The 139,166-nt window shown below is 40.7% G+C and overlaps 7 protein-coding genes and 1 long non-coding RNA gene across 8 annotated transcripts; 1 reads left to right on the forward strand and 7 right to left on the reverse strand.

Moving 5' to 3' along the window:
* Positions 1 to 9,678: 9,678 nt before the first annotated feature.
* arrb1 (arrestin, beta 1) lies at positions 9,679 to 32,813 on the forward strand (the record flags this gene model as incomplete). The annotated part of the gene is made up of 14 exons (XM_038307578.1): positions 9,679 to 9,739; positions 9,821 to 9,865; positions 10,071 to 10,267; positions 14,178 to 14,237; positions 14,328 to 14,395; positions 14,542 to 14,677; positions 17,247 to 17,331; positions 19,205 to 19,277; positions 21,704 to 21,841; positions 21,926 to 22,009; positions 23,500 to 23,523; positions 23,714 to 23,784; positions 27,281 to 27,329; positions 31,674 to 32,813. Coding segments are annotated over 14 exons (1,203 nt in total), but the record flags the coding sequence as incomplete, so codon positions are not given.
* A 9,806-nt stretch (positions 32,814 to 42,619) lies between these two features.
* On the reverse strand, positions 42,620 to 46,912 carry or112-1 (odorant receptor, family A, subfamily 112, member 1). Its single transcript, XM_038307566.1, has 2 exons — positions 46,869 to 46,912; positions 42,620 to 43,837 (listed from the first exon to the last, which is right to left on the reverse strand). The coding sequence occupies exon 2, from the start codon at positions 43,822 to 43,824 to the stop codon at positions 42,829 to 42,831; it is 996 nt and encodes a 331-aa protein (XP_038163494.1). The 5' UTR covers positions 43,825 to 43,837; positions 46,869 to 46,912; the 3' UTR covers positions 42,620 to 42,828.
* Positions 46,913 to 54,049: 7,137 nt separating this feature from the next.
* Positions 54,050 to 58,484, reverse strand: LOC119798219 (olfactory receptor 52N2-like). The gene is made up of 3 exons (XM_038307567.1): positions 58,445 to 58,484; positions 58,239 to 58,299; positions 54,050 to 55,055 (listed from the first exon to the last, which is right to left on the reverse strand). The coding sequence occupies exon 3, from the start codon at positions 55,013 to 55,015 to the stop codon at positions 54,050 to 54,052; it is 966 nt and encodes a 321-aa protein (XP_038163495.1). The 5' UTR covers positions 55,016 to 55,055; positions 58,239 to 58,299; positions 58,445 to 58,484.
* A 3,856-nt stretch (positions 58,485 to 62,340) lies between these two features.
* Positions 62,341 to 63,103, reverse strand: LOC119798215. The gene is made up of 3 exons (XR_005282694.1): positions 62,714 to 63,103; positions 62,562 to 62,628; positions 62,341 to 62,454 (listed from the first exon to the last, which is right to left on the reverse strand). It is a non-coding gene; the product is annotated as an uncharacterized LOC119798215 (long non-coding RNA).
* Positions 63,104 to 67,732: 4,629 nt separating this feature from the next.
* LOC119798220 (olfactory receptor 52K1-like) lies at positions 67,733 to 70,449 on the reverse strand. The gene is made up of 2 exons (XM_038307568.1): positions 70,417 to 70,449; positions 67,733 to 68,710 (listed from the first exon to the last, which is right to left on the reverse strand). Exon 2 carries the CDS (start codon positions 68,675 to 68,677, stop codon positions 67,733 to 67,735), a length of 945 nt encoding a protein of 314 aa, XP_038163496.1. The 5' UTR covers positions 68,678 to 68,710; positions 70,417 to 70,449.
* Positions 70,450 to 80,637: 10,188 nt separating this feature from the next.
* LOC119798236 (olfactory receptor 142-like) lies at positions 80,638 to 82,225 on the reverse strand. Its single transcript, XM_038307587.1, has one exon. The coding sequence runs from the start codon at positions 81,948 to 81,950 to the stop codon at positions 81,024 to 81,026; it is 927 nt and encodes a 308-aa protein (XP_038163515.1). The 5' UTR covers positions 81,951 to 82,225; the 3' UTR covers positions 80,638 to 81,023.
* Positions 82,226 to 107,223: 24,998 nt separating this feature from the next.
* LOC119798207 (olfactory receptor 142-like) lies at positions 107,224 to 109,019 on the reverse strand. The gene has a single exon (XM_038307555.1). The coding sequence runs from the start codon at positions 108,713 to 108,715 to the stop codon at positions 107,789 to 107,791; it is 927 nt and encodes a 308-aa protein (XP_038163483.1). The 5' UTR covers positions 108,716 to 109,019; the 3' UTR covers positions 107,224 to 107,788.
* Positions 109,020 to 127,662: 18,643 nt separating this feature from the next.
* On the reverse strand, positions 127,663 to 128,893 carry LOC119798221 (olfactory receptor 142-like). The gene is given in 1 exon segment (XM_038307570.1): positions 127,663 to 128,893. A coding segment is annotated over 1 exon segment (927 nt). The 5' UTR covers positions 128,590 to 128,893.
* Positions 128,894 to 139,166: the final 10,273 nt, after the last annotated feature.

Consider the following 139,166-nt stretch of genomic DNA (forward strand, 5'->3'; position numbering starts at 1 on the left):
TGGGGTTTGGGGCCAAACTGTCGGAAAACCGTAAATGCCACCAGAGGGGTTACATTTCCGAATCCTGACAAAAACCCCTACGTTTTGTGTAAAAATTTATCTAGATAGGGTAAAAAATGAGCGAGTGAGTTGAAGCTGTTCGGCATGAGTGAAATGTTTGAAAACGCTAGAGTGGCACACTCTAGCAGCTGAACATTCCGTCCATAGACTTCCATTATAAATTTGAAAATCTTTAAATTTTCTTTTAAAGTTTGAAGCTTCACTGAAGCAAAACTGTAAAAGTTAGCAGAAAGCCGAGTTAAACAGTAATAGCAGAAATATACGGAAACATTTTAAAAGTTGAATGGTGTTTCTAGCTGAAAGTATGCTGAAGTAGTTAAAGGTCAAAGATGCTGAAGGTTTAGCTGAATTTTGCTGAAATCTAAGAATTCTACATGCATTTCAATGGGACAAAAAAAACGCAGAAAAAGCTGAATATGGCGAAAACTACAAAAAATATCTTTACCAAAAGACATAGCAAAATTCTCCTGAACAAGCTGAACGTTTTGATACCAAAATTGTTGAAATCAGTTGAAAACTGCGGGACTAGTTAGAGTCAGAAAAATTACAAGTGAAAAACAATAAGTGGGAATGCATAAGCATTCCCACTTGATAATAATAAAGAGAAACAGAAAAACAATAAGTGGGAATGCATAAGCATTCCCACTTGATAATAAAGAGAAACAGAAAAACAATAAGTGGGAATGCATAAGCATTCCCTTTAGCTTTCAGAACTGCTTCAATTCTTCGTGGCATAGATTCAACAAGGTGCTGGAAGCATTCCTCAGGGAGTTTGGTCCATATTGACATGATGGCATCACACAGTTGCCGCAGATTTGTCGGCTGCACATCCATGATGCGAATCTCCCGTTCCACCATATCCCAAAGATGCTCTATTGGATTGAGATCTGGTGACTGTGGAGGCTATTTGAGTACAGTGAACTCATTGTCATGTTCAAGAAACCAGTCTGAGATGATTCCAGCTTTATGACATGGCGCATTATCCTGCTGAAAGTAGCCATCAGAAGTTGGGTACATTGTGCTCATAAAGGGATGGACATGGTCAGCAACAATACTCAGGTAGGCTGTGGCATTGCAACGATGCTCAATTGGTACCAAGGGGCCCAAAGAGTGCCAAGAAAATATTCCCCACACCATGACACCACCACCACCAGCCTGAACCGTTGATACAAGGCAGGATGGATCCATGCTTTCATGTTGTAGATGCCAAATTCTGACCCTACCATCCGAATGTCGCAGCAGAAATCGAGACTCATCAGACCAGGCAACATTTTTCCAATCTTCTATTGTCCAATTTCGATGAGCTTGTGCAAATTGTAGCCTCAGTTTCCTGTTCTTAGCTGAAAGGAGTGGCACTCGGTGTGGTCTTCTGCTGCTGTAGCCCATCTGCCTCAAAGTTCGACGTACTATGGGTTCAGAGATGCTCTTCTGCCCACCTTGGTTGTAACGGGTGCTTATTTGAGTCACTGTTGCCCTTCTATCAGCTCGAACCAGTCTGGCCATTCTCCTCTGACCTCTGGCATCAACAAGGCATTTCCACCCACAGAACTGCCGCTCACTGGATGTTTTTTCTTTTTTGGACCATTCTCTGTAAACCCTAGAGATGGTTGTCCCAGTAGATCAGCAGTTTCTGAAATACTCAGACCAGCCCTTCTGGCACCAACAATCATGCCACGTTCAAAGCCATGTGATTGGCTGCTTAGAAATTAAGTGTTAACGAGCAGTTGGACAGGTGTACCTAATAAAGTGGCCGGTGAGTGTAGAGTGGGTACGGAAAGTATTCAGGCCCCTTTAAATGTTTCACTCTTTTTTATTGCAGCCATTTGCTCAAATCAAAAATGTTATTTTATCTATAATTAATGTACACACAGCACCCGATCTTGACAAAAAAAAAGACACACACATTTTTGCAAATTTATTAAAAAAGAAAAACTGAAATATCAAATGGTCATAAATAATCAGACCCTTTGCTTTGATGCTCATATTTAACTCAAATGCTGTCCATGTCTGATCCTCCTTGAGATGGTTTTGCTCCTTCATTGGAATCCAGCTGTGTTTTATTAAACTGCTTGGACTTGATCAGGAAAGGTAGACACCTGACTATACAGGTAAAAGCCAGTAAATTAGAATATTTTGAAAAACTTGATTTATTTCAGTAATTGCATTCAAAAGGTGTAACTTGTACATTATATTTATTCACTGCACACAGACTGATGCATTCAAATGTTTATTTCATTTAATTTTAATGATTTGAAGTGGCAACAAATGAAAATCCAAAATTCCGTGTGTCACAAAATTAGAATATTACTTAAAGCTACAGTGTGTAACCTTTAGCGACATCTAGCGGTCAGACTGCAGACTGCAGCAACATGAACATCTCCCCGCCACCGCTTCTCCCCCCCAACAGTACGGCGAGCGTTACGGGACAAAATATCTTCCACGACGTCCGCATCACCTACCTTCTCAAGAAATGAGGTTTGTTTACATAGATAATTTTACAGAGAGTATTTCATTAGTCTGTGTAGGGTATAGATTTCATGTAGACTTAAGATAATAAATATACCCTTTATTTTTTCTACATCGTTGTGACGTTTTGGCGATCTCGCAATCGCTAGTTTGTTGGCTCTGCGCTGCCGTAGCGCTAAGATGTCTGCCTCCATGGCTGCGAGACCCGCTCCTATGTAATTATAAATAACAGATTCTAAGGCAACGCAAATATTAAGGTTAAGAGGCTGAGCTCGTAGATGATGATAAATAACATAGTTATGTATAATATATTACATTTCTGACTGTATATCCCTTTAATTATTACATTATAGCTTTAAGGCTAATACAAAAAAGGGATTTTATTTTAGAAATGTTGGCCAACTGAAAAGTATGAAAATGAAAAATATGAGCATGTACAATACTCAATACTTGGTTGGAGCTCCTTTTGCCTTAATTACTGCAGTAACGCGGCGTGGCATGGAGTCGATGAGTTTCTGCCACTGCTCAGGTGTTATGAGAGCCCAGGTTGCTCTGATAGTGGCCTTCAACTCTTCTGTGTTTTTGGGTCTGGCATTCTGCATCTTCCTTTTCACAATACCCCACAGATTTTCTATGGGGCTAAGGTCAGGGGAGTTTGCTGGCCAATTTAGAACAGAGATACCATGGTCCGTAAACCAGGCACGGGTAGATTTTGCGCTGTGTGCAGGCGCCAAGTCCTGTTGGAACCTGAAATCTCCATCTCCATAGAGCAGGTCAGCAGCAGGAGGCATGAAGTGCTCTAAAACTTGCTGGTAGACGGCTGTGTTGACCCTGGATCTCAGGAAACAGAGTGGACCGACACCAGCAGATGACATGGCACCCCAAACCATCACTGATGGTGGAAACTTTACACTAGACTTCAGGCAACGTGGATCCTGTGCCTCTCCTGTCTTCCTCCAGACTCTGGGACCTCGATTTCCAAAGGAAATGCAAAATTTGCTTTCGTCAGAAAACATGACTTTGGACCACTCAGCAGCAGTCCAGCTCTTTTTTTCATTAGCCCAGGTGAGACGCTTTTCGCGCTGTTTCTTGGTCAACAGTGGCTTGACACGAGGTATGCGGCAGTTGAAACCCATGTCTTTCAAGCGTCTCTTGGTGGTGGATCTTGAAGCACTGACTCCAGCAGCTGTCCACTCCTTGTGAATGTTTTCTTTTCACAATCTTGACTAGGGCGCAGTGAGCCCTATCGCTTGCACACTTTTTCTGACCACAGTTTTTCCTTCCCTTTGCCTCTCTATTAATGTGTTTGGACACAGAGCTCTGAGAACAGCCAGCCTCTTCAGCAATAACCTTTTGTGTCTTTCCCTCCTTGTGCAATGTGTCGATGGTCGCCTTTTGGACAGCTGTCAAATCTGAAGTCTTCCCCATGTTTGTGTAGGCTTCAGAACTGGACTGAGAGACCATTTAAAGCCCTTTGCAGGTGTTTTGAGTTAATCAGCTGATTAGTTTGTGGCACCAGGTGTCTTCAAAATTTAACCCTTACACGATATTCTAATTTTGTGACACACGGAATTTTGGATTTTCATTTGTTGCCACTTCAAATCATCAAAATTAAATGAAATATACATTTGAATGCATCAGTCTATGTGCAATGTTACACCTTTTGAATGCAATTACTGTAATAAATCAAGTTTTTCAAAATATTCTAATTTACTGGCTTTTACCTGTATAAGACCTTACAGCTCACAGTGCATGTCAGAGCAAATGAGAATCATGAGGTCAAAGAAACTAATTACAAACATGAAAACTGCTAACATCTCCTTCCAGGCACCAGGAACAGTAATGTAAACCCCTCAAGAGACGACCGAGCCAGAGGTTTCTGTTGCTGCGGATTTCCAGTGACAGAGCTCCGGCAGTGTGCAGAGGTTTTGTCCTGGTTCAACAGTGAAATACTAATTTAAGGCAGGATTGTAATCTTGATGAACTGACTGCACAGATGAAGTTTTAAGATGTACTTTCTCACTTTCAATTCAATTCAATTCAGTTTATTTATATAGCGCCAAATTCACAACACATGTCATCTCAAGGCACTTTACAGTTCAACCAGATCATACAGTCAAATTGATACAAAGTTTTCTATCTAAGGAAAACCAGTTGATTGCATTGACTCATTGACTCAAATACAATCCCCCACACTAAGCATGCTTGTAGCGACAGTGGAGAGGAAAAACTCCCTTTTAACAGGAAGAAACCTCCAGCAGAACCAGGCTCAGTGTGAGCGGCCATCTGCCGAGGCCGACTGGGGTTAAAGGAGACAGAAGCAGAGATACAAAAAGCAGCTGTAAAAGGCGGCCCCGTCCAGGAAACACACAGCCAGGCAGACGAGCTCCAAGGCAGCTCCCATGCCAGAGGACGAAGAGAGCACATCCACTCAGTCACGGTCAGAGAAACAGGACCACACTGGAAAACAGGCCGATCTCCAACATCTATTAACAAGGGTGTTGATAGAAGCAGCACAGCTGATATTTTTTTTCCAGGATGACGTCACAGCCAAACAGGAACAGACGAGGCAAAGCTACTCTGAGGAAAAGCAGAGAGAGCAGAAGGTTAGAGATTGAACTAACAGATTCTGCAGAATAGGAGAACAGAGAGAGAATGAAGCAGAATGATGAAATGGGGGTCCCTATGTCCTCCAAAAGTCTAAGCCTATAGCAGCATAACTATAGAGATAGCTCAGGATAACCTGAGCCACCCTAACTATAAGCTTTATCAAAAATGAAAGTTTTAAGCCTAGCCTTAAAAGTAGACAGGGTGTCTGCCTCACGGACTAAAACTGGTAGTTGGTTCCACAGGAGAGGAGCCTGATAACTAAAAGATCTGCCTCCCATTCTACTTTTAGAAATTCTAGGAACCACTAGTAAACCTGCAGATTGAGAGCGAAGTGCTCTGTTAGGAACATAAGGAACAATCAGATCTCTGATATAAGATGGAGCTTGGCCATTTAAGGCTTTATATGTGAGAAGGAGGATTTTAAATTCTATTCTTGATTTAACAGGAAGCCAATGAAGAGAAGCCAGGATAGGAGAGATATGATCTCTCTTTTTCATTTTCATTAGAACTCTGGCTGCAGCATTTTGGATCAGCTGAAGGCTTTTAACTACAGTTTGTGGACTTCCTGATAGTAAAGAATTACAATAGTCCAGCCTTGAAGTAACAAATGCATGGACTAGTTTCTCAGCATCACCCCTGGACAGGAGATTTCTAATTTTTGCAATGTTCCTCAGATGAAAGAAGGAAATTCTAGAAACCTCTTTGATATGGGATTTAAATGACAGGTCCTGATCAAAAATAACACCAAGATTTTTTACTTTATTATCTGAAATCAGTTTAATCCCATCCAAATGAAGTGACTGGCTAATCAGTTTCTTTTTCAGAGACTCTGGTCCAAAGACTATAACTTCTGTTTTGTCTGCATTCAGAAGCAGAAAATTAAGAGTCATCCAGGTTTTTATGTCTTCAAGACATGCCTGTAATCTATGTAATGGGTTAGCTTCATCTGGATTTATAGACAGATATAGCTGGGTATCATCAGCATAACAGTGGAAATTAATCCCATGCTGTCTAATAATTCTACCAATTGGGAGCATGTATAAAGTAAAGAGAATTGGTCCTAGCACTGATCCCTGTGGTACTCCACAGGTAACCTTTGAGCGTGTTGAAGATCTATCATTAACATGAACAAACTGAATTCGATCAGATAGATAAGATTTAAACCAGTCTAGTGCTGTTCCTTTAATTCCAACAAAATATTCAAGTCTTTCTAAAAGAATATTATGGTCAACTGTATCAAATGCAGCACTAAGATCCAACAGGACGAGCACAGATACAAGTCCATTATCTGAGGCCATGAGAATATCATTAGTGACTTTCACCAGAGCTGTTTCAGTGCTATGATGAGCTCTAAAGCCAGACTGAAACTCTTCAAAAAGTTCATTATGGTGGAAGTGATCGCAAACTTGTTTGGCAACTACTTTCTCAAGAATTTTGGATAAGAAAGGAAGATTGGATATAGGTCTATAATTGACCAAGTCATCTGGGTCAAGAGACGGTTTCTTAAGCAGAGGTTTAATTACAGCAATCTTAAAAGCTCTAGGTACATATCCCTGTAACAGAGATAGATTAATCACATCTAAAATGGAGGAGGAGATCAAAGGGAATACCTCCTTAAATAACCTGGTTGGAACTGGATCTAACATACAAGTTGAAGGCTTAGATGAAGACAATAATTTTGCTAATTCAGAGAGTTCAACTGGATCAAAGCAGTCTAAACCCAGTTCAGATTCCATGACTACCTCAGGTACAATCGCGGATAGAGGAGTGCTTATGATCTTATTTTTAATAAGATCAATCTTATTTATAAAGAATCCCATAAAATCATTGCTGCTAAGAGCAGGTGGAATGGACGGTTCAACAGAGCTATGGCTCTGGGTGAGTTTGGCAACTGTATTAAAAAGAAATCTAGGATTATTCTTATTCTCCTCTATTAATGAGGAGAAGTATGCTGCTCTTGCTTTACAAAGGGTCCTCTTATACAGCAGTAAACCATTTTTCCAGACTAGGAAGGACTCTCGCAGGCCTGTGGAGCGATATTTTCTCTCCAGTTTCCTAGCATTTTGCTTCAAAGTACGCAGCTCTGCATTAAACCAAGGAGCAAGCTTTCTATTTTTAACGGTTTTCATTTTCAAAGGAGCTGCGTTGTCTAAGGCAATACGCAGAGAACTAGCAACCCCATCAACAAAATCATCAACCTGTGAAGGGGAATAAGCTAAGCTTTTGCACTCTGCAGCACTGCTCAGTGACACAGAGCAGAGAGAAAGTGAAGCAGATTCTTTAAAATTTATAACTGCACTATCTGATAAAGATCTACTAAAATTGAACCTTCTTTTGGGGGAGGAGAACTCTGTTAAAGTAATCCTGAAGGTTATTAGAAAGTGGTCAGAGAGGACAGGGTTGTGAGGAAATACTGTTATTTCTTCACATTCTATGCCGTATGTCAGCACAAGATCCAAAGTATGAAGATGAGAATGCGTGGGACTATTCACATTTTGAACAAAGCCAATAGTGTCTAAGATAGCATTAAAGGCTGCTCTTAAGCTATCGCCTTCAATGTCAGCATGGATGTTAAAATCTCCCACTATGATGACCCTGTCAGTATTTAATACCAAATCAGAAAGGAACTCTGAAAACTCATCTAAAAATTCAGAGTAAGGACCTGGTGGACGATACAAAGTTACAAAAAGAAGAGGTTTTCTTGCCTTGAAATTTGGATCAGGGAAATTAAGGGTTAAATGTTCAAAAGAGTTGTAGGAATTAATTGTTTTGGGAGTAATCAGTAAGTCAGACTGGAAGATTGTTGCTACTCCTCCTCCTCGCCCAGAACTTCTGGGGATGTGAAAATTTAAATAGCTTGAAGGAGTTGCCTCATTTATGCTCACATAATCCTCTTGCTGCAGCCAGGTTTCTGTAAGGCAAAACAAGTCAATGTGATTATCACAAATCAAGTCATTAACTAGTAGACTTTTAGAGGAAAGCGATCTTATGTTAAACAGACCGCATTTAATTGTTTTAACTTTTTCCCCAATTGGAGTTATTTTGATTTTAATTAGATTATCATGATTTACTCCTTTGGGAATCTTTGCTAATTTATTAGATTTTGGTCGTGGGCAAGACACTGTCTGGATGGAGTAAAGAGTGGGTAACAGTAGAGAAGCTGCAGAGATGTGTGTTAAACTACAACTCTGCTTCCTGGTCTGCACCCTGGGTGGTCAGGGTTTTGGAGGACTAATAAATGTGGCCAGATTCCTAGAAAGAAGAGCTGCACCATCCAAAGTGGGATGGATGCCGTCTCTCCGAATCAGACCAGGCTTTCCCCAAAAGGATTGCCAATTATTAATGTAGCCCACGTTGTTTTCAGGGCACCACCTAGACAACCAGCGATTGAATGACGACATGCGGCTAAACATGTCATCACTGGTCAGATCAGGGATCACTTAAAAACATTTTAAAACTGCTTTTTACCCATTTATAGCAGGAAATATAGCAAAGCTGCTCTTTGCTGTTGAACGCAGGAGCAGCTGAATCATCAGACGCATCTTTACACACTTAACTGGACGTGCTTCAGGAGAATCAAATATGCTCCTGAAGACCTTGATGTTTACAAGCATCGAAAATTAAGCTGCAGAATATTTCCTGCTGCTTCTATCGCATGCGGTCTGAACTTAGCCTAAGTGAAAAACTGGGCTTTGATAACAGCTTACTAATTGTGAAAGACTCCCACGACAATTCTGGAGCATTTGCAATTTTTTTTGTACTTGAGAGAAGATTAGAAATAGCAGTTATGTTTTCTCCTAAATCACTCATACAAACAACTTAAGAATGATCTTTTTTTGTAAGAACAGTTCTTGTATGAGACCCCACACGTGCATTTGTGAATCATATATCTATTTGTGAAAATTGAGTCTTTTTGCCTCATACATTTGCCATGTTTACCTCAGCGTCATAAAGACTAACAAAGAGACTAAAGAAGAGATTCCAACTTCGAACCAAAAACAGTTTTGTGCCCCTTGCAGGTCTTATGTGGCTTTCGAATTTTATTGCCAAAGTATTTTTTTCAAAATACTTTTCATGTAATTAAGCACCCGATCTTTTCCTTTTTTTTTTTTCCAATATTTGTTATTTGTTGTTCGCTTTGAAACGTAAACCATAAACAGTCCTCTTTTGTTCTTTTCATAGCCCATTTGCAGCACATTAGGGTCCCAAATGCACATTGAAATACAAAAACTGGTCTAAAAATAAGTCATGATTTCTTTAAAAAGTGTATTTGTCATAATTTGATCAGGTAAATCAGATTATCTGCCAAACAAATGTGTATCCCTACCCTTGAATTAAAATATTTTGGTGATGCAGCGTAGGAGTTAATTTTATAAAATCTTATTCCACTGATGAGTTTTCAAATCAGACAAGGGAAAATGCACTTATTCCAGGAAGATTGACTTAGTGTGCAAGTGTGAAGGTAATTACCATTAATTAATTAGTAATTAATTAGAATTACCATCTGATTCTGAGTCCGATTCTGTTGTGATTTTCCATCAGCTCACAGTCTACCTGGGAAAGAGAGACTTTGTGGACCATGTGGACCTTGTAGAGCCTGTTGGTGAGAGGAGGTTTTACTTTAAGTTATATTTTAGACCCATCCATCAGGCTTTGTTCACTCTCTGTTCATGTCTTCTTACAGACGGTGTTGTTTTGATCGACCCAGAATACCTGAAAGAGAGGAAAGGTAAGAATCCTAACAAATGGATTTCTAGTATTCTAGTTGAGGCAGCGGTCTGTTGTGTAATTTAGTGGTGTACCTCAGGGAAGACTCCTGGAGATGCTGAACATAAAAAAAAAATGAAAAGTAGCATGCCTGAATCCAAAGTCAGCAGCTTTAGCTTCAGGGAACATTAGTACTCTAACATGAATTGATTTCTGTTTTCTATCAGTGTTTGTCACTCTGACCTGTGCATTCCGATATGGTCGGGAGGATTTGGACGTCCTTGGATTAACGTTTAGGAAGGACCTGTTTGTGGCGAATATCCAGGCATTTCCTCCAGTACCTGAGGAGAAGAAGAGTCTGACTCGTCTTCAAGAACGCCTGATTAAAAAACTGGGAGAACACGCCTACCCGTTCACCTTTGAGGTATGGAGACTAAACTGTAACTTGACTCTTTAATTCAATTCAGTTCAATTCAGTTTATTCATCTCAAGGCACTTCACAGTTCACCAGATCATACAGTCAAATAGATTCACAGTTTTCTATCTAAGGAAAACCAGTTGATTGCATTGACTTATTGACACGGAGGCAATCCCTCACACTAAGCATGCTTGTAGCGACAGTGGAGAGGAAAAACTCTCTTTAAACAGGAAGAAACCTCCAGCAGAACCAGGCTCAGTGTGAGCAGCCATCTGCTGAGGCTGACTGGTGTTCAAGGCGACAGAAGCATAGATAAAAAAAAGCAGCTGTAAAAGGCGGCCCCGTCCAGGAAACACACAGCCAGGCAGACGAGCACCGAGTCAGCTCCCATGTCAGAGGATGAAGAGAGCACATCCAGCCAGTCACAGTCAGAGAAACAGGACTACAGTGGAGAAAAAAAAAGACCGGTCTCCAACATCTATAAACAAAGGTGTTGATGGCAGCAGCACAGCTGATATTTCTCTCCAGGATGGAGTCACAGTCAGGAACAGACCAGATGAAGCTACTATGAGAAAAAGCAGAGAGAGCAGAACATTAGAGATTAAACTAATAGATTCTGCAGAGTGGGAGAATAGAGATAGAATGAAGCAGAATGAGGATATAGGGGTCCCTATGTCCTCCAGAAGTCTAGGCCTATAGCAGAATAACTATAGAGATAGGTCAGGATAACCTGAGCCACTCTAACTATAAGCTTTATCTAAAAGGAAAGTTTTAAGCCTAGCCTTAAAAGTAGACAGGGTGTCTGCCTCACAGACTGGTAGTTAGTTCCACAGGAGAGGAGCCTGATAACTAAAAGATCTGCCTCCCATTCGACTTTTATAAATTCTGGGAACCACTAGTAAACCTGCAGATTGAGAGCGAAGTGCTCTGTTAGGAACATAAGGAACAATCAGATCTCTGATATCAAATGGAGCTTGGGTATTTAAGGCTTCTGTATTCAGTAGTATTTTTCTTTCTTGCTTTTAACTAATGTAGCTAAACGAAAGTGCTTTATTTACCCTGTTGGAATCTAAGCAAACAAAGCAGAAGAGTCTAAGGCTTTTGATTCTTGACTTTGTTGTTTTTAATAAATCTCCAATCTGGTCTTGAATAAGTCACCCTAAAAACTGGTGTACAGTAGGCACAACAAACCCTGGATTACAATGTGTCATGATGGGTTCACTAGTGAGACCCAGTTATGCAGAACACCACGGAGACAGAAACAGAAGTAAAAGGTTTAACAATGTTTATTGTCACAAGCACTGTATGAATCACTGGTTCTGGTTCAGGCCTGGGGAACTGGTTCACTGGAGTCTTGAGGGTTCTTGGTTAGAGCCTTGAGAGGGGAACTGTTGGGTCCGGAGATAGTTTGTTCAGCAGAGTCCGTTAACTGCTTCAGCGTCTTACTTCTTGAGAGAGAGCTGACCTTGGCTTTGAGTTTCCAGCTCTTTGTCCAGAGCTGCATGGAAAATCCAGAGAGAGGCTTCAGGTTTGGCTCAGAGGGCAGGCTCGGCAGGTTAAGCTCTTCCTGAGCTTCAAAGGAGAAAAACAGGTTTCCTGGAAAACAGAGACAAAGGTTAGAATCCAGTCTGGATTCAAAAGTCAACGAAGGTTCTCAGAGATACTAGGCTTAGGTGCTAACCAACTGGATTAAACACTGCGGCGTCGAGGCAAGGTCTGAAGACATCTTAAATACTGTGGACCCTCTGATGATGGAGTCACACATACTCATTGTTTGCGGTACTGAAGCAGCTATTGCACTGCTAGAGGAAATCTCCAGTGGTATCACATTTCCAAAGATAATACTGCCCTGCTGTTAAAAGATGATGATGATGATTAGGGATGGGAATCGAAAACCGGTTCCTGTTCAGAACCTGTTCCGTATTTTCCGATTCCATGGCATCGTTCGGCAGCTCGCTGAACGATTCTTTTTTCGATTCCCGCAGCACCAGAGCCTAGAGCGCCGGCTCTGGCGAGCACGACTTACGTCACGTTTTTTACGTAAGTTACGTAACTTACGCAAGTTGCGCAAGTTGGAAGAACTATTCGAGGAGGAAGACAACGAGCTGCGGTCACTTTGTGAATCAAAGCCCCGTCTTTCCTTAGCCCAGAGGGTAGATCAGGAAATCCAGCTCTATAAAAGCTTGCCCTCCATCCCCTGCAGGGATAGCGCCTCACTGTGGTGGTGGAACAAGCAAGATACAAGCAAGGCTTCCTCCACCCCATCTGAGAGGGTGTTCTCCACGGCTGGAGACACCATAAGCCCTGAAATATCCCGTATCCTTCCAGAAAAAGCAGATATGCTCATCTTTCTGCAAAATAACTGTTAATTTTCCCTACTACTGTTTTATAATTAGTATTTTTTGTTATTTAAAATAGGTTATTATCCCATCATTTGTTATTAGACATTGTTGGTTATTAAGTTTGTTCTTGTATTAATTTTTCATTTAAACACGGATGTTACTCCAGTTTCACATTTCCTGTGGACATCTTGATCTTGTTGATTTTTTAAGATTGTGCAATAGTTAAGTAAACAAAGTTGATGCTGATAATCAAACTGTTTGTTCTCCTTTTTCCCCCAAATTGGAATCGAAAAAAGAATCGATAAAGAATCGAATCGTTTCATAGAATCGAAAAGGGAATCGGAATCGTGAAAATCTTTTCAATTCCCAACCCTAACGATGATGATGCACGGCCTAATAACCTGTTTAGACTGCCTAGGGAAAATATTTGTAGCTCTGAATGAAATACATCCAGCCCGAAATTGTATCCAGGTTTAACTGTCCAGAGGGGCCCTACTTTGACTCAACCTAGGCACAATATGACTGGGTTTCAACAAAAGGACACCTTATTTGCTTACTGTTACTAGTGCATGACAGGTTTAACTCAGTGTTGATGTGAGCATTAGACCATGCATTAGACTGCATTAGACCATGCAGTTAATCACTGAGTACAATGAAAAAAACAGTGGTGTAACGTGAACCTGTACCATATTTTCCTACTGCAACTTCTGCTGGAAGACTAAGGAATTCCGACAAAAAATAAAAAGAAGAGAAACACTGTTTCCATTAATAAACCGGTGAAAGAGAATGGGAGGGGATTGCTAATAAAGTTAACGCAAATATTGAGTAAATTGTCAATTTTTTCATCATACACATTATGTGTGGTGGCCTAGTGGATAGAGCAGTGTGCTTGTGCTCTGGGAAGGTTGCAAGTACCTGGTTGGATCTGTACAGCCTGCTCTCTGGGTCCCTGAGCAAGACCCTTAAACCTAGATTGTGCCGCAGAGTGGCAGCCCACTGCTTCCCAAAGGGGATTTGTCATGAGCCAGAATCTCTCCATTGTGAGATCAATGATGTTCAATTATTATTATTATAATTTCGTTAAACATATCTTAATTAAATATGATATTTAGAAATTGTCAATTTGGACATCATATGAATAATTGTAAGCCTATAGTCCTCTGACTAAAATGTAAATTGATTTTAGTGAAAATTTTGTCATGAATTCCTCTTTTCCATGTTAGTCCAGTTTCAGTGTCGATATTTAGTGTTAGTCCGAAAACTGCTTTTAGATTTAGCCAGCCAGAATCTTGCTTAAACTAAAAAAAAAAATGATATTGTAGTGGACAAAATTGTTTCTTTCTTCCCCACATTTATGTCTTTCCGTAGTAGTAACACACACTCCTGCAACAGCTGAAAACAAGGCAACAAAAAATGTAAGCACGTGAAATCTGGCTCAAAGTCTCACGTCCAAATAATTCTTTATATTGGTTTGTTTGCAGTCACTATAAAATATAACAGTAGTTCAGCATTCTTGACGAAAAGCAAAAGCGTATTCAAAGTGACCTTTACATTTTTATCTGATATACTTATAGATCCCTCTGAACCTGCCATGCTCCGTCACCCTGCAGCCGGGACCTGAGGACACAGGGAAGGTATCTTCACTTATATTGGATCTTCTGCTCTTCTGTCATTTCTGAAAGACTCCAATTCATACCAACTTATGATCATGTTCCTGCCCTCAGGCCTGCGGAGTGGACTTTGAGGTGAAAGCTTTCTGTGCAGAGAATATTGAGGAGAAGATCCACAAAAGGTAAAACTCAGTGAGCTGCACTATAATCCCCAGTGAGGGAGAAATAAGGATTCCTGACTGCTTTGATCTGGGTATACAGTAGATACTGCTTAGATTTCAGATATTTACATATCCTGCAAGCCGATTGTAAGGTCTCGCTGTTTCAGGAATTCAGTGCGTCTGGTGATCAGGAAGGTGCAGTATGCTCCAGAGAAACCAGGGCCTCAGCCAACAGCCGAGACCACCAGACAGTTCCTGATGTCGGATAAACCTCTGCACCTGGAAGCCTCACTGGATAAGGAGGTAAAAACTGCCTTCAAATGTGATGGATTTTTAGGCTACACTTATGTTCTTTTAGCTTTGCTTTGACAAATTTGAGCCAGAGTTGGAACACAGGCTTCCATCCAGGAAAATATTTTATATAAAGTTTGTATGTTTATTAGAGGCACCCTTACCTTGCAAGGAGGATGAATTTTTGTGGGATTTGTGAATTCACAAACTCCTGACAATACATTTTGCGAGAAGCCAGTAGGATGCAGTGACATGGAAGGACATGCTGCGCTGGTTTTAGCTGGAATAACTTTGTTTCCTTTCTGAAAATGTCATGATTTTACTAAAGTTCAGACCCAAATGCTGAAGACCAAACAGGGAGACCAGGAGAAAAGGTTTAACAGGTTTTATTGAAGAGATAATGCAGAGAGAAGTGTTGCTTTGAACACTGCTCAACCGGAACTGAAAAGTGAGGGGAAGACACAGCGAGTAGTTCAGGCTCAGTGGGAAATTTGATTCGTGATCTTGGAGAAGAGGTTCTGGTTGCTGACTCACGTTTCCAGAGAAGTTGTTGAATCTTTGACTCCAGTCTGTATGCTGTTGTTCCAGTGTTTGTCTGATTCGTTGGACGGGAGGAACAGGGTTTACCCAGAAGTTCTAATTTATTAGTATGTCATTCAAATCAATGGTAAAACCAAATAATATTTCTTTTATTTAAATTATTATAAATACAATATACTTACTCATCAAGGTTCATTAGTCATCTTACTAGTAGGATTATCCTGGACTGGCTGTAAAAAACTCCTCTTTTGTCTCCTCCACCTGTAAATTTAATAATTTGGACTATGGTTTTAAGCAGAGACAATAAACATCAACCAATAAAAAAATTAACTGTTTTTTGTTCAATCGATTACTGTTACAAAAAATCACAACAGTTAATATTCATTAAATGGACTCTAATAATAATAATAATAATAATAATAATAATAATAATAATTATTATTATTATTATTATTAATAATATTATTAATATTCAATATTTTATTTAGAAGTGCCTTTCAAAACAGTCAATTTACAAAAAAAAATCAACAATAATAAAAATTTAAAACATCATAAATGAAAGTTTAAAATCAGAAAGATAAAGCTGTCTTGAAAAGGTGCGTTTTGAGTTTGGATTAAACAGATGCTGATTATCAATGTTATGGAAGTCAGATGGGAGAGAATTCCAGAGTTTGGGGGGATTGGTGAGGGAAAGCTCTGCTCCCAAAGGGGCGGATAAGGAAATAGAGAGATGAGTTGAGGAGAGACTTATCTATCTGTTCTGTTGAACTTCACAATTTATTAAAGCATCACTCAGTTTAACAAAGTATATGAACATGATAGCTGTTCAATTAATTAACACAAGGTAAATAAAAGGTGTCAGTTGAAAGAGTCTCTGAAGATGTATAGGTTTTATGGCGTAATGGATCGATTGCATTTAGGGAAGTCCTTTTAGAAATAACAGCAAAAAAAAGAAAAAAAAACTGATGCACAGCTTTTAGGTGGAAATGAATAAAACTTAATTCGTTTTTACAGTGAACAATGAACAATAATCACAATGCATTCAACATAGCAGCACTGGATGCAACATGGACTGGTTCTGATTACAGCAAGAGGCCAAGCCACACCCCAGCTAACTTGTGGCCATCACTAGAACAATGTTTCATAAAATGCTTGTAGGAATATGGTTGCCTCCAAGCCTACATGTGGCCGAAAGTGAGGTGGCCTGAAGCTAGTCCCTCAAACCTTTTCAAATCAACTTTTTGGACAAAGTGGACAAAGATTAGATAAAAGAGAAAGGGAGGGAAGCCACTCAGCGCTGATTGCTCAGACACACACAGTGCCGAGCACACTCATTCACACTCACACTTCGTGAAACAGCATTCTGCTCAGACTCTTATGACATGAAACCATAAGCATTTAAAATTGAGGAGCCTCGTTCAGATAAAAACACATGCAGATAAATATTCTAACACCTTGCCCAAGGTTTTAGAATATTTTAGAATTGGTTTTAGAATCGGTTCTCTTCCCACAAGAACCGGTGTATGCTGGCAACTGGAGGCTCAATAGCAACACCAATGCAGTCAGTGACAACTTGGCAGCTTCACAACAGCACCTCGACAACAGGCAGTCAGGCCAGAATGGATCTGAGGCAGCAACATGGGTCAACCATGGCGATAAACCGTATGTAGTTTTTCTCATCTGCTTCAGGGAGGGCTGGTTTGAGATGACACATTACAATCTACTTGCTTTGATAGACAAGAAAGGCTGTCTATTTTCACCAGAAAAAACACAACTTTCCAGAGGAATGTGAGCACCTGTTATAGCTTCAGCTAAAGAAGGTATGTCTCTCCCTTTCAGACGGCAACCCTGGGTATAAAGGGCGAGAAAAGGGTTGTTCACTGGTTTTAAAGGGGTATGACGTTGGTGGGGGGGGGGGGGGGGGGGGGGGGGGGGTTGTTACGTCATAGACTTTTGATCCACAACAGTGTTCCTTCCCAAACTGAACAGTCCAAATGTTGTTAATAAAAAGTTCTGCTGTTCTATGTGTGTTCTGTCTCAGATTTATTACCATGGGGAGCCCATCAGTGTCAATGTTCATGTCACCAACAACACCAATAAGACAGTGAAGAAGATGAAAATCGCAGGTAAGTCTCCCAGCTGTTTTATATGACTCAATCCAAATACAGCAAATTCCTCAGGACTCTTAAGCCAAAACAGAAATGTGTCAGGGGTTGCCATTAAAAGTGCTGTATGAATAGTGCTGCAAGTAAGGAGGGAATGGCAGTTCAGGAAGAAGTACAGTATCTTTCTCCTGCCCACATCAAACAAACATCCCATTCTCCCTTGACCCAAATATTCCCTCTTACAATGTTTCATCTTTCAACTCTGCCATGGATGTTCCTGCTTCTATGCAGTTGTTCTCAACCAAATCAGAAAATAGTGCTGCTCCACACGCGTTTGAACTGTCTGTCTCATGAGGTCAAGTGAAAAGAGAACTGGAGAGGGTTAAACACAATAAGTCATAGATCCATCAGGTGCAGAGACACCCTGTGGAATTCTACAACACCTCTTCAACCTTAACCTAAACCAGGAGACAATTCCATTTATGTGGAAGACCTCCTGCCTTGTTCCAGTACCAAATATAACTAGGTAACCGGGCATACAGTACACTGTATGATTGTTTTGCCCTTTTCGGGCCAATTCTCTAGTCAAGCCGAGTTTGAGCTTCATTGTGTGTCGTGTAGTATACAGGGGGTAACAAGGGGAGATTAGCCCCTCACGACCGCCTCCCGATCAGGAATCATGAGGTCGGGAGAAAATCAAACATGTTCGAAATTCGGACGGCTGTTGTAAGATCGCATCAGAGCATCAGGCCGCACAGTGTGAGAACATGCATCGTGAGCAGTGAATTTTTAAACATGCGATTTCATTGCACAATTTGAGCTGTAGCTGGATGCAACGATTGAAAATATCACACAGTGTATGCCCGGCTTAAACAGTCCTCTCACTGTAGACTTGTAGCCCAGACATCACACATAATGAAGATCCTAGAGAGACTCGTGTGGTTCACCCCAGCAAGCAAAGAAGCAGCTGTCAGGACCCCCTGCAATTTGCTTATTGGCATGAAGTTGAAACGCTATAATACACCTACCTTAAAAAAAATCCACTGCCATTTTGACAAGGCAGAAAGTACTGTGAGGATAACATCCCTTGAAATCTCCAGTGCTTTTAACACAATCAAAACTCCAGAAGACTCAGGGGAAAGCATCAACAATCACCTGAATATAATACTGACAAACCACAGTCTGTGAGACTGAAGGGTCAAGATCAAGTTTTCAGCAACACAGTAGCAACGCAGGGGACATTTCTCTCACCATTCATTTTATTTTGTACACTGCTGACTTCCTTTAAAAGACAGTCCTCAGTTTTAGAAAAAAAAAACCGATCCATATGAAAAAAAGAAGGGAGATGACTGTAGATTACAGAAGAAAAAGGACAAAGTAAAATGCTATTATCATTATTGTAGAAGAAACTGAGTTGGTGTGGGAATTTAAATACCTTGGTGTTCACCTGGACAAGAGACTCCTCTAGGGAAACAACTGGAAGATTCTCTACAAAAAAGGATAGAGCAGTTTGTACTTCTTATGAGGGCTACAGTGTTTGCAGCGAGATGCTGTTAAATCCACTATTTGCTGTGGAGTGTACGATCTCGTCTGGAATCATCTGCTAGAGTAACAGCATCAGAGCAAATTACTTTATTAGAATACTTAATTTCCCTTTAGGATTATAAAATACATTTTTGAATTGAATTTAGGTAAATGTGCATTTCCATTACACAATGGTGATTCAACACAGTAGTTAAGTGTTTCTTTTCTACCTATAATAGAGTTTTTCAAGTTGGCCCCAATTTAAGGTGGATGAATAAGCTAAGGGCTATAATTTGCTGTATTTGGACTGAGCCAATGATTTTTGCAGCCGCCATGTGGGTTCATCTAACTCTTGTTTCTGTTTCTGCAGTGCGGCAGTTTGCAGACATCTGCTTGTTCAACACGGCACAGTACAAATGTCCAGTAGCCGTCGAAGAGTCTGAGTGAGCCTCTTTCATTCACCACACTCTAAAAAAACTAAAATTTTCTTCTTACCTCAAAGATTTCTGAACAAATTTTCTCTCCATAAGTAATTCCTCAGTGCTAGGTCAAGCAAGCAGAAACAAACAAACAAAAAAAACTGCCAATTGCTGCATTAAAAACTGACCACTTCCTTCTGGTATCATGCTGTTATTAACTATATTAGGATAGCAAAACAAAGATGTAACGTATATGTTTATTATAATGTCAGGGTGGAAGAACTGGAACGTTTAATTAGGAGCCAATGGAGTAACTGCCTCCATCTAGCTCCTTTGCTCTGTAAGGAATCAGAAACTCACCATGGTAACTAAACACTACGAAATCCCTCAGTCACTGGTTACTATGGTGATTCCCACCATATATGTGAGCAGCGGGAGCCTGCAACATCACTGTTTTAATCAGAAATAAACAGTAACAAGAATCTAAGCATCAAACAATCTGTCTTCGTGCAAAATATTTCATACCGGAGACATTGTTCGAGTAGGAATCTTCCTGAGGCTTCATATGTCATGTTTAATGCCAATTTGAAAGAAAAAAAAATGTAATATGAAGGTAGGGAGTAATGGGTTTGCAAGGGAATAACTTCATGAGTTTATCTTCAGTGAATTTTATACTGCTCTGGTGGGATATAGTGAATAAAGATCTGAAGTGAAGTTAGATGCTCTCAGTTTATTGATCTGACTACATTCTGTCATTTAACAGTTATGAGATATGAGCTCAGTTAATGTGCCCCAGGGAATCGGATCTGGATGGATGGATGGATGGATGGATGGATGGATGGATGTATGGATGGATGGATGGATGGATGGATGGATGGATGGATGTATGGATGGATGGATGGATGGATGTATGGATGGATGGATGGATGGATGGATGGATGGATGGATGGATGGATGGATGGATGGATGGATGGATGGATGGATAAATTAGGGCCTCGGTTCAGGAATATTTATTCACTGTGTACAGATGAATTAACATCAAAGGCTCAAGAAGATACTAAAGATTTGGTGATTGCTCTAATCACAGTTATTTTAATTTCAAGATGGATGGTCTCTACACTGCAAAAAATCTGAATCTAGATAAGTCATTTTTTCTTAAAATAAGTGCATTTGTTCTTGGATTGAGGAGGTAAAAGAGACATTTTGCCAATGGAACAAGACAACTTACACTTAAAATAAGAAAACACAATTGCACTGTCTTATTTCAAGTGCATATTATCTAATTATCTTATTTTAAGAGTAAAATTACTCATTCCATTGGCAAACTTTCTCATTTACCTGCTCAAATTAAGGGTGAATACACTCAATTTAAGAAATTTTTTACTTATTTCTAGATCGTTTTTGCAGTGTATGATAGTTACTGTATTATGAAGCTGAGTTGAATCTATAATATAGGATCCAACTAGCGAGCAGAAAGAGAGAAACAGATTAATCATAACCTATAGTTTTAGAGGAAACTGATGCCTGAAACACTTAATCTTTTAGAGTCATCTCGCTAAGGTAAACTGATTTACTTATGTTGAAGGCAACACCAGAACCAACTAAACGTAGTCAAAACAAGAGCTTAATCTACATTCCTTGCTTCACTCTTTTTATCTATCGAGATTTTTTGTCAGGAAGGTTATTTTAAACCTTTTATGACTTGTTTCATCTGGAGAGCATTTTCCTCCACCAGCAGCGTTGGATCATTATGTTTGTTTCCCCTTTGTGTTTTTCTACTGCAGTAATTGAAAAATTTCATCCTTGGATATGAAATGGTGCTTCTTTATGTTGACTGTTTATCAGTTCATACATATCAGGGGATGTTGACTACTAATGATTGAAAGTAGTTTTCTATATTATATTTTAAGGAAATATATTATGAATAATAATATCTACTGTACTGTCAAGAATAAATTCAAACAGGGACCAGAACCAAATACATAGAAATATTAGGTAAAAGAAAGGTTTTAAGTTTGTAATATATACTTAATTTGAAATTGAGTTAAATTTGAGAATTTTTTTTAAATCATTTTTTAAATATTCCATTTGAAAATATTTTTCTAGAGTGAAAGAATAAATGGTTAATGATTATGAAAATGGATTGTTTTAGAGTATTAAATAATAGCAGGAGAGAGATGTGGATTCAGTATGATGATATAAATCAATAAAAAAGGCAAAGGAACCCACTCCCTTTACAATGGACCCTGCTGTCTTCCACAAGCTGTTAAAATGTGCCTGATGATCCTGCATACATTCAGCATTTCCTTCTGTTCCCCCATACTGTAAGATGATTATCTTACAACTACACTTGGCCTATGCACATTCTGAACTTTCAATTATCCTGAAAGGAACATCTAAAGCTGTTGAATCATTTATATATAACCTGAAAATTGTCCTTTCATCATCAGTGATGTTGTGGCTCCCAGCTCAACTTTCTGCAAGGTGTTTACTCTCACTCCGTTCCTGGCCAACAATCGGGAAAAACGTGGTCTTGCTCTGGATGGAAAGCTGAAGCATGAAGACACCAATCTGGCCTCCAGCACTCTGTGGGTCCTGTCACACCTGTAATGACTTCTTTTTTAGTTAAAGATGATGTTGATGTCTGACAATTTCTTTCCTTTCCTATGAAGCCTGAGAGAAGGAGCCAACAAGGAGATTCTTGGCATCATCGTGTCCTACAAAGTCAAAGTGAAGCTTGTTGTGTCGCGAGGCGGGTGGGTATCAACACTATCGTTGATGCTTTTAAATGAGTTAAAATGCTATTTTTCATCAGTAGCCTCTAGACAGTAGGCATTTAAATTGAACCCCCTATCCTTCCTATTTGGACGTCTTTGGGTCAGTCAGGATTTAGGTCCTCATCTCTGTTTTCTACCATGAATTGTACAGCAGACTTTGACTCTCCCGGTCAAAACTCCAAATAAGTTGAGGAAACCTGACAGCAATCAGCCCAGAAATGAATTAGACAAAAACAATAAAGATAAAACTTTTTGAAAAAATCAAATGAAACACAAAGCTGGAAAGTGTCTTACATATGTCTTACATTTTTGCATATTTTCATAAAATGATTCACACATTATTTATAATCGTTGCATTATTATGCATAAATCTCTGTGGATGCAAGTCAAATAGTAAGTTTAAATAAGTGGTCTCTTCAAGTGAAATATAAGGCTATTGAGCTAAAATTCCCCATTACTTTCATGCCCTCTGTAAATCCATTATAAATAGTAGAATGATAAACTGTATTAATATGACACCAAATTAGTACAGGATTGATTAGACAAGAACTCCAGAGAGAACACCACACTAATTGTGCAAGTTCAATAGTCACATTTTTACTGTTGTATTAATTTGCAAGCTATAACAAAAACAATTGTATTCAATTATTTCAGTAGAAACTGTAAAAATGACCAAACAAATATATTTCGATGTATGACAAAAGGACTGAGGATCCAAAGCCTTGGCTAAATCCTTGGAATTTCTGTTCTTGATCTGTTTAGTAGAAATGTATCACTTTTTATATCACTTAAATATCCAATATGTTCAAGCCCTCCATAGAAAAAGAATCAGCTGCACAAAGTATACTGGAAGAAGGAAAATGTCCATGTCATTTGATAAAGTTATAATTTGATTTTGTCCCACTTCAACAAGAATAATGCACTCTACTCAGTTTCAGAATAGAAATGTTTATGACGAGCAGGCATTGTAGTCTTTAAGTGAAATTTAGCATAAGGAGCCGATTCTAAGTTATCAGGAAGGATATACCCTGTGTCTGTGGTCAATAAATATAATTGGACCCCTCTTTGATATATACAATTTAAAATTTTTGTCACTACTTTATTCCAAAGTAAATTTGTTTGTAATGGTAAAAAATGTTTTTTTCCAAATGGAAAAATGTACTTATAGCAAAGCTTAAAACTTCCTCTGCTATAACTTATATTGTTATTTTGTATGAATACAGTTTCTTTCTTCGTCTCAAGGTAAAAAATACATATTCCTAATAAATAAGAATTTATACTTTAAACCAGTTCATACATACAAAGTAATAAATTTAGGTGTGACAAATTACATGTGTTACACCTGTGACATGCTGCATTAGAATGATGTTTTTAACAAACCACCCTTGAGAGAAACGACTGCATGTGTTTAAAATGCTGGAAATGATAGGCTGCTCCTCTAAAAACTGTTAAATATTTATTGATTTCAGGCTTCTTGGAGATCTGGCTTCCAGGTAACCTTTCACTCTCACAGATGAAAACACCCTAATGTTACAGAAGGTCATCTGAACATCTAAATGCATATTTCTCTTAATTTTATAGACATGTATATCTTTAATAAATCAATTTAATTAATCTAGTTTTGATCAGAACAAAATGTTTTTAAGCTGCAATACAATGCAATACGTATGATCTGTTTTTCAGTGACGTCTTTGTTGAGCTGCCCTTCACATTGATGCACCCAAAACCATTGGAGGAGTCCTTCTACAGAGACGGTGAGAAATGCTCACCCCCTGTTACTTAAAAAATAAAAAAGGATTATATGTATGTGTATATATATATATATATATATATATATATATATATATATATATATAAAACCATTCTTATCTTTTTGGGTAAGTTGTTTAATATCCCGCCAATCATCATGGATAACTTTATTTGGTAGGTTTTTTGCCACTCAAAAATAGTGCAATTATCCTGGACAAGCCCCCAAAAAGTTAAGTGGGAGGCATTCCCTCCAATTAAAACTACATTTACCTACTTTTAAAGCTGATGATAAAAGTAAATTCTCCTGTGATTATACTTCATATACTTCAGTTGTTGTAGATTTGGCGATCATTATATCACATAAACATCTTAACATGGGTGATATGCATGAATCTAGGCTTCTGTGCAAAAAACATGAATCCTCTGTATTCAATTCAATTTAGTTTATTTATAAACTGCAATTCACAACGTGTTATCAACAGCTCTCTAGTGATCCACTGGTGCATAACTGTGGGAGTTGATAGTAATATGTTCTGATGAATGATGTTTTGTGACTGTATCATGATATTTTGCAATATAATAAATATCCAAATCTTGCTGAAAACAATGTTTTCATCATCATTTATGGTAATAGTTTGATATTTATTATAAAAATGCATTGCTCTGTGCATGTTATCATACAGATGCTTTGCTTAATGACTTCATAAATAGAAAAAACAAAAAAAACTTATTGAAAAACTCAATCCGGCGTATCAGGAGGGGGAAGCACTGCAGTACCAACACTATTTATAGTGGGGGTGGTGTGCTTCTGACCTCGATTCGGGACGTCGTATGTCAGTGGGTGGAGTACTTCAAAGAACTCCTTAATCCCACCAACACGTCTTCCATTGAGGAAGCAGAGCCTGGGCGCTCCGGCATCTCTGTTGCTGAAGTCACTGAAGTGGTTAAAAAGCTCCTTGGTGGCAAGGCTTTAGGGGTGGATGAGATTCGCCCTGAGTATCTTAGGGCTCTGGATGTTGTGGGGCTGTGTTGGTTAACGCGGCTCTGCAACATTGCATTGACGTCAGGGGCAGTTCCCTTGGACTGGCAGACTGGGGTGGTGGTCCCTATATTTAAAAAAGGGGGCAGGAGGGTGTGTTACAACTACAGAGTTGTTAAGCCTCCCTGTTAAGGTGTATTCCGGGATTCTGGAAAGGAGGGTCTGTCGGTTAGTCGAATCTCAGATTCAGGAGGAGCAGTGTCGTTTTTGTCCTGGCCGTGGAACACTGGATCAGCTCTACACCCTCATCAGGATTCTGGAGGGTGTATGGGAGTTTGCCCAACCAGTCTACATGTATTTTGTGGATCTGGAGAAGGCATTCAACCGTGTCCCTCGGGGGGTCCTGTGGGGGGTACTCCGGGAGTATGGAGTACCGGGCCCTTTAATAGGGGCAGTTAGGTCTCTGTATGACCGGTGTCAGAGCCTGGTCCGCATTGCCGGCAGTAAGTCGGACTCGTTTTCGGTTGGTCGTTGGACTCCGCCAAAGTTGCCCTGTGTCACCAATTCTGTTCATAACTTTTATGGATAGAATTTCTAGGCGCAGCCAAGGTGTTGAGGGAATCTGTTTTGGTGGCCTTAGGATTGCATCTCTGTTATTTACAGATTATGTGGTTCTGTTGGCTTCATCAGGGCGTGATCTACAGCTCTCACTAGAGCGGTCCGCAGCAGAGTGTGAAGCGGCCGGGATGTCTGAGACCATGGTCTTGAGCCGGAAAAGGGTAGAGTGCCTTCTCCAGGTTGGGGAGGATGTACTCCCCATAGTGGAGGAGTTTAAGTATCTTGGGGTCTTGTTCACGAATGAGAGGCATTAGAGAGGCAATGAGCACTTTCAAAAGTATATACATTTATTTTAAATCAATCCGGAAACAAACTTGGTTGCCAACTTATTGCTAGTAAAACAGGTAAACTAAGTTTTGAACATGCCACCATTTTTCTCAGTAAATATTTCTACAGATAAAAGAAATAAAGATATCAAATCATAGATGTCCAGAAATTAAATTATGTGTAATGACACAGGGAAAGAGTATTGAACACACTGACTGAAATGTATTTAATACTTTCTACAATAGCCTTTGTTGGCAGCTTCAAGACGCTTCCAGTATGGGAGAAATTAGTCGCATGCATTGCTCAGGTTTGATTTTGGCCCATCCTTCCTCACAAACTTTAAAACTTCAAACTTCAAAAGTCTTCAAATCTTGAAGGTTTCGTTTGGGCCTCTTCCATGAACTCTGATCTTTAGTTCTTTCCATAGATTTTCTATGGGATTCAAGTCAGGTGATTGGCTGGGCCATTCAAGCAGCTGTATTTTATTTCTCTGAAACCAATTTAGACCTTCCTTGGCTTTGTGTTTCGGGTCATGGTCTTGCTGAAATGTTCCCCCACATTTCATCTTAATCATCCTGGCTTATGACAGCAGAGTTGTAGAAAGGATTTCTCCTTCCTTCAATTATTTGATCTTTGCCAGAACCATATGCTGAGGAACAGCCCCACGCCATGATGTTCCCACCTCCAAACTTCTCTATTGATATGGTGTTTTTTGGATGACATGCACTGCCATTTGACTTCAAAACATGGTGTGTATTATGGAATCCAAACAGTTCAATTTCGGTCTTATCTGACCAGACTATATTCTCCGGATATTTCACAGGCTTGTCTAAATGTTGTGCAACAAACTTTAAACGAGCTTCAACATACTTTTTCTTCAGTAATGGAGTGTTGCGTGGTGAGCGTGCATACAGGCCATTGAGAGCATTACTCATTGTTTTCTTTGAAAAACAGTTCTTTCTGATGCTCTCCATAAGTGATCTTCAGAAAGCTCATCTGATGTTTCTTGTGTGATCCCATAGACACCTTTTTATAAGCCATCATTTGGGACTGAACCAGCTGATATTATATTGCACTGATAAGGGGCAGCATTGCTTTCTAATTACTGAGAGGTATCGGATGGTGTCTTGGCTTTCCATGCCTTTTTGCACCTCCCTTTCTTCATGTGTTCAAAACTTTTTCTTTGTCATTCCACATTATTACACATAACTTAATATCTGGAGATCTATGGTTTGATTTCTTTGTATATGTGGATTACAAGGATTGCAACCGACATCTAGTGAAATGTCATGTCAGCAGCACCTATAAAAAGATGTTAACTAAGAAAAATGGGGTCATGTTTAATACTTATTTTACCCCCAGTCTTATACAACAGAAATGGTTTAACGTTCACCAGATATGTTGGATAAAAAAGCTTTTGTTATCTGAATGACTTGTTTTCTTTGTCAATGAAGTCTTTTGACCAAATTGGAATATTAGTTTTTGTCCTAAACAAATCCTAAGCTGTTACTTTAACTTAATTTTATTATTAAATAACAAAGTTTTGTTGCAATTTATTTTTGAATATTTACAGTAAGTTTGTTCAGTTTGTGTTTTGATGACACAGCTCTGACTGCCTCTTTCTTTGTTGTCCACAGCTCCAGATGAAGCCCCAATCGACACTAACCTGATTGAATTTGACACACAGTAAGCTGCTATCCCCTCCTACCTCCACCTGTCAGTCTTTCTCCTCATCAGCTGCCTTTCTGATTGGTTGCTTCTCGTGGACGGTGCTGGCAGCAGAGAGGGTTTCCTCCCTGCCCCTTGAAGCATTATCAGTGATGAAGCCATCACCCGAGCCTCAGCCTTAATGCATCCTAATGCGTGTTGCTGTTGGAGCTGCAGGAAATGGGCTTTAAACTGGAAACTCTTCCTGCTGTCAGCAGCCACTCTGGATCTTACTGATTATTATGATTGCAAGATTGCTTTAAGACTCTATTTGGGAGTTTGTCTTGCTCAGATGGATTCAATGTTCACTTTATTTTCAGTAAACTTTCTGTTGTTCTCTTTGAAAGCCCTTTAGTTGAACTGGCCAGAACTCATAAGACAGTCTCACAAGTGACATGGCGCCTGTTATGAATTTAATCCTAGATAAATGTGGAAAACAATTGGGTTTTGGTTTGTTTGTGATCCATCTTATACAACATGCCTGAAAAGGAGTCAGAAGACACATTTTTCTTTTATGTTAGTGTAACTAAAATCCATCCTCTCATCAGACTGGACACTGTGCTGATCCACAGTCATCGACGCCACTTCAATTTCTATCTACTTCAGAAGCTGCTTTCATCAAATGTGTCCTCTGCTTTGAAATAAGAGAACAAACTCAGACAGAGTCAGAGATCAGCAGATGTTTTCAGATAAAGGTGCCAATGTTTGAGCCTCTCATCTGACATGGATTGGTATCTGTACTGTTACCTTTTTACAACTCACCGGCTACTTTATTAGGAGCACTTTTTCAGTGACTGGTTGATAACAATCACCTAGCAATTCAATGCTTTTAGTCTTCTTGAAGTGGATAGGATAAGTTGCTGAAGTTCTTAGCAAGTGTCAGGATGGGGAAGAAAAGGGGACTTAAGGGATTTTTATATAAAATTCCATTAATTTCAACCAAGGTTTGCTGGACATCACCTCTTAACACACAATGCGTTGAACATTGCAGCAGCAGGAGACCAAACCAGATGCTTAGATCAAAGGCTACAATTCACTCAAGCTCACCAAAACCTGACAATAACATTGGAAAAGTGTTGCCTGATCCGATGAGTCTTCTAGTTCAGCTGCAATATACAGATAGGTAGATGATACGGAGTTGGAGTAAACATCATGAAACCTTATAATGTGAAGGACACCCCTTACCCTGCACCCCTTAGTCTCTAATTAATTCCCTTGGACATTATATTGATTGATTGACTTTCATTGATCTCATGGTGGAGAAATTTACTTGTTACATCAGCTAATGGTCAAAGGAGAAGAAGAAGGTGGGAAATATACTGTATAAACAGTGCGTCCACATGACAGTTTTTTTTTTATATCTTATCCTATAGATGTTGCTGACAATGTTCTTCCCTCTATGACCCCAGTGTACTCATCCACTTTGCACTAGCACACACAAACGATGTCTGACTGTTTTTTTTTCTTTGCTTAACAAATAATTCACTTAACCCAAACAACTATCAGTCACAAGATTTCAATCCAATAGAGCACCTTTTGGGTTGTGAGGTGGATGGTGGGTAGATTTGTGGTATGCATGTTCAAATCTACAGCAGCTGAGTGATGATATCTCAAAATGGATCAAAATCTCAAAAGAACACTGTCTTAAGAATAATGATGGTAGGGCATAAAGGGGTCCAACCTGGCACCTACAAGGTGTACCTAATACAGTGGCCGGTGAGTGTACATCTTAAAAGTTTCAGAAACATATTTGTTTGTTTATTCTTAGACAGTTTACATTTAAAATAAAAACCCATCAGGGATAAGACCTGGGCTAAGGTCTGTTGTATTTGATGCCTTTTAAATCCTTCATCTTAGCATGGTTTGAATATAAGGTTAACATGTATGCAGATGATATTGTGGTTAGTACACATGGTTGCCTTAAGAAGTAAGCTCCAAATGAACCCACATACTGCCTTATGCTTGTTATAGCTTACTCAGAGTGATGTTTATTGCATCTTATATGTCTATAAATGTTTGTCCATTTTCCTCAAAGTCTACAATTTTTGTTGTAGTGCCAAATTTAAACTTCGAAAAGTCACTTCTTTGACAGATTGCTTTGTAAATATGTAGGCTGGAAGTTACATCAGCAGGACAATTTTTGTTTGTTATTGTGCAACTTTTATCAATCCATCGAGGTGACTAAACACTATTTCTCCTTTACAAAGCCAACCTGGGTATGCTAATAAATGCAGTATTTGAAAAACTGGTGGTCAAAGGCGCCATCATAGGCTTGCCAATAAAAAAACCTGTCAGCAGAAAAAATATTTCTATTTCACTGCAACATTGAAAGACTTTCTACCAGGGGTCTTTAAAGTCTCTCTTGATTAATGAGCTCTGTGTTTTAAAGACTGGTTAGTTTGTTTCTGATGTGTCTTAATATTGGCACATCATACAGTATGGACAGAAAGCCCGACATATATTTAGATCTACACTGGCAGCCAATATTATTCTTACACATAGTAGAGGTGGATTTAAAGTTAAGACACAAGTACCACTAAAAGAGGATAAGACAATAAAGAAATATTTTTAGTTTAGAAAAAAATCCTTTGTCAATGTTATTTGAAATTGAACAAAGCTACCATATCCGAAAAAAGTTATACAGTTCTCAATGATAGATAAAACATATGCATTTGATAACACAGTAAGAAGGCATTTTGCTTTTTAGCTGGAAAATTGGTATGCTCCTTTGGCTATTCATGGACTATAGCATGGGGTGTCTCCTCATAGCTGTTGGCCCAGACTTTGGCCTTGGTGGAGATCATTTTATTCTCCTTCATCTCTTGCACCATCAGTCTTGGCAGTGTGGCTGTCTTTTTTGACTTCTCTCAATCTCCTGAATTTTTTTTCAACAATATTTTGTACCATAGCCAACCCCCCTAAACACCAGATGTCATTTAGACATTGGTTTTTAGACTAAATCTGGTCAGTCATAGTCTTGATTTAGTTAAAAAATCATTTTTGAAAATTGGTCGGTCTGATTTTGTCCCTTTAGTCCAATAATAGACTTTGAAAAGATGCTGCAAACCCAGTTGTCAATGTCTTTTCAATGTTCTGAAATTACAGCTTTTCACTTTTCACTTTTCAGCCAAATATTGAGGTTTTTTGGACGTAAATCATGCTGCTACAGATTTTCATTCAGAACTTTTGTTGAACCATTACCTGCTTTAAACAAACTGAAGAAAGCTGCTACACAGCAGAATCTAATGTTTTAGATCTCTAGTTTTCGTGTATTATGTTGAAAGGAAAGTGTTAATTTAGCATCTTAGTCAGATTTAACCATGCAAGAGTTCCATGCAAGAATACCTCCAAAAGCTGGTGTTAAGTTGAAGCAACACTGTAAACAGAGTTATCAGATATTTCCTAGAATTTCATACTGTCTGTGATGCGTTTGCTTAAAGTGGCTCAAATCTCGAAGTTTTAAAGGCAGCAGACAATTTTGATGAGTGAGGTTACTGGCTTCAAACAAGAAAATGCCAAGCTGCTGAGTAGATAGCTTGGATTGAACCAGTGGTTTAACATGTTGTTTGTCATAGGGATAGCTCTTAAACGATGGAGTAAGATGGTTGAGCTTAGCAAAAGTCCCCACTCTGGTAAAACTATCACACTAACAATTTTGTCCTGAAACTAAAGGGTCAACCAACAAAATCCCAGGTCCACCCATCTCAGACGTTGTGTCCTTGGGAAAGACACTTTGCACTCATTGCCTATGCTCCTGTCAGTCTGTCTTGTACAGTATGTAGCTTACCATCATTAATGGGTGAATGATTAACACTAGAGTGCAATATTAACTTTTGATACTACACATTACACTTAGATAATTTTTACCCTCTTAAGAGTTAAACTAAAACTGTTAAGAGTTGCAGTGTAGAGCAATAATATTTTTGCATTTGACTGACAATGACTTGAATTAACACTAACAAATTTGCTGTGAGCTCTTCACCCTGAGGAGAGCTATCTGTAACAGATTATAGACCTTAAATTGTGCCAAAGAAAACTCACAATTTTCAATAGTATGAATAAGTTCACACCCTTGCATTTGTTAATACAAGTACATCTAAGGATTTTTAAATCTTTTGATTATTGATGTTGAGTCACGTCTTTTCAGCAAAATGAGGTAATTAATAAAGTTGAAAGACATCTTTAAAACTAAATCTTTCATTGTTTCAAATAGTTGGATAAATTATCAACCACATTTTTATAGGCATTAGAGTGTGGCTAAAGATCCTCTTAAAGACTGAACGAGGTCCTATCTAATACTAAGTTCAATTCTCCATCCTTCAGTGATGATGACATCATATTCGAGGACTTCGCTCGCCAGCGGCTGATCGGCGCAAAAGATGAGAAGGAAGAGGAAGAGGAGCCTGTGGACTCACCCAAACCTGACGACAGATAAAGGCGATGGGTGCCATCGCCCTTGCTGTTGTTGTTTTGCTGCTCTTTGTAGTGTGATGATGGCAGAGGTTAAATGTAGACCGAGCCACAGTCTGGACACCCTCCAAACACTCGGTGGTGGCGTGTTTGTGTGTTTGTTCATGTCAGTCCTCCCTCTGCGTCCCGCGGGGTGTAGAATACCACAGCCTTGTGTTGTCAGGCCAAACCTCGACAAGAACTCTGAGCCGGCACTGTGGTGACCGCTGGAAGCATGCCTCTCTTTGTTCTTTGTATTTCCATTAGAGACCAAATAGGAGTACAGTTATTTTGAGATTAGCTTCAGTATTTTGTGCGCAAGGGTCTTTATAAACAAAAAAACACTGCCAACTTCAGATGATTTGCAAAGCTCCACCACCAGATTAACATCTGCAATTTAGATGGTTACTTATGTTTGCAAATACCAGTGGCTAGGGAGAAGACAGGCAAACAATTGCATGAAATATATACGTTTTTTGTAGTTTATTGAAGTTACAAATAGTAAATGAATCTTTTTTGTTACATGTCGGTAATTTTTTAAATCATCATCGTTATTGTTAAAAATACTTTCCAAGGTCATAAAAGCAGCAGATAGTATCTGTCACCAGACATGGAAATACTGCTACAGTGCTTTGGTTAAAGAGGGGGCTGCAAGACCCACTTTAACATGGATGTTGTATCTAAACACTGTGAGCCTTATTCAAAGATGATTATAATTCTAATAACTGACCCACACTGACACCACAGAGGTCTAGGGAGTACATTTTTAATTTATGGCATTCCTGATAAGCCCAAATATAGTTCTGACTTAAAGGAAAAGCCTTAAAGGCAAGAGCAAAGAAAAGTGGCCTTAGCTAATTGCAGTCATTATAAATGGTTCAACCAGTGTACAGATTAATCAGCCATTACAATATGACCACCCTAATTGATTTGATACCTCACCTACAGATGCTTGATTGGATTGCAATCTGAAGACTTTAAGGCCAGAACAACAACATCCCAAAACTCTAACTGGTGTCTGTCTTACATTTTGATAGAAACAACGAGCCATAGGAATAGTTTTTCATTGGGGAGGGGTGGACATGGTCAGCAACAATGTTTATGTTTGTAATACTTCTTATGATAGGATTTAGATTTAAGTTGCAGCCTTTGTCCAAAGCATCTGGTTACCTATGTTTTCTCATACTGCCTGTGCAAATTCTTAGTTATCAATGTCAAGACAACCACAAAAAAGGATTTAATTTTAGGCAACCAGACATTTGTTAATTTTTTTTGTAATGGTTTTAGCAATGTGTGAAACAAAACAATGCCCACTCAAGTTATTAGATCTGCATCTGATTAAATCTGATGTAAAGCTAAAAGAATTTCTAAGCAGGAACATCCTGCCTACAGTTAAACATGGTGGTGACAATGTGACGGTCTGGGTCTGTATTGCTTTTTTAATACCAGGAGCGTTTGTTTTGTTGATAAAGCCACAAAAATTTCTTACTGAAAGAAAACAGGAGAAGGTTCAGTCCAGATAGGGTTGCTAAGCAGGACAATGAGCCAAAAGCACACAACCACCGCTGAATGGCTCAAAATGCTGGAATTTCAATTCAATTTATTTATATAGTGTCAATTCCCAACAAATGTAATCTCAAGGCACTTTATTAAATGTTATTTATTGATCTCACATTGCAGAAACCTCTGCATTTAACCCATCCCCTTGAGGAGCAGTGGACTGTGCCATCGTGGGGGGCTGGGGAACACTGTGGGATTAAGGGTCTTGCTCAGGGTCCCAGAGTGGCAGTGGGGCTCAGACCCAGAACCTCAGGATTCCAAGCTCGATGTCCTAACCACTAGGCCACCACTCCCCTTTACAGAGACAATTAAACCCAATCACACATTCAGATTGGTTCCAAGTATTCTATTTACGGGAAACCAGCTGATTGCATCGACTCATTGACTCAACGGTAATCCCTCACACCAAGTATCCAGTTTGCGACAGTGGAGAGAAAAGACCTTTATTACCAGGAAGAAACCTCCAGTAGAACCAGGCTCCGAGTTTGTTGCCTTCTGCCGTCTAGGGTTCAGGGAGATAGAGGCAGACATAGAAAAATAATCAGAGATACAAAAACTAACTAGCTTCATAGGCGACCCTTTCCAGGAAAGATGCTGTCAGGCAGACAAGCCCCGAGCCAGGTCCCATATTAGAGCATGAAGAATGCACATACAGTTAGTCACAGTAAGAGATACAGGACTACACAGAAAAACAGGCTAGGCTCCAACATCTTTAAACAAAGGTGTTGATGGCAGCAGCACAGCTGATATTTTTCTCTCCAGGATGGAGTTCTAGCCAAACAGGAACAAACCAGATGAAGCTATTATGAGGAAAAGGAGAACTATCAGATACCATGAAATGGAGAACATAGACAGAATTGAGCGAAATGGTGAAAAGGGGTCCCTATGTCCTCCAGTAGTTTAAGCGTATAGCAACATAACTTTAAAGATAGGTCAGGGCTAAAACTGGTAGTTGGTTCCACAGGAGAGGAGCCTGATAACTAAAAGATCTGTCTCCCATTCTACTTTTAGAAATTTTAGGATGCACTAGTAAACCTGCAGATTAAGAGAAAAATGCTCTGTAAGGAATATAAGGAACAGTTATATCTCTGATATAAGATGGAGATTGGCCATTTAAGGCTTTATATGTGAAAACAAGGATTTTAAATTATAAATTGATCTAACAAGAAGCCAATGAAGAGAAGCTAAGATTGGATAGATGTGATCATTTTTTTTTTATTTTCATTAGAACTAAATCTAACCTTTCTAAAAGAATATTATAATCAACTTTATCAAATGCAGCACTGAGATCTAACAGGACAAGTACTGATAAAAGTCCATTATCTGAGGATATGAGAATATCATTAGTAACGTTTACCAGAGCTGTTTCAGTGCTTTGATCAGCTCAGAAACCTGATTGAAACTTTCTGAAAAGTTAATTATGGATATAGGTGATCTCACACTTAAATAAGATAGGAAGATTATATATAAGTCTATAATTGACCAAGTCACCCTTGACTTTAAACAGGCCACTAATGCTAGAAAATCCTGCAACGGCACTGAAGTTAAATGATCTCAGCTAAGCAGAGTGGGTCAAACTTCCTCCACATTTATGTTAATGTCTCATTAACAGCAGAATTACCTGATGACAGACCTTGCTGCATTTTTAGACACAGCCAGGGAATTTATTAAGTGTGTAATTATTATTTTTTTCTAATACAGCCGGTGATGTTTAGATAGGTTATTTCCTTTCAGGAAATGAAATCATCTTTTATAAGTGCTTTCTTTGTTTACTCAGGTTACATTTCTCTCACATTTGTTTCATGATAGAAATCCTTTAAATATGATAAAACAGGAGGAAATCTGTAAGTGGGTGCTCATTTTTATCAGCACTGTACAGCTTGTTATTCCAGCCTGCTTTGGCAAACAGTTGGACATCTATTGCCACCATCTGGTGGTATTCTGTAAAGTAGCTGTAGCAGAAGATGAAACTAAAAATTGCAGATTTTTGCAACGTATTCCTCTGCTTTTAACCCAACTTTGCCCTTGTATAATTGTCCACATCTTCAGGTGTAGTTTAATCTGAACGTACCTAGAATTAGCTGTAGATTTCTCTTAGTGGGCTCAGTTTTATTAAAATAAGACCTGGAAAAAAACTCATTTGTTTCTTAAAACTTGTGAAGATGATGATCTGTGAACTGCTCAGCATCAGTGTTATATGGTAACAGTTTTTTTTTTTATTCCCCTCCTTTAAAGATGGTGTGGTAATTATCAGCTGTTCGGGTGAGGTTTCTAAACTTTTATCTTCTTGTCTGAAGGATAACAGATGTTTTTCCATGTGAACAGATGTTGTGTTTGAGTCTGCAACACCGAAAGACACTAAACTGTCTTTAGGATGTAAGAAGATGAGGAAGAGACACATCATAGCTCTGTTTATACATTAGCTCCAGCTATCTTTTATTTTGATATTGTCAGAGGAAACTTGTGTATTCCCTACAGTCTTTAATAAAAATAATATTAGAAGCTCTGTGTGTGTATGTCTTTTCTTTAATGTTGAAAGTCATGATGGAACTGCTGGTTGAATCCTATACGGTATCTCATTAAACTTACAGCAGTTTAGATATGTGGGTGAATTTTTTTTTTTTAAGTTTGAAGACATTATACTTCCCCTCCAGGAAGGTTTTTCCACACTTTGAATTGAAAAAGGTTCCTGGATAGGAAGTGAAACGTCTTCAACATCTTATTATTTGTATATCTGTTCATTCATGGTTTATCACACATAGACCATCAAGATCTTCATCTGTATCAGTTTTGCTCCAATATTGCACCATTTGGACAGTAAATGAAGAACTGGCCTTGGTGAATCCATCACAACTTTAATAGTTTTTGTTTATTACTATAGATGCTACAGATAAAAATCTTACCATTTAGAAGGTACATCTTGGTAAAAAAAAAAAAAAAAAGACTCAATACAGCTGATCTTAGTTTAAAATTTCCCAATTTAAAAAATGCTAAATGGGTCAAAGCGAGCTGAGCAATAAAGGTGACGCTTTATCCGATCAAAACTTAAGTGCAACATTCTAAATCATGACTGAGAAGTACCAGATCCTATGCTTGAGCTTCCTTTGCCAGGTGATTGGTCTTCTACCTTTAGAGAAAAGCATCGAAGCTTCATCCTCCGAGGGAGTAGATGTCCTTTTTAAAATTAGTCAGATTTGGGGTTTATCTAATTAGGATACATCCTAATCATAATGGCATCACAATGCCTACCTCAGCAGAGAGAATTGGAGTGACAGTGAAAGCAAAAAGTAATATCTGTCATGCCACTTTTGAAACATGGTGGCAGCTGGTGGAGTTTTTTAAGGGGGGGGGGGGGGGGCTATAAATTCAAAATAGACTAAAAACCAATCAAACCTGTAGTTGAGTATTTGGTCCACCACCGGCGTCCAACAATTTTAAGTATATCACAAAGTTCTTTTACACCTCTGTCTTCAGGGTATTCAACATGTGCATTAAGTCTGTCACAAGAATTAAGGAGTCATGTTCAACACATGTCACAGGTAAAAAGTTCATTAAAAACCTTAAAAATTGTTTTGGACTTCAGAGGCCTATAAACATTCATAAACATGACTTGAACCTTTTCATCCCTTTCAAATTCTAAAGAAAAATTACACGCAGAACAGAAAATTTTGGCAGTTTTTTTTATTTCTCTTTGGAATCAATAATATTATTTTTTATTGAATTTAAAGTGAAAGTGTAATATCTAAAATTAAGCGCCTGTTCTACTGACATAACACTTCTGTGTGATGAGATTTTAACTTTCAGAGTGTTAAAATTGTTCTTCAATCGATTTTTATCCTGTAATGTCCAAGTACTATATTTCCTAAAGCATTTTTCTGGTACTGAAGCTTAAGCGAAAATTCAGTCTGGGAGACTTATCAGCTTCACCTGAACCACCTATGAGATGTCCCTTTCTCAGAAATCAATCATCTTTTAAGATTCCCTTCAATTAGCTCCCGCCCTAGCTTCTCTCTCCCACAAGCAAACAAACTTTTGCTCACCTCCTCACTCATTCTCAGACCATTTTCAGTCCCACTTACCATCTCGCTTATACCTGTGTTTCATTCTGCCTGTTCATGGCCTGCTTCTGTCCTGAAATGAGTTTTTGGGAAGGTTCACCAAATAAAATATTGCCAGGAGCGTATTTCCCTTGTTAACATCTTTATCAGTTTTAATCTTCATTGCATTATTTATGAGTGTGACAATGTAGTTTATAAAAAAGATGAAACTTACCTGATTAGCAGTGCCGCTCAAACCACTCGGCCATTCATTTTTCTGTGAATGGACACAAAATTTACTTTGCGGTTGTGGGAAAGTTTGTGGTTTATACAATGGCTTTCTATTTTCATATATAGTAATTTGCCAAAAAGGCAAATAAATGCTGCAGATAATTTGTTTACTAAGTAGTTGGAGCTCCCATAGTACCTGAATGCAACATGGAAAGGGCCATCTTTCCTGCGCTGCTGAAAGCTGTCAATCACGTTTACCCGCCCACCATTGTGAGACTGGGGTCAAAATCTGAGTGTGAAAAACAGATAAAAAAAAAAAAAGCTGACACCAAAAAAGGAATTTTAAACAAAAAAATAAATAACGAAACAGAAAGAAATGGATTTAAATCTGAAAATGTAAAATCTTAAACTCAAATAAAGCAAAGAAAAAAAAGGAAAAGTTTTATGTTTGCTTTTTTTTAGTTTCTAACATTATAAGGTAAACATTTTACAATGAATATCAACTTCTATTTTTTCTGTTTCAAATAAGATTTGGAAGTTTACAAACATTTCAACACCTTTCTGACTCTCTGACTCTGCCTTCCAGCAAGTAAGTCAAGGAATTTTACCTGGGATCTTTCTGCATCCTTTGCATGTACCTTCTGTGCATTTTCTCCATGTTCTCTCAGCTTTCATGTACCGTATTTTCACGACCATAAGGCGCACCGGACTAAAAGGCGCAGTCTCAGTTATGTGTGCCATTTCTGTATTTAACACACACATAAGGCGCACCGGACTATAGGGCGCATTTTTTATATACAGGTACATGTCCTCTCAGGTGGATTTTCCCACTTAAAAACATATTAAAACTACTCTATTCCCACTGATCACAGCAAATAAAGCTGCAAGGTGTATTTATTACAAAGTATTATTCAAACTTGGAACCGGCCGTGAGAGACACATCGCTGATGACACAGGGCTGTGATTACTCCTCTGATACAGTTTATTGACGCATAAATTAACTTAAAACATAGGCAGGATAATAATCTGGATGAACTGACTGCAATTATTAAATTTTCAGGTGGACTTTCTCACTTAAAAAGATTTAGATTATTTAGATGAAAAAACACCTGCGGAGGTGAGCCCGGATGCGCCGCGGCCCAGAGGCTGCTGTTGAATTAAGTTTTCAGGTAGAAAAATAGAACTGGAGCAAAACTGAGTATGATTGTGCTTTATTCAAGTATTTATTACAGAGTATTAATCAAACCCCTCAAAGTCCTCATCCTCTGTTTCTGAATTAAACAGCTGCGCTAAATCCGACAGGCCAGTTTCCCCTTCTTCTTCGTTTATTGACGCATAAATTAACTTAAAACATAGGCAGGATAATAATCTGGATGAACTGACTGCAATGATTAAATTTTCAGGTGGACTTTCTCACTTAAAAAGATTTAGATTATTTAGATGAAAAAACACCTGCGGAGGTGAGCCCGGATGCGCCGCGGCCCAGAGGCTGCTGTTGAATTAAGTTTTCAGGTAGAAAAATAGAGCGGGAGCAAAACTGAGTATGATTGTGCTTTATTCAAGTATTTATTACAGAGTATTAATCAAACCCCTCAAAGTCCTCATCCTCTGTTTCTGAATTAAACAGCTGCGCTAAATCCAACATGCCAGTTTCCCCTTCTTCTTCACCGGGATGTCGAAAGTGAGCGGCACCTCGTCCATGTTGGTGATGTGGCTTGGCTGGATGACTTTGTCAGCGATGTGTTTGCTGCAGAAAGAGTGGAAGCTCGCCAGCTTTTCATCATAATCCGCCGGACGTCGCTGAGCAACTGTAGTCCTGGTCCGGATGGAAAAATTGCACCGTTTCATAAAACGGAAGCACCACGATGGACCTCCTTGAAAATTTTCAATTTTCATTTCTTCCGCCAGCTTTACTGCTTTTAGTCGAACAGTGACCGTTGAAACGCTGGCCCCACTCGTTCTTTGCTCCACGATCCACCGCTCGAGTCTTTCCTCCAACTCGGGCCACCTCGCCTTATGTCCGCGGAAACTCAACGATCTAGAAATAAGTAAAAAATTTCTTAAATTGAGTGTATTCACCCTTAATTTGAGCAGGTAAATGAGAAAGTTTGCCAATGGAATGAGTAATTTTACTCTTAAAATAAGATAATTAGATAATATGCACTTGAAATAAGACAGTGCAATTGTGTTTTCTTATTTTAAGTGTAAGTTGTCTTGTTCCATTGGCAAAATGTCTCTTTTACCTCCTCAATCCAAGAACAAATGCACTTATTTTAAGAAAAAATGACTTATCTAGATTCAGATTTTTTGCAGTGCTGCGTCTTCTTCACCAGTCGGAGTTCGTTTTCCAGCTTCCTCCACTTGCGAACCATCGATTCATTTATATTGAATTCTCTCGCAGCTGCTCGATTTCCATGTTCCTCTGCGTAGCTGATAGCCTTCAGTTTAAACTGGGCTTCATAGGCGTGTCTCTTTGCCATTTCCAGGGTTGTTAAGACAACAATGTTCTGCATAAAGCACATACCTGTTCTTTTATACACAAGCCACGCCCACACTTCCCCCTTTAAGGTTCTCACATACTCATGGTGGTCTCAACAACGTCCGCAGATAGGGCGCACCGCACCATAGGGCGCACCCCACATTTTGAGGGGAAAAAAAGACGTTTAGGTGCGCCTTATAGTCGTGAAAATACGGTAAGACTCAAAGCATGCATGTTATATATCCTATAAACATGTTAAGTTAATATGTTTCTCCAATTAGTGTTTTAACTGAAAAGGTTGTGGCAGCTGGGAACATACCAAGAGATTAACAACTTTGAATGAGTTGATAAATGCAGTTTCCCGGATGTCATGGCGCTAACACTAACCCTGCCTGCAAGCTGAAATCTCACAGGATTGGTGATTTTACAAACACATGAAAATCCATCGTGTCCCTATCCTGCTTCACCCAATGGGACTGAGTCAAAATGGGACGGCAAATCACGTTGCGGTATTTTGGTTTACACATATGCTGTGATGAAAGCATGAGCTATTGGGGACAGAGCAAAACCTAATGGCAGCAAAGGAGGATGCTGAAGATATTTATACATGTTTTAAGCTAAAAGAAGTAAAGAGCTAAGTTAAAGCTGCAGCAAAACTTATTGTTCATATTAAAGAAGTATATGCCATGTATAATCTAAGGATGGGCAGCAAATTTAATATTCCCAGGTGTTAGGCCAAAGCCCGCAGAGGGGAGGATGAAATCTGTAGATAAGAGGGTAGAATGACCTTGCTCGCACACACACACACAGAAAAAGCTGAATAACAAGGTAGAAGCAGAAAGGCAGGAAGAAACTCCATACATGGAGATAGGAAGTAGGGAGTATGATCATTCTGTGGGACTGTCTGTGTGAAACTGTAAGATGTTCCCCTATGAAGATAATAAAAAAAGCCGGTAATGCAGGGGGGGTCATGCTGCTCATGCTCGTCTCCCTTTGCAAAGGCGAATCAAAGCTTTGTTCTCCAGATTTTTTTATAACACTCCATCTCAGTTATGTTACCTGCACTCGAATTAACGGACGCGGGGAAAAACCATGACGGTGTTTTTCAACACTGCACACATAGCTGCACCATTTCATCTCTGAAAGAGGAACAGCAATAGCATGTGGTCGGAAAATGAAGATCTCTTTTTTGATATATTAATTTATCATATTTATTCACTTTAAAAGTATTCACTCAGTCTGTTTCACCTAAAAGGAAAGCAATTCCCCTGTGTGAGGGTGGTTCTTGACCAGACATAGCTTCTTCCCAAAACAAGCCAGATTCTTTCTCAAGGTTTATTCATAAAATGTTTCTGTTAACCAAAGTGTCTGTAATTTGTTTGACTCTGTCTACTTTCCATTGTTGTAAGTAAGGGGGAACACATGCTGCTCAGGTAGAACAGGCCGGAATACAGAGCAGTAAGGGCTGTACGATGACTGTTCGCCCTACAAAGATATAAAAATAAAGTGCCGACTGAGTGAAATCCATTGATCTCTGTTTATGTAACTAGGGAGATGGGTGAATAATTTTTTCCCACTAGAAGCGTTACAAGTTGTTCTTTTTTCTAAAGGTGTCTGCAGTGCCTGAATAAAACCAAACGTTAATAGGTGCTGTTTCACCCATTTAATTCATGATTTCTGCTGAATGTCCCTCCTTCCCCTAAACTGTTTCCATTGGAATATTCTCAGATTTATAATGTGCCACAGATTCTAAATCTCGTTTGCTTGGCTATTAAAACCCACATCCTGAGGATTCCAGGACAGTGGATACACACATTGGAGTGAATAATCATGTGTCTCAATTTAGCAATCTAGTAAGTCTGAAATTAGTAGTTACCAGGTGAACAGTACTTGCCTGACTGCACTGCGTGAAGAGTAAGGTTATGGAGGGTTATGGAGTTGGGCTCAATCCCTTAGTTTTAGTGAAATAAACCCCTAATGATGGAGCAACCTGAGACACAATCTTTGTTAGAAGAGTTTAGGGAGGCTGCCCTCCTTTTCCAAACCAACCTTCAATCAGAACCATCCAGACTGATTTACAGTACAAGGGGCATAAGTCAGTTTGGTCAGGCTCAATACTTTCCAGTATAAATAAGAGCGGCCCGTATGCAATAGTGCCTTTTTGTAATAACAGTCTAGTTTAAACAATTCTTTTTATCATGTCCTGAAAGAGCGATTTATACATTGCACATATACAAGTATGTCTGACTGGTCAGGATACATCTGCAACAGTGCACAAGTAGTTCAGTTCAGTTCAACTCAGTTTTTAGTGCAAGTGAGGTCATGGATAAATATTTTTGATTACAAAGAAATTGCCCAGGTTACCTCAACATAAAAAAAAAAACACAACAACTCTGAGTTAAATTAATATAAAGACAGTAAGCCAGACATTTTTTGCTTTTGGAAAAATGGTCAAACATTTCCATAAACACAATCCAAGGCTTTTTTAAAACTTTTCCAAAACTATTATCGTTGAAAAGTTTGATATGAAATCATAGTCCCTTTGTGTTGAAAGTGTGTCAGTCAAGTTCATGTGCATGTAAAGGCAGATTAGCAAACACTTTTGGGAATGTAAGAGGTGAATTATTGAAGTTAAACCTCTTAAAGCCAGAGGTTTATCTCATTGCATCTAAAGGGATAGACTCTATTATCAATAACTTTTTTGACCTAACTCCTCTGTCCATCACGCTTGTCCTTTTCCAGACGGGGAAATTTTTAAAGTCAAGATCTTTTTTTCCCTGAGTTTAAACAGCCTCTGAAGACCATGAAGGATCTCTTTGGTGCGTACTCCATAGATGATGGGATTGACCGTTGCTGGGATCAGGATGTACATCACACCCATAAGGGTATTGATGCCTGTCTCTAAGGGAAGGTTAAGGTTGTGGGACAAGAAGCTGATGGTGCCCACCAGGTAGAAACACATCATAACGATCAGATGGGTGCTGCAGGTGTGAATTGCCTTCAGACGGGCCTCACTACCCGCTGCAGCGCGAAGCACGACCTTCAGGATCTTCATGTAGGAGAAGAAGATAATAGGGATGTCCACACCAACGAAACAGATGATCACCGCCAATCCAGCTGCATTGTTCTTTTCTGTACTGCCACATGCCAGGCTGACCAGCGCCATGTGGTCACAGTAACAGTGCTGAATGGAGTTGGAGCTGCAGAACCAAAGAGAACTGGCAAGAACCACTAATGTTGACATGATGGAGAGGCTGCGCAAGAGAGTGAAGAAAAGCATCTTTAGGAACATGGACAAATTCATGATGTCTGTGTAGCGCAACGGCTTGCAGATGGCCACATAGCGGTCCAGCGCCATAGCCAGCAGCAGAGTGGACTCCAGGGAGGAGAGGAAGTGCGTGAAGAACATCTGGATTAGGCAGCCAACCAGCGAAATGTGGTTCCAGTTGAAGAGCAGGGTGAAAAGCATGTTGGGGAGGATGGTGGTGACCACTAGAATGTCTACAACGCACAGCATGCAGATGAGGAAGTACATGGGGCTGTATAGATGCTGCACCCTGCGGATAACATACACCAGCACTGAGTTTCCTAGCAGCACAGACAGGAAGCAAAGAGAGGACAGAAGTGCCAGGATCCAGTGGTACTCTCTTAGCTCAGGAAAACATCTGAACTGAAGGCTGGTGTGGGATCGGTTTCTGATTAATGGAGTTTCAATCATGGCGCTATCTCACCTGGAAATAAGCACAGGATGGACAGATAAGTATCTCAATGGGAACCAGACTTTAACTCAGCATCCTTTGTTCTGTTGAGTTCCTCATAACATTTTTTTTTAGACATTCCTGTCAAACCACCAGCTAGGATGGTTCATTTACATCCTACTGCTTACTACTATTAATGATATTAGCGACACCCTACTGCAGCCCTGTACTTGGCTTTATACTAAATATGGCTACATTTGCTCATTTGCAAAGTAAATGCATATGTGTATTTTTCTCCCCTCTGATGGTTTGCCTATTTTTTTCCTGTGACATTTCATGAATATATCCTTAGGCTCCCCACAGAGCTTTTTTTTATGTTTTAAACAGCTTAAACCCCTCTGGTGGTACACTGATTCAGCTCAGTTGCGGCTGCTGCTCTCTGAAACACGTGAGGCTCAATGGGGTTAATTAAATCTATTAAAATTTTAAAGCTACTGTATGAAGGTGACATTAAATCTGGATAATTAGATTTTCAACTGAGACAAGCTTATTTTTTCTGAAAGTTCAGTAAAAATAAAGAGACAAAAGCATTCTAAGCTACAGAAATAATAATTTGTTGTGAAACATGAGAAATTAGAAATGTGTTTTTGATATATATTTGTATGTTTATCACATTTGCTTTAATTAATTCATTGATATTTTGTCTTTAGATCCTTGGCTGAAAAAGACCAACTGAAACACAAATAATTGAATAATGGGTAAAAAGAGGGTGACACCAAAGTAGAAAGTGAAAAGAAAATTGAGCATTTCCTGAGTTTCCTGTTTGCATTTAAATAAAAAAGAGAACATTAAATGTTTCTCACTTCTGCTGGTTTCTAGTCATCCTGGCAGTTCAGTTTTCACACTGCCAGCAACGCTGTCTCTGCTGAAAATAAAATTGGTCAAATTAAACAAGATTACAAAAACTATACAAAAACATGAGGGGAGCTTTATTTTTTAAATTTGTCAAAGCTTTGCCTCTCCATTACACCAACGTTCTAATTTGGATCAATCAACAGGTGCTGCAGAAAGATCGGGCATAAGAACAGCTTCTCCTCCATGTAACAGAGAAAAGGTAAAATGGTTTTATTTTTTCCAGTACAGGATCACCTTTTTATTTAAAGCCAAATGATAAAAAAGGCAAGTTAGATTCAGCAATTTCTCTGGATTTCTCTGGGCTTTGAAACATACTGAATTTAATTCATGATTTTTTTTTTTTATGAAAGGTGGAACACTGACTCCTTAAATTACACAAAAAGGTTCTTGTTAAAAATATTTAAAAAGGATATAAGAACTTAGATTTTTTTTAAAACATATTCTTCTCCCAAATGTAAATGATCTAAGCATTTGGCTTTCTCTTTAAAGGTAAATAAAGGTAAATAATTTCCTTATAAGGCTTAACCAAAAATTCAAATTTGAAAATGAATCCAACCCTAACTCTCATTCAGCCCCTCTCTGCTGTTGCAAGCCAATCAGTATCATCAGCCCTCTGCAGGCCTCTGCCTTGACCAACATCATTCAAGACTCAGCTTTAAAAAGAGTGTCCAATGATTTTCCTGCTTTATAAAACTGTAACTATCCTGCACCTATCTCCAAAATCATCCTAATTTTCCCTCTGACTCTCTTCTTCCTTCAGCCTCCATTCCAGCACCGGTGTGGTGGGGGGGGAGATACTCTATCTCTTGATCTGCTCTATTATAACATCATAATATCTCTGTGCTTGATTCTTTCAGCAAGGCCTGAATTCCTACGGCTATATTTCTGATTTCAATCAAACTTTGATTGTTGTTTGTCTCCCTTATGAGTCTTTCCAGATTGAAATGTATTTCCTTTTGCTTAACTTTAATCTAAATACCCACAAAAATATTATTTTTAGACACATTTTAAAAGAAAAGAAAAAAGTTTTCTCCTCATATTATTCTGATGCCAAAATCCATCTTTCTTTGTTTTTATTCACTCTTAGACCAGTGATGTTATATTGCCAAACTCTCTGAATAGACCAGTCTTTGCTAAAAATCAGATTTTTACATCAACATATCATCGCCAAAAATTTGGACCCAGATCCCCCTTGTCTTATTCTGACATTATCTCATTATCTGCAATTTCTTTCATTATGAACTGATCAGTATGTTTGATCCATTTTGTATGTATTTTGGACCAGTTTGCAGAACATCTTTAACATTAAAAGGCTGCACAAAGGATCCAAACCGAGGACTGAAAAAAATAACCACAATCATCACAAAACTATCAAAGAATTTATCAAACTCCAACATTTAATAGAAATCATAGCTGTAAAATCAAGAAAAAACTTATGCAGTAAGATTGACTTCAAATTTCGTTCATATATCTCTTTATTTAAAAAAATCCTCATCAGCAAATAGTTACAAGTATGTAGAAACCAACTGAAGAGTTTAAGTAGGATAAGATTAAAATCCTCAAGAATTGCATGAGTCTGAATACAATCTGAATCCATAAAAAATAGAAGTTATGAGAGAAAAACAACCAGTGGACAAATAATTTAACAACCACACACTTCTACTGGGTCTGCAGGAGCTGGATGATTCCTTTAAATACATTTCAAGTGTTTGCTCAGTTGGACTTCAAGTTTCACATGACATTAAACGCTAGGATAAACATGGAGTAACTAAAGTGTTTAGCATATGCAGTCACTAACTAAATGGTGATGGCTACACTGGAAAAAATCTAGATAAGTCATTTTTTCCTAAAATAAGTGAATTTGTTCTTGAATTGAGGAGGTAAAAGAGACATTTAGCCAATGGAACAAGACTATTTACACTTAAAATAAGAAAACACAATTGCATTGTCTTATTTCCAGTGCCTTTTAACTAATATCTAATTTTAAGAGTAAAAATACAAATTCCATTCTCATTTACCTACTCAAATTAAGGGTAAATACACTTAATTCAAGAACTTTTTACTTACTTCTAGGTCATTTTTCCAGTGATAAGAAAACATTCATAGAGCAGCAGTGCTTAAAGAACCAAAATCAGAGTTAGGCTCCTACCTGCTGCTTCAGTGTCTCATCGTTGGGTCATGCCGCTTCTCCTCTCAGCTTGTCTTATAATGTCCAGAGGTCCCAAAGGACAGCTGATCCTGGAGGCAGCAATGCAGTCATTGGCTCCTGGCAGTTTAAATCTATTCTCAGATACAGCATTACATCCTGAGGTTAAACCCATAGAGAGATTTCCAGCAGATACATTTCTTATATATCAAAGAGGACTAAATAAATCAATAGTCACAGTGCAGAAAAACCTTTTCCTCCATCAATCAGATGATCAGTGAGGTCAGATGGTTCATGCTCACATCTGTTGGAAACGTTCCACTTTTTTAGTTTCCATAATTTCATCTAAAATCTTTTCTCCTCCAGCGGTCATGTTTGGTTGAAGTTAATTGGCTCAGAGGTCAGAGCAGCAGAGTTCAGTATCCTCCAAGGATGGCTTTGGTGTTCGTTATCACCTCTGCTTAGTTAGTCTTTTCTGTCAGACTTGGAGTCCCTGAGCTGCAGCTCTAATGATCCCTGCACACTAACTCAATTATCAAGAAGCAGAACAGATTCTTACAAAACATCCTGGATCGGTGTTCCTCACTCACTGAGCAGTGACTAGATCGTATGAGGAGGAAAGAAGAGGAAAGCAGCTCTACAGCAGTTAGGAGGTTATGACTCTAAAAAGGGGGGGGGGGGGAACCCAAATAGTAAATAAAAAATAGAAAAGGACCAGCTGGACAAGGACTTTGTGTGGACTTGATTTGCAGCTCCTTAGACTGCGGCAAAGAAATTGTTCATAACACTGTGAAGTTTAGAAGATGGTCTAGATCAGGGCTCAAGTAATATCATGCAATTAAATACTATTATTACTTTATGTCATTTATTCATAGAACTTTCAGACATTAATACGTTGTTCTGTGAACACACACCCAACTGCCTGTACATTAAGACAACAAATGAAAATATGATTTGAGCTCAAAACAGTTAAGATTGCACTCATATGAAATCATTTTTACGACAACCTCCATTCTAAATGTATGGACAAAAACATTCAACTCCTGGTCGAATATGCTTCAGTTAAAACTCTTGACAAAATTATGTACAAATAGGAAAAAGGCCACATAAAATGTTTGAAAATCCTAATAAATAAATGATAATATAACAGTTCAGTCTGGATTTTAGGTTTAAGAAACAAACTGTATCTAAAAGAGTTTATGAGATCATATTAGATTTTAAGCTAATATTCATTCAAACCAATCCATAAAGCAAGTTCAAGGTAAATATATAAGCCTAAATCTATAGGCTCAGACTACTGGAGGATATAGGGACCCCTTTTTCATCATTCTGCTCCATTCTATCTCTATTCTCCCACTCTGCAGAATCTGTTAGTTCAATCTTTAACATTCTGCTCTCTGCTTTTTCTCATAGCAGCTTCACCTCGTCTGTTCTTCTTTGGCTGTGACACCATCCTCGAGAAAAATATAAGCTGTACTGCTGCCATCAACACCTTTGGTTATAGATGTTGGAGATCGGCCTGTTTTCCAGTGTGGTCCTGTTTCTCTGACCGTGACTAAGTGGATGTGCTCTCTTCGTCCTCTGGCATTGGAGCTGCCTTGGAGCTCGTCTGCCTGGCTGTGTGTTTCCTGGACGGGGCCGCCTTTTACAGCTGCTTTTTGTATCTCTGCTTCTGTCTCCTTGAACCCCAGTCGGCCTCGGCAGATGGCCGCTCACACTGAGCCTGGTTCTGCTGGAGGTTTCTTCCTGTTAAAAGGGAGTTTTTCCTCTCCACTGTCGCTACAAGCATGCTTAGTGTGAGGGATTGCATCTGAGTCAATGAGTCGATGTAATCAACTGGTTTTCCTTAGATGGAAACTTTGAATCAATTTGACTGTATGATCTGGTTGAACTGTAAAGTGCCTTGAGATGACATGTGTTGTGAATTTGGCGCTAGATAAATAAACTAAATTGAAATTGAATTGAATTGAATAGATGTTGGAGATCGGCCTGATTTTCAGTGTAGTCCTGTTTCTCTGACTGTGACTGGCTGACTGGCTGTGTGTTTCCTGGACGGGGCCGCCTTTTACAGTTGCCTTTTTAATCTCTGTTCCATTCTGTATGTCTGCTTCTGTCTCCTTGAACCCCAGTCGGCCTCGGCAGATGGCCGCTCACACTGAGCCTGGTTCTGCCGCAGGTTTCTTCCTGTTAAAGGGGAGTTTTTCATCTCCACTGTTGCTACAAGCATGCTCAGCATGAGGGATTGCCTTTGAGTCAATGAGTCGATGCAATGAACTGGTTTTCCTTAAATAGAAAACTTTGAATCAATTTGATGGATGATCTGGTGAACTGTAAAGTGAGATGAAATATGTTGAGAATTAGTGCTATATAAATAAACTGAATTGAATTGAATTAAATAAAACACTATTTGGTTAACTAATACTTTATTCTAAATTAGAAATAGACATTTTAGATAACCGATTTTTCCCTTGAATGCAATAAGCATGTGATAGGATGGATCCTGTCACTGACTGCTAATGCATCTTGGCTACTTGGTCAAGGGGAAATCCCTTTGGCTGATTGGTCAGTGCCCATAACTTTCACCCGGGAGTCTGGGGATGGAACTTGTTAAGGAAAACATTCAGTTTTTGAGTCGTACATCGTTTATAGAGCAAGGGCGACAGACTCAAGCATCAATGAAACAGAAAAAAAAGAATACTTTAGCTATACCTAGTACTGATCCTTTTTAATAAATGAGGGACAGAAAGTGCTGCTTATAACTGTCCTAAAAAAAAGAACTTCAGGATGAAAAAAACAGATAAGTTATTAAAAAATGGTGTACTCTTTGAGCCTCATCAAAAAATGAAAAAGTGAAGAGCAGATAGAGCAGGTAAGCAAAGATCATCATTCTCCACTCTTTATGGAAAAAAAACTGACAAACTTTACAGATCTCTCTCTGAGAATCACCTCTCACTGCCTCATTCAGCATATAAACCATCCCATTGCCTTGATTGCTGTTTTTCTTTTCTTTAAATGTTGTTCTCATGTTTTTATTATAGGCTGATAAATGTTCTCTATCTGTTCTGGTTTCAGATGCTGCACAGATTCATGTGGGGCTTTAATATAAATCTGCGGCAGTGTTTTTTATGGAATGTCACCTCTCTGGTGGGGAAGGAGCCTGAGTTAGTGAGCGAGGTTGAAAGGTTCCGACTAGAGATAGTTGGACTTACCTCAACGCATGGCTCTGGCTCTGGAGCCAGTCTCCTTGAGATGAGGTGGACATTCTTCCACTCTGGAGTCGCCCCTGGTGAGAGGTGCCGAGCAGGAGTGGGCATACTTGTTGCCCCTCAGCTTGGTGCCTGTACGTTGGGGTTCACCCCACATGAGCGTTCACCTCAACGCTCATGTGGGAAATAACGGTGAGACCTGGGGAGGCGTGGTTGGAAGGAATGGCCCACCTGACCTGAATTTGAGTGGTGTTATGTTGTTGGACTTCTGTGCTCGTCATATATTGTCCATAACGAACACCATGTTCAAGCTTAAGGTTGTCCATATGTGCTCTTTCATCTGACCTGCGGCCACATGTCTTGGACACTCGGTCGAAGACAGAGGTGGGGCTCTCCACCGACCACTATCTGGTGGTGAGTTGGCTCCGATGGTGGGGGAGGATGCTGGGTACCCTAGTAGGCCGAAAGGTATTATGAGGGTTTGCTGGGAACGTCTAGCAGTCCCCCGTGAGAAGGAAATTTAAAGGAATAGTACACCCAAAACATGATTAGCCTTCATTTTCTACTCACCCCCATGCTGAACAACACTCTGGAGTACTTTTTTGATATCTCAAATGCATCTGGAGATCTGGGAGGCTTCTTGCTGTCTGCTGACATTCAAATAATGGAGGTCCATGGTGCCTGAGACAGAAAGGTCCATAAAAGTCCACAAAAAACGTGTCAATATTCCTCCATACTGCTCGTCCAATGTATTCCAAGTGTCCTGAGTGGGTAGCATCCAGAATTTACTCGAAACGAAGTCATTTAGAATGTTTTTAGAGCATAAACAGTAGTGTATAGGATTTCCTGAAAGCGCGCACATGCGCGTTCACGACGCTACGGAAGCCGGCACACCAAGCCAGATGAAAGTGCGCATTCAGCGTCTGCTCTGCCAATAATGCAAGCGTAGAAGAAGAAATGTGCTGTTTACCTGTGCAAATAAAGAAACAACGAAAGAAAAATGTCTGAGGACTTCAGTGTTGAGGAAGAGCATGAGTACTTTGCCGAGCTGAATGCGCTGGTTTGGTCTGCCGGCTTCCGTAGCGTCGTGAACGCGCATGTGCGCGCTTTCAGGAAATCCTATACACAGCATAAACAGTATGCTCTAAAAACATTCTAAATGACTTCGTTTCGAGTAAATTCTGGATGCTACCCACTCAGGAAACTTGGAATACATTGGACGAACAGTATGGAGGAATATTGAAACGTTTTTTGTGGACTTTTATGGACCTTTCTGCCTCGGGCGCCATAGACTTCCATTATTTGAATGTCAGTAGACAGCAAGAAGCCTCCCAGATCTCCAGATGCATTTGAGATATCAAAAAAGTACTCCAGAGTGTTGTTCAGCATGGGGGTGAGTAGAAAATGAAGGCTAATCATGTTTTGGGTGTACTATTCCTTTAACTGCCACCTCTGGCGGAGTTTTGAACACGTTCTGAGGGAGGTGGGGGACACTGAGTCTGAGTAGACCATGTGCCAGGCCTTTATTGTTGAGGCGACTAGTCGGTGCTACACTTAGACTTAGACAGATTTATTTGTCATTTTGTTTACACAAGTGTAAAACAAAAAGAAATTTCGTTTAGAACAGCTCTATGGACAATTTCATTTTTTTAAAGTGAGGCCTTGAAAAATAGTAAAAAGATATATAAAAACAGCAATATGACTGTAAATTTACAGTTCTAACATTTTCATTTTTTTGTTTTTGTTTTTTGTTATATATATATATATATATATATATATTTATATAGCCTATATAATGATAAAATATAATAAATATAATAAAATAAAATACAATAACCCATTTTACAAAACATTCAGCAGTCTAATGGCAATGGGGAGGAAACTGCTGGACCTGCATCGGATGCTTCGAAGTCTCTTAATAATAATAATAATAATAATAAATCCAATTTTGTACCGCACTTTTCATTAAGAAAAATCTCAAAGTGCTACACAGTGCAAATAAAATCAAAGATAAAAATCAACCATAAAAATCATGTGGTCAATAAAATCAAAGATAAAAATAAACAACATAAAAATCATGTGGTCAATAAAATCAAAGATAAAAATAAACAACATAAAAATCATGTGGAGGCAGAATAGGCTTGCTTAAATAAAAAAGTCTTCAAGCCTCTTTTAAAATCATTCAATGGTTGTGGAGCTCTCAGATGATCTGGGAGAGAGTTCCAGAGACGGGGGGCAGCGACAGCGAAGGCCCGATCTCCCATGGACCTTAACCTGCTGCCCTCTGTTAAGAGGGCAGCAGGGAGAACAGTCCATGGTGGGGGGGTGAGCGGTCATTTTTGATGTTACGGGCTCAAGACACGCAGCGCTGGGATGAATTGTCTTTAATGGAGGGAGGAGGAGCTATGATGATCTTCTCCGCTGTTCTCACCACTCTCCTCACCTTCTTCCAGTCTCAGGTGCTGCAGTCTCCACACCACACAGTGAGACTGGTCAGAATGCTCTCTATGGTGCTTTTGTACTGTAGAAGGTGGTGAGGATGGGTGGGGGCAGGTGGGCTCTCCTCATTCTCCACAAGAAGTACATGCGCTTCTAATAATAATAATAATACATTTTATTTGAAAGCGCCTTATCACAACACCCAAGGACACTGTACAGGCAGATAAAAACATTAAAAACAGGGAGCTAAAAAGTACAAGCATAAGATGCCACAGAAAACAAAACAGCAGGAAGTAAAATAAAACCAAAGGAAGAAAAGGAAGAGAACAATATTGAAGTGATGCGTAGGAACTAGATGGGATAGGACTGTCTGAACAGGAAAGTTTTGAGTCTGGATTTGAAAAGAGGGAAGGAGTCCAGAGTACGGAGATCCGGAGGGAGGGAGTTCCAGAGGTGGGGAGCAGAGCGACTAAATGCCCGGTTCCCCATTGTGACCAGACGGGCCGAGGGAACGGAGAGCTGGAAGGAGTGGGAGGATCTTAGGGAGCGGGTGGGAGTTTTAACGTGAAGGAGATCTGAGATGTAAGATGGAGCCAAGCTGTGGAGGGCCTTGAATGTAGTTAGGAGGAGTTTGAAGATGATTCTTTGTTTGATGGGGAGCCAGTGGAGTTGTTGCAGGATGGGAATGGCTTCTGTGCCTTTTTGACCAGTGAGGTGGTGTTTACTGTCCCGGTGATGTGAACCCCCAGGAATTTGGTGCTGCTGACCACCTCTACAGCTGAGCTGTTGATGAGCAGTGGAGTGTGGTTAGGCCGGTTCTTCCTGAAGTCCAAGATGATCTCCTTTGTCTTCTCCACATTCAGGATCAGGCTGTTATCTTCGCACCTTTCAACCAGCTGCTCCACATCCTCTCTGTAGTCCAGGTCGTTGTCGCCTCTGATGAGGCCCAGCACCGTGGTGTCGTCTGCAAACTTCATCACGCTATTGGTGGTGAACCATGTGTCATCAGGGTGAACAGCAGGGGGCTCAGGACGCAGCCCTGAGGGAAGCCTGTGCTTAGACTGATGACATGAGAGAGACTACTGGGCTGCTGTTTAGTGCCTCAAACCTTCCAAAGAAATTGGTCAGTTAATTTAGGAAGTCAGTGTTTGCTACATCTACCGGGGGTGGTGGTGTTGTAGTCCGTTATCATCCGAATGCCTTTTTACATCCTGGTGTTGCTGTTGTCATGGAATAGATCCTGAATATTCTGGCTGTGGTTCGGCTTTGCTGATCTGATGGCACGATTTAAGTTGGCACACGCTGTTCTTAGTGCCTCTTTATCACCAGACTTGAAAGCTGAGTGCCATGCTTTTAGCGATTTCCGAACCTCTCCATTTATCCAGGGTGGTTGGTTGGCCCAGGTGGTGACCCACTGGGCCCGGAACAGCTCATTTTTTGATAACTGCATGATTTTTTTGTTTCTAAGCCTTGCAGAGTTTTGCGTTGCCACTAACACACATGAATTTCCCCACTGTGGTACAATTGTATTATTCTATTCTATTCTATTCTATTCTGTTCTTTTGGAAAGCAAGACAACAACATGCCTAAGATATGTTGTCGGATCTCAGTGGTTCTGATGCCATAGATAATTGGGTTAAAACAGCTTGGAAGGAACAGGTACATGATGCTAACAAAAAGTCGGCCAGAAGCTGGGAGACTGTTTCTGATCCTATATGACAAGAAAGCTGTGAGTACAAGAGTCAAACTTATGACCAAGACGATGATGTGAGTGATGCAGGTATGCAAAGCTTTAGCACTGGTTGTTCTTGAGTGCAGCACAGAGACAAATATGATAATGTATGAAGTAGTGATACAGAGGAAATCATACACAGTGACCAGGAACACTGTGAGCAGCCCAACCAGACTATTGATAGTGGTGCTTCCACAGGCCAGCTCAACCAAAGCCATGTGTTCACAAATGCAGTGGTTTATCACATTATTGAAGCAATAGGACAGTTTTCCTGCCAGAACCACCACCACCATGATCATGATGATATTCCTGATCAGAAGGGGGATAACAAACTTAAGAAATCTGGGCAAAGACAGCTGGACATGGTAGTACAGCGGGGTGCAGATGGCAAAATATCGGTCCAATGCCATCCAGAACAGCAGTGTTGACTGACAAGTTCCTACGAAGTGAACGAAAAACATCTGAGCGAGGCAGCCGCTCAGAGAGATTTTCGTCCAGTCAAACAAGACATTCAGTAACAGGTTGGGGATTAGAAGCAATGGCAGGCTCACATCAAATAATGCCATACAGGCAATGAGAATGTACATTGGAGAATGGAGACTTCTCTGTGAAATGATCACATAGATTAGCAGTGAGTTGGCAAACACGGACACAATTAACAAGATCAAGAAGGGGATAGAAACAAAGGATTTTAGTGTTCCAAGCTCACTGAAGCCACTGAATATAAAGTATTTGTGTGAGGAGATGTTTTCCGTCAGTGGTTCCATCCTCATCTTCTACCAGACCCTCCTGGTCTAGAGTTTCAGGCTCAGTCTGAAACACAAACAGCACACTCAGATCAATATTCATTTTTTAGCATCCATCCATCCATCCATCCATCCATCCATCCATCCATCCATCCATCCATCCATCCATCCATCCATCCATCCATCCACTCCAACCTCCAGCCTTAGCAAGCATCAAGTTACTTTCTGAATGCCATACCTAGAGCAGAAGTCTTGATCATGGCAATGAAATTCATACAGTTTCTACAGTTCTGAAGATTTGTGGGACGTTCATCCTAGTTGAGGGAATCCTTGACTATTCCTAATGCAACAAAGTTTATGCAAAACTCCAACACCACCTCAGGTCCATTGTCTGGGTCTGGACCTGCTACCTCCTATCCATCCTTTGTGTTGGAACACATTCCTTAGAATGTCTTTAATGTTTTTAGGAGTTTGTCACAGCTTGTTCCACTTGTTTGGAAGGGGTGTTAATTTTACCAACAGTTGGTTATTGCTCACAGCAAACAAATGCTACATTCTATCAGACAAAAACTACCACTAAACATCGTTAGATCTTCATCAATGCTGTAAACATGCTATACTTTCTTTGCCACCTCAGAGTTCTCAGAACAAACCTTTCTGAATGAGAATAGATAGAGGTAACAATTCAAATACTTGAACTCCTGTTAAGAGTCATTTGCTTTTCAAGCCTATTCTAAACCTAAACAGGAAATATGCTGATTATAAAGATTTTCTGAATCTGAGACACAGAGCCCTTTTGGAGGAGTTGTCTTACAAACAATCCATGTATTCATGTAAAAAAGGAGATCTTTTAAGAAACCATAAAGGATATTGTCTACAGTCATTGAAACCAGCCTCTCTTCCAGTTGTATAGGGAAGCTGCCTCATACTGTACATTCTGTCTCTAAATAATTTACCTATAGGAAAAATTAAAGCAAGCAGGGACAGTTGGACAAAATGCAAGAATTTCTGGTGAGTGGTTTAAGAATGAGATAAACAAGACTTAATTGCTTTTCCTAAATGTGAGATTTGACTCTTGGCTGGATGATTCCCCCCTCCACCTTTGCAGAGATGCCCTCAGATAGACCTAAACATTCTACGGCAGTTTAAGTCCGTAATCAGAAGCGGTCCAAAAGATCTGCTTTTGACCTATCCTTAAAGTTACAGCGGTGTCTCCATACCAACCTTGTGACATTCAGACCATTCTAGAGGTTGGTGCGAAGCCCAGTAACACTCTGCAGGCTCTGCTACTGTTAAGCTGTTTATATAGAGTAGCATCCTTTGCTGCAGAGAATGACTTTGACCTTTTGCTTTTACTACACAGATCTAATACAAATTGACAAGGTCCTCAAAAGGTAGAATTGGTAACAACCCCGTCATGCGGGCCCTAAAGTAGATAGTCATAGTAAGAAGAATGTCTTCATGAAAATGTCATAAGTGATTATGATCCACGTACAACCTCTGTCATCTCGTGTTTGGACCAAAAAGTGATTTTTTTAATAGTTCTGCAAAGGTGTAAAAAAAAGTTTAACTCAGAAGGTGTTGAAAGCTTGAATTTCGGCCTGAGATTTGCCCAGAAACTGAAATCGAGGTCAGACTCAGATTAACAAGTGATGACTCTGATGTAGAATCTGAACCTCATATCTCAGCTAACTACCTGAAATAATGTATTCATCTGGCCTACAAGGACAGAGATTAACACAGCAGAGGCTAAATTAGCCCTCTGGTCTCTAAAGAAAACTCATACACCTAATCCACAAACTCTACTTGTTAAGACTCATTGTCATTTTGCTTCAGGTTATTTACTATTCAAGACATAAATGACTTCCTCCTGGGATGTTGTATGGACCTTAATAAACAGAGTTTTCAATAAATTCTGATTGAAATAAAATAGTTTAGTGACCTAATCCTCACAAAGACGACCACAGGGTCATTAAACCTGCCAATGCTAACCATCTACATGTTCCATGGCTGCCAGTTTTGACTTAAAAACAGGTTTCACTATAAGGTTGAAATGCTTCTGCTAGATCTTCTGCCCCTACTGCTTTCCAGTAATCTGCTTATGAAGAAGAAAGACTTAATACTGATGCACATTTACAATAAACATTTCAGTTGATAAACCTTACAGACAGAACTGGAGCTCCAGGTTCTGCTAATATCTAAGCTTTAGCCCACTGTAGGTCATTCTCCCAATATACTGCAGGTAGTCATTTCTTAAGGACAAAATACTTCTGGTAGTTCTTCGGTTGCAGTTTACTGAGGCAATGCGGTGTATTTGGAGTTCTGAAGGGTTTAGCCCAGAAGAACACTTGAGTTGGAGATTACAGCACTTAAGCTCTAAATAACTATCATTTTATTCCCTGTCTTTTGTCAAGGTTTTAGTCTTTACAACTTATCAGATAAACTTGGTTGTAAACACTTATTAGATATGCCTAAAAATCAAAACAATAACTTTGTTGAAACAGAAATGCAGAGTAAGTAGCTCATAACAAAGCTTCAAGATTTTGCTTGCAGATTCATTAAAGCTGCAGTTGTTGAATACACAACTAAACAGATGCCGAAATTAATTCCTATGAAAAAATATAAGGCATAATAGAAAGATCAGTTTATATTTTTAAAGCTAGCAATTAGTCAATTATATTCTGCCCATGTTCTGTTTTTCTTTGTGTGAAGTTATCATAATGAACCACTCTCTCACTTTGAACACTCTGAACCACAGTACAGGAAATAAAAAGGAAATCTGAAATCTAAAAGATTTGATAATGAATTCAGCAAACATAATTCTCTGATTAGATTTATTCATGCAAATAATTTTATTTAAACCTTGGTGTTGATTTTATATTATTTCACTGCTGTTTACACTCTGAAGGAGGAAACTGTGACCTGTGAGAGAGCAGCAATTAAAGTTTGAAGACAAAATGGAGGATATGGAATAAAAATAAAACTGGTCCTTAAAAAGTTAAAATTTTAAATGAATCCACAGGTAGTCTCAGAGAAATCATGTCATCTTTAAAATCTAAAAAAAAAATCATATAAATATTGAGTGAGGTGTTTAAAGTTGCCTCATGTCTAAAATCCCTTGCAGAAAAAAAACATTGTGACATTAAATTCAGTATCTATGCCTTCAAAAGTCGGACTCATGAGAAACAAAAACTCAGTTTAAACATGTTATGAACCTGTAGAATGAGATAAGTTTAAACATCAGACAGACCTCAGTAAGAGCTTAGGAAGCTGTAGGTCCTTCGCAGTCTTACATCATATCAACAAAAACCCTGCAAAAAAAACAAAAAAAACAATTACATATAGAGATCTGAGATCTTATTCAAGCCCAGCTGCTGTTGTTCCACAAACATCTTTGAATAAGGAGTAAAACTGAATAGTTAAACTAAACGGTGTGAATTAAATTAGATGTATCACCTGTTGGTGTTATTTTACTGCATGTCTGCAGACTGAAGATGTCTTCTCCAGCTCTGGATAGATACCAACTAAATCTCCACCCTTATATCTTCTGTCAGAACCTGCCATTGGCTACAGAAAAATCAGAGCCTGTTGCTGCAAGATTTCAAATGAAATATATATATTTTTAAATATATAAGTGGAACTCTAACTTAATATCCTTTTCTTTTACATTTTTAAAGTTTAAAACCAACGTATTTCCTACTTTTCCCAATAGCTTAATTGCATCTACTTAAACCGTTCGATACACACTAAAAAATATTGGGTTTGTTTATGTAATCCATTGAAGAGCTCACATTGACTACACTGACTCATTGACTCGAAGGCAATCTTTCACACCAAGCATGCTTGAAGCAACAGTGGAGAGGAAAACTCCCTTTTAACAGGAAGAAACATCCAGCAGAACCAGGCTCAGTGTGAGCGGCCATCTGCTGAGGCCGACTGGGGTTCAAGGAGACAGAAGCAAACATATACCCCGTTTACACTACCCTTAAAAAACTGAGCCGAGACCGGTCCGAGCTCAGTAACTGAGATAACTTGTCGTGTGTGAACGGAAACAACCTGAACTGAACCGAGATAAACATAACCGGACCGCGCTAACTGCAGACCAGTTCCCGAGGTGGGTTCGGCTCGGTTTTTTCCTGGCTCGGTTCTCTGATATCAAGAGCGCATGAGCAGAACGCATCATCGCCGACTGGCTGAACATGCCGATTCACACTCCATTCCAGAAAGTCGGCTTCCCAAAAGCCGACTTTCTCAAGTACATCCGCGCAAGGTTGCCGTCTTCGCCTGACCCACCGCAAACACGGAAGTACAGCAATAATAATCAAGCATAACTTTCTGAATGTGACGGGCGCCGCCATTTTGATTTGCTTGATTCCCTCCTCCTTCGTCTTCTTCTTCTTGGGTTTTACGGCGGTTGACAAACAGCGTTTGGTGCATTACCGCCACCAGCTGCTTGAGTCCCTCCTTCAATCCTAGCAGTAATACCGCACATCGTCACTAGGAGGCGAGGAGTCGAGGCGTCGAGATAACCGAGATAAGTGTGACGTGTGAACGGTCTTCAAAACTGAGCTTGGCCTGGTTACCGATCCAAGCTCGGACCGGTCTCGGCCTGGATCGGTTTTTCAAGGGTAGTGTAAATGGGGCTATAAAGAAAGAAGCAGAGATACAATTGCCAGGCAGATGAGTTCAGAGCCAGCGACCATGTGAGAGGTTGAAAGAGAGCACATACAGTTAGTCACAGTCAGAGAAACAGCACTACACTGAAAAAACATGCCAAGCTCAAACATTTATAAACAAAGATGTTGAAGGCAGGAGCATGGCTTATATCTCTCTCAAAGCAGGAACAGACCAGATGAACATACTATGATGATAAAGGCAGAGAGATCATAAAGTTAGAGATTGAACTAACAAATACTGCATAATGGGAGAAAGGAGATAAAATGAAGCAGAACGATGAAAAGGGGTTTACCATATCCTCCAGTAGTCTAACCCTACAGTAGCATAATTATAAAGATCAGAATCAGAAATACTTTAATAACCCCAGAGGGAAATAACTTTTGTTACACGCTCCAGTTACAGTTATATATATATATATATATATATATATATATATATATATATATATATATATATATATATATATATATATATATATGTATATAAATCCCACTACACAAGATAATAAAAATAAAAATAAAAACGATTAAAATATATAGGCCTACACATATAGCTATGCATATGTAAAACTAAATCCAAGTAAAGTGATAATCCAAGTAAAGTGATAAATCCAAGTAAAGTGATACGTGGCGTGCAAAAATACTGCATAAATGTCTGAATCACTTGAGGGAGGCGTTTTAGAGATTGATTGGCCACAGGTAGGAATGATTTCCTGTGGCGCTCTGTGGTGCCTCTGGGTAGGAGGAGTCTTCTGCTGAAGGAGCTCGTCTGCTGGACCAGTGTGTCATGAAGAGGATGTGAGTCTGGATAACCTGATCTACTGTAAGTAGAAAAAGGATCAAGCCTTTCAAGTCTTGCCTTAAAAGTAAACAGGGTGTCTGCCTTTTAAGCATGTCCATTCAAGGCTTTTTATGCTAGAAGGAGGATTTTAAATATATGATTCTATATATATATATATATATATATATATATATATATATATAAAATATATGATTTCTCTTTTTATATTTCATCGGAACTCTGGCTGCAGCATTTTAGATCAGCTAAAGGCTGTAAATTACAGTTTGTGGACTTCCTGATTGTAAAGAATTACAATAGTCCAGCTTTGAAGTAACAAATGCATGGGCAGATTGTTTGCCATTTTAGGGTACTCTAGCCAAGCTGAGTTTTTGCTGAGTAAAGCTGAGTTTTTGTCAACCTGAGTTTAACTTTGTTTTTTGTCTTTGCCTCTTGGCAAGAAGTCATCCTGTAAACTGGAATTCTCGGACCTTCACTCCCTGGAAGGATCAACTGAGCTTCAAACCTAGCTGGGGTTCAAACAAGAGGTTTGGATCCACTTTCCCCAAGAGATAGTTTGAGCTTCTCACTGAGAAAGGGATTATTCTCCATTACGACCCGTTCAAGTACTGCAGGAAATCTGAGTGGCAGTCAGTTTCTCCTTTCACCAACAATCAACCGCATTCTGGGTAAACCCTGTTCCGCCCTTCACCGAATCAGACAAACACTGGAACCACGGCCCACAGGCAGGAGTCTAGGATTCAACAACTTCTCTGGAAACGTGAGTCGGCAACCAAATCTTCTTCTCCAAGTTCATGAGTCAATTTCCCCCTGCCCTGAGCCTGAACTAACCGCTGTGTCTTCCCCTCACTTTACAGTTCCGGTTGAGCAGTGTTCAGAGCACCACTTCTCCCTCTGTTTAACTTCTTCAATTAAACACGTTAAACCTTTTACCTGGTCCTCTGAATTGGTTTCTCTGCATGTGGGTCCGATCATGACAAGCTTATTTTTTAAAGACTCTGGTCCAAAGACTATAACTTCTACAGTATTCTGTCTGCATTTAGAAGCAGAAAGACATGCCTGTAGTCTATATAATGGGTTAGCTTCATCTTAGACTGATATAGCTGAGTATCATCAGCATAACAGTGGAAATTAATCCCATGCTGTCTCATAATTCTACCATTCGGGAGCATATGTAGTAAAGAGAAGTGGTCCTAGCACTGATCCCAGTAGTACTCCACAGGTAACCCTGAAGCATAAATTAGATTTATTAACATGAACAAAGTGAAATCTGTCAGATAAATAAAATGTTATACCTGCCTAGTGTCGTTCCTTTAATTCCTACAAAATATTCAAGTCTTTCAAAGAAGAATAAAGGAGATAAACCGTATCAAATGCAGCACTGAGATCTTACAGGACACGTACAGATACAAGTCCATTATCTGAGGCCATGAGAATATCATTAGTTACTTTCACCAGAGCTGTTTCTGTGGTATGATGAGCTCTAAAAACAGACTGAAACTCTTCAAAAAGTTAATTACTGTGTAAGTGCTTACACATTTGTTTAGCAACAATTTTCTCAAGAATTTTAGATTAGAATGGAGGATTAGTATATAATCAACCAATTCATGTATGTAGGTCAAGAGCCAGTTGTGACGGTTTTTACAAGGTTAATTATTTTAGTTTTAGTTTTTTTTTTTTTTACAGGGTATTTGTCACTTTTTAGCGGTGCCAGTCAGGTATCCCTCCTGACAAGTAGGATCAATATATATAGATTTTTAAACCAGTCACACAAGGACCATACACTTTTGCGTGTGTAGACCCTTACAAATAAGGAATGAAAACTTTTGACAAAAAGACAACAAAAAATTAGGCTTAACAGTCCTTGTATTTCAAATAGAAAAATAAATATATAGCCATCAAAAAATAATCACAAAATTCTTCTCCAAAAATAAATGTCCATTATAATCCAACGGATTAGGGCTCCAATATAGATTGCCCCACAGCAAGAGCTGTGAAATAACAAGAGAAAATAAAAAACATTAGTGTCTATACACAACAAAAGTCCTACAATTGCATAAAAAAACAGCACAAACAAACATACATAGAATGGACTTACAGGTCTGATGAGAAAATAATCTTGCTCAGAGGCAGGCGCTGGAACAGGTTTTCTGTTGTTGGTTTCACTAGATGAATATATTTAAAATTTATTTTATTTTTTGTAATGGGGCAAAATTATTAATTTATATTATCAGTAAGTATAGCACTTACGGAGGACCTTTAACTGTGATGTCACCGGCTTCCGGGTAATTGTGATGACACGTCAGCACGGCAGGAGCACAGAATGAAGTTTCTTTGTTTGTTTGGTTTTCTCCTTTTCCTTAATGATCGGTGGGATCCAGAACAGTGGCAAAATACTGAAAGCACGAGGGATTAAACGGCCTCGGACTGACTTTGTTACTGGTCGATAGAACGGAATATGCAGACGTAGTAGCAGCAGCTGTTTCTGTTACGCTGTCTGCTGAGACACTGACATTTTCAAACTGGAGCTAGGAGTCAGATTGAACAGCGGACCAATCAGGTAAGTGCATGTGTTAAATGGGCGTAAAGAAGGCGTGTCTTGAGCTGTGAAGAAGCAGGAGGGTTTATGAATAACGGTGCAGCCAGCTCTGTGCAACAAGCAGGTTGTCACACAGTTTCTTAAAGGCATAGAGGACGATCTTTTGTTTCCAGGTTCATCATTTAAATAAGTGGTCTGTCATGATCTGGCCTATTCGCTCTCCGTTAAGTGGTTATTTCTTTCACCTGTCGTTTTCCCTCCCTGCCTCAATTATAATTTATTCCTCTCACCTGTTTTCTCTGGGTTATATTCAGTTTAGCCTGATCGTTCAGTGCCAGATCATTATTTGTCTTTCTGTTAGCCTGTCTGTTATTTTGATTCCTTGGTTCATGTTTTGGATCCTAGCAGCCAGTGGAAAGAGTTTTTTGTGTTTGTCTTGTCTCCTGATCGTCCGCTATTCCTCCCCCGTGGAGTCCTCAGGGTTTTTGGCTCATTATGGGGGGAGGTTCAGTTTTTATTCCAGTAGGCCTGGCTCCAAGGAGGAGACTAGTTTAAAGGTCCTGCATTAAGTTCTGGTTCCTGTCCTGTCTCTGCTACCCTCTTCCACTGAGCCTGCCTGTCTGCACCTGATCCTTTCTGCTCCTGTGCGTGACCACCTGGTCATGCTTCCAGTCCCAGTCAGACTCTAAACCTGCCTGGGAGTTTGTGGATGCCTGGAAGCCTGGATCCTGCCACCTGTCTGTTCCAGCCTGATCTGGATCCTGTTCTGTCTGTTCCTGTCTGTTCTGAATTCCTGACCAGGATCGGCTTCCTGCAAGAGCTCTGGAACTGCAGCACTGAGGACATTCTTGGACTGGACTGTTAAACCAGGTAAGTGACCAACTCAGATAATCATCTTTTTTCAGATGATTGTGGTCACTTACCTGCGTTTCTCCCACAAAGTGTCAGAGATTGGGCGGTGCCCTGCCCCACTTCTGCAGTATCCGCGAGCCTCAGCTCCACTTTAGTTTTTGTTTTATTTAATAAACGTTTTAAACTTTCCTACTAACTGTCTCTCCTTGAATACTGGGTCCATCTGTCCTCGCTTCATGACATGGACCTCATAATTGTCAATCATTCTGGGGATATGTTTAAGAAAGGCCGTCCTATGTGCTTGTCCCGTTAGCTATCTTTTTCTGTGCAATCTCACTTGCAGGCATGTATATGTGGTGAGCTACAGTTTCAGACAGTCATTGAAGCTCCCCCTTTTCACTGCGGTTCTTTGAAAATGGCCAAGGGTCGTAAGAGGAAAAGTGTCTGAAAAGAAAAGAAAGGCCTCAGAAGAGGAAGATATATCCTGGAATGCTTTCTGCGGAGAGCTCTCCTCCACAATACCTTTAATAAAAGTTTTAATTACCTTAAAAGCCTGAGGTTTACACTTGCACCTTAATCCTAGTTATCTTGATATACTGTATATACCTTGATATACTGTATATATATTGTTTATTCTTTTTGCACCTTTTTCCGCCTTGTTTGCGCCTTCTTTAATTATTATGCAAATATGTGACCAGTGAATTTCTCCGCTGTGAGATCAATAAAGCTCATCTAAGGTATATATCCCTGTAACAGGGATATTGTGATTGTTTTATCTGTGTAAGGTGCGTAATAAATATTATATATACCAGTGTTGTTTTTGAAAGCCATCTTAGTCTTAATCTTAGTCTCAGTCTTCAGGACGAGAACTATTCCTGGCCCGGGGTCTTTCTGCATGGAGTTTGCATGTTCTCCCTGAGCATGCATGGGTTCTCTCCGGGCACTCCGGCTTCCTCCCACAGTCCAAAAACATGACTGTTAGGTTGATTGGCTTCTCTAAAATTGTCCTTAGGTGTGAGTGTGTGCATTAATGGTTGTCTGTTCTGTGTGTCTCTGTGTTGCCCTGCGATGGACTGGCGACCTGTCCAGGGTGGACCCCGCCTCTCGTCCATTGACTGCTGTAGATAGGCACCAGCACCCCTCGCGACCCCACTTGGGACAAGCGTGTAAGAAAATGGATGGATGGATTAATCGCATTTTAGTCATTATGATATGTGACAGTTCGGTTTTAGTCAAATAAAACTTTTCCTTAGATAGAGCACTTTGAATCAATTTGACTATATGATCTGGTGAACTGTAAAGTACCTTGAGATGACATGTGTTGTGATTTGGCGCTTTGTTGTGTATAAATTGTTAAGTATAACTTAACAGTTAGGCCAAAAGATTGTTTTCTTTTTGTTAGTTGGCAGAGGATGATCAGCCACATAGTTTATTAAGTAGCGAGAGCAGGAAGAGCCATACTGCTGAGAGCGAACCATCAGTGTGGAGCGTAAAGCGCAGACTCTGAGCTATGCAGGTCTAAAGATGCATTTCTGCATCCATTTTCATCCCCTGCCGCTGCTGCCATGATCCATCTGTGGCCATGCAGAATGTGCAACACTACACACCAGGTGGGCTGCGTGACTAAGCAGGATACAGCAGCACAGCTGATAATGCTTAGCTGTCTAAATGATCACTGCGCAATTATGCATCTTAAACGTCTGACAGACAACCCACTAATTTGGATTTAGTCTTGTCTCATCTCGTTGATGAAAACTCAAACCATTTCATAGAGTCTCTAACCTATAGTGGAGTTGGGTTTCATTTGCTGGAGAACATTGTTTCACACCAGCAAGTCCACCTAGAAAAAACTGAAAGAAAATCTAAATGGAAGTCTTATAAGAGTTTGAACTTAAGCTGGAATGGGATGCAGGCAAATGAGAAACAAACTTTCTGTTTTTCACAGCAGTTGCTAATTCAGTGGTCCTTCCTCCCTCCATCCACTGTAATGCTCAGATTCTTACTTATGTAGACATGTGAACTTGTTTCCCTGTGCAAATAGATGCATAACAAAATCTGCATAACTGGAAATGTTTTAATTGCAGGTTTAAATATTTAACGCAGTCTTTTCTAATTCTATGGAGGGATTTAAAAAATGGTAGCTAAACTCAGACCTACTGTAAACCCTGTTGCAGACCTATTCTAAAACACATGCAATAACAATTGAATACTGTTTTATTACCAGATGTACTCAGTGTGCGTTTTTGTCTGCTGTAACTGCAGGCAAATCTAATTTCAGACAGGGAAATGTTTCTGGAATTTGCTGATATGTCACTATTGATGTGTTAACTTCATAAATGGTGCCGTAAAGACAAGTAGAATTCCTCATCGTTCGAGTCTTTACACTTCTTTATGTTGCAGCACATTTGAATAATGATTAGTCGTGTTTTTGCTCAGGGTTTTTTTCCTTCTTTTTTTTGTTATTGTTGATTATTATTAACAAATATTAGAGCAACATGAGTGTGTCCACACACTGCCTCTGCAGCAATACGTTTCTGTTGGCTCAGCATAACCAATGTGTTCAATATGCCCTCTTGTGGCAAACTACTGCCCCTACATGGCATTCAATTAATACACGGACATTTAAATGATGCTCACAGTGCCAAAGACATGAAAATCCTCTATTTGTACTTAACTATTTCCCCTTTTGTTAATTTAAATTGCAATAGAGTAGAATAATTACTGTATTTGTCCTTTTAAATGTTTTTTTTTTTTTTTTTTTTTACAAAAAACATGATTTTTAACTTCATTAAAAAATATATATACTGTATGTATTTAATTATTTATTTATACATTATGAAGTATTTATTTCATTATATAAGTATTTATTTCATTATACAGTTTTCTCTATTTTGTCCATTCCCTTTGGAACCGCAATGCATCTCAGCAGGTGACATCATAATTATTTTTCACATCTGTAGGGTGTTATTGTGCTGCAGATTTGGAAATAGAAACTGGAAATAGAAATAAAACTGATGTGGTGGTTGCTCGGGAATCCTGTTGTCTAGACAACAGCAGGGAGCAACTGATAAAAGTGATGGTTTTCTCCACACTTAAGAAAGTTTCCAAACTTTGAAAAAACTGAGACACATTCAGTTTACTCTTGTTGGTCATGAAGGTCTCTTTGGTCTTAAAGACCTCCATAGATCATGTAAGATTTAAAGGGAGGGTGCAGTTATGAATATCCACTTTAGGAACGCACCTAACCAATTAATGATCACATGTTTAAACTGCTTTCCTTTTATTTATCTATATTCCTCTTTTAATGTTTGATTTGATTAATTTTCTGCCAGTTTTCAATGCAGCTGTTGACATAGTAGTTTTTGGCCTAAATGGTAGACTACTTGAGAAGCTGGCAGCCATTTTGGTTCATTGGTGTTAATAGATTTTTTATTTCTTTAATGGGAAAGTTATGAAAGCAAATGAATGTACCCCACATTGCTAATCAAGGGGTTGGCAGATGTTTTTGCTAAAGCTATCAGTGCCATAACCCGACCAATCAAGCTCTAAATTGCTTCATCATTCTTATTCACACCCAACATTTCCGACCCAACAGCATTTTATTTGATCAACAATAACGCAAAGAGTTATTTCAGCCATTCTTGGCGCATATTTAACAAACCCACACTTAAATTCTAAAAGATGTAGAACATCATATTTCTGTTTATAACTCCTCACCACATGGCCAAAGAAAAAAACAACGCTATGCTAACTGTAAATCCCAGTTTAAAACAGAACTTTGAACCAACAGCAATTTAATGGTTTAAATTTGTTTTTTTAATGTTCCATCAAACATTATTCAATGTTATACTAAATCCAACAGCTGCATGTCTAACTGATTATTTAGCTTGTGTTTGGACTGAGTGTGTCCAGCGTGCCAGCGTCTTCAGAATGTGCTGTCTAATCTCAGCGGTTCCGATACCGTAGATTATTGGGTTGAAGCAGCTTGGTAACAACAGGTACATGGTGCTGAAGAACACACGGACAGATACAGGGAGGCCGTTCTTAATTCGATATGAGAGGAAGGCAGTAAGCGCCACTGTGAGGGTGAGAGTGATCACCATCACATGAGTCATGCAAGTGTGCAACGCTTTGGCACTGGTGCTGCTGGACCTCCATATGGAGCTGAATATCAGAATGTAAGAGACAGTGACGAATAGGAAGTCAAAAACAGGGATGAGGAAGACAGCAATCAAACCTAAAAGATTACTAATGGTAGTGCTTCCACAAGCCATCTCCACCAAGGCCATGTGCTCACAGAAACAGTGGTTCATCACGTTTCTGCAGAACGAAAGCTTTCCAGTCAGGCCCACAAACAGAGTGATGAGGAGCATATTTCTGACAGCAAACGGGATGATAAACTTCAGGAATCTCTCCAGCGCCATTACCTCATGGTAGTAGAGTGGCGTACAAATTGCAAAGTAACGATCCACAGCCATCCATACCAGGAAGGTGGACTGAAAAGCTCCAAAGAAGTGAATAAAGTGCATCTGAACCAGGCAGCCAATCAGAGTTATTCCCTTCCAGTCAAACAGGAAGCTCAGCAGCATGTTGGGAACAAAGAATACTGGGAGGCAGAGTTCAAGTAAAGCCATGCCTGCAATAAGGATGCTCATTGGTTGATGAAGGCTCCTCTGAGAAATGACCACATAGAGCAGCAGGGTGTTAGCCAGCAGAGCCACGATGAACATGAGGAAGAACGGGATGAAGAGGACCGGCCTCAGTTCCCCGAGTTCTTCAAAACCATTGAGGATAAACTGCTGGTGTGAGGAGACGTTCTGCATCTTCAGACAGTTAACAGCTTGGATTCAGACAGTCTGAAAACAGATACAAAACATTTGAAGACTTTGTAACTTCTGAAAGGACCTGTTAATAAATGATTGACTTAAATTAGGTGTATGAAGCGTTGAATTTATCTAAGACTTACAAAGTGATTGCCCTCCACGACTAATAATAATAATCTCTAGCTCTAGGTGCACAATAGAGCATTATCACAGATCCTTCCCCTCAGCTGCTGCAGTCATAATTAGGTTCAGAGAAGTCAAAGTCCCAGCAATCAGTGGGGATACTTTAATGAATACATTCAGCTAACAACTGAACAATAAGCTTAACAACATCTCTGACAGAGGAGGGATTCAGAAAAGAAGATAACCTTTTAAAAAATAGGGGGGGGGGAGACTAGCTGTTCTACACACTGACCAGAAGGGAAACAGAAGAACCCGTTGGAAGGTGAAATGTTATCTCAGATAGCTCAGATATGTACACACCTTTTATAAACACCACAAAAGGGAAAAGGGAGAATCAGCCAAACAAACACAACAGACCTCAGGTTAAAGACCATTTATCAAAACTGGAAAATAATGTGCATTAATTAGAAATATTAATATTACCACTTGTTTTGAAACATGTCAAACTGGACAGTAACAATCTTTGACAGCCCAATCAGAGCAGAGATAGTAAAAACTTTCTTCCCAGACTCTATAAAGTCCATTATTCTCCAGAGAGAAAAGTGGAAAACACTTCTGGTAGTTGTAAATCTTTACAGATGTGACGGTTTTACTTTTACATTGTCATAAAATTATCAGAGGAGTTATAAAACAAAGAGCACTATCTCAGACTTTTCAGTAAAGAAATATTTTCTAGAATGACCTGTGTTTGCAAGGACTTCAAGAACGAAGTGTACGGGATGGAGATGTTTGACAATACAGATTACCCTGTTTGGAGAAAGCCAAGCAGAACATAGCACGGACTGCTTGAATCAGTTGGTTGAGCGCAGTAGTAACTGGCTTGTAACCTTGGATCTTTGCAGTCCTTGATTTGACCCAGAACTTCTTTGTTTATCAAAGTTTTCAAGTTTGTAATGAAAAGACTGCCGTCCAACAGCTGTCTCCTGTCGCAAACTGGATCATCACTAAGAGAATGTATTGAATGAGTCAATGTCTGGACCTTTGTCTTAAATGCAGGGTTTGGTGGGACCTTCACAAACATTTGCAAACCCCTAAGAACAAAAGCATCTAATGCATTTGAGAGAAAAAAAACATTCTCAGCTCAACATTCATCAAAATCCGTTAAAGCGGGGGAAAAAATGAATCTGAATGTTTGCACCTAGTGGGCAGATACAACCTTGTAAATAATGAATTTAGCCAATTTCTTCATCATGTTCTTAACTTTGTTTTTTTTCTCACTACTTTCATTTAAATTTGAGTAAAGATTTTTTTTTTATGAATGTTCTAAACCACTGCAAAAAAAAAAAAATTATTATAAATAAAATAACCCTATACATCTTAAACTTCAAATGTTTTGAAATAATTAATAAAAATACTAATAAATGTGGTGTTCTTTTGTCTGAGACTGATGTATCATCTCTTCCAACTTTTTACAGCCCCAAAGACCTTTACTGCAACTAGAAACTAGAACATTGTAAACATAAGCTTTAACCACATGGCTAAATAATAAAAAACTAATGAGAAAACAGACACCAACACGATGATTATCACATTAAACAGTGTTTCAACAGTTTTACCTGTGGAAGTCTGATTTTGGAGAGAAATATTTCTTAAAATCCTTATGAGGTGGGAAAAACCCCTCTACAAAAGCAATATGAAATACACAGCAAAACCAGATTTAAAAATGAGTAAAGTTTTCATCAAGTAAGTGTACTTGAGCAAATGAAAAAGATTATTAGTCAATGAAATAAGACATTTGCCCTTAAAATGAAATAATTAGATTTTATGCATTTGAAATAACAGTCTTTTTCTTATTTGAAATGTAATTCATTTTTTTTCATTGGTGAGCAATTTCTTTACCTGCTTAAATCGTGGAAATTCATTTGAAAAAAAACAACAAAAAAACGATTTGAAATCTGAAGTTTAGGACCCAAATAAACATACACAGCTTAGGCATATTCCCCATATTCCCCACCTTTAAAATGTGAAGTAATCCTGCTTCATGATAAAAATCACATTACATTTATTTGTAAGAAGATCCTCTGACTGTGTTGAAAGTTTTGAGAAACTCGGGGAGATGGAGACAAGGATGGAAACCTGCAAGACCTCAGCAGGTGGAGTTCCAGGCAGGTCAGCTGAGTATCACAGATTTTCTCCCGGTTTATGGAGCAATGAGAAGATCTGGTGACGAATCTCTGAAGCTGTAACTTTATGGTTTCTATGAGACTCTGCTGGAGGCCCAAATCCCACAGAGACACAGTGCTGCACAATCACTCACAAAACAATAAGTGCACTCCTTAACTATAAAATAGGTGCGTTATGCATTCTTTGAAATTAATGTATTGATTAATGAATAAATTAAAATAAAACAATGAAAACAGGAGGTTAAGCTACATTCAAATCATAAGGCGACAAATAAAAAGATAGTGTCAGTGGCAGCAGACATCAGAGAAGCAGAAACCTTTGGGCCGCCATTGGAGAAGCAGGAACCTTGGAGGCCCACGTAGATGCAGTAAGACCCACAAAGAGTTGGTGCTGACAAGAAGCGCCCATGGAGGGGCCTTGGAGATAAGCTCTGCCCCAAGAAATGGTCCTACATTGATCACTGGTGTCACAGGATGGGAAACAGCTGGCTCAGGGGTCTCTAGATGGCACAAAGTGGGCTAACGGGTCAGTGGAGGGGGTACACACATACACTCACCGGCCACTTTATTAGGTACACCTGTCCAACTGCTCGTTAACACTTAATTTCTAAGCAGCCAATCACATGGCGGCAACTCAGTGCATTTAGGCATGTAGACATGGTCAAGACAATCTCCTGCAGTTCAAAGCGAGCATCAGTATGGGGAAGAAAGGTGATTTGAGTGACTTTGAACATGGCATGATTGTTGGTGCCAGAAGGGCTGGTCTAAGTATTTCAGAAACTGCTGATCTACTGGGATTTTCACGCACAACCATCTCTAGGGTTTACAGAGAATGGTCCGAAAAAGAAAAAACATCCAGTGAGCGGCAGTTCTGTGGGCGGAAATGCCTTGTTGATGCCAGAGGTCAGAGGAGAATGGCCAGACTGGTTCGAGCTGATAGAAGGGCAACAGTGACTCAAATAACCACCCGTTACAACCAAGGTGGGCAGAAGAGCATCTCTGAACGCACAGTACGTCGAACTTTGAGGCAGATGGGCTACAGCAGCAGAAGACCACACCGGGTGCCACTTTTTTCAGCTAAGAACAGGAAACTGAGGCTACAATTTGCACAAGCTCATCGAAATTGGACAATAGAAGATTGGAAAAACGTTGCCTGGTCTGATGAGTCTCGATTTCTGCTGCGACATTCGGATGGTAGGGTCAGAATTTGGCGTCTACAACATGAAAGCATGGATCCATCCTGCCTTGTATCAACGGTTCAGGCTGGTGGTGGTGGTGTCATGGTGTGGGGAATATTTTCTTGGCACTCTTTGGGCCCCTTGGTACCAATTGAGCATCGTTGCAACGCCACAGCCTACCTGAGCATTGTTGCTGACCATGTCCATCCCTTTATGACCACAATGTACCCAACTTCTGATGGCTACTTTCAGCAGGATAATGAGCCATGTCATAAAGCTGGAATCATCTCAGACTGGTTTCTTGAACATGACAATGTGTTCACTGTACTCAAATGGCCTCCACAGTCACCAGATCTCAAACCAATAGAGCATCTTTGGGATGTGGTGGAACGGGAGATTCGCATCATGGATGTGCAGCCGACAAATCTGCTGCAACTGTGTGATGCCATCATGTCAATATGGACCAAACTCCCTGAGGAATGCTTCCAGCACCTTGCTGAATCTTTGCCATGAAGAATTGAGGCAGTTCTGAAGGCAAAAGGGGGTCCAACCCGTTACTAGCATGGGGTACCTAATAAAGTGGCCGGTGAGTGTAGAAAGGACACTAATAGGACTCATTGTAGATTCTTTTTAGTTCTTGAAGCAGCTGGTTCTGCTGGATGGGCTGTGCCGCCTCAATTTCTAGCTGGATTTTACTGTAATAACTAACCAGGAACACAAAAAAACACAACAAAGGGGAACACAAAGTGAATTAATTGATTGAACTAATTGAGAGCAGGTGTGGGCAGAAATAGCTAGAAGGAATGTAAGGGAAAGGATGGAAGCACTAGGGGGCAGCAAAAAGTAACCAAGAAATGTAATAGGGCTTAAAAATAACTAGAACGTAAATGACTCCGGATGGAAATGGAACCAATTTCTTAGAAAATACAGTTCAATCTGAAAAACTCACATGAAGAGAAAAGACAATTAGGGGAAATTTATTGATACAAATACTTTGTCTTTGGCACTCAGACCTCAGCAGGAAACATAGCACTTAATTTTGATAGATATGCATGAACAGGAGCAAAAAATAGGGCTGTTTCCCCCACACCTAAAACTGGTGGTGGAGTGGAGATAGATGAAGTTGGTCAGTCTGTAGACTGCTGGTTAGCAAGCTGGTATGCTAAGTTTATGGGGAGATCCACTGGATTGTGTGGGTTGATATTAGAGCTTCACTCAGGGACCTGGAAGATGGAAGTCCAGTTGGATAACACAGGTTGAGAGAACCTTTCCATGATGAGCAAGCATGAAGCGACAGTGGAGAGGACAAACTCCCCATTGGGAAGAAACCTCTGGCAGAACCAGGCTCAACATGGTGGTCTTCTGCCAGACCGGTTGAGATGATACAGGGAACACAGTAAGAGTCCAGGAGGAATGACTCTCTGATGAAGCTTTAGCTACGATGTTGGAGGAGGGGTGGAGGTGGGTTGAAACGGTGTCATCTGAATGAAGTCACAGCGCATCCTACGCCCACGCACAGGAGCAGACAGGTGCGTATCGGAGGCCTTTTAAGATGAACTTTGGATGCCGATTGGCTTTCGTGGAGGTGTGGTTCAAAGCTGATTGGCTGTGTCACAGGTGGATGAAGGAGAGCAATGAGTTTCTTCAGTTGAACTTCCGCCTAGGCTTCATAATGACCTAAATCATTGTGTAAATGAATAACCAAAGTGAAAACTTGAACAGAACCAAAAATCCAAATCAGTAGATCATGACAATTTTACTATTTCCACCAAACTATAACAAAGTCCAGGAAAAGTGAAAGCACTCTAACTCATAAAGTGCTTTCCATGATAATGAAGAAACAATGTTCAATATATTTTGAGACAGAAAAAAGGAAAACATTGTGATGATCACCAAACATGGACTGGAAATCCAGGACAAGGACACTGGATGATAAACATATAAAGACAGATCTAAGAAATCCCCCTCAGGTGTTAGGATTCTTTTCTCCATATGCGTGCTTATTTCAATAATTTCTTTTTCATTTATTTTCATTTAATTGTTTTCATTGTGCTTATTATTATAAGGATATTTACATATGAGGTCATTATTTTCTATTAAAGCCTATAATTTATCCTGGTGTTCTTTGTACATTTAAACTATTTTCTGGTTAGATACTTCATTTGGTGACTGTTCAGCTATGTTCTGGTTAATTAGGTAACCCCCTCAGCTTCTCCACCTCACTTTTCTCAAGCTGCTTCTCATTTCCCCCGAATTAGGCCGTTTTATTTTGTTATCTTCTGTTTCTGTCACATTATATTAGCTTATTTGCTTCTCATTGTTCACTGATGGACCCTTCTTTTTGGTTACCTGGACTGTTTTCTTTTTTCATGCGTCCTTTCCATCTGAGATCATTTCTTTTATTCTTATAATAAAGTACTCAGCTTTGCCACAGTTTACATCTTTACATGTGAGAATGTCACCAAAAACAACCTTAACACAGATGAGAGAAATACCAAAGGTCAAACTTCTAATCAATGCAGCTCTGCTTCTGACTTACTCTTTATAACAGACCAATCCTGATCCAATCTGATTAAAATTAAAAAGAGAGATCATATCTCTCCTATCCTGGCTTCTCTTCATTGGCTTCCTGTTAAATCCAGAATAGAATTTAAAATCCTCCTTCTCACATATAAAGCCTTAAATGGCCAAGCTCCATCTGATATCAGAGATCTGATCGTTCCTTATGTTCCTAACAGAGCACTTCGCTCTCAATCTGCAGGTTTACTAGTGGTTCCTAGAATTTCTAAAAGTAGAATGGGAGGCCGATCTTTTAGTTATCAGGCTCCTCTCCTGTGGAACCAACTACCAGTTTTAGTCTGTCAGACACCCTGGTTATTTTTAACGCAAGGCTTAAAATGTACCATTTTGATAAAGCTTATAGTCAGAGTGGCTCAGGTTATCCTGAGCTATCTCTATAGTGATACTGCTGTAGGTTTAGACTGCTGAGCGTTTTCATCATTCTGCTTCATTCTGTCTCTATTCTACCACTCTGCAGTATTTATTTGTTAAATCTCTGATGTTATGCTCTTTCTGCTTTTTCTCATAGTAGCTTAATCTGGTCTGTTCCTGTTTGGCTGTGACACCATCCTGGAGGAAAACATCAGCTGTGCTGCTGCAATCAAAAACTTTGTTTATAGATGTTGGAGCTTGGCCTGTTTTTCAGTGTAGTCCTGTTTCTCTGACTGTGACTGGCTGGATGTGCTCTCTTCATTCTTAGACAGGGGAGCTGGCTCTAAGCTCATTTGCCTGGCTGTGGCTTTCCTGGATGGTTGACATTTACCACATTTATTTCTGCTTCTTCCTGTATTTCTGCTTCTGTCTCCTTGAACCCCAGTGGCCTCTGCAGATGGCCTGCACCTGGATCTGCTGGAGATTTTCCCTGTTAAAAATGAGTTTTCCTCTCACCTGTTGCTCCAAGCATGCTTGTGAGGGATTGCCTTTGAGTCAATGAGTCGAAGCAATCAGCTTCTTTTCTTTAGATAAAAATCTGAACCAGTTGGACTGTACGTTCTAGTTGAATTGTCTCTGTATACTTTGCTGAAATGACATGTTGTGAATTGACAGTTTTTTAAAGTGAATTTAATTTGATTAAATTATCCTTACCTGCTTGTTTGCACTGTGCCTTTGTATGAAAGTAAATGTTTGTTTGTTTTTCTCAACTAATCAATAATAAAGAAATTAAATTAAATTGTAATGAATTCTATGAGGGAACTAGTGCTTCCATCCCTCTGTCCATATACGAACTGAGCCTTGACTAATAATGCCCAAATCTAGGTTTTTCTCAGTTGTTAAACAGATAGATTGGATTATACCTGTCCACAGTTTTCATTTTGTGTTGCTTGATGCGTCAGGGTCACAGTTAGAGGTCATCTGTGTGGTTTCATCATGCTTACTGTGTCAATGCAGTAATGAGCCCCAGTGGAGATCCTTGGTTTCATCATTTGCAACATAACATGGAGCCCAGAGGATCTCTCTGTGTGGACATTTGGACACAGGACAATTAGTGTATCTAGCAGTGGGAGAGGACTGTGGAGGATGCTCTGCTGTCGCTATGGCTACTGCCAGGAAGCTTGAGGAAGCTGCTGCATGTGTGTATTCTACACTGGGCTGAACAAATAGGCAACAACATCAAAACAAAGACAAACTTTTGAAGTTACATTCAACAAATAAAGAGAAAAACTGCTTTGATACCTTTATCTTATGTTTAAACACCACCTTATTTGTAGATGCTTCTAAAAAAACTGTTTCATTCATCTGTATCATCAATATAAAGACAAACTTATATGTTAATGAAAGCAAAACATTAAATTTCAAATCCCTCTGCTTATTCAACCTCTTTAATCATATTGTGGATTTGTAACTTAAAGGAGAAAGAAAGGATTTTTCTAATATAAAACAAGGATGAGAACATTTTTGTTGTTAAAGTCGTAGGGAAGTCATATTTAACTGTCAAATCATTCTAGCTTGTAACAATATACATTCTAACATGTATATAAATTTACTCTTTATCAGATGATTTTTTTTCATTATGTTATGCAGGCCACTTAGTTATATGTCAGCTTGTACACCTAAATTCGGCCAATCATATATCAACAGTCATCTGTCAATCAAATTTTTTTGGCGATAGCATCTTGATACATATTTCGCAGCTAGTATACGTCGCCCAGCCGGAAAAGTAGGGGATGGACTTATTTAAAGATATTTTGGGAGTCAGAGATTTTACAGTTTTCTAGGAATTTATTTCAGATTGGTTTAGCATAATAACTAAAAGCTGCTTCTCCATGTTCAGTTCTGGTTCTGGGTATGCAGAGTAGAATTGAACCAGAGGACCTGATTTGTTGATACTGTACATTCACAACAAGAATGTAATGTATTTTAGAACTAAGCTATTCAATTATTTATAAACTAACAGAAGTATTTTAGAGTCTTTTCTCTGAGAACTGGAAGCCAGTATAACAACTTTTTGACTGGGAGGATGTTCTCCTCTTTCTTAGGGCCCTGTCACACCTTGCCGATTTAGAGAGTGTATGCCAGACATCAAAGAATCTCCTAAAACGCTGCCATATGCTGAACTTTCTATGTATTTCTATTTTGGCCATATATATGCATCATATTCATAACAAGTCCAGAACTTATGTCCAATGACATCCTAACGCACGCCAGTGTTATGCCCATGAAATTATGCTTGTGGATCATTTCATGAGCATTACCAAACATCAGTTAAAGCTGCTCCCCTCAGGCACATCAGGGTGAGATGCTGCTCCCCGGTCATCTGTCAATCGAATTTTTTTGGCCATAGCATCTTGATTCATTATGTGGCAGCTAATATACGCAACGGTTGAAATAAGAAGTTGCGTCCCGGTGTTCACAAGGATGGCCCTCTGTCTCTTCAGCAGGCGTAGAGCAACAGAACTGGAAAATTGTGAGGCAAGGGCGTAAACATGAGGCGCTCCACTGTCTTTGATCATGTTATTAACATGCTGCAGTTTACCCCCCCCCCCAAAAAAAAAACCAAAAATAAAAAAAAAGTGACAAAATCTGTAGTCGCAGCAGATTCAGCATCATGTCTACTACGACGTTTGTTGGGTATGGGCGTGAACACAGGAAGGACGCATCAGACTCACCTTCTGGCTCGCCCTATGATGGGGATGAAGTCTGGAACTAGAACTAGAACTGATGATTTCCTCCTGTGAACCTCCTTTTATACAAAAAAACTGCCAATATGCAATTATACAGTAGCTGTAAGTTAGAAACACGTTCAGCGGTTGTCTGGGATACGTCAGATACGTTGATATGCTTTGGAGATAAGTTCTTGATAAATTTTGCATAAGTTAGGCACCAGTTACTCATAGGTTTTGGATAAGCTAGACGCCACGACTTATGAGTAACTTATACTTAACGTATGTAAACTTACATGTAACTTATGGCCCATTTCTGGCATATGTTGGCTTAAGTCTAGAACTTTTGAGCATGCCCAAAATTTCTCGACGTACTTGCCGTATGTCGACATGTCCCAGAATACTTCAGCGTACTTGAGGATACTCATAACTTATAAAAAAACATACATATAACTTATCCTACATTTGCCAGTGCTTTTGCCAGATTTTTTGTACTTCAGGGATATGCTGTTCTAAATCGTCAAGGTGTGACAGTGGCTTTAGTTTTAGTAAGGCAGGTGGCAGCAGCTTTCTGGATCAGCTTCAGCTCTCTTATCAACTATTTAGAGGTAGGCAGACCTGTGAAGACAGCCTTGCAGTGATTCTACTAAATATGAATGAACTATAAAATAGTTGTTAAAGCATTTGCCCAAACATTGGTTCTTTAATTATCAAGATTTTCAAGTGACAGTCAAAGCCCCCGTCCACCAGAGGTCCTCCTTCGTTGCCGGCCTCACAGCCGGCCTCGTGAGACTTTGCTTGTCCTCGCCCATTTTTGGTGGGTTGTTTTGTGTTTGGACTTTTTTTGTTTCTGTTGTGTTTTCTGGGTGTATATGAGTTCTTAGGTATTTCTTGTTTGCCCCATTGTGCCATGTGTCATGATCGTGGTTTTGGGCATTGGGAACCAGTGTCCATGTGTCATCTTGACATGATGACCGGAGAAGAGGCTTCAGTTTTGGCCCATGGAGCAGCTGTGAGACCTCTCTTATCCCCTGTTCAGCCATCTGGCTCCAAAGAACCCCTCCCAGAGGTGTGACTTGCCACCCCCCTCTGTGTTGAGAACGGTGAAAGACCAACACATAGGATCTCTTTTTTTCTTTCGCGAAGCTGCCAGGGGGTTCACATCGGAAGATGCAACAAACCACGGCCAGGCCCAGAGGACCACATCTACAAAATGATCTAGGATAAGTCATGCTGGTTGAGTTTTCAGAACCAAACTGCTGCAAAACAGACCTTTTGCAACACATTTCGTTTTTGCAGCAAAATTAGGGTCAGAACAAGCAATAGGTCTTTTGATGATTTTGATTATTTCATGTGTTTACTGATGAGTAAAGACAAAGCTCAAAGGATGGACTGCATGCTATGTTACAATAATATGTTTTGAGCTGTTGTTGAAGTTTGGACAAGCTTTATTTCCCCAAGGGTTTAAACACTGATATAACATTAGTGTTCATGTGTTCCTCATAAGCTCATTACATTTCGATTACTAAGTATGACCAGAAGTCATTAAATGGAATCCTCATGTCTATTCGCTGCTAGCTATTTCAGAGGGTAAGGAATCTTTTAACTAATGGTTACTGGTTCCTGATTGAGCAAATCATTTCATAAAACATTATTTGGCCAAATAATATTTTATTCACCTCATGGATTTGCATTGTGAATTGGTCTGAAAACATTCCAATTGCTCTAAATTGGTGAAAAGCTAATTTGATCACAAACCAAATTCTTCCAGATAAACTTTGGTTTTCAAACACAAAATTCATCTTAATCTGCAATATGGCTTTCAACCATGTTTCCCCCTTTTCTTTTACATAGTAGTTTAGTTTAGTTGAGTTTCAATACTTTTAGTCAAGAGTTTTTAACTGAAATATGTTTGATTTGGAGCTAAATAATTTGTGTTAATAAACTCTTATATTTTGATTGGAAGTTGTGGTGAATTTATTCCATGTATGTTCAGAATTATCTGTTTGACCATGATATGAGCTTGAATCACTCGTATTGTTCTAACACACAGCTAGTAGGGTGTGTGTTCATAAACAATATATGACAGTCAGAACAATATCTCCCATAAATACACCTCCTGCTCAGTCACTGTTGCTGGTTTGTCGTCATTTATTTGCCCCCTTGTTGTGAGTATTTCTGGCTTTCAGTATTTCTGGATTTTTGCTTCTGTTACCCATTTCATTAATTAAATTTAGCAAGAAACCACTTCAGCTTCAGTGTCTGCATTTTGGTCCTGTCAAACATTCATCAACCTTGTCAATGGGGATCACTGCATGTGATTTTTGTGGTCTCTCATGTAAAGTCACCTATTGACATAAAAGGCCCCATCCTTTAAGAGGTCTTGAAACCAGCCCAGAGCCGTACCTTAAAGGCTGATGCAGCCTTCCATGCATTTTCCATAAAATGTACTAAAAAGCAGTGTTGAATTGTGAACTAATGTCCTATAATACCAGCACAGCATTTCTTTTGAAGAGTTCTTTTAAAGTAACATATTAATTTAGTTCGGTTATTCAGTTTCACTCAATATTTTCAACTTGACTTAATGTGAATATTAGTCTAAATGCATCAGTTGTATGAATAAGGTTGCATTAGACTGTATGTTTGTGGTTTAAGGACCAATTGAATCTCTATTCTTGTTGGTTCTCTAAATCTTGGTTTATAAACATAAACTCTTTCTTTAGTCACTCTTTAAATAAGACTAACAATCTTCAGGGTTTATCAAAAAGCTCAAAGAGCAGCCAGAGGAAACTAATGCTTCTCCAGGAAGTTCCTTCTTTATTCTCATCTCTTTTTCCAGTCATATATACATCATATCAAAAAGATTTTAAATCTTAAAAACATCATAGATGCATCAGAAAACCTTTATAACAAAATCAAAAGCAGTTTTAAACCCATAAAAAAATCTTTCAGCATGAAGCATCAAATTGAGTGGACGTTCTTCAGTATCTGTAACATACATTCCTCTGAGTGTTTTGGTCCAAATAACCTTTAACTGAGACACACTTTGTAAAAATATGGTTTTCATATACTATTTTGATCCTTCTGAACCAATTGCTTCTTAAACAGTCATAAAATATTTGGTTATTTGTCTGGTCTGGGTCTACAAAGATTCCTTTTCTTTGCTACCATAGGTTAATATTGTGTAAATACAATACATTTGTCACTGGTTTACATTCAGAAGTAGAGTTTTACAAGCATTTCTTATTTTAGACATCTTCAGGCCATACATCAGTGGGTTAAAAAGAGGCTGTGCAGTTAGGAAGTAAAGCGAGAGGAAAATACGCAGAACGTTTGGCAGGAAGCTCATGTTGAATCTGCTCTGAGAGATCTCAAAGCTACCAGCGAAGGAAAAGTTCAAGATGGAGGCCAGGTGAGGCGTGCAGGTGTTCAAGGCTTTCTGACGGGTTTGTTTGGATCCAGAGAAACACACAACAAGAATTTTGATGTAGGTGTAGAGAATCAGAAGCAACGAGACCAAGATAGTACTGAATGTAGCAGTGAGTCCAAAAATGTTCGTGATGGCACTTTCCGTACAGGCCAGTTTAACCACAGAATGAATATCACAGTACACTTTGTTTATCTGGTTCCCACACAGCTTCACTGGTATCAGAGTCATCATGAAGGACATGGCAACAAGTGGATACATCCAGGCTACAGCAATCAGTACGGCAATCTTTTTGGGTGTCATTTTGTTGTTGTACGGCAGAGGGTAACAAATAGCGAGGTAACGGTCATACGAGACAACTGCTAAGTTTAAAAACTCAACCGCCCCGTAAGAATGGACCATAAAACCCTGAAGTAAGCAGAGCGGAGCAGAAATAATGTGGACATTTGAGAGGATCTGAACCAGCAAGAAGGGAAACAAGCCTGAGCTGCCATACAGTTCATTGACAAACAGGCTGCAGAGAAACATGTACATGGGTTCTTGTAAGCTCCTGTTCATGCAGATCACAACGATGAGCAGGACGTTAGAGAAGACTATGAAGGCATACAAAATCAAGATGACAGTGAAATAAAAATAGGTCAAACCCCAGGAGTTGATATAAGCAGTGAAAGAAAAAAAAAAAACCTGTGAAGAGTTAGTCATGCCGTTTCACATTCTCAACAGTCAGACATAAAGAACGATAATTGTAGTTAAAGCTTTTCACCCAAAAAACAACCAACCTACTGGCTGAACACATTGTAATAATACTGAGAGAATTTTCCCTTATCCATGAATTATAAGGCAAAAGGTTTCAGCCCACAGTAAGTGAAAAAATGAGGAAACATTTCCTGATAAAGCTCACAGCCCACTGAAGATTCATTAATGTACAGAGAAAAACACAGGTTCTCTCCTATGCTCTGTATGGAAACATCGATAACCCCCTCCCTCCAGAACTGAGCTGAGTCTCTTCTCTGTGGTTATTTATGTTTGCGTGAATCCTCCAGCCGTAGTGGGACATCATTAGTGGAAGATCTGTGAAGAGCTGTCATTTTGCACAGTTTGCTTAACGTGGTATTTTTGTTGTTGTTGAATATAAGACATTTTGCTGAATTTTTTTTCTAAGGGTCCTCTCTGGCAATGTGGCACTATGAATAATAGTCTTGATGCCAAAAAGAGACCAACAGATTTTGCTTTCACAAGTGGAGCAGTACGGCTTTCCCCATAGTTTTCCGCTTGATTTATGCATGAAAATAGTTATATTATAATTCATGCAGGGATTATTACAGATTATATGGACACAGCAATGGGAAAGAGGAGATAAAGGGAGACAATGATAAAACGTTTTCTGTCTACTTCATCACCTGCAAAGAGAGACGAAAAAAAGAACAACACCACCAACGGATATAGTATAAGAGATACAGTAAAGTAGCACCTTGATACTATCACTGACGTATATTTAATCTCACATGTATACTGTGGTAGCTGAATATAAGAATGTGGGCTTTCTGTATGCAAGTGAATCTCTAAGTACCTAGAACCAAGCACCTGTAGTTGTTTGTGAGAGTTCACGTGTGCATGTAAAGTTTATTCAAAGTAAAAAATGCTCAATAGTGGTTGTGAAGAGCCAAAGACCCACCCCCCACGTGCACCGAGGCAATTGCCGGGGGACCCAAAACCCCAGATGCCAAGAGGGATCCCCAGAGCAAAGGCGCGGGGAGGGGCCAGCCCAGGATATCCGCCCCCCCCCCCCCCCCCACCAAGGGAGGAGGAGAGACGGCCCCAAGGAAATCCCCCAGCCGCTGCAACGCCGAAGTTCCCAGGAGCCCCAGGGACTAGCCCGTGGGCTCCACTAGCAGCCAGCCACCCCGAAGTGGAACCGGCCATGGGTCCCGGGGACCCGAGACCCAAGGGGACAGGCCCCACGAAGCAGCCACCAGGAATCAACCAGCACCCAACCGCGCATCCAGCCTCAAACATCAAGCACCACCAATGAATGCACTGGTGGGCCAAAGTGCCAGCCAGCTGAGGGGGGCAGGATGGGCGGAATGAGCTCCACACTTAGTGGAGATGAGATGTTCTTGGGAGAGGGAGCAGTTCAGATCCGAATGTGACAAGTAAGCCGAAAGAAAATAAAATAGTTCAATCAAACCTTTCCACCCTAGTGCCCCCACTCACAACAAACAGACTCTTAAGAAAAAATGGCATACTCATATTCACATATTACACTCACATTCAATAATCCAAGGACCGAGGACCCGGCAGCACCAGTGCCCAGTCCCAGGATTACCGGATGACCCAGTAGGTGTACCATGAAATCCAGATGGGGGGAAGGGTGAGGTGTCATCGCCACAATCCAACCCATCTAGTTCCTGCTTCGGACTCGACCCCCCTTCCCACACCCGGACCAGACAACCCTCCGGCACAATGCCCCTGGGGACGAGGCCAACATGTCCAGCACAGGCCACCCAGCCAGTATCTCTAACCCCAACCACCCCCTCTTAATCTGACTTCCGCCACTGTTTGCTGGTTCCTCATTGTCATTTATTTGCCCTTCCTGTGAGTTTTCCTGGATTTCAGTATTTTATTATTTTTGGATTTTTGCTTCAGTTGTAACTTTTTTATATTAAATCTGCAAAAAACCACCTTCAGCTTCAGTCTCTACATTTGGGTACTCCTCTCAAACCTCCACCCAGACTGAGTGTAGGAACCAGCCAGAAATGGACCCAGCAGACTTGGACTGTTCTGGGTGTCAAGGAAAGACAGCTCAACAAACAGGAGGAGGATGAAACAACTGGACGCACAATGGGACAATTTCAAGATCAACATCACATTCACAGAACAACTTCACTTTATTGTAAAATAAAGTGAACAACTTAACTTTATTACAGATCCAGAGGTTTCAGAGCTCCCCACATCTACCTGCTATAAACTCTGTGCCATCCAGAGACCCCTGAGGCCACTCAGTGCCGTCCAGAGACCCCTGAGCCTGCTGAAGCGCCCTCAGCGGGTGCTCCTCATCTTCAAGGCCCCTCCACAGGTGCTCCTCGTCCACTGAGGGCCATTGAAAGGTGGGTTGTTTTTGTTTTTGGACTTTTTAGGGTTTCTGGGATCCGCCCTTATTTGGGGGTACTGTCATGGTTTTGTTTAAGTTTTATCTTCGTGTTTTCCTTGGTTTTTATCAATTTTGTGTTATTCTAGTTAGTTCTGAGTGTATTTCAGTCCTTTCTTGTTGCCCTCTTGTCTCAGTCTCCATTCCCCTAGCACCCTTCTAGATTCCTCTGTCCACACCTGCTCCCAGTCTGCTAGTTAGCCTGGTCTTTGTTTCTTTGTTTCTTTCTCCCATATATACACCTCCTGTTCAGTCACTGTTTGCTGGTTCTTTGCTGGTTATATTAAATCTCCAAGAAACCACCTTCAGCTTCAGTCTCTGCATTTGGGTCCTTCTCCAAAACCTCCACCCAAACTGACAAAAGTAACCCATACTTAAAGAAATTACCTGATCATAATTAAAGATTGGAGAAACTCAAGAAAAAGTTTAAAAAGTCATTTTTAGTTTGTGTAAATTCTAATTGATGCCTGCCATTGCAACGCAAGGAGCATAGATAGCCATTGAGGTGGGTGTTTGGGTTTTTTCCCCCATTTGTGTGCCTATTTCATTTGAGCTTTTCTTTTTCATTACTTTTTTATTTTGTTTATTTTATTGTGCTCATTATTATAAGGTGGTATTAATATGATGGACCGTTCTTTTTGGTCAATACCTTGACTGTTTTCTTTTATTCATGCCTCTTTTCCATCTGAGACAATTTCTTTCATTCTTATAATTACAGTACAGGCTTTGCCAGAGTTCACCTTTATATGTTTGTTGTATGTCGCCAAAAACAACCTTAACACAAATGAGAGAAATACAGTAAGGCAGGTCAAACTTCTTATCAATAGAACCACTGCTTCTTAATTACATTACATAGCAGACCAATCCTGATCCAATCTGATGAAAATTAAAAAGAAAGACCATATCTCACTTATCCTAGCTTCATTGGCTTCCTGTTAAATCCGGAATAAAATTTAAACTCCTCCTTCACACTTGCTGTTCTATATGGTGTAAAGTTCCCCAAGGCTCAATTCTAGGTCCCATTTTGTTTATTTTGTATTTACTGCCTCTTGGTCAGATTTTCCACAAGTTTGGTGTTTCTTTGGGAAAAAATGGGAAAAAATGAATCGCTTCAGCTATTGATAGATTGTCTAGCTGAAGTCAAATCTTGGATGGAACAAAACTATCATCACCTTAATCAAAGTAAAACTCAAGTTATATTATTTGGTCAATCTTCATACTACAAATCCAGATCTGATTCTTGGTTCTTTAGCTCGGTTTTGTCAGACCTCTGCTAGGAATCTTTGTTTTACTTTCGACAGCTGTCAAAAGCTATAAAAAAAAACAAGTTAGCTCTGTTGTTAGATCAAGTTTTTATCACCTGCAGATTTTAGCAAAAATTAAATCCTATTTTTGTTTTAAGGACTTTGAAGGACTTATCCATGCTTTCATTACATCCCGGTTGGATTATTGCAATTCATTATATAGAGGCATGGATAAGTCACAGATGCAGCGATTTCAATTGATCCAGAACGCAGCAGCTCGGCTTCTAACAGTAACCATGAAGCGTGACCATATAAGGCCTATACTGGCCTCTCTACATTGGCTGCCTGTCTTTTACCGAATAGATTTTAAGATTCTCTTAATAACTTATAAAGTCTTAAATGGATTAGCTCCTCCTTATCTTAGAGACCTTTTAAAATTCCAGTCTGTGTCGAGAAGTCTGCGCTCTAATAATCAACTATTACTGACAGTTCCTCGGACTCGACTTAAAAGGTAAGGAGATCGGGCCTTCTCTATTGTTGCTTCAATTCTATGGATTAATTTACCTCTTCAAATTAAATCTGCCCACAGCCTGGATCATTTTAAATCGCTTCTGAAAAACTATTTTTATTCTTCAGCTTTTAATTGAAGCAGTGTTTCACATTTTGTTTTGTTAATTGATGTTGTTGTCTTTCCTGTAAGGCACTTTGGTACAGTTTTATACCTGTTTTTATACCTGTTTTTAAATTTGACATTGACATATAAAGCCTTGTATATGTGTGAAGGGCCAAGCTCCATCTTATAGCAGATCTGATTGTTCCTCTGAAAGAGGCCCTTGCTCTCTATCTGCAGGTTAACTGGTAGTTCCTTGAATTTCTAAAACAAGGGAGGCAGATCTTTTAGTTATCAGACTCCTCTCCTGTGGAGCCAACTACCAGTTTTCGTCTATCACAGCCTGGATCGGCTGGAGACCTCTCCCTGTTAAAAGAGAGTTTTCCTCTCGCCTATCGCTCCAAGCATCAAATTAAACCGAATGCTTGACTCCTCCTTGTAAGGCACTAATTCGGTAACGTGTGTGAAGTTAGGAAACTGAGTCCGAAGCATTTCTTGCAAGAGATAATATTCAAATTTATTTAACGTCATTAGATGAGACGGGGGTAAATAAAAGCTCTTACTTAACCATCCTAAGCACATACATTTATACTTTTCAGAAATCCCAGCACATTCTCTTTCTCCCATGAAACTAAACCCAACCCCTGCACAAAAGAGCTCTCTAGCACACTTGAACAAAATAAGTAACAATTTATATTCATCAAAGACCTAAATTTAGCAAAATGAACATTTCAGAACAAATGTTTTCCCTTCATGACATCAACTGTCTTCCACTCATAACAAAGAAGGATGTGAGAACCTTGAACACAATAAGGAGATGTTTATCCTTGTCTTGAGTACAGAGGCAACTGCTTTTTATCACCCCTGCTTCAACTTCCTATATTCCAGCAGCGGCTGGAACAATGTTACTTTAATTTAGCCAAGGAAAAGCACAGTCTGATATTTCATTTCACACGTTGATTTTCCAAGGATCAACAAGGGTTCATCTGAAGATGTTTTTAGAGCTGAGTGGAGATCTTTTGTTTTTCTTAGAATTAGAATCGAAGTAGTAGAATTCAACTTAATTGTAATTACACTGTCACAAGTACAAAGCAATGAAATTCAATCTCTGCATTTAACCCATCCCTTTGGGAAGCAGTGGGCTGCCAATATGTAGTGGCCTGAGAGCAGTGTGAGGGTTAAGGGTCTTGTTCAGGGACCCAGAGTGTCAGTCCATCTTCAGATAATTATTGATTATAAGTAGAGTTAGAAGGTTTTTTTTTTAATGGTTGGGATTTATTAGCATAGACTTTCAGGCTTAGGTCTACTTTTCTACTACTCAGTTTGGATTTATGAAATTTCCTCATTATAAAAAATAAGAGGCAGCAAAAAAAAAAATCAGAATCAGAAATACTTTAATAATCCCAGAGGGAAATTACTTTTGTTACATGCTTCAGTTTTATATAATATATATACACATCCAACTATGCAATATAGTAAAGATTAAAAAATAAGATAAAAAATAAGAATAAAAGGTGATAAAATATATACAAATACAGCTCTTCTGTATATATATTTGTACGTATATCTACGCATATGTAAAAACGAAATCAAAATTAAGTGAAAATCCAAGTAAAGTGATAAATCCAAGTAAAGTGATCCGTGGCATGCAAAAATAGTGCATAAATATCGCTATTACTGGGGGGGGGGGATCACTTGAGGGAGGCGTTATAGAGATTGATGATCACAGGTAGGAATGATTTCCTGTGGCGCTCTGTGGTGCATCAGGGTAGGAGGAGTCTTCTGCTGAATGAGCTCATCTGCTGGGCCAGTGTGTTGTGGAGAGGATGTGAGTCATTGTCTAAGATGGACTGAAACCTGGACAGCATCCTCCTCTCTGCCACGGTGGTCAGGGTGTCCAGCTGCTCCCCCACAACATCACCGGCCCTCTTGATCAGTTTGTTTAGTCTGTTGTTTTCAGCGACCCTCAGCCCACTGCCCCAGCATGTGACAGCAAAGAAGAGCGCGCTAGCAACAACTAACTCATAAAACATCCTCAGCATCGCCCCACAGGTGTTAAAGGACTTCAGCCTCCTCAGGAAGTTAAACTTAATGAGACAAGAACTACATGATCTGAGAATGATGCAGGAAGAGAAAACCACCCGTTAATTGTTCATTTATTATGTTGTTTTTACTTGTAGCTCCAAATATTGTGGTAATTAGCCTTTTTAGTATTTAATCAGGTGAGATAGCGAGCACGATATATCTGTCCTCTGCTATCACTAGCTTGCTAGACGGTTGCAATGACTGCGGTGAACTTGTGTTGATTAGGTCTAAAAATAATTAAATTAAAACCAAAAAACACGTAATAGTAAAAGTCTAAATTATTTCCCAAAATATCTGTAAGAAATGTATAAACTGTGAAAGTATTTTTCATAATTGTTTTCAAAATATCCCTCTTGACACTAGGGGCTGCTGCAGCACCCCGACTTCCCGCAGCCATGGTGTGAGGGATTGTCTGTATGATCAGGTTAAATTGTCTCTGTAAAATGTCTTTAAATGATGTGTTGTGAATTAGTGCATTTAATTGAATTGAATCCTACTTATCTGGTTATTTGTACTGTGCCTTTGTGTCAAAGTAATTGTTTTTTCCTCAGCTAATCAATAATAAAGAATTTCAATTCAATTTCAATGAATTCTGTGAGGGAACTAGTGCTTCCATCCCTCTGTCCATATACGAACTGAGCCTTGACTAATAATGCCCAAATCTAGGTTTGCTAGTTTAATTATGGAACCTGAGCTTAGTGAAACAGAGCCCAGTCTTAAAATGAGCTATTGGGCCAGTATAACAGAAGAACCTTAGAGGAAGACCAGGGCACACTGACTTTTATAGTTGCATCCATTACTTTATTTTTCTCAGTTGTTAAACAGATAGATTGGATTATACCTGTCCACAGTTTTCATTTTGTGTTGTTTGAAGCGTTAGGGTCACAGTTAGAGGTCATCTGTGTGGTTTCATCATGCTTACTGTGTCATTTCAATAATGAGCCCCAGCGGAGATCCTCGGTTTCATCATTTGCAGCATAACATGGAGCCCAGAGGATCTCTCTGTGTGGACATTTGGACACAGGACAATTAGTGTATCTAGCAGTGGGAGAGGACTGGGGAGGATGCTCTGCTGTCGCTATGGCTACTGCCAGGAAGCTTCAGGAAGCTGTTGCATGTGTGTATTCCACACTGGGCTGAACAAACGGGCAACAACATCAAAACAAAGACAAACTTTTTAAGTTACATTCAATGAATAAAGAGAAAAACTGCTTTGATACTTTTATCTTATGTTTAAACACCACCTTATCTGTAGATGCTTCTAAAAAAACTGGTTCAGCACTTTCATCAGTATAAAGATAAACTTTTATGTAAATGAAAGCTAAACATTTCATTTCAAATCCCTCTGCTTATTGAACCTCATTAATCATATTGTGGATTTGTAACTTAAAGGAGCAAGAGAGGATTTTTTTAATATAAAACAAGGATGAGAATATTTTGTTTTTAAAGTCGAAGGGAGGTCATATTTAAATGTCAAATCATTCTGGCTTAAACATGTATATAAATGAACTCTTTATCAGGCGATATTGTCCAAAAATTTTGAAAATGTATATTTTAATAAAACTCCTGCCTTAAAATCTCTGTTTTTTTCATTATGTTTTGCAGGCCACTTAGTTATATGTCAGCCAGAACACCTAAATTCGGCAAATCATATATCAACAGTCATCTGTCAATCAAAATATTTTCGGTCATTGCATCTTGATTCATATGTCGCAGCTAATATACGCAACAGTTGAAATAAGAATAATTTACTTTCCCATTGAGTTCCATCCCAGTGTTCAAAGGGATGGACGTCTGTGTCTTCAGTAGGCATAGAGCTAACAGAAGTGGCAGCGTTGTGAGGCAAGGGCTCAAACATGTACGGCTGTAAGCCTTCTACACCAAACCAAGCTTCTGCCGCCTTGGCGTCCTCTTCCACAGCATCTTTGTCCCCACTTTCCTCCTCTAAATAAAAATGTATGATGGAGGAGACTCATCAACGACCTCCGACAAAAAACTCTCCTCCTCTTGCATGTTTCCGCTGTCCATAGCGTTCCTTCACAGAGTCGCTTCTAAGTCACCAATTTAGTGCTACTTGGTCCCAATAGAATTTCCCATTGGGAACCTACTAGCACTAAGTTGCTAACTGGTTAGCAAGATGCTCCCGACAAACTAGTCACAATCAAAAAGCTTGCGAACCTTCCGCCACAACAACCCCACCCTCTTAATAAACAACCAATGACATTAAATTTATTCACTCGTGTAAAATCTGGCACCACTCGGCAGAATTCGGAAATACAACCGTTGGAACAGCCATTTTTGTACGACTTTAAACACCTAAACAAAGGCTTCAAACTAGCAGTATTGAGCTTGCAATCTCTCACTTGCTTCTGAAAAAATTTTTCTGAAACACTAGCTACGTTTACATGGACACAAATAATCGGATTGAAGGCCTGATCAGATCAAAAATGTTTCATGTAAACATGTCAGACTGAAGATTCTAATCCGATTCGGTCCGATCGGATATAAATTTAATTCCGAAAGAGAGAGGTGGTTTTTGCCGATCGCCTTTCTGATTGGCGTCCATGTAAACACCCATTCGGATCTTAAGAGTAAAATAATCTTCACTGCGCATGTGTGCGACGTCAGTGTGACGTTTTTCCGCCTTGTCAACAACAGGAAACCACCGGTCGCTCTTGCTCTTGTTGTGAACAACATGGCGGGAAGAGTCTAGGAACGCCGACTTATACACTCAAGTTCATTTAAAGCTGCAGGAAGCAGGAATTTATCCTCCTCCTCTTCCTCTTTTCTCTCTCCACAGCCCACTCGCTCTCCCACGCCGGTTCAATCGCTCATTCTCTACATTTTCTCTCGGACATTTCGCTGCCAAGCGCTTTTTTCCTCCTCTCTCCGTTTTTCTTTCCGCTCGCTCCGAGCGCATCGTGTGTCAGGCCTCTCAAAAACCAGATGCAGACAGAACTGCCAAGTTTGGCAGGAAGTTCTGCGCATGCTTAAAAGATTTAATCTGATCCAACGCTTGGTACATGTATACACACGTCATGATCGGATCATTTCATTTAGTGTCCATGTAAACGGAGATTTTGAATTTCCGATCAACCAAGGTTTGGATCGGATCGGGGAAATTTTGCGCATGTAAACGTAGCTAGTTTGCCGATCCAGCTTCTGCTTAATTGATCAAAAGCTGAAAACCCCAAAATACTATTTAGAGCCTGAGTGGTGGATTTTAGTTGTGGTACCTGAAGCTGTGTGCTAAATTTTAAACGCTCATCCTTTGGTCCAAACCTTATTACTGCAGTTTTGTCTTGATTTAGCTATAGATTTAAATTTGGTCAGATTCAAGGGTTTGATTTCTTCTATCCATTTACCGAGCGCTAGAATTGATTTCCTAGTAACTGTTGGGAGCTGGAGAAATTCCACCTTTCTCCAGCAGAGTCCGCCGTGGATCCTCTGAGGGAGCCTCCTGCACAGCTGCAGCTCATCAAGATCATCAGAGGATCCACTACTTAAGCTGTCTTCAGACCTTGCCTCAACGCCGCAGTGTTGTTCCAGTTGGTCAGCGCTTAAGCCTAGATCCTCAGTGTAACTTCATGACTTTGAATCCAGCCTGGATTCTAACTATTGTCTCTGTCTTCCAGGAAACCTGTGTCTCCTCTGTGAAAGCTCAGGAAGAGCTAACCTGCCGAGCCGACCCTCAGAGCCAAACCTGAAGAATCTCAGAGAACCTCCAAGCAGCTCTGGACTAGAGCTGGAAAACCCAAAACCAAGGTCTGTTCATAATAGACGTGAGACGCTGAAGCAGCAAACGGACTCTGCTGATGAACTCCTCTCCAGAACCAACAGTGACTCTCCCAAAGCTAACCTCAAGAACCCTCAAGGTACAATCAGCAATCTTCTGGAAATCAAACCTCTGTTGGCAACGCTAACTGAACTGTCTCTCACACAGACTCCGGTGAACCAGTATCCACGCCCCGAACCTGAACCAGTACATTCTGTGTGCTTGTGCATAATAAACTTGTTAAACTTTCATCCCTGTGTCCGTCAGTGGTGTTCTGCATTCTTGGGTCGCTTTTAGTGAACCCATCATGACAGAACACTGCGGCCAAACTCAAGGCCCAGCAGATCACCTCACCTGTCGACTGGAGGAGCAGGATGCCCAAATTCAAGGACAAACCCAAACGCTCCGTGAGTTATACCGCCTGTATGACACTCATAACCACATGCTACAGAGCTATGCTAATTATCTGAACAGCGCTAATGCTGCACAACAACCTTTTCCGGGTCCAGTTCCGCCTCCGAGGTCACCAGCAGTGACGTCATCAGAGTTTCGTCCTAGTCTTCCAGAAAGATTTTCTGGTAACATGAAAGATTGCAAAGGATTTTTATTTCAATGTCGATTGATTTTTCAGAACTCCCCTGGCAGCTTTTCCACGGATCACAAAAAGATAACTTTTATTCTCTCTCAGTTAACAGGAAGAGCCTTGGAATGGGCTCAGGCAAGATTTGCCGCCGACGATAGCTTAAACTGCTATTACTCTGATTTCATCTCTGAATTTACCCAGGTATTCAACCAAGAAACAGACCAAACTATTGATTCCAGAGCTCTTTTTAATTTAAAACAGGGAAACTCTTCGGTGGCCGAATTCTCCATCAACTTCCGGGTTAAAGCGGCAGCTTCCGGATGGAACCAAAGCGCTCTTAAGGGAGCCTTTTTCATGGCATTAAATGAGCACATTAAAGATGAGCTCGCAACCCTCGACGAACCAGCTACCCTCGAAGATCTAATTCGTCTCTCCATTAGACAATAGACAGGACAATAGAATTCGTGCCAGAAACAGTTCAAAGAAGCAGGGGACACTTTCTTCTGCCTCACATAACATGACTGTTTGTTCTTCCTCTACAGAGCAGCTGCACATTCAGAGACCTAAGTCCCAGTCTCTACCGTTGCCTATTCAGGCCTCTCATTCGGGCGAAAGGGATGTTGAACCCATGCAGGTGGGACACACTAGGCTCACCCCAGAGGAGAGGCAAAGGCGTTTTCTAAGCAAACTTTGTATCTACTGTGGTGAGAGTGGACACTTCATCGCATCCTGCCCGGCTAAATCAAAAGCCTGGGCCCGCCAGAGGATCTGAGGAGTCTGGCGGGCCAAATTAACACTAAGAAATCTCCTCGACTGTTACTTCCTGCCATGTTGTTCTGTGCTAACCAGAGCCTCTCTTTTTCTGCATTCATCGACTCAGGCTGTGAACGGAATCTAATCGATTCTAACCTCGTCCAACAACTCCAAATAGAAACCATACCTCTGACTCAGCCTCTCTGTGTATCCGCTATTGACGGAAAGAGACTCCATCAAGTTACCCATCAAACTCAGCCCCTCGAGCTACTTCTGTCAGGTAACCACCAAGAGACTATAACATTTTTTGTTTTTCCTTCTGCATGTTCCCCGCTGGTGCTTGGTTTCGAATGGTTGGAGAGGCATAATCCTCACATAAATTGGACCGAACATCACCTGGAATCGTGGTCCATCTCATGCCATGAAACATGCCTTCGTTCAGCTGCCCCCTTGGTGGGGTCTCCTAGAGGTGGGGGGGAGATGGACTCTCCTGACCTTTCTTCAGTTCCTTCTGAGTACCATGACCTAGCCCCTGTCTTCAGTAAGGTCAGTGCGACGTCCCTACCTCCACACAGACCATACGATTGCGCCATTGAACTCTTACCTGGTGCTCCACTACCTAGCAGCAGGTTGTATAATATTTCCAAGCCCGAAAGAGAAACCATGGAGAAATACATCAACGAATCATTAGCTGCTGGAATAATCCGCCCATCTTCCTCTCCTTTGGGCGCCGGGTTCTTCTTCGTGGGGAAGAAGGATGGTTCCCTGAGACCTTGTATTGATTACCGAGGTTTGAACCAGATCACAGTTAAGAACAAATACCCACTTCCTCTCCTCGCCTCTGCGTTCGAACCCGTACAGGGAGCTACAGTGTTTTCTAAACTGGATTTAAGAAACGCTTATCATCTCCTTAGGATCCGTGAAGGCGATGAATGGAAAACTGCCTTCAAAACACCCTTGGGCCAATTCGAATATTTGGTAATGCCCTTTGGTCTAACTAATGCTCCAGCCTGCTTCCAGGCCCTCGTAAATGATGTTCTCAGAGACTTTCTAAATGTATTTGTTTTCGTGTACATTGACGACATACTCATTTACTCCAAGAACCTCGATGAACACAAGAAACATGTCCGCCTTGTTTTGCAGAGACTGCTGGAGAACAAGCTGTTCGTGAAAGCCGAGAAGTGCGAATTTCATCAACCTTCAGTCACCTTTTTGGGGTTTGTGCTCGAGGGCGGCCAGGTAAAACCATCTGAGGACAAGATTAAGGCAGTTTTAGACTGGCCAGTTCCAGAGAACCGCAAACAGCTACAAAGGTTTCTAGGTTTTGCTAACTTCTATCGTCGGTTCATCAGGAACTACAGCCAGACCGCCCTTCCATTAACTTCTCTGACCTCTGTCAAACGCATTTTTCAGTGGACTCCTGAGGCTCAAGCAGCGTTTGATAAATTAAAGTCCTTGTTTTCCAGAGCACCTGTGCTTATGCAACCTGACCCAGCGAAGCAGTTTATTCTTGAGGTGGATGCTTCAGATTCTGGTGTTGGAGCAGTCCTATCCCAGAGACTTGATTCAGATCAAAAGATACACCCTTGTGCATTCTTCTCCCGTAGACTTTCTTCCGCAGAGCAAAATTACGATGTGGGTGACCGAGAGCTTCTGGCCATTAAACTGGCGTTGGAGGAATGGAGACATTGGCTGGAGGGAGCTGAGCATCCGGTTCTAGTATGGACTGACCACAAGAACCTGGCTTACATCCAGTCAACCAAGCAAGCTAATCCTCGCCAATCCAGGTGGTCAATTTTCTTCTCTCGGTTTAATCTCATCATCTCCTACAGACCCGGATCCAAGAATGTCAAACCTGATTCTCTCTCTCGTCTCTACTCCGTCGATCATCCTGAGACGCCTGAACCTGTTCTTCCGGCTTCCTGCACAGTGGGGGTGGTCAACTGGGAAATAACTGACCTCATCAACTCAGCCCTGGCCACTGAACCCGATCCAGGTAACGGTCCCACTAACCGAACCTATGTTCCATCTTCCGTCAGGTCCCGTCTCATCCATTGGATGCATGCCGCCAAGTTCTCTGCTCATCCAGGAGTCAGCAGAACTGTAGCCCTTATCTCAAGACGCTTCTGGTGGCCCACTCTCCATAGGGACGTCAAGGAGTATGTGTTGGCTTGCCCTACATGTGCCCGTAACAAAGCCTCACACCAACCTCCTTCTGGCCTGCTTCAGCCGCTTCCTGTTCCCTCGCGTCCATGGTCCCATATCGCCATTGATTTCGTCACCGGCCTCCCCGTTTCTCGAGGTATGTCCACCATTTTCACCATTGTTGACCGTTTCTCGAAGGCCTGCCATCTCATTCCCCTTAGGAAACTCCCCACGGCCTTCCAGACAGCCCAGCTCCTCATTAAACATGTATTCCGTTTACACGGCATTCCTCAAGAGATCCTCTCGGACAGGGGTCCTCAGTTCATTTCCCAGGTCTGGAAGGCTTTCTGCTCAGCTCTCGGCTGCAAACCCTCTCTGACCTCTGGTTACCACCCCCAATCTAATGGTCAGACTGAGAGGATGAACCAGCAGTTGGAATCAACCCTTCGTTGCCTCACATCGAACAACCCCGTGGACTGGAGCCAATTTCTCCCTTGGATAGAATACGCACACAACTCCCTCAGATCTGCATCCACTGGACAATCCCCGTTTCAGGTTAGTCTCGGCTATCAACCTCCACTTTTCCCCGCAGACGAGAGAGAGATTTCGGTCCAGTCCGTAAACCAGCACATCCGCCGTTGCCAGAAAATCTGGAGGGAAACCATCGCCACCCTCAACCAGTCTTCTCAGTCAATCAAACGCTTTGCCGACTCCAGGAGACGCCCCCCCCCGACTACACTGTGGGCCAGGCCTTTCATCCCTGTGTCCGTCAGTGGTGTTCTGCATTCTTGGGTCGCTTTTAGTGAACCCATCATGACAGTAACCTTTTTACATCATAATGAAAAGCTGTGTGTTGTCTGCATCATTATGGTAATGTTACCCTGCAACCTCGGATGGCTGAGGGTAATGTGTACGATGATCTTCCCTCAACGTGTGGTGCTGTGGTATGAGAAAGACAAAACACAAAAAACGTTTCAATATTCCTCCATACTGCTCGTCCAATGTATTCCAAGTGTCCTGAGTGGGTAGCATCCAGAATTTACTCGAAACGAAGTCATTTAGAATGTTTTTAGAGCATAAACAGTAGTGTATAGGATTTCTTGAAAGCGCGTTCACGACGCTACGGAAACCGCGGCAGACCAACCCAGACGAAAGTGCGCATTCAGCTCAGCAAAGAACTCATGCTCTTCCTCAACACTGAAGTCCTCAGACATTTTTCTTTCGTTGTTTCTTTCTTTGCACAGGTAAACAGCACATTTCTTCTTCTACGCTTGCATTATTGGCAGAGCAGACGCTGAATGCGCACTTTCATCTGGTTTGGTCTGCCGGCTTCCGTAGCGTCATGAACGCGCATGTGCGCGCTTTCAGGAAATCCTATACACTACTGTTTATGCTCTAAAAACATTCTAAATGACTTCGTTTCGAGTAAATTCTGGATGCTACCCACTCAGGACACTTGGAATACATTGGACGAGCAGTATGGAGGAATATTAACACGTTTTTTGTGGACTTTTATGGACCTTTCTGCCTCGGGCGCCATAGACCTCCATTATTTGAATGTCAGCAGACAGCAAGAAGCCTCCCAGATCTCCAGATGCATTTGAGATATCAAAAAAGTACTCCAGGGTGTTGTTCAGCATGGGGGTGAGTAGAAAATGAAGGCTAATCATGTTTTGGGTGTACTATTCCTTTAAAGAAATGTCTCCTGACATTAACAATTTCTTGGGTGAGTCTCATTGTATGGAAGGGTACTGCTGATACACATATGGATATGGAATATAGGGAAATGGCAGTAGACCAGATGTCATTGTGAAGGGTTGGTTAGACAGCAATGGACTAACACCTGCACTCCAGCAGCTATATGATGGCTGGCCAAGGGTCTCGTATATTAGTCTTTCTGTTGGTCTCCCTCTTCTCTCTGATCTCCGTATATCACTTTCCACTCTTTTTTCATCCATCTCCATCTGATCCTGCTCTTTTTCACACATCTCAGATCTTTCTTCAGTTTCAGCAGCATCTCTTTTATTGACAGTTGCTTCTCTGTCAGAGGACAGAACTCCTCAGCCGTTGCACGCAGATTATTTTGATTTTCTTGGTTCTGTCTTGTCAAAAGTTCTTGTTCAGGATTTTGAGTTTGGTCTGTCTGTAGTTGTTGTGGGTTTACAAATCCATAACACGGGATTCTGCTCCGGAGGTCATGGTGGTATGTAAACTCTTCTTCTTCCTCATCCGAGTTATGTATTTCAGATTCATTCTCGCAGCTTTGAGTTTGCTGATTTTTCTGTTTTGTCTGTTTTCTCACAGGAAGTTCCTCTTCCAAAGGTAGGTCATTGACAGGCAGAAGCAGGTTTCTGTGAAGCACACGCATGGTTTTGTTCCCTCTCTCTGGCTGCACTTTATAGACAGGTCCATCCCCCACTCTTTCAATCTGTCTGCTCCCAGTATGAGCGGAGTTTACCTGGACCTCCCCTTTCTGAGAGGTTTTTAACCAAGACTCTATCGCCTGCCTGAAGAGTGACAACTCTGGCACGTCTGTCATATTGCTTTTTGCCTTTAGCTGAAGATTTTTGACTGTTGTTGGCAGCAATTTGGTACGCCATACGCATCCTTTCAGCCCACTTTTTAACAAAGGTTTGATGGTTGCAGTCTTCAGTCTCTCTCCTGGTGCTAAAGAGCAAATCAACTGGTAGGCGCGGAGCCCTGCCATACAATAGGAAGAAAGGCGAGTATCCTGTTGTTTCATGCCTCGTGCAATTATATGCATGTACGATTTGTGGCAGATGATCTTTCCATTCACTCTTTTTCTCCTCTTGTAATGTGCGCAAGATCTGAAGAAGGGTACGATTCAGTCGCTCCACTGGATTGCACTGCGGATGATAGGGAGTAGTGCGTGAGTGAGAAATTCCTGAGAGCTGTTGTAATCTTTGGAATAAGCCATTCTCAAACTCACGTCCCTGATCATGATGTAGTTTCTCTGGGTACCCAAACGGAGTAATAAAATCTTGAAATATCTTTTCAGCTGCTGTCTTTCCGGATTTGTTTCTGGTTGGGTACGCTTGTGCAAATCGGGTGAAATGGTCAGCGACAACCAGGATATACTCGTATCCTCCTTTGCTTGGTTCCAGATGCAAATAATCAATAGAGACCAACTCAAATGGTGCGCTAGTTGTGATGGATCCCATTGGTGCTCTCTGTTGGACATTGGGATGTTTTTGTTTAATACATTGGCATTTCTTGGTCACATAATCCTCAATGTCTTGTTGCATGTTAGGCCAGTAAAAGCGTTCTCGAGCAAGATGAATCAACTTATCAGGCCCGACATGGCCCATGTCGTCATGCAAGCTCTTTAACACTAGGGGTTTGAGTTTGTCAGGGAGAACTAGCTGTCTGTTTTGTACTGTTCTCTGGAAAAGTAGTCCGTTTTCCATGACTAACTTGTTCCACTCGTACAACAGTCTCCTTGTTTCTTTATCCATGCTTCTTTTATCCTTTTCATTTGGACTCCAATTTATTTGCTTCAATGACACCATCGGCGTCGCCAGACCCCATTTACTGGGGCATGTGCCCCAGTATAAATGAGCTGTGGCCCAGTATAAATCTCATGAATATTTGCAACAGTGATACATTTTTTTATTGCATCAATTTAGATAATTCCAACGGGAGGAGACGTATATTTCTCCTCAAATGCGTAGCAAGTGTGTTGTTAACTCCAAATTGAGGATGTATTAGCGCCCCCACGTCAGCGCATGTCACTGCATGAACTGCAGGTAAACTAACACGCTGCTCTCAACTGAGTTGGATAGGACACTGTGCGGCCGCGACGCATTTTTAGTTCTGGTAACGTTTCTTACCTGTTAATTTTATTATTTTTCCAGTGAAACCACATGATTTATAGGCTACTAACTGAAAATTACTGCATTGGTTTGTAGATGGATATCAGGAAATTCCTCACACGAAGCAGAGACAGGGAAGCAGTAAAACAAGATGAGAGAGAGGGAGGTAAGGTCCCGTGATGAATTAGTGATTTAAGCTAACTAGTTACATTAGGAACGTTATAAGCAATATGATAGATATTTACATAATTATACATTTATGTTTTTTAATGTTTGCTGTAGAGAATGAGAATGAAGGTGCTGGAGTAGGAAAGGGAGGAGGAGGCGAGACTGACAGGCAAGAGACAGGTGAAAGATAGGAGAGACAGGACCATGAAGGTGATGAGGAAGCAACAACCAGCGTTTATAAACAAGAAGGGGACATTAGTGACTTAGGGGGAAAGCATGATGGTCCTAAACAAGTGAAGTTGTCCCACTATCCCCAGCACAATTTTGGAGTAAAAAAAAACTTTCATTTAATTCAAAATGGTTTGAAAGCTTTTCCTGGTTAAAAAAGAAAGCCTTGTCATCAAGGATATGCAGTGTGTTTTCAACTTGCTTGATAACATCATGTTCCCAACACTAACACAGGTCATCCAGATCTCCCTCACAATCACAATCAACAACTGGAGTTGTGAAAGGTCATTCAGTGTGTTGAGAAGGCTCCACACTTGGCTGAGGTGCACAATGGGATAAGCCAGGCTCCATCATCTTGCTATTTTATAAGTTGAAAAGGAAGAACTTTCTAAGCTGAGTCACAGTCTAGTGATTGACAACTTTGCAAAAATGAAAAATAGGAGGTACACTTTAATGCTCAAAAAATAAAAGAAAAACTTAGTTCATGTTAAGTTAAACTTTCACCTGAACTAAAACTCCGAAACCTAGGGTTAGGTTAATGATTAATGATTACTTCAGAATGTGTATAAGGAAACTTTTTATTTTTAAGGTTGGTAATGTCTTATTTTTTATAGCTGCAATATTGAAAATGTTCATGTTTGTTAAAACAAATATGCTCTTACACTCATTAATATCTCAACTGGTAATTTTGGTAGGAATTTATCAGGGTGGGGCAGTGTGCTTGTCTGTAGTTGTGTATGGCAGGAGGGGCATATGCGGTAGGGGGCCAGTGCCCCAGTAAAGCTTTGTGCCTAGCAACGCCCCTGAATGACACAATCTCTTTAATTGCTGTATCTTCTTGTTGTGCTTCCCTGATGTTTTCAGGCATGATGGTCATGACACTGCCAAGTACGTTAGCATCATTTTCATCAGCAAGTTGTAATGCAGCAATCCAGGGAACATCATTGCTTTGTGTTGCTTTGTTGCCTTGCCACACTGCAGACACAACTTCAGGGGACTCTGTCTCAGTATGATCTTTCATGTACTGTTCAAGGCCTACTGGGTATCTGGACAACATATCTGCATCAGCATTCCTCTTCCCCGGTCTATACTTGATATCAAAGTGGAAATCGGCTAATTCCGCAACCCACCTATGACCTACAGCATTTAGCCTGGCAGAACTCAAAATATAGGTCAGGGGATTGTTATCTGTATAGACCGTTAGAGTTGGTGCGTAATACAGATAGTCTCGAAACTTATCACAAATGGCCCACTTGAGTGCTAGGAACTCAAGTTTACCTGAATGAAGGTGATAGTTACGTTCAGCAGGTGTTAAGGTTCTAGATCCGTAGCCAATAACACGCAGCTTGTTGTTTTGGGACTGATATAACACCGCTCCAAGTCCTTCATTTGATGCATCTGTATGCAAAACAAATGGACGATCAAAGTCGGGATAAGCTAAGATGGGCGGATTAATCAGCATCTCCACCAGCTTGGAAAGCACAGTCTTATGCTCAGTTGTCCATGTGACAGGTGTGCGAGAGGGAAGCTGACCTGTGTTTTCTTTCATTTTACACCCTCGACTCTTAGAAGTCTGGGGCTTGTTGTTCTTACTTGAGTCGGCTGAGCTTTGAAGGAGTTCAAACAGAGGTCTTGCAAGTCGTGAGAAATCCTGAATGAAGGATCAATAATAACTAAGGAAGCCCAGCAATGTCCGAACTTCTCCAACTGTGTGAGGCTTCTTCTCCTTCAGAGCTATTACAGCTTCCAAATCTTTTGGGTCGATCTGGACGCCTTCTCCTGAAACCATTCGTCCCAGATAACTAATTTGTCTCTTGAAAAGCTCACATTTGGCTGGTCGAAGTTTAATGCCATGTTGTCGCATTCTGCAGAAAACCTGTTTCAAATGGTCGACGTGTTCCTCAAATGTTTTTGAGTAACAGAGGACATCATCTAAATAGGGTACGCAGCACTCATCCCTGATACCCTCTAATACGCCTTCCATACATCTCTGAAATGCAGCTGGTGCGTTGGTCAGTCCGAAGGGGATTTTTATCCATTCGTAGAGACCCAAATGTGTGCTAAATGCTGTCAGATGTCTTGTCATAAACCCTTGGTGATATGCACTCCCTTGGTCCAAAATGGAGAACCATGAATTCCCTCCAAGACTCTCCAACAGATCTTGAACGCGTGGTAGAGGATGGCTATCAGGAGTGGTTTACAGTTGAGCTCTCGGAAATCAACACAAAGACGCAGGCTGCGGTCTTTCTTTTGCACGCAGACAACAGGTGAGGAGTATGCTGAAACTGACTTTCAAATCCACCCTCTATCCAAAAGGTTTGAGATATAATCCTTAACCTCTTTATACAATGGCCAAGGAATAGAGTTATAATTTTTTTGGACAGGAGTATTATCTGTTGTGGTAATCTGGAGCTGTAAACCAGGAATACATACAATGTCGCCTTCTTCAGATGCAAACACATCCAATTCTTCATACAACTTGTGGTGTACCATATCCTGTTCATGCTCAGGGAGATGATCCAGATTAACATTTGGATGCCATTTCTCTTGTTCATGAGCAGGTGTGTGGTTTCCCTTTTTAGTGGAGTCCCCATTATTTAGCAAGTTCACATGGGTGGCGCACAAGGGTGGATCATTCTGTCCACTAACGTGTTCATGAGGTGATAGAGAGATGTTTAAAGGTTTGGTTCCATCAATTTCCTCAAGGACTCCTAAAGCTGTCATTGGAGGTAAGAAAATGTCATGGTTGGTTGAATTCTGGACTGGAATTTTCACCATTTTTGAAGCTCCAACAGGTACGTCAACCAAAGCAGGAAATAATTCCAGCCCGTCTGGCAGGATACTCTGTATGCTGGTTCAAACAACCTTACTCCTCCTCCTGGAAGTGTTCTAATGCGACATTTCACTTCACAGATTTGCCCACTTTGAACATTAAGACTCTTCTTTCCAACTCTCACTGCTGAACTCCCTGATTCTTCCTGAGACGGCATAGTGCAAACCACAGAGACTAGAGTTTCAACACTATTTTTTTGAATTCTCAAAGCCTCTGACAGTAAGTCCACCAAGTTGCTTTTTTTTCTGGTCAGTGTTTCCCATTATGATTTCTTGTATCACATTAAAACCTAACAATGGGCTGCTTATACTCTCGTGACTTACAAGCAACGGAACATAGAGAGCCACAGAACCATATCTGATACTTTTGATTTCGAGTCGGACTTCTATCCATCCATCAAATGGCACCTCTGTTCCATTTGCTGCTGTGACTTTGAGAGGGTGTTCTGGTAGTAGGCTCTCAAGTGGCTGGATTGTTACATTTGGTAGAGCTTTCTGCACCCATGACTTCTCCACTATGCTCACTTGTGCCCCACTGTCCAATAGCATCTGCAACTCGGCCCCATTTAGTTGGCATGTCACAGTGCATCTACCACCAATCAGGTGGGCAACATGTTTCTTCTTAGTAGAGCTATTTTGTTTGATGAGCCTGGCAGACGATGGTGCGCCCTCTTGAGGATGCAGCTTTGGAGTGAGATGGGACCCTGCTTTCGCTCTGGTCACTGATGGTCCCGTCCCAGCGACCTCGCCCAGTTTCCCGACAGATTGTTCTTCATCAGACAGCCAATTGCTCTGTGTCCCTCTTTATCACACTTGAAACAGTGGCTACAGCTATCCTTTCCTTGGGAGACACATTGCTGACATCTTCGTTTAGCTTCTGACTTTGCTGGCTGGTTTTGGTGGGGAAAATGTGTGTGAATGTTTTCACTGCCTTAACCAACAATAGGTGTTAAAGCCTTTTCTAAACTTTTGGTCAGTGATGAAACCTGTGCTGTTAGCTCTTGTATGGCAGTACGATTAGCTTGGACTTCTGCCTGCATCTGAACTGCATTCTGACTTTTCTTGTCCATCTGCACTGTACTGACGCTAACTGCTTTTGGTTTGAGAGCCTGGCCTAGTCTATTCTGTCTCTCTGTGTCTTCACCTACTGACTTTGTTATCACTTCTAGGATAAAGTCATCAGTGACTTTCTCATCTGTAAGGTGGGGTTTGAGATCTTGTCGGACATATGAATATTTTTCATGTATGCCCTGATAGAGTGAATGTAGGAACACTCCCTGAACAAATTTCTTGTCATACTGGAAACCTGTACTTACTTTAGAAGCAAAAAGCACACGCTGTTTTAACCCCATCAGTCTATACATAAACTGTTGTGGACCTTCTTTATCATGTTGTCTTGCGTTGCTCAGTTCTTGAAATAATTCAGGACTGCTCTTATCTTTAAGGTGCGCTCTGAGAAAACGCTTCAGCTCAGTTACAGTCAGAGTATCTTTTGTGATCAGCATGTCTTTAAATGTACCCGGTTTAATTATTCTGAGAACTGTCCTAATAATCTCAGCCTCAGTGAAACCTTCACTCAATCCTTCATCAATTTGCTTACACAAACAGTTAAAACTCACATCTGAGTCAGAATCTAAAATCTGACCAGCATGAATCCGAAATTCTCTTCGTGGAAGTAATGCAGCAACATTTGTCAATTTTACTAACCCGGTTACCTGATCAGCAACAACTGGTGATGACACTGTCTTACTCAATGCTGATGCTGCTACAATCTGCTCAGTCTCGTTCACTGATACCACTTTCTCTACATCCACTGAATGATGCGGGTTCTCTGTTTCTTGTGCTGACAGTAGCTCATCAACGAGGTCACGAAACACCAGCAGGCGCGACATCCCTTGGACCTCCAAATTCCTCAATCGTTTACTTCTTAAAAAGTCAACAATGAAGTCATAGAGTTCTACTTCGGACGATTCCTCCCCTGGCGCGTCTTCTCCCACCTCATCTTGGCACGATACTGCCAGTTAGTGAAGCAGCTCTCTTCTGGCATCATCAATCAGTTGGTGAAGCAGCTGCTGGATCTCCCACTGAAGCTCATGTAGCGTCGTCATCTCTGGATACCTGATGTCTTGCCCTTAGAGCATCAGTTCATGTAACATAAGGTCAGGATCCCAAGGTTCTTTTTTTTTTTTTAGATAGCACCAAGCCAGCAGGAGGTGCCATCCCGGACGAGCCCCCAAATTTGTTACCCTGCAACCTCGGATGGCTGAGGGTAATGTGTATGATGACCTTCCCTCAACATGTGGTGCTGTGATATGAGAAAGACGAAACACACATGTTGAGCTTCTTTACCTTCAACCGGAAGAATTATTCTTCTTGTGTGTTCAGTCTTCTTCATGCCGCCAACGTGTCAGCGCCCCCTAGCAGCCGCGGCCAGAACTACATGGACTAAATGAATAACACCATATAATCTAATAAAATGAGAAATCAAAGACACAAAACGAAAAAAATAATGTTGGGGTGCCTGTTTTCCAACTTCTTTGTTTTATCCACTAAAAACTGGCTTTTCACCCCTCTACAGTAACTTACGTTATTTATGAAGATCTGAGTTATTGGGAGCATGTAGATATTGAATAAAAATGGCCCTAAAAAGAACTAATGTGGAACAGCACATGTTCCATCTTTCTCATGCTCAACGGTTACCTGTGGAGTATCACAGGGATCAGTGCTAGGACCAATTCTCTTTACTATATATGCTCCCAATTGGTAGAATTATTTGACAGCATGGGATTAATTTCTGCTGTTATGCTGATTATACTTAGCTATATCTGTCTATAAATCCAGATGAAGCTAACCCATTACATAGATCAAAGGCCTGTGTTGAAGACATAAAAACCTGGATGGCTCTTTACTTTCTACGGAAGTTATAGTCTTTGGTCATTTGGATGGGATTAAACTGATTTCAGATAATAAAGTAAAAACTCTTGGTGTTATTTTTTATCAGGACCTGTCATTTAAATTTCAAATCAAAGAGCTTTCTAGATTTTCCTTCTTTCATCTGAGGAATATTGTAAAAAATAGACATATCCCATCCAGGGGTGATGCTGAGAAACTAGTCCATGCATTTGTTACTTCAGGGCTGGACTATTGTAATTCTTTACTATCAGGAAGTCCATAAAATGTAGTTAAAGCCTTCAGCTGATCCTTCAGCTGCAGCCAGAGTTCTGATGAAAATTAAAAATAGAGATCATATCTCTCCTATCCTATCTTCTCCTTGTTGGCTTCCTGTTATATCAAGAATAGAATTCAAAATCCTCCTTCTAACATATAAAGCCTTAAATGGCCAAGCTCCATCTTATATCAGAGATCTGATTGTTCCTTATGTTCCTAAAAGAGCACTTTGCTCTCAATCTGCCGGTTTTCTAGTGGTTCCTATAATTTCTAAAAATAGAATGGGAGGCAGATCTTTTAGTTATCAGGCTCCTCTCCTGTGGAACCAACTACCAGTTTTAGTCCGTGAGGCAGACACCCTGTCTACTTCTAAGGCTAGGCTTAAAACTTTCTTTTTTGATAAAGCTTATAGTTAGAGGGATTCAGGTCATCCTGAGCTATCTCTATAGTTATGCTGCTATAGGCTTAGACTGCTGAAGGCCATAGGGACCCCTATTTCATCATTCTGCTTCATTCTATCTCTATGCTCCCAGTCTGCAGAATCTGTTCTTCATCTGGCCTGTTCCTGTTTGGCTGTGACTCCATCCTGGAGAAAAATATCAATCGTGTTGCTGCCATCAATACCTTTGTTTATAGATGTCCGAGATTTGCCTGTTTTTCAGTGTAGTCCTGTTTCTCTGACTGTGACTGGCTGGATGTGCTCTCTTCATCCTATGACATGGAATTTGGCTCAGAGCTCGTCTGCCTGGCTATGTTTCCTGGACGGGGCCGCCTTTTACAGCTGCTTTTTGTACTATATCTGCTTCTGTCTCCTTAAACCCCAGTCGTCCTCGGCAGATGGCCGCTCACACTGAGCCTGGTTCTGCTGGAGGTTTCTTTCTGATAAAATGGAATTCTTCTTCTCCACTACAAGCATGCTTAGTGTGAGGGATTGCATTTAAGTCAATTAATCGATGCAATCAACTGGCTTTACTTAGATAGAAAACTTTGAATCAATTTGACTGTATGATCTGGTGAACTATCAAGTGCCTTGAGGTGACGTGTTGTGAATTGGCGCTATAGAAATAAACTGAATTGAATTTAATGTAATTTTTGTGGTCTCATAAAAAATTCCCTGTCCTTCAAGAAGTCTTGAAACCAGCCCAGTGCAATACCTTCCATGCATTTTCCATAAAATTTACTAAAAAAAGCAGTGTTGAATTGTACTATTGTCCAATAATACCAGCTCTGCATTTCTTTTAAAGAGTTATTTTAATTCTCCATCAGAACCAACAGACAGGGGAAAAAATGTATTGTAACAAGATGAAGTTATTTGACAAGTAACATATTAATTTAGTTTGGTTATTCAATTTCACTTAATAGTTACAACTTAATGTGAATATCAGACTTTGTAAATACATCAGTTGTATAAATAAGGTTGCATTAGACTGTATGTACTTCTTTTCGGCCCCCTAGTGTTTTAGCAGATCTAAGCAAAATCTTGGTTTATAAACATCAAAACTTTCTTTTGTCACACTTTAAATAAGGCTAAAAATCTTCAGGGTTTATTAAAAAGAGAGCAGCCAGAGGAAACTAATGCTTCTCCAGGAAGTTCCTTCTTTATTCTAATTTCTTTTTCCACTCATATCTACACCATCAAAAAGATCGAAATTCTTTTTTTTTAACAATATAGATGCATCAGAAAACCTATAAAAAGAAATCAAAAGCAATTTTGAACCCATGAAAAAATCCTCCAGCATGAAGCATCAAAATGAGTGGACTTTCTTCACCATCTTTTTTTGGTCCAAATAACCTTTAACTGAGACTCACTTTGTAAAAATATGGTTTTCATATACTATTTTGATCCTTTTGAACAAAATGCTTCTTAAAGAGTAATAAAATAATTGGTTATTTGTCTGGTCTGGGTCTACAAAGATTCCTTTTCTTTGCTACTATAGGTTAATGTTGTGTAAATACAATACATTTGTGTCACTGGTTTACATTCAGAACTAGAGTTTTACAAGCATTTCTTATTTTAGACATCTTCAGGCCATACATCAGTGGGTTAAAAAGAGGCTGTGCAGTTAGGAAGTAAAGCGAGAGGAAAATACGCAGAAAATTTGGCAGGAAGCTCATGTTGAATCTGCTCTGAGAGATCTCAAAGCTACCAGCGAAGGAAAAGTTCAAGATGGAGGCCAGGTGAGGTGTACAGGTGTTCAAGGCTTTCTGACGGGTTTGTTTGGATCCAGAGAAACACACAACAAGGATCTTGATGTAGGTGTATAGAATCAGAAGCAACGAGACCAAGATAGTACTGAATGTAGCAGTGAGTCCAAAAATGTTCGTGATGGCCCTTTCCGTACAGGCCAGTTTAACCACAGAATGAACATCACAGTACACTTTGTTTATCTGGTTCCCACACAGCTTCACCAGTAGCAGAGGCATAATGTAGGAGACAATAATAAGTGGATACAACCAGGCTACAGCAATCAGTACGGCAATCTTTTTGGGTGTCATTTTGTTGTTGTACTGCAGAGGGTAACAGATAGCGAGGTAACGGTCATACGAGACAACTGCTAAGTTTAAAAATTCAACTGCCCCGTAAGAATGGACCATAAAAACCTGAAGGAAGCAGAGCGGAGCAGAAATAATGTGGACATTTGAGAGGATCTGAACCAGCAAGAAGGGAAACAAGCCTGAGCTGCCATACAGTTCATTGACAAACAGGCTGCAGAGAAACATGTACATGGGTTCATGTAAGCTCCTGTTTGAACAGATCACAACAATGAGCAGGACGTTAGAGAAGACTATGAAGGCATACAAAATCAAGATGACAGTGAAATACAAATAGGTCAAACCCCAGGAGTTGATATAAGCAGTGAAAGAAAAAAAAAAAACCTGTGAAGAGTTAGTCATGCCGTTTCACATTCTCAACAGTCAGACATAAAGAAAGATTATGATTTTAGTTAAAGCTTTTCACCCAAAAGTAAAACATTTAATTTAACCACAGCCTCCAATCTACTGGCTGAACACATTGTAATAATACTGAGAGCATTTTCCCTCATACATTAATTATCAGGCTGAAGGTTTCAGCAAACAGTAAATTAGAAAATGAGGCAACATCTCCTGATAAAGCTCACAGCCCACTGAAGATTAAATAATGTACAGAGAAAAAAAACAAAAACAGGTTCCTTCCTATGCTCTGTATGGAAACATTGATTACCCCCTCCCTCCAAAACTGAGCTGAGTCACTTCTCTGTGTTTTTTTTATTATGTTTGTGTGAATCCTACAGCTGTAATGGGACATCATTAGTGGATTATCTGTGAAGTAATGCCTGCTAAGGAGGGTCAGGCACTAAAACGTAACAAAATAAAAATGATTATTAAAAAAAATATTAGTCAAAATTATATTAAATGAAGATTATATTAAAATATTAAAGGTGCATAGGCAGTTTTTATGACATTTTAATATCTCTATCCCAGCAACTCATTTCGGTTGTAAAGAAGATTTTTCTGAGAGATGGAAAAACCTGTCAATAAATATTCATTAAATATTGAATTATTCTTAGATTTTCTTTTTATTACAGTTGTCAAACTCACTCAAAGCCTTTGCTCGGAAGTTTTTGCTCATTGACAGTGATGATACGTTTCTGAGGATGTGTGCTTGGGGTAAATAAGGATTTACTATAGTTAAGCAATAAAAGGGAAGATAAGCTTTTGTAAAGATTCTATTTCACAAAGGATTAGACTGGGATAGCAAAGAGTATGAAATACAGTACAAAGGTTGTAGCTCACTGAAGAAAAAGCTCAAGTTGCAAAGGAATTGAGATGTGGCCACTGAGTTCACGGATTTGTGAACAAATCTCTGTAATACTGACATTAGTAATGGTAATTAGTAATTCAGACAGACAGATAGATAGATAGATAGATAGATAGATAGATAGATAGATAGATAGATAGATAGATAGATAGATAGATAGATAGATAGATAGATAGATAGATAGATAGATAGATAGATAGATAGATAGATAGATAGATAGATAGATAGATAGATAGATAGATAGATAGATAGATAGTATTAAATGCTATGTTTGTATGTTGTATTATTTTTTTGATTTCAACATTAAGGGTTAAAATCCCTCAGTATATGACTTAATTTCTCTTTAGTACATTTTAGCATAATGAGAGAAATTGTACTGAAATGCTTTCAGTACACGAGTTACAAGTAGTAGAGATACTACCTCAAACACTTCAATCATGGGAAAATTTATATTATTTTTTGCAGGTCTAACCCCTTGAGAATGTTTAGTCACTGTTCAAGAAGGAGACAAGTTCTGAGTCCCAGAGGTTATTGTGATTTTGTGTGAAATGTGTAAATAAATCCAACTCCCCTGACATCTGAGTCCCCACAAGCCTGATTAAATTAGAGCAAAAGGTTTAAAAGTGAAGATTTTGGGTTTAAACATAAACAGAAATAGAGAAGAAAAATGAATTTTTAGGTTTTAACCTAAAAGTGGAATAAAGTAAATAAAGAAATAAATAAAAAAACTAAATTATTTTAAATTGGTAGAAATTCTAGTTTTTCTTCTTTTTACTTTCAATACTTTTTGGTTTTTTAGATTTCAAAAGATAGTTTAACATTTGATTCTGACAGTATTGTTTTTCAGTTTCAACATAAATTTTTTAAAATATGTTATGTTGTCAAATAAGTTATTACTCTCTCTCTCAGCTCTGTAGAAGTGTTTTATTTTTTTTAAATCTATTTTATCTCTTTTTAGACTGTGTAATATATCTAACAACAGTCCTTTTTGTTTGAATGTTTTAGAGCAGAGGTCACGGATTAGCGGACCTGCTGGCTAATCCGGACCTAACCTGATTTAACATTTATAGATTACCACATGTTGTCCGACGGCAGTGTCTAATTTCACTTGCGCTCCTTCTGCTGTTCGTACAGTAAATCCCTCCGGGACCAGGCTTCACGTGATGCATATTAGCCAATGAGCTGTGTCAATCAGGGCTGTTGCTGCTAGCTACTTTTAGACACAGCAGGCAAACCTGTGGCAAGCCGGGGGTGGGTAAAAATGATGGGAAAACGTGAAAGAAAGTGTGGACTATTGGAAAAAGTGCTTTTGAAAGAAAAGTGAAACAGTGTGTTCTCAAAGATGAACCTGCACATTTTGAGTATGTTTACTCTACCTTCTGCTGTGAAGCAGGATTGTCCACCATGAACAGAATCAAAAATAAATATGGATCCAGGCTCAAAATGAGCACTGTAGTATATTGTTAGAATGACCTGGATCATCTGTGATCGATTGGTTTACCCTATGAGAAACACATCACTCAGTGTTCGATATGTTTGGTCTTGGGCTCAGTGTGTGTTGTTGGCGAGCTGCAATAAAAGTTACATGAAAAGTGCCTCACCAGAAAATAAGCCTCACCGTTTATTTTATTAGTGTCAGAAGTACACAACATGGTGTCAGAAGAGGTATTTTCGTAGTCTACATGAGCTGCGAGACTACAATAGTTTACGTTAAATCCTCCGCTGTGGTAAGGAAAGTTTAGTTAAATGTCTTTGAGTGACCGAATGTTAGCGTTAGCCAGAGCTAGGCTACATTGGATCAGTTCAAGCCTCCAGCCCCGCTAGTGCTAACCGGCAACATCAGCGAGAATTGTGCCAATGGGAGCAACGTTTTCAGCTGTACATGACGGCTACGGGAACTGAACCAGTGAAGATGGCCATCATACTACACACGATCGGTGAGGAAGCACTAGAAATCTACAACACCCGGGATGTGTTTGTGGAACAAGGTGAGGATGGACAGCCTGGTGAGCTAACAATGAAGGACATCTTGGATGCGTTCAGAAAGTACTGCATACCGAAAAAAAACATTGTGTTCGAGCGTCACCAGTTCTGGTCCCTACCCATGTCTGAGGGAGCCAACGTAGATCAGTTTATGACTGAACATCGTCAAAAGTGTAAGAACTGTGAGTTTGGACTAACAGAGAATGACGTGATCAGGGATAAGGTCGTGTTTTCTGTGCCAGACGCTCGCATGAAAGAGCGATTACTACGAGAAACGGACTTTACTCTGGATAAAGCTGTCGATATCTGTAGAGCAGCTGAAGTCACTAAATCACAGATGCGAGCTATGAGATCAGCTCAGCCTGAGGCGTCCGTGGAAGCTTTCCATAAGGTGTCTGCCAGCTACGAGAACGGAAGAGTCTCCATGAAAAAAATGTCACGACCAACTGAGAGAAAGACACATGCAGAAAATGCGGCGGGGTGCACAAACCTCGTCAGTGTCCAGCGTTCGGGGTCATCTGTCACAACTGTAACAAGAAGAACCACTACACGAAGAGTTTTGCATCAACACAAGACAGAGGAGCCACTGCCCGGGGCGTGCACGATCTTGAGGTGGAGTCACTGTTCATATCGACAATGTCCTGTTTTGAACCCAAACGCACTCAGCAGGATAATTCGTGGTACACAACAGCCGACATTAAAAACACAGAGGTCGAGTTTAAATTGGACACTGGGGCAGATGCAAATGTGCTTCCTCTGAGCATTTTGCAGAAGATTCGGGGTCCTCATCAACTGCAACCAAAACGCATCGCTCTCGTTGCCTATGGAGGGACACGTCTGAAGCCAGAGGGCACCGTGAGACTTATCTGTGATGTGGGCAGAACGACGTCAGATCTTTTGTTCTTCGTCACCAAGCACTCCTCCACTCCGATCCTGGGCCAAGACACATGTGAACAGCTGCAGCTGGTGAAAAGAATGCAGACCATCGCAGTCAAAACACCAGCCACAAAAGAGGAGCTAGTGGACGCATACCCCTCTGTCTTCAGTGGGCTGGGACAGTTTCCAGGGGTGCATCACATCCACACAGACCCACATGTGATCCCAGTTGTGCACTGCTGCAGGAAAATCCCCATCGCTGTCATGGACCGGCTAAAAACCATGCTAGAAGACCTCGTCGAAAGAGATGTCATCCCACCAGTGACGGCGCCTACAGAGTGGGTAAATAGCCTTGTCATCACATAAAAGAAAAACGGGTCACTCAGGGTGTGTTTGGACCCTCGTGTCCTAAATGAGGCGATTAAGAGACAGCGCTTCTCAATACCAACCCCAGAAGAAGTACTCCACCGCCTGTCAGGAAAAACCATCTTCTCCATCCTAGATGAAAAGGACAGATACTGGCAAGTGAGTCTGGACCAGCCCTCCTCGATGCTCTGCACATTCAGCACGCCGTGAGGCAGGTTTCGTTTTAAGAGACTTCCTTTTGGCATAAAGTCCGCCAATGAGGTCTTTCAACAAAAGAACTGTGAGACATTCGGCAGCATAAAAGGAGTGCACATCATTGCAGATAACATGATCATCGCCGCTGCATCTGAGGAAGAGCATGATGCTATTCTGCAAACAGTCATGGACACTGCACTGAAAAACAACATCAAATTCAACAAGGAGAAAATTCAATACAAAGTGGACTCAGTCAAATACATGGTCACCTCGAAGGGAGTGAAGCCGGACGAGTCCAAGGTGTTCGCCATCAGAGACATGCTGCAGCCAGAGGACAAGAAAGCACTACAGAGACTGCTGGGAATGACAAGGTACCTCTGCCAATACATCCCAAATGAAGCCACGATAACAAGCCCACTCAGAGAGCTGCTTCGGAAGGACGCTGCCTGGCACTGGAGCAACCAACACATTGCTGCAGTGGACAAGCTCAAGGTCACCCTCATGCAAGCCCCAGTACTCCAGTTATACGACCGGAGCAAGCCACTCACCATACAGTGCAACGCATGAAAAGATGGACTCGGCACCTGTCTGCTGCAGGAAGGTAGGCCACTGTCATACGCATCACAAGCACTCACTGACTCTGAGAAGAATTATGCTCAGATAGAGAAAGAACTGCTGGCAATAGCTTTCGCCACCAAACGCTTTCACCAGTATGTGTATGGCAACACAGTGACTGTACAATCTGACCATAAGCCCCTAAAAAAACATCTAAGCAAAGCACCTGCACGATTCCAGCGCATGCTACTGCAGCTCCAACGCTATGACTTGAAAATCATCCACACAGCAGGCAAGGATATGCATGTTGCTGATACCCTGTCCCGTGCTGTTGTCAGTGACAGCAAGGATGACGTGAAAGAGGATCTGTTTGAGGAGAGAGTAGTGCATGCAATGGAGGCCACAGACGCACTCGACGCAGACACACTCTCAAAGCTCAAGAGGGCCACGGCGACAGACAGCACACTGCAACAGGTGATGGAGTTACACAAGAGAGGCTGGCCGAGATGACGGCGCAGTGTTCCTACCAACCTACACCAGTACTGGTCAATGAGACAACATTAGCATCAGGGATGGCATCCTGATGACTGGTGACAGGATTGTGATCCCACAGAGTGTGAAGCAGCTGATGCTTGACAGACTGCACATCAGGGGATACAGCGGATGAAAGCACAAGCAAGAAAGGTGATGTACTGGCCAGGCATGAAACACGACATCGAAAACCAGGTGGAGAAATGCCGCCCATGCCAACAACTCCAGCCACAGAATCACAAAGAACCCTTGATTCCACACAAGGTACCTGAACTGCCATGGCTGAAGGTTGGTGCAGATATCTTTGAGCTACATGGACAGTCATATCTCCTGATGGTGGATTACATGTCAAAATACTCAGAAGTGCTCCACTTACCTGACAAAACTGCCCACACAGTCATACGCAAAATGAAGACCATATTCGCCAGAAATGGGATCCCAAAAGAGCTGGTAAGCAATCACGTTCCTTTCGCCAGTTCTGAAATGCGACAGTTTGCGTGGTCATGGGGCATAAAACTTGTCCACTCCAGCTCTGGGTATCCACAGTCAAACGGCCTAACAGAGAGAATGGTAAAGACTGTAAAACAGGCACTTAAAAAGGTGACACTGTGCTCTTTAGTCTCGCTGCACTTATCCTCTTCACCTATGTGAAAATCCTGCAGGTCTGTTTTTCAGGATCCAAGCAAACCCAATAGAAAGCCATCAGCACCTGCACACCTCACCTGGTCTCCCTGCTTAACTTCTCCTTCGGTTCCTTCTTTGCAGTTTTACAGAGCAGGTTTGACATGAGCAGAGTTCCCAATGTCCTAGGCATTGTTCTATCTTTATACTTCATCACCCGTCAGCCCGTTCTGAACCCCCTGCTGTATGGACTCAAACTAAGTAAGATCAGAATCACATGCAGAACTCTTTTATTTAGTAAAAAATAAACTTACCAGTTTACTTTTAGAACTTTTAAGAATGTTGCAGAACCAACCCAGTCTCATGGGAAAATGTACCCCCACTACGTTGGTCCACACTGCAAAACGTAGTGGAGGTACATTAATGGCCATTTTTTTGTGGTACTGTTACGTTTCTTCTACCTATACGCTTTCTATTGTTTTACGTCCTAGTCACGTGACTTTCAAGATTCCAGCTGGGAGAAGAAAAAAATATATATATGGCCGACATTCGCTCATTTTTTTGTGGAAAGATTAATGACTTGAGTTTGTTTTAGCATTAAAATGAGTTTTGATTACATTTCTAGTGAGAAATGTATAGTTTGTTACCAGAATATTTACTCAGGGAATGTACATATTCACTTGCTTGTTCGTTTCTTGCAAAGATTTTTCAAGATAATGTGAAACTGTAACATTTTGGTATAAACATGGCTGAGATTTCTCTAACTTTTAGTGGGAAAATCAATAATTTCAATCAGTTTCTGCATTTAAATGGGTTTTGATTACATTTATAGCGAGAAGTGTATGGTTTATTTACATAATATTTACTTAGTGAACATACATAATCACCCGCTTGCTAGTTTTTGCTACGTTTTTCGGATCTCGTCAGGATTATGTGAAATTGCAACGTTTTGGCTGCTACCCATCGCCTAGCATTTAGCTGCCGCCCCGATTCAACATTGAATTCTTTGTGATTTAACTCCATCTGACGGATCAAACCCTCGCCACTGCGTGCGTTGCGTCTGAGGTTGATTTTCAGATCAATGCATTACGTCGTGGCATACGGGAGAAACTAATTAAACTAGTTAAAAAAAGGATCATGGGTTAAGATCGGATGTGTTTTATTTGGAAATCTACCGGATACTTTGTGCATTTCACTTCCTGTTTGGTGCGATCTCACTGATGGGTTTTGACCCGATTTTGACCAAAGAGGAACAAAAAATAAATAAAAAATTTAAATACACAACCAGTGTCGTTGGAAACCTCTTTAACGACTTAAAATTGAAACTAAGTTTTGTAAAAATTCAAAGTCCTCAAAAAGGCAGAAAAGTTTGCAAACAATGATCCAAATATCAGGCAGAAGCAGCTGAAGTCCAGGTCCAATGCAATTTATTGCAACATACAAGGAATCACACACGAGTTGACCGCCGGCGTGCAACTAACAAATGATGAAAATGGGCCTCTTTTATACACTTCTTGAGCTTGTGGAGACCCCTCCCACAAGCTCCTCCTTTTTTTCATTATTCTAGGTACTTTTTCTTCGGGTAAAACCAATTATTTTTATCTTACCGGTGGTAAATCCCTTTGACAGCATATTTTTATATATTTAATCAACAGTCTTTGGTACAGGTTACAATGACATTTCTTTGCAAATCATGATGACATATATAGTCATTAAATCAAAAACACATTAGTTCTTTAACTATTAATCCTTCAAACCATGCTTTTATCCAAAGTAACTTATGAGTATAATAATCCTTTGAGAACAGCCTTACAGGTCATGATGACATCTGGTGCACTTAAATCAGAAACATAAAACAACTTCAATTAATAATAGTCAAAACCGAGCCTTTCTTCTAATGTGATCTATGATAATAATATTACTTCAAACCAGGTCAGCATAACCCTAGTGTTCCAAGTCCCAGTAAAACATCACTTTTTCTGTGACCATTTCTACTTAGTGTGTTTTGAAGATGACAACTCAATTCATCACAGCTGGTTTAGCTGAGTGCAGCTGGGCTGAGCAACCTTGATATGTCAAATAATTCACTTTTAATGAGTGTGCCTGTTTCACTACAACGGCATGGAGGCAGACTTCAAACACACAGGTGCAGACTTACACACACTGCCTCTCTATTTCTCCCTTTGGCCTACATGAATGTATTCATAAACACAACTATTTTTAATCATTTAAAAACATTTAATTCTTGTTTTATTCTAATCATTGATGACAAATAATACACTACACCAGCATATCTGGAATCAGTGACAGAGAGCATACATAATCACCCGCTTGCTAGTTTTTGCTACGGTTTTTCGGATCTCGTCAGGATTATGTGAACGTTTTGGCTGCTACCCATCGCCTAGCATTTAGCTGCCGCCCCGATTCAACATTGAATTCTTTGTGATTTAACTCCATCTGACGGATCAAACCCTCGCCACTGCGTGCGTTGCGTCTGAGGTTGATTTTCAGATCAATGCATTACGTCGTGGCATACGGGAGAAACTAATTAAACTAGTTAAAAAAAGGATCATGGGTTAAGATCGGATGTGTTTTATTTGGAAATCTACCGGATCCTTTGTGCAATTAACTTCCTGTTTGGTGCGATCTCATTGATGGGTTTTGACCAGATTTTGACCAAAGAGGAACTAAAAAAAAACAAAAAACAATTTGAATACACAACCAGCATATCTGGAATCAGTGACAGAGAGCGACTGGGACCAGAAGTTTATTAATTTCTCCCCACTGATTTCCATTCAAAATGTTTTCGATCCCACCGGGCTCTAGGGAAGGGGCGGGCATACCGCCACCTACTGTTCATGAGTGTGTAGCAACATTGTTTTACATCTATTAAATTCTATTTTTAAATTTTGTATTCTGAAGATAAATAAATAATGCTTTCCTTAATCTATAAATATCTTTTATATTTCCTTTATTTCCCAATAATCCTTTAAAGCTACAGTGTGTAATTTTCAGCGACATCTAGCGGTCAGACTGCAGACCGCATCAACATGAACATCTCCCCCCCACCGCTTCTCCCCCCCAACAGTACGGCGAGCGTTACGGGACAAAATGTCTTCCACGACGTCCACATCACCTACCTTCTCAAGTGATGAGGTTTGTTTACATAGATAATTTTACAGATAGTATTTCATTAGTCTGTGTAGGGTATAGATTTCATGTAGACTTAAGATAATAAATATACCCGTTATTTTTTCTACGTCGTTGTGACGTTTTGGTGAGCTGCTTTGCATGGTGATATAAACAGACGAAGTAATTGTAGTCATTAGTTTAACAGCGAGATTGTGTTCGCTGGAAGAATATATATTCCCCGTTTACAGAGTCCAAGTCATTTTGGTGGCACGGGGGTTACAACGCGAGGAAGAGGGAGAAGAAGAGGGCGAGGGCGTGCAGCTAGGGCCAGGCGAGGGAGGGGTGCCAGCGGGGTGAGAGCAGAGGAGGAAAGGCTTGAAGATCTCCAAAGGAGCCGGAGAGAAGTAACCGAGGTATATATCCAGAAAATTATTTTACAGAAAATTACTGAATCATTACCTATGAAACGTCAGGGACGTTGCTGAATAAGTATACTGGAGAGTAACAGCATCATCACGCAGCATGTTATTGTTTTAGACAGGTCTGAGCATCCTGTACTCCAAAAACTGCAGTGATATTAGACAATTGTGTGTGTAGGATTAATTACCTGTCCAAGAGAAAACTGGCAACTTGAGCGTCACTTTGAAAACCTTTTTCCTCCATCAGTGACTTCCATCGTGTAAATGCCGTGCCAATGTTGATCTGTGTTTTTTGTCGTTTCTTGTCACGCTTGCGTTTATTCTCGTCGTGTTTCCGCTTCTTAGATGACGGGGGTTCGGTGTCCGCCGCTTTTCGTTGTGATACAGAGTAGGCATGATCCTCCATTCGTCTGATGTTTGGCCACACAGTGCCAAACAGTTTGCAAAGTCACTCACGCCTGCCGCCTTGTTCACCTTTCGAGCGTCATGGGAGATCTCGCAATCGCTAGTTTGTTGTCTCTGCGCTGCCTTAGCGCAAAGATGTCAGCCTCCATGGCTGCGAGACCCGCTCCTATGTAATTATAAATAACGAATTCTAAGGCAACGCAAATATTATGGTTAAAAGGCTGAGCTCATAGGTGATGATAAATAACATAGTTATGTATAATATATTAAATTTCTGACTTTATATGCCTGTAATTATTACACACTGTAGCTTTAAGACTCCATTCTTGGCCTGTCCTCTTTTCAATTTCTTCCTTTCAGGTTCATATGTTTTGCAGTTCATCAATACATCTGCATTTTCTATCTCTCCACATCCTTCACATTTATCATTATTTTTCCTCCCTATTAAGTATAAATTGTCATTTAAATAAGTATGACCTACTCTTAATCTGATCATTATTATTTCTTCCCTTCGGTTTCTCTCATTAATATTTCTATTTAAATACTGACTTTTGTACTTTATATAACCTTCTTCCTTTTTATCTTCATTCCACCTTTTTTTTTTGCCATTTTTCAATTTCTTTCCTCTTAATAAATGATTTTCCTTTCCCTAAAGGAATTGTAATTGTTATTGCCTCCTCTAATTGCTAATTTGTCTACTACTACTAGAGAGATAGAAAATGCAGATGTATTGATGAACTGCAAAACATATGAACCAGAAAGGAAGAAATTGAAAAGAGGACAGGCCAAGAATGGAGTCTTAAAGGATTATTGGGAAATAAAGGAAATATAAAAGATATTTATAGATTAAGGAAAGCATTATTTATTTATCTTCAGAATACAAAATTTAAAAATAGAATTTAATAGATGTAAAACAATGTTGCTACACACTCATGAACAGTAGGTGGCGGTATGCCCGCCCCTTCCCTAGAGCCCGGTGGGATCGAAAACATTTTGAATGGAAATCAGTGGGGAGAAATTAATAAACTTCTGGTCCCAGTCGCTCTCTGTCACTGATTCCAGATATGCTGGTTGTGTATTCAAATTGTTTTTTTTTTTTTTTAGTTCCTCTTTGGTCAAAATCTGGTCAAAACCCATCAATGAGATCGCACCAAACAGGAAGTTAATTGCATAAAGGATCCGGTAGATTTCCAAATAAAACACATCCGATCTTAACCCATGATCCTTTTTTTAACTAGTTTAATTAGTTTCTCCTGTATGCCACGACGTAATGCATTGATCTGAAAATCAACCTCAGACGCAACGCCGCAGTGGCGAGGGTTTGATCCGTCAGATGGAGTTAAATCACAAAGAATTCAATGTTGAATCGGGGCGGCAGCTAAATGCTAGGCGATGGGTAGCAGCCAAAACGTTCACATAATCCTGACGAGATCCGAAAAACCGTAGCAAAAACTAGCAAGCGGGTGATTATGTATGCTCTCTGTCATTGATTCCAGATATGCTGGTTGTGTATTTAAATTGTTTTTTATTTATTTTTTGTTCCTCTTTGGTCAAAATCTGGTCAAAACCCATCAATGAGATCGCACCAAACAGGAAGTGAAATGCACAAAGGATCCGGTAGATTTCCAAATAAAACACATCCGATCTTAACCCATGATCCTTTTTTTAACTAATTTAATTAGTTTCTCCCGTATGCCACGACGTAATGCATTGATCTGAAAATCAACATGAGACGCAACGCATGCAGTGGCGAGGGTTTGATCCGTCAGATGGAGTTAAATCACAAAGAATTCAATGTTGAATCGGGGCGGCAGCTAAATGCTAGGAGATGGGTAGCAGCCAAAACGTTGCAATTTCACATAATCCTGACGAGATCCGAAAAACGTAGCAAAAACTAGCAAGCGGGTGATTATGTATGTTCACTAAGTAAATATTATGTAAATAAACCATACACTTCTCGCTATAAATGTAATCAAAACCCATTTAAATGCAGAAACTGATTGAAATTATTGATTTTCCCACTAAAAGTTAGAGAAATCTCAGCCACGTTTATACCAAAATGTTACAGTTTCACATTATCTTGAAAAATCTTTGCAAGAAACGAACAAGCAAGTGAATATGTACATTCCCTGAGTAAATATTCTGGTAACAAACTATACATTTCTCACTAGAAATGTAATCAAAACTCATTTTAATGCAAAAACAAACTCAAGTTATTAATCTTTCCACAAAAAATGAGCGAATGTCGGCCATCTATATATATTTTTTTCTTCTCCCAGCTGGAATCTTGAAAGTCACGTGACTAGGATGTAAAACAATAGAAAGCGTATAGGTAGAAGACACGTAACAGTACCACAAAAAAATGGCCATTAATGTACCTCCACTACGTTTTGCAGTGTGGACCAACGTAGTGGGGGTACATTTTCCCATGAGATTGGGTTGGCAGAACTGCTAGCGTTGCAAGGCAAGGGCTCAAACATGTACGTCTGTAAGCCTTCTACACCAAACCAAGCTTCTGCCACCCTGGTGTCCTCTTCCACAACATCTTCATCCCCGCTTTCCTCCTCTAAATAAAAAATGTATGACGGAGGAGACTCATCCACGATCTCCGACACAAAACTCTCCTCTTCTTGCATGTTTCCGCTGTCCATAGCCTTCCTTGACAGTGTTGTTTCTAAGTCACCAATTTAGTGCTACTTGGTCCCAATGGAATTTCCCATTGGGAACCTATTGGTACTAAGTTGCAAATTGGCTAGCAAGATGCTCGCGACAACCTGGCCACAATCAAAAAGCTTGCGATCTCCCGCCACAACAACCCCACCCTCTTGATAAACGACCAATCACATTCACTTTATTCACTCGTGTAAAGTCGGGCACCACTCGGGAGAATTCAGAAATACAACGGTTGGAACAGCCCTTTTCCTACAACTTTAAACACCTAAACAAAGGCTTCCAACTAGCAGTATTGAGCTAGCAATCTCTCATTTGCTCCTGAAAAAACTTTTCTAAAACAGTTTGTCGATCCAGCTTCTGCTTAATTGGTCAAAAACTAAAAACCCCAAAATGCTGAAAAGTGAGGCACAGCCTGAAAAGTATGGGATGGACTTATTTAAAGATATTTTGGGATTCAGAGGTTTTACAGTTTTCTAGGAATTTATTTCAGATTAGTTTAGCATAATAACTAAAAGCTGATTGTCCATGTTCAGTTCTGGTTCTGGGTATGCAGGGTAGAATTGAACCAGAGGACCTGATTTGTTAATACTGTACATTCACAACAAGCCTGTAATGTATTTTGGAACTAAGCTATTCAATGATTTATAAACTAACAGAAGTATTTTAAAGTCTCTTCTCTGAGAACTGGAAGCCAGTATAATGACTTTTTGACTGGGAGGATGTTCTCCACTTTCTTAGGGCCCTGTCACACCTTGCCGATTTAGAGAGCATATGCCAGACGTCCTAGAATCTCCTAAAACGCTGGCATTCGCTGAACTTTCTCTGTATTTTTTTCAATTTTGGGCATATACGTATCATATTAATAACAAGTCCAGAACATGTGTCCAACGACAGCCAAACTTATGAATAACGAATGCCAGTGTTATGCCCATGAAATTATGCTTGTAGATCATTTCATGAGCATTACTGTACCAAACATCAGTTAAAGCTGCTCCCCTCAGGCACATCAGGGTGGAATGCTGCTCCCCGGTCATCTGTCAATCCATTTTTTTTGGCCATAGCATCTTAAAGGGATAGTTCGGTATTTTTGACATGAATCTGTATGGCATCCCCATCACCAGTGTCATGCAATCACACTGACTTACCCCTGGCAGCATCCTGTGAGCAGAGTTCTCGTCCAGTTTTGGTCAAGCCGAAAGTAGTCCGGCAGGTTTGCTAGACCCAGCGAAATAAAACGTTTCTCTTCCCAAAACATTATGTGTTCAAAAGAGTGATATTTTTGCATCCCAAAAACGTTGTAGTGGAAAAAGTCACACGTCGTTATCACTTGGTCCTATTTTCTCTCTGTTCGTATCAGTGCGCGCCGTCATTCAGACAGCTAGGGCCTACTAACCTGACAACAGCCAGATGCATGTCTCCCTCCGCCCAGCTAGGAGCTAGGCGGAGGGAGACATGTATCTGGCTGTTGTTGAGCTCGCTGTCTGAATGACGGCGCGCACTGATACGAACAGAGAGAAAATAGGACCAATTGATAACGACGTGTGACTTTTTCCACTACAACGTTTTTGGGATGCAAAAATATCACTCTTTTGAACACATAATGTTTAGGGAAGAGAAACGTTTTATTTCGCTGGGTCTAGCAAACCTGCCGGACTACTTTCGGCTTGACCAAAACTGGACGAGAACTCTGCTCACAGGACGCTGCCAGGGGTAAGTCAGTGTGATTGCATGACACTGGTGATGGGGATGCCATACAGATTTATGTCAAAAATACCGAACTATCCCTTTAATTCAATATGTTGCAGCCAATATACGCTTGAAATATAACGGTTGAAATAAGAAAAAGGAATAATTTACTCTACCATTAAGTTGCGGCCCAGTGTTAACAGGGATGGACCTCTGTCTCTTCAGCAGGCGTAGAGCAACAGAACTGGAAAATTGTGAGGCAAGGGCGTAAACATGAGGCGCTCCACTGTCTTTGATCATGGTATAAACCTGCTGCAGTTTACCACCCACCACCAAAAAAACAAGAATAAAAAAAAAGTGAGAAAATCTGTAGTCGCAGCAGATTTAGCATCATGTCTGCTACGAACTTTGTTGGGCATGGGTGGGAACACAGGAAGGATGCATCAGACTCACCTTCTGGCTCACCCTATGATGGGGATTAAGTCCGGAGGAGAACTGATGGTTTCCTCCTGTGAACCTCCTTTTATACCTAAAAACTGCCAAGATGCGATCATACAGTAGCTATAAGTTAGAAACAGCGGTCGTCTGGGACACGTCAGATACATTGATATGCGTTGGAGATAAGTTCTTGATAAGTTACGCATAAGATATGCACAAGTTACTCATAGGTTTTGGATGAGCTAGACTTGTAACTTACACTTAACATATGTAAACTGTCAGATAACTTACCTGTTACTTATGGCCCACGTATGGCATACACTGGCATACGTCAGGAACTTTTGAGCATTCCCAAAAGTTCTCGACATACTTGCCATATTTCAACATGTACCAGAATGCTTGAGCGTACCTCAGCGTGCCTTATAAAAAACAAATCCATAACTTATCCAATGTATGCCAGCATTTTTGCCAGATTTTTTGTATGTCAGGCATACGCTGGTCTAAATCGTCAAGGTGTGACAGGGGCTTTAGATTTAGTAAGGATGCTGGCAGCTGCTTTCTGGATCAGCTGCAGCTCTCTGATCAACCATTTAGGCAGACCTGTGAAGACAGCGTTGCAGTGATTATTTCTACTAAATATGAATGAAGCAAGAAATTGTTTTTCAAGCTTTTATCTGAACATTAGTTCTTTAATTATCAAGATTATCTTCAAGTGATAGAAGACTGACTCTGTTACTGTCTTTATGATCCTCTGAAAGTTCAGGTCTGAGTCCATCACTACACCCAGATTTAGAGCCTGATTGTTGGTTTTTAGTTGTGGTACCTGAAGCTGTGTGCTAAATTTTAAACGCTCATCCTTATAACTTCCGTTTTGTCTTGATTTAGCTATAGATGTAAATTAGGTCAGATTCAAGGGTTCGATTTCTTCTATCCATTTACCCAGCGCTAGAATTGATTTCCTAGTAACCTTTTTACATCATAATGAAAAGCTGTGTGTTGTCTTCATCATTATGGTAACTTATTATGTTATTTATGAAGATCTGAGTTATTGGGAGCATGTAGATATTGAATAAAAGTGGCCCTAAAAAGAACTCATGTGGAACACTACATGTTATATCTTTCTCATGCACAACGTTTACCTGTGGAGTACCACAGGGATCAGTGCTAGGACCAATTCTCTTTACTATATATGCTCCCAATCGGTAGAGGTATTTGACAGCATGGGATTAATTTCTGCTGTTATGCTGATTATACTTAGCTATATCTGTCTATAAATCCAGATGAAGCTAACCCATTACATAGATTAAAGCTACAGTTTGTAATTTTCAGCGACATCTAACGTCCAGACTGCAGACCGCAGCAACATGAACATCTCCCCCCCACCGCTTCTCCCCCCCAACAGTACGGCGAGCGTTATGGGACAAAATGTCGTCCACGACGTCCGCATCACCTACCTTCTCAAGTGATGAGTTTTTTTTACATAGATAATTTTAATACTGCCATTTATTGTTCAGTACCGTCTCAGTTCATCTCTCTCAACTTGCCGTAGTTACTTTCGAGTGTAATGGGCGATCTCGCAATCCCTAGTTTGTTGGCTCTGCGCTGCCGTAGCGCAAAGTTGTCTGCCTCCATGGCTGCGAGCCCCGCTCCTATGTAATTATAAATAACGAATTCTAAGGCAACGCAAATATTAAGGTTAAGAGGCTGAGCTCGTAGATGATGATAAATAACATAGTTATGTATAATATATTACATTTCTGACTGTATATCCCTGTAATTATTACACACTGTAGCTTTAAAGGCCTGTGTTGAAGACATAAAAACCTGGATGGCACTTTACTTTCTACAGAAGTTATAGTCTTTGGACCAGAGTCTATGAAAAATGGTTAGTCAGTCACTTCATTTAGATGGGATTAAACTGATTTTAGATAATAAAGTAAAATATCTTGTTGTCATTTTTTATCAGCACCTGTCATTTAAAATCCATATCAAAGAGCTTTCTAGAATTTCCTTCTTTCATCTCAGGAATACTGCAAAGGGGTGATGCTGAGAAACTAGTCCATGCATTTGTTGCTTCAAGGCTCGACTATTGTAATTCTTTACTATCAGGAAGTCCATAAACTGTAGGTAAAGCCTTCAGCTGATCCAAAATGCTGCAGCCAGAGTTCTGATGAAAATTAAAAAGAGAGATCATATCTCTCCTATCCTGGCTTGTCTTCATTGGCTTCCTGTTAAATCACGAATAGATTTTAAAATCCTCCTTCTCACATATAAAGCCTTAAATGGCCAAGCTCCATCTTATATCAGAGATCTGATTGTTCCTTGTGTTCCTAACAGAGCACTTCGCTCTCAGTCAGCAGGTTTACTAGTGGTTCCTAGATTTTCTAAAAGTAGAATGGGAGGCAGATCTTTTAGTTATCAAGCTCCACTCCTGTGGAACCAACTACCAGTTTTAGTCCGTGAGGCAGACACCCTGTCTACTTTTAAGGCTAGGCTTTAAACTTTCCTTTTTGATAAAGCTTATAGTTAGAGTGGCTCAGGTTATCCTGAGCTATCTCTATAGTTATGCTGCTATAGGCTCAGACTGCTGAAGGACAGGGGGACCCCTATTTCATCATCTAGTTTCATTCTATCTCTATGCTCCCAGTCTGCAGAATCTGCTAGTTCAAACTCTAACATTCTGATCTCTCTGCTTTTTCTCATATTAGCTTCATCAGGTCTGTTCCTGTTTGACTGTGACTCCATCCTGGAGAGAAATATCAGCTGTGGTGCTTCCATCAACACCTTTGTTTATAAATGTTGGAGATCGGCCTGTTTTCCAGTGTAGTCCTGTTTCTCTGACTGTGACTGACTGGATGTGCTCTCTTTACCTCTGACATGGGAGCTGGCTCGGAGCTCGTCTGCCTGGCTGTGTGTTTCCTGGACGGGGCCGCCTTTTACAGTTGCTTTTTGTATCTATGCTTCTGCCTCCTTGAGCCCCAGTCGGCCTCGGCAGATGGCTGCTCACACTGAGCCTGGTTCTGCTGGAGGTTTCTTCCTGTTAAAAGGGAGTTCTTCTTCTCCACTACAAGCATGCTTAGTGTGAGGGATTGCATTCGAGTCAATGAGTGGATGCATTCAACTGGCTTTACTTAGATAGAAAACTTTCAATCAATTTGAATGTATGAGCTGGTGAACTGTCAAGTGCCTTGAGATGACATGTGTTGTGAATTGGCACTATAGAAATAAACTGAACTTAATTTAATGTAATTTTTGTGGTCTCATAAAAAAGTCCCTGTTCTTCAGGAAGTCTTGAAACCAGCCCAGTGCCATACCTTAAAGGTTGACCCAATTTTCCATGCATTTTCCATAAAATTTACTAAAAAAAGCAGTGTTGAATTGTGCTATTGTCCAATAATACCAGCTCTGCATTTCTGTTGAAGAGTTATTTAAATCCTCCATCAGGGGGAAAAAAATGTATTGTAACAAGATGAAGTTCTTTGACAAGTAACATATTAATTTAGTTTGGTTATTCAATTTACTCAATACTTCCAACTTAACTTAATGTGAATATCAGACTTTGTAAATGCATCAGTTGTATGAATAAGGCTGCATTAAACCGTATGTACTTCTTTTTGGCCCCCTAGTGTTTTAACAGGTCTAAGCAAAATCTTGGTTTATAAACATAAAATCTTTCTTTTGTCACTCTTTAAATAAGGCTAACAATCTTCAGGGTTTATTAAAAACGTCAGAGAGCAGCCAGAGGAAACTAATGCTTCTCCAGGAAGTTCCTTCTTTATTCTAATTTCTTTTTCCACTCATATCTACATCATCAAAAATATCTAAATTCCTTAAACATATATATATATATATATATATATATATATGTATCAGAAAACCTTTAAAACAAAATCAAAAGCAATTTTAAACCTCCAGCATGAAGCATAAAAATGAGTGCATTTTCTTCTGTATCTCTAACATACCTTCCTCTGAGTTTTCTGGTCCAAATAACCTTTAACTGAGACTCAATTTGTAAAAATATGGTTTTCATATATTATTTTCATCATTTTGAACCAAATGCTTCTTAAACATAAAATATTTGGTTATTTGTCTGGTCTGGGTCTCCAAAGATTCCTTTTCATTACTGCTACAGCTTAATATTGTATAACTAAAATACACTTGTGTCACTGGTTTACATTCAGAAGTAGAGTTTTACAAGCATTTCTTATTTTAGACATCTTCAGGCCATACATCAGCGGGTTAAAAAGAGGCTGTGCAGTTAGGAAGTAAAGCGAGAGGAAAATACGCAGAAAATTTGGCAGGAAGCTCATGTTGAATCTGCTCTGAGAGATCTCAAAGCTACCAGCGAAGGAAAAGTTCAAGATGGAGGCCAGGTGAGGTGTACAGGTGTTCAAGGCTTTCTGACGGGTTTGTTTGGATCCAGAGAAACACACAACAAGGATCTTGATGTAGGTGTAGAGAATCAGAAGCAACGAGACCAAGATAGTACTGAATGTAGCAGTGAGTCCAAAAATGTTCGTGATGGCCCTTTCCGTACAGGCCAGTTTAACCACAGAATGAACATCACAGTAAACTTTGTTTATCTGGTTCCCACACAGCTTCACCGGTAGCAGAGGCATAATGAAGGAGACAATAATAAGTGGATACAACCAGGCTACAGCAATCAGTACGGCAATCTTTTTGGGTGTCATTTTGTTGTTGTACTGCAGAGGGTAACAGATAGCGAGGTAACGGTCATACGAGACAAAGGCTAAGTTTAAAAACTCAACTGCCCCGTAAGAATGGACCATAAAAACCTGACGGAAGCAGAGCGGAGCAGAAATAATGTGGACATTTGAGAGGATCTGAACCAGCAAGAAGGGAAACAAGCCTGAGCTGCCATACAGTTCATTGACAAACAGGCTGCAGAGAAACATGTACATGGGTTCATGTAAGCTCCTGTTCGTACAGATCACAACAATGAGCAGGACGTTAGAGAAGACTATGAAGGCATACAAAATCAAGATGACAGTGAAATACAAATAGGTCAAACCCCAGGAGTTGATATAAGCAGTGAAAGAAAAAAAAAAAACCTATGAAGAGTTAGTCATGCCGTTTCACATTCTCAACAGTCAGACATAAAGAAAGATTATGATTTTAGTTAAAGCTTTTTACCCAAAAGTAAAACATTGAATTTAACCACAGCCTCCAATCTACTGGCTGAACACATTGTAATAATACTGAGAGCATTTTCCCTCATACATTAATTATCAGGCTGAAGGTTTCAGCAAACAGTAAATTAGAAAATGAGGCAACATCTCCTGATAAAGCTCACAGCCCACTGAAGATTAAATAATGTACAGAGAAAAAAAACAAAAACAGGTTCCTTCCTATGCTCTGTATGGAAACATTGATTACCCCCTCCCTCCAAAACTGAGCTGAGTCACTTCTCTGTGTTTTTTTGTTATGTTTGTGTGAATCCTACAGCTGTAATGGGACATCATTAGCAGATGATCTGTGAAGTAATGCCTGCTAAGGAGGGTCAGGCACTAAAATGTAACTAAATAAAAATGATTATTAAAAAAAATATTAGTCAAAATTATATTAAATGAAGATTATATTAAAATATAAAAGGTGCATAGGCAGTTTTTATGACATTTTAATATCTCTATCCCAGCAACTCATTTCGGTTGTAAAGAAGACTTTTCTGAGAGATGGGAAAACTTGTCAATAAATATTCATTAAATATTTAAATATTGTTAGATTTCTTTTTAATACAGTTGCCAAACTAACTCAAAGCCTTTGCTCTGTTGGTTTTGCTCATTGACAGTGATGATAAGTTTCTGAGGATGTGTTCTTGGGCTAAATAAGGATTTACTATAGTTAAGCAATAAAAGGGAAGATAAGCTTTGGTAAAGATTCTATTTCACAAAGGATTAGACTGGGATAGCAAAGAGTATGAAATACAGTACAAAGGTTTTAGCTCACTGAAGCAGAAGCTCAAGTTGCAAACGAATTTGTCATGATGGGTTTCTGGATGCTAGCTTATATGCAGAACACAACTCAGAGACAGGGAAAAGGTTCAAAGGTTTAATTAGAAAAGGTGCAAACAGATCAGGGGGGATAATCAGGTCCAGGGCTGGTCACGGCTGGGTTACTGTCCTGGAGCTTGAGCAGAGCAGCAGAGGGGGAGGATACCAGGAGGGTTCAGAGGCTGACGGCAGGCTGAGGGCTTGGTGGAGGCTTAGCTTGGCTAGGGCTTGTAGATCTCCAGGTTTGGGTTCCCCTTCCAGATACTTCTGAGAGTCGACTGGCAGGTCCTTGGCAGGTTTGGTTCTCCAGGGTTCTTCTGAGATCAGACAGACAGATCTCCAACAGAGAGAATCTCCAGGGGTTTCTGGTTTCAGACTGGTTCAACCTGGGAAACAGAGAAGACAAAGGATCAGGTTCGGGTCTCGTAGTCAGGAGACTAGACTGACTGGTTGGGTCACGGTTCGCTGTACCATGACTGACTAACACTCTGGCACTGGAGTGAGGTTCCCAGCGCGCATAAGTACTGGTCTCCTGATGAGCAGATGAGAAACAGCTGGTGAAATCAGCTCCAGCTTCAGGAGATCCAATACGCCCTCTGGTGGAGAAAGGTAGACAAAACCCCAGATCCCAACAGTAACACAAAACCCCTAAGAAGGGATCCTCGGTGCCCTCTGGTGGGCAAGCCTCAGGATCCCAACAGAGCCCCCCCCTCAAGGGCGGCTTCCAGACGCCCTCAGAACAGTCCAAAACAAAAACACAAAACAACCCACCCAGGGTGGGCGGAGGGGGCACAAGGCAAGGAGGGCAAGAAAAGGCAGAGTCCACAACAAAAAACAACCCACCCAGGGTGGACGGAGGGGGAACCAGGCAAGGAGGGCAAGAAAAAACAAAAACTGAGTCCAAAACAAAAAACGACCCACATAAGGTGGGTGATAGCAAAAAAAGTCTTGGAAGGTTTACCAAGTAGAGTGTCAGGTGGCCGGCCGTGGGGCCGGCAGCGAGGCAGGGTCTCAGGTGGCCGGCCATGGGGCCGGCAGCGATGCAGAGTCTCAGGTGGCCGGCCGAGGGGCCGAAGGCATGGTCGACGTTCCGGGGGCCGGCCGAGGGGCTAGAGATGTGGCAGACGCTCAGGAGGCCGGCCGCTGGGCCGGAGACGAAGCCGGTTCACAGGAGGCCGGCTGCAGGGCCGAGGATGTGGCAGAAGCTCAGGAGGCCGGCCAGGGTCATGTCAGGAACAGGTTCAGAAACAGGAACAGGCTCGGACAGGGCTGCCCACTGCGGCTCCGGATCAGGACCAGAGGAGACCGCCGACTGCGGCTCCGGATCAGGACCAGAGGAGACCGCCGACTGCGGCTCCGAATCAGGAACAGAGGAGACCACCGACTGTGGCTCCGGATCAGGAACAGAGGAGACCACCGACTGTGGCTCCGGATCAGGAACAGAGGAGACCACCGACTGTGGCTCTGAATCAGGAACAGAAAAGCCCACCGACTGCGGCTCTGAATCAGGAACAGAGGAACCCGCCAACTGCGGTTCCGGATCAGGAACAGAGGAACCCGCCGATTGCGGCTCCTAATCAGGAACAGAGGAGCCCACCGATTGCGGCTCCAGATCAGGAACAGAGCAGCCCGCCGATTGCGGCTCCAGATCAGGAACAGAGGAGCCCGCCGATTGCGGCTCCGGATCAGGTACAGAGGAGCCCGCCGATTGCAGCTCCGAATCAGGAACAGAGGAGCCCGCCGATTGCGGCTCCGAATCAGGAACAGAGGAGCCTGCCGATTGCAGCTCCGGATCAGGAACATGGGAGCCCGCTGACTGCGGCTCCGGTCCCAGCATGGAGGAAACCGCCCATGGCGGGACAGGTTCAGTCTCCGAGGTGGCTTGAAGCGTCCACAGAGGGCCTTTGGCGATTTGGAGCGCCCGCTGAGGGGCTCTTTGAGGCGTATTTCCACTAACCCCGATTTCTGAGGCCTCTTTAAATATATGCTATGGGGTCTCTAAACGGCACAGAGCAGGCTCAGGGGTCTCTGGACGGCACAGAGCAGGCTCAGGGGTCTCTGGACGGCACAGAGCAGGCTCAGGTGTCTCTGGACGGCACAGAGCTAACTCAGGGGTCTCTAGACAGCACAGAGCTAACTCAGGGGTCTCTAGACAGCACAGAGCTGGCTCAGGGGTCTCTAGACAGCACAGAGCTGACTCAAAACGGCTCAGGGCTGGCTCAGGGGTCTTTAGACAGCTCAGAACTGGTTCAGGGGTCTCAAGACGGCTCAGAGCGGGCTCACGGCGACGCCGTCTCTTACGCCGGGGGGTCTTGGGAGCTGGGCTAACTGTTTCACTGACTGATTCTGGCAAAAGGCTAACTGGTGTGCTAGTGGGTTCAGGCGCTAAGCTAACTGGTTTGTAAGTGGGTTCTGAGGCTAGAAAATCAGGCATGGGGTCAGGTTTAGAAACTAAGGACTCTGGAATGCTAATGACTTTGGATGCTAAGCTAACTGGTTGGTAGAGAGATGAATGAGGTGGCATGAAAGGGAAGAGATCATCTTTATCCCTATAAAAGAAATTCCAAAGGTCTGATTCCTGAATGTGGGGAGCTGGGTCCATGTTGAGTGGTTCCGCTGGGCTAGTCTGTTGGCCAGAGTGTACTGTCATGATGGGTTTCTGGATGCTAGCCCATATGCAGAACACAACTCAGAGACAGGGAAAAAGTTCAAAGGTTTAATTAGAAAAGGTGCAAACAGATCAGGGGGGATAATCAGGTCCAGGGCCGGTCACGACTGGGTTACTGTCCTGGAGCTTGAGCAGAGCAGCAGAGGGGGAGGATACCAGGAGGGTTCAGAGGCTGACGGCAGGCTGAGGGCTTGGTGGAGGTTTAGCTTGGCTAGGGCTTTTAGATCTCCAGGTTTGGGTTCCCCTTCCAGATACTTCTGAGAGTCGGCTGGCAGGTCCTTGGCAGGTTTGGTTCTCCAGGGTTCTTCTGAGATCAGACAGACAGAGCTCCAACAGAGAGAAACTCCAGGGGTTTCTGGTTTCAGACTGGTTCAACCTGGGAAACAGAGAAGACAAAGGATCAGGTTCAGGTTCAGGTCTCGTAGTCAGGAGACTAGACTGATTGGTTGGCTCAGGGTTTGCTGTACCGTGACTGACTAACACTCTGGCACTGGAGTGAGGTTCTCAGCCTGCATAAGTACTGGTCTCCTGATGAGCAGATGAGAAACAGCTGGTGAAGTCAGCTCCAGCTTCAGGAGATCCAATACGCCCTCTGGTGGAGAAAGGTAGACAGAACCCCAGATCCCAACAGTAACATAAAACCCCTAGGAAGGGATCCTCGGCGCCCTCTGGTGGGCAAGCTTCAGGATCCCAACAGAATTGAGATGTGGCCACTGAGTTCATGGATTTGTGAGCAAATACTGACATTAGTAATGGTAATTAGTAATTCAGATAGATAGACAGACAGACAGACAGACAGACAGACAGACAGACAGACAGGCCCCAGTTTAACAGAAAGACACAAATCTTGCAAAAGAATATTCTTGTTAATTCTTTTACTTCCTCCATATGTGTTACATTAGCACAATATGAGCACAAGATACAAAGTATGACTATAAATGTGGGAAGGTCTATTGATGTTTTGAGCAAAGCCAGTTGAATCTAAGATAGTATTAAATGCTATGTTTGTATGTTGTATTATTTTTTGTTTCAACATTAAAGGTTAAAATCCCTCAGTATATGACTTAATTTCTGTTTAGTACATTTTAGCATAATGAGAGAGAAATGCTTTCAGTACATGAGTTACAAGTAGTAGAGATACTACCTCAAACACTTCAATCATGGGAAAATAGAAAATAAAAACAGAAAATATATCTTGAAGAGATTTCTTGACATCCTAAAGGTTATCCTTTGGTGAAATTAACAGTGCCACATTTATCTTTTTATATTATTTTTTGCAGGTCTAACCCCTTGAGAATATTTAGTCTGTTCAAGAAGGACACAAGTTCTGAGTCCCAGAGGTTATTGTGATTTGGTGTGAAATGTGTAAATAAATCCAACTCCCCTGACATCTGAGTCCCCACACCCCTGATTCAATTAGAGCAAAAGGTTTAAAAGTGAAGATTTTGGGTTTAAACGTAAACAGAAATAGAGAAAAAAAATTAATTTTTAGGTTTTAACCTAAAAGTGAAATAAAGTAAATAAAGAAATAAATAAAAAAAGTAAATTATTTTAAATTGGTAGAAATTCTAGTTTTTCTTCTTTTTACTGTCAATACTTTTTGGTTTTTTAGATTTCAAAAGATAGTTTAACATTTGATTCCGACAGTATTGTTTTTCAGTTTCAACATAAATTTTTTTAAATATTTTATGTTGTCAAATAAGTTATTACTCTCTCTCTCAGCTCTGTAGAAGTGTTTTATTTTTTTTAATCTATTTTATCTCTCTTTAGACTGTGTAATATATTTAACATCAGTCCTTTTTGTTTGAATGTTTTAGAGCAGAGGTCACGGATTAGCGGACCTGCTGGCTAATCCGGACCCAACCTGATTTAACATTTATAAATTACCGCATGTTGTCCGACGGCAATGTCTAATTTCACTTGCGCTCCTTCTGCTGTTTGTACGGTAAATCCCTCCAGGACCAGGCTTCACATGATGCATATTAGCCAATGAGCTGTGTCAATCAGGGCTGTTGCTGCTAGCTACTTTTAGACACAGCAGGCAAACCTGTGGCAAGCCGGGGGTGGGTAACAATTAGGGATGTGCATTGGCACTGCCCTCACGATTCGATTCGATTACGATTCACCAGGTAACGATTCGATTCAATTCTACGATGCATTGCGATGCATCAAAATCCCATTTACTTCGTAAAATCCGAAATGCGCCCAGATATCCGCTTTCCAAGCTTTTGGTTCCTTTTTTTAATTAGGCCTACCCGTCTATTGCGGTCATCTCCCTCCGCTTCAGCCATCTTGATTGTTGTTGGTATGCCCCCGGAAGTAATTGAAACTTCACAAGTTGTCCATTTGAGGCCAGAAAATAAACAGTGACATAATCGATTATGGCACGTTGCCGCATCGATGCTGAATAGTGCATGCCCCGCATTGCAATGCATCGCTGAATCGATTATTGTTGACACCCCTAGTAACAATGATGAGAAAACGTGAAAGAAAGTGTGGACTATTGGAAAAAGTGCTTTTGAAAGAAAAGTGAAACAGTGTGCTCAAAGATGAACCTGCACATTTTGAGTATGTTTGACTCTACCTTCTGCTGTGAAGCAGGATTGTCCACCATGAACAGAATCAAAAATAAATATGGATCCAGGATCAAAATGAGCACTGTAGTATATTGTTAGAATGACCTGGATCATCTGTGATCGATTGGTTTACCCTATGAGAAACACATCACTCAGTGTTCGATATGTTTGGTCTTGGGCTCAGTGTGTGTTGTTGGCGAGCTGCAAAAAAAGTTACATGAAAAGTGCCTCACCAGAAAATAAGCCTCACAGTTTACTCAGGTTGGCAGGTTGCAAAGATGCTCAATTGGTACCAAGGGGCCCAAAGAGTGCCAAGAAAATATTCCCCACACCATGACACCACCACCACCAGCCTGAACCGTTGATACAAGGCAGGATGGATCCATGCTTTCATGTTGTAGACGCCAAATTCTGACCCTACCATCAGAATGTCGCAGCAGAAATCGAGACTCATCAGACCAGGCAACGTTTTTCCAATCTTCTACTGTCCAATTTCGATGAGCTTGTGCAAATTGTAGCCTCAGTTTCCTGTTCTTAGCTGAAAGGAGTGGCACCCGGTGTGGTCTTCTGCTGCTGTAGCTCATCTGCCTCAAAGTTCGACGTACTGTGCGTTCAGAGATGCTCTTCTGCCCACCTTGGTTGTAACGGGTGGTTATTTGAGTCACTGTTGCCCTTCTATCAGCTCGAACCAGTCTGGCCATTCTCCTCTGACCTCTGGCATCAACAAGGCATTTCCGCCCACAGAACTGCCGCTCACTGGATGTTTTTTCTTTTTCGGACCATTCTCTATAAACCCTAGAGATGGTTGTGCGTGAAAATCCCAGTAGATCAGCAGTTTCTGAAATACTCAGACCAGCCCATCTGGCACCAACAATCATTCCACGTTCAAAGTCACTCAAATCACCTTTCTTCCCCATACTGATGCTCGGTTTGAATTGCAGGAGATTGTCTTGACCATGTCTACATGCCTAAATGCACTGAGTTGCCGCCATGTGATTGGCTGCTTAGAAATTAAGTGTTAACGAGCAGTTGGACAGGTGTACCCAATAAAGTGGCCGGTGAGTACGTTAAATCCTGTGGTAAGAAAAGTTTAGTTAGACGTCTTTGAGTGACCGAACGTTAGCGTTAGCCAGAGCTAGGCTACAATGGATCAGTTCAAGCCTCCAGCTCCGCTAGTGCTAACCGACAACATCAGCGAGAATTGGCGCTGATGGGAGCAACATTTTCAGCTGTACATGACGGCTACGGGAGCAGACACGAAAGCTGAACTGCTGAAAATGGCCATCATGCTAGACACAATCGGTGAGGAAGCACTAGAAATCTACAACACACTAGATGTGTTTGTGAAACCGGGTGAGGATGGACAGCCTGGTGAGCTAACAATGAAGGACATCTTTGATGCGTTCAAACAGTACTGCATACAGAAAAAAAAAAATTGTGTTCGAGTGTCACCAGTTCTGGTCGCTACCCATGTCTGAGGGAGCCAACGTAGATCAGTTCATGACTGAACTTCATCAAAAGTGTAAGAACTGGGAGTTTGAGCTGCGAGCTATGAGATCAGCTCAGCCTGAGGTGTCCGTGCAAGCTCTCCATAAGGTGTCTGCCAGCTACGAGAAGGGGAGAGTCTCCATGAAAAAAATGTCACGACCGACTGACCAACTGAGAGAAAGGCACAGGAAAATGTCAGAAATGTCAACACATGCAGAAAATGCGGCGGGGTGCACAAACCTCATCAGTGTCAAGCGTTCTGGGTCATCTGTCACAACTGCAACAAGAAGAACCACTACGCGAAGATGTGTGCGTCAACACAAGACAGAGGAGCCACTGCCCGGGGCGTGCATGATCTTGAGGTGGAGTCACTGTTCATATCGACAATGTCCTGTTTTGAACCCAAACGCACTCAGCAGGATAATTCATGGTACACAACAGCCGACATTAAAAACACAGAGGTCGAGTTTAAATTGGACACTGGGGAAGATGCAAATCTGCTTCCTCTTAGCATTTTGCAGAAGATTCCGGGTCCTCATCAGCTGCCACCCACACGCATCGCTCTCGTTGCCTATGGAGGGACAAGCTGAAGCCAGGGGGCACAGTGAGACTTATCTGTGATGTGGGCAGAATAACGTCAGATCTTCTGTTCTTCGTCACCAAGCACTCCTTCACTCCGATCCTGAGCAGATACGCATGTGAACAGCTGCAGCTGGTGAAAAGAATGCAGACCATCGCAGTCAAAACACCAGCCACAAAAGAGGAGCTAGTGGACGCTTACCCCTCTGTCTTCAGTGGGCTAGGACAGTTTCCAGGGTTGCATCACATCCACACAGACCCACATGTGACCCCAGTTGTGCACGGCTGCAGGAAAATCCCCATCGCTGTCATGGACCGGCTAAAAACCACGCTAGAAGACCTCGTCGAAAGAGATGTCAACGCGCAGTGACGGAGCCTACAGAGTGGGTAAATAGCCTTGTCATCACATAAAAGAAAAACGGGTCACTCAGGGTGTGTTTGGACCCTCGTGACCTAAATGAGGTGATTAAAAGACAGCACTTCTCAATACCAACCCCAGAAGAAGAACTCCATCGCCTGTCAGGAAAAACCATCTTCTCCATCCTAGATAAAAAGGACTGATACTGGCAAGTGAGTCTGGACCAGCCCTCCTCGATGCTCTGCACATTCAGCATGCCGTGGGGCAGGTTTCGCTTTAAGAGACTTCCTTTTGGCATAAAGTCCGTTAGTGAGGTCTTTCAACAAAAGAACTGTGAGACATTCGGCAGCATATAAGGAGTGCACATCATTGCAGACGACATGATCATCGCCGCTGCATCTGAGGAAGAGCATGATGCTATTCTGCAAAAAGTCATGAACACTGCACTGAAAAACAACATCAAATTCAACAAGGGGAAAATTCAATACAAAGTGGACTCAGTCAAATACATGGGCCATGTAGTCATCTCGAAGGGAGTGAAGCCGGACAAGTCCAAGGTATTCGCCATCAGAGACATGCCGCAGCCAGAGGACAAGAAAGCACTACAGAGACTGCTAGGAATGACAAGGTACCTCTGCCAATACATCCCAAATGAAGCCACGATCACAAGCCCACTCAGGGAGCTGCTTCGAAAGGACCCTGCCTGGCACTGGAGCAACCAACACACTGCTGCAGTGGACAAGCTCAAGACCGCCCTCATGCAAGCCCCAGTACTCCAGTTCTACGACCGGAGCAAGCCACTCACCATACAGTGCAACGCATCAAAAGACGGACTCGGCACCTGTCTGCTGCAGGAAGGTAGGCCACTGTCATACCCATCACGAGCACTCACAGACTCTGAGAAGAATTATGCTCAGATAGAGAAAGAACTGCTGGCAATAGCTTTCGCCACCAAACGCTTTCACCAGTATGTGTATGGCAACACAGTGACTGTACAATCTGACCATAAGCCCCTAGAAGTGCATGCTACTGCAGCTCCAACGCTATGACCTGAAAATCATCCACACAGCAGGCAAGGACATGCATGTTGCTGATACCCTGTCCCGTGCTGTTGTCAGTGACAGCAAGGATGACGTGAAAGAGGACCTGTTTGAGGAGAGAGTAGTGCATGCAATGGAGGCCATAGACGCACTCGATGCAGACACGCTCTCAAAGCTCAAGGTGGCCACGGCGACAGACAGCACACTGCAACAGGTGATGGAGTTACACAAGAGAGGCTGGTCGAGACGACGCCGCAGTGTTCCTACCAACCTACACCAGTACTGGTCAATGAGACAACATTAGCATCAGGGATGGCATCCTGATGACTGGTGACAGGATTGTGATCCCACAGAGTGTGGAGCAGCTGATGCTTGACAGACTGCACCTCGCACATCAATTTTTACGGAACTTGATAGCTTAGGTCTGACTAGGTTTAGCTTAAGCTTTAAGTTTTATGTACCAGTAATTGTTAGGTGAAGCATGTGAACCTCTAAAACCTACAGTAGAGTCCTGCACGGGTCGAGTTTTATCAACCCGCACCCGCCCGAACCCGTTAGGATGAATACCGAACCCGACCTGTCACCTGCGGATATCTTCAATTCAAATCCGAACCCGACCTGTTGATATTTAACCCGCAAATCGACCCGTTAACACATCAAGTAATAGGCTATAGTACGCTGCGCTGCAGAACAGCGCCATTAACACTGCAGCAGACGTGTATGCACTGACTGTGGCCTTTTTGGAGGGAAGCCCACACTGCCGGCAGGGCTTTAAGCTACAACAAGGGTGATTAATATAACATTTCTGATGTCCATAACAACACACAAGCATAAAAAAAAATCACCAACTACCCGCCCGCACTAAAAAAATATCCACCCGAACCCCGACCTGTTTATTTTTATTTATGTGTTTTTCACCCGCAAAAGAGCATTTTAGCGGGTGACCC

Source organism: Cyprinodon tularosa, unplaced genomic scaffold (genome assembly GCF_016077235.1).
Source record: "Cyprinodon tularosa strain WSP-4 unplaced genomic scaffold, ASM1607723v1 ctg614, whole genome shotgun sequence".
NCBI classification, from domain to species: domain Eukaryota; kingdom Metazoa; phylum Chordata; class Actinopteri; order Cyprinodontiformes; family Cyprinodontidae; genus Cyprinodon; species Cyprinodon tularosa.

Coding starts and splice junctions, on each gene's coding strand:
- or112-1 (XM_038307566.1), bottom strand. CDS start 43,824: ATGATTGAAACTCCATTAATCAGAAACCGATCCCACACCAGCCTTCAG.
- LOC119798219 (XM_038307567.1), bottom strand. CDS start 55,015: ATGAGGATGGAACCACTGACGGAAAACATCTCCTCACACAAATACTTT.
- LOC119798220 (XM_038307568.1), bottom strand. CDS start 68,677: ATGCAGAACGTCTCCTCACACCAGCAGTTTATCCTCAATGGTTTTGAA.
- LOC119798236 (XM_038307587.1), bottom strand. CDS start 81,950: ATGACTAACTCTTCACAGGTTTTTTTTTTTTCTTTCACTGCTTATATC.
- LOC119798207 (XM_038307555.1), bottom strand. CDS start 108,715: ATGACTAACTCTTCACAGGTTTTTTTTTTTTCTTTCACTGCTTATATC.